Genomic DNA, 144,179 nt, shown 5'->3' with positions numbered 1-144,179 from the left:
ATAATGTAACTTATAACACATTTTAATGCAGAAGGTCTTACATAACTTATTGAATCTCCATTTCAATAAAGCTGTAAATCTGGGGGCTGTATATATGACATGCAATTTTGATGAAATAAAGAAGGGGGAATAGCATAGCTGGGCTGGAGTCACATGAGTTAAAGAAAAGAGAGATTCCACAGGCCTATTTAAAAAGCTCTCATCACAAAGTGAACCTATAACATTGCCTTTATGGTACTGAGCCCACAAGCCCAGAAGATGACAAGCTTGCTTAGGGTGGGAGATGTTGAAGCAGGATGCCTGTGCCTTGGCCTAATTTAGTGTTTTACAGATTGTAACCACCATATTCCTGCAACATGAGCTCTCTCAGCAGTACACTAGGGTCAAAACTGACAACAGAAAAAGGAAATATTTCTTTTAGCTCTAAAAATTAGTGTAAAAAGCATAAGTGAGCTACATGCGAGCTGTGTCACTAATACCTCAGTCTTCAGTGAAATGATCCCAGACTGGTTCACCTCTGATCTTGGAGGGCGTCAGTTTTCAGAAGACCAACAAGTCAGCAGATGCTCATCCTTTCTGCAATGCTTCATTAGAAACCAGATCTTTGTTTCATGGTGCATAAAGGAAGCTCAGAAATCTCAAGGACTACAAAATAAACCCACTCCTGTGCAGTGCTAGTACAGGAAATTCCAGTGTGAGGGAATGCAGCCTCTGTCCAACATACCACAACTAGCAGAAGAATGTGGCTTCCCAGGAAAAAAACTTTTAACTGGTTCCTAATGGGCTTATGCATAAGTTGACTTTGTGTTACAGTAACGAGTCCATTGGTCCATTCAGCCACGGATGTATTTCAGCTGGCTTTGCTGTGAGAGTAGCAGAGCCATGGTGGACAGCCTGCTACATGTCCCACGTGGGCCTGCGAGACCAGGCCCACGGGACACATCAAAAGGGTGATTTGCTTTTCCTGATGAGCTCAGGGGAGGCAGGCAGTACTGTGAAAGTCTCTCCCTTTGTGGGAAATTAGAAGTACCCTGAGGCTACCGCCTTCTCTCCCTCCTTGTGAAGTCAGTAAAAATGATCAACACCTAACATAGTAATTTAACTAAGTAGAAAGTACAAATTGAAGCATATCCTGTATAATGAGAAATGGTCTTCAGTGTCTTCTGCAGTTGGCAAGACTAGCAGTTAGTACACATGATATTGTCTGTACCTGTGCAATAGTAGCCTGACTACTGAGACCTACGACCCAAACCATGAACACCATACATGGCCTTCAGAGATAACTATTCTGAAAATGTTGGGGGTAAAAAAAGAGAAAAGATGAGAATTGGACTCTGAACCTGGCACAGTTCCAATAATGACAGCTTAGAGCCTGCCACTCTCATCTTTCCTCTGATAAACAGGTGGCAAGAGAATGCAAAAGATGCAAACGTAGGTCTGAGAGTCCCTCTGAAGTGGTCCAAGCACAGTGGCACCATGCCCAGAGGCACTGCAGGGTTGGTGGCAGAGTGTGAATTGGGGTGCAGGTCCCAGAGTCTGCTTTTTCCTTCCCTTCCCCTCCAGTTCTACCTGCCTCTGTGGCACAGGGCAGGGACAGCATGGATGCACCTGGTGCTTTGAATTTGTTACTTGCAATAGTTCCTTACAATGATGTGCCAACTCAGCTGTAGTAAATCTTGTCTTTTAGGTTTAATCATGTTATAAATGTTAGCCAGATATCACAAAAGCAAAATCCCCTCCTTTTTTATACAACGGCTCTCTCCATCACCCAAGTGAAAGCTAACAACCTGAGAGCAACTGTTACCAACACATGAAAGCTTGGTTGTTCCAGCTAGATGAAAGGCACCAAACCTGAGACAAATATTTTGTCAACCCTCATGGGGAATCTTGTAAAGCCATCTCCCATCCTGTAACCGCTCTGTGGTTAAATAGCAGCTTCAGTTCTCTGATGTTGCAATCCAGCACCTTTCACAGGCATTAAATTCCCTCTAAATTAATTCTAAGGGAAAAAAATGCTTTCTGCTCAGAGTTATTTCTATTGCCCAGTTATTTTATATGAATCTGATAACTAGTTTCCTGCTACAGGGGTTACATCTTGAATACTTAATGCCAATTTGGAAATCTTTTAGACAAAACAAAAATACATCTAAAACATAACACACACAGTTTAGCTAAGTGTAGAACATTAATGCAAGGCATGATTGTAAAAACAGCAAATAAATTGGAGGAGGGGAGCAGATTCAATGGCTATCTCTCAGGGTTAGTACAGGCTGTAACTGGTCATTCAGACATATCTGGTTCTGAAAGTACATTCTTTTTGGCATAAAAATCCCAGAGTTCAACAATTTAAAAAAAAAGTTAGAATGAAGGATAGAGTGCAGCCAAAGGATAGCGTTTAACAACCATTTCAAAATGAAATCTAAATATGCTTACATAATAGATAAATGTTGGCTTCCAGGGAAGCTTTGCAACACTTTAATTCCATCCTGGACTGGGATATATGGAATTGTTTTGAATTTCCATAAGTATTCAGAGCTCTCTGCTAAGCACACAAGCTGATATTTTGATTCATATAGTAGAAGCTATTTTTGCCCTGAAGTAACTCACTGGGCTCTCTTTTGCAAGTTTCTGTTTTTCCTTTTGAGCCGCCATACAATTTTATTAATAGGACTATACAACAATTAGTCTTCTCATATTTTCATCAGCTATTGATAATTCAACTGCCCTATTTTTTGCTACATGGATTCCAGGATCTACATTTAAAAAATCAAACATAAGTTTCTTCCCCCCATTACTTAAAATTCAGCAAACATAGGGGTTTGCATATTGGTCACAAAGTTCACTTTCATGCTGCTCCTCCATAGCAAGTTCTTTGGAAGGTTTTCTTATCCTTCATAGCCAAACCAGCAGGGCTAGTCCATGATCTATGGCCCATCACACACACTGCATGCACACATGCAGAATACCTGTAGAATAGACAAATTAAGGCTCAAATATCCCTAACCTAAGGTATTGCAAGGAGACCTGGTGCGTTGTCTGAATGGTGCAATGAGGAAAGAGCAGGCGATTATACTGCCAGGAACAGATGAGGAAAATGCAACCCTGAATTTGAAATGATCAGACCTAGCTAAGGTCTGCAGACTCCTGAGAAGTGTAGGCAGGTACCTGATCCCAAGACACATTAGGCATCCCTCCATCTGTATTTTGTCCTTGTTCATATACAAGTAAAATGAATAAAAATGTTCTGTAAATGGCTAAATCAATCAATGGTTGTTAACATGAAACAATATATCAAGAAACTCCTCTTGACTCTGTACCTTCAGCCTGGTACAGGCAGCCCATTTCTCGCTGCTGGTCCCACTGTTGGCTCCAGCCTGCATGCAGCGGCTGGCAGCGCCCCATCCTCCAGCACTGAACCTGGAGCTCTGGAAACAAAATGGCACCGGTTCCTCCGCAGAGAGGCCTGCTCAGTCACTGCTTTCATGGGCAGCACCATCAGCTTAACACACAAATTCCTCTTGAGGAAAGTACAGACGCAGAATCCTCAGGCTGGTGGGTGCAGCCTGCAGTGACCATAGGCACTGGTGATGACAACCTTTTTAGGCACAGACTTACAGTATTAATTTGCAAGCAACAGATAGAAGCAGGGCTGTCGGCCAACAAGTAATATTTTGTAGAGCTGATGCCATATGTCATATATTAAAAGTCTTACATCAGCAAAACACATGGTTTAATGCTAAATACGGGGGTGTCCCAATGAAGCCAGTTGCACCTCTCATGGTCTTCAAGAGAGCTATCCAAAGAATTGCACATATAGGGTTTAATTATTTTACTATAATTTTTTCCTTTATGTTAGCATTCTTTTTCAGGCTGCATGTTTAAAGTTGAAGGAAATTACATGAAAAAAAACAAAAGAAAATTGAAGTAGGATTCATAGCAAAGCAAGTAGGTACTTTGATTTTAAAGGCACTTAAAATTAGGGAGGAACTTGAAGGCTAAAGAAAATGTCCCATATTGCTAAACAGTTTTTGAAAGTTGTCATTGAGTATGATGCTTTTAAGCAAATCCATCACTGAAGGCTGTCCTCTGTCATTAAACCCAAAACCCTGTACAATGTTTTTATCTAGTCTAGTTTTCCATGGCTAGTGTATTTCAAGAGATCTTATCAAAACAGGAGAGATAGAAACAGCAAGCAAACATGCTCAGCAAACAGATATGAATCTGGAGAGACACTTTCACCTGACAAAAGCATGTCCTACAGATATGGGTGAAAATTGATTAAAATGGCTATTTTAAAAAGTTGAAAAAACATTTGATTTCTGCAGATTGAAAGGTGATTCCACACTCTAACTGCTTGTTGGGCAGAGGTATATGCAAACCCTTTAGAACAGCTGCCCAAGGAGTAGCCCAAGAAGAGCAGCTTTCACAACTTGGCAGCTGGATGTGGAGATAATCATGTGGATATGGGCCCTGACCTCTCTGCTAGAATAGATAATAGAACAAAAAAAAAAAAAAAGAGGAAGATGGTAAGGAGATAATTGATTTCTTTGGGTCATAGTGACTTACAGTTTGTTATCACACTTAAGTTGAACATCAACGAATTTTGGGGGTTTTGTAAATTTTTAGGGAAAATTGATTAACATCAGTAGTCACGTATCTCCTATTGCCACTCTCTTGGTTCCTAACACAACTAATAATTCAGACGTGATGGACTCCTTTTGATCACTTTGAGCCAAGGTGTGGGGTAAAAGAAAATTACTGCAAAAGAGAAGACATTTGCCTGGCCATAGCAGTAACCTTTTGTACAGCTGCAAACCTGCACCACAGATAGTGTGTCACCCTCGGTATTTCCTCCGCTGCCAAGGACAGTGACTACTTTGGCTAGATGGCTTGTTCCCTGGATGCAGGAACCTGCTCACATCAGCCCTTGCATTCTCTCCAGTGCCAGGAAGAGGTTCCTCCACCTCTGAAAGACTGAAGTGGATACCTCATTAGGCCTTGGTTATCCTCAAGCAATTGCTTAGATTTCTGCCCTATTACTGATCTGCCTTTTTTAGCAGGGGTTGTGGAATGGGCAGTGACTGTCTTGTCTTCGTTATAATGCATGATTTGAAACTTTTCAATTAAGCTTCAGATCAGGCCATAGTACTGAGACCACTTTAACGAGGGTGAGTAATGACCTTGTGCTGCACGTGATTTCTGGCACACCATCAGTTTTAATTCTTCTTGATCTTACTGTAACCCTTTGATACTTTGGATCAAGGGTTCTCTTGAAATGCTTTAAGCACATCGTAGGACTTTCAGGGAGTGTTCTGACATGGTTTCTATCCTACTTGTCTCAACACAGCCAGACTGTCACCTGTAAGTTTTCCATATAAATTCAAATTGTCAAAGATTAAAAGGGAGTTGAAAATCTGGCTTGTGTGCAGAACCAGGGAAATCTGGTGTGGGTCCCTAGAGTGAGCGAATCTGAGGAGGATTCTGCTACGAGAGCAAGGTAACCCCTTTGATGTGCCATGCCCAAGTACAGCAGTGCTATGATTAGAACAGAAAGCTACATTATACTGGAGTAGTGAATTTAATAAGAACTTCTGAGAGAGACTTCCAGAAATTTAGACTTCCCAATTAATACCTATCTTTATGTTACCTATAGGTCAAACTAAAAATCTGTGGTTTTAAACACAGCATAGGCCCTCATCCAGTTACGCCAGTGACAGAAATCACATTGACATCAGCAGGATAAATGTCTCACCTTTGAATTAAGGACTGTTTGGGCCCAGATCCAAATCCAAGCCTTGTAGCTGGAATCAATTTCCAAACAGTGTGTGCATGGACAAAGCAGATCAACCTTGGTATTTTCTAGGTCCTTTCCCAAGCTTGAAGTCTCATGAACCTGGATTTCCTTCTCTTGTGAGAAGGAACAACTTCTAAATATAAAATTAAACCTGGAAAGAGTTTCTAGAAGACTCTTAACTTCTCCTAGGTTCGTAGGCTCCCCACAGCTGACACAAGACTTCCATGAGCATGAGACAATGAAATAGATACAGGTTGGGTCATAAAAAAAACATAAAATACTTCTTATTCAAACTAATATAAAACTCATATATTGCTTTTAAATATGAATGTTTCACAACATCTGGATGCACAAATTCTCAAAACAGAGTTCTTTTCCATGGGAGCAATTGATTCCTACTAACAGCACAAGACCAAACACCAGATGCCCTGAGTGGCCTGACTCAGCATCTGTGAGGGACAGAAGCAACTGCAAGCCTCAACCCCAAACCATGGGCAGTACCAAGCAACTTACCTATTGAGGAGACAGTGAGAATGGGACTGCAGCCTAAGCCTTGCCTAGGCATGTGGGAACCAGCACTGCTTGGCCCATAGCCCTGCTCTCCCCTGTACCAGCGCAGGGACAATGCTTGCTGGACTTGCCAGAGGGGTGAATTTTTAGGTAGCTCTTGTCATCTGAAGTCTTCTCTTCAGACATCCCAAAAGCTCCTTTCCTGGCTGACAGCACATCAGGGCTGTCACTCCTGAGCAGGATGATTTAAGCATGGCTGCTGACAGTCTCACAGGCTGCCTACCAACAGAGCAAGGCAGTGAGACATTCCCCTCCTGCTACAGTTTAGACAATTTCACCTTTAAAAGCAATGGACTGAGCTACTTGAAACCAAAAATTCCCTGTACTTTTTTTTTTTAAAAAACCCTTTAAACTCTTCTTACATGCAGTTTGGGGGGTGAGGGGGGTGGTATCTGCAAGGGGAGCAGAGAAATCCATGTGTTTTATTGCAATTGGATGGTACTAACAAGGAAGTGGAAAAGCTTTCAAACTTGCTATCAGTTATTTGATATATGCAGGAGTTGATTTTTATTGATATGCCTCTAGTCACCAATGGAAATTGTTTGTCTTTCGTTACACTCTTTATAGGAGGCCTTTTTCACTGCACTTGCCTGGTGGCTTCTGCAGAGCTGGTAACATTGAGCAAAACCCATTTCCCAAACCAAGCCTATTGGATAGAAAAACATTTTTTTCCCTAGGATGTAGCAAGCAGAAAATACTCTCATCTGACACTTTCTTGGTTGCAAGGAGAGCCGATCAGCAGTAACCGTAAGTGTTCTACAAGAGCAGGCATTGAAGCGAGGTGAGGGAATCCAATGGATTTCACTTCAGACAAAATTATCATCACTATGTCAGGATTGACTTTTTTGTTAGCCTAACAGGGTCACACCTATTAGCATGAAAAAAGGCATTGGTCATTTAACACAACCCTCTTTACTGTGCACTGGAAACACACATTCCAGCTCCTGCGACTCTTAACAAAGCTGCAAAGAGCAAATCACAGCAGTGTGCTGTATCCCCATCTCAGGTCCTCTAGGCAGCAATTATAGAAAACATTTCTGTTATCGCCACATTTCAAAGCCAAAGTATGGCCATGCTGATGTGTGGCTCTAAACCCAGTGGAGCTTGATCTATTAAATGCATAAAGGGGTCTGTGTGTCAAAGGAGTCTGGTCTAATCAGGGGACAGAAACCACAAACTTACAAATTCAAAACCGAGATTTCTTCGGCTATTTGACCAACAATTCAGAGCACATCCATACATACATTTTGAATTTCACACTCTAACAGGAATACATAGCAATACTCCTTTCAGAGGTGTTGCATTGATTAATAAGCTTGTCACCAAAGATGGAAATTGCTACATAAGTGTTAAGCACTGGTTAACTAATGAAAGACAATTCCATAAAATCTGGTGGAATCTAGAGAACTTCAGCAAAAATTATTAGTTTCATTTGCATTTGTACTCTGTCTGACAACAGTGATCAAGCTGGTGAAAGTTATTTCAAATGTTTATGCTCCATGACTGCGGAAAAAATTAGAGAGAAAATTCTGCCTCATAAGGCAGAATCGTGCCTGCTGAAAAATCTCTAATTTCTGAAATATATAAAGAGCACAAACAACTATTTCTCTCATCAAATATGCACACACCTCAGTGATATTCATCTTAATAACTGTGCAAAGAAGGAGCAGTATCAATGAATTTAAAGTACAGAACAACATTCAGCAGGGAAACTGCTAATGCCTTCCATTTTAGTCACATGCCCTCATTAAGGGCTCAGGCTTCCTGGCAAACTAGAGAACATCTGTTTTAGCAACTTCTAGCTCTGTTCTTCTGTGATTCACCTTCAGTGCCACATCACCAATGTGAAATACTATGGACCACCTGAGACTTTATTGGCACATGGCTATGGGCACTGCTTTTGGATTCTCAGAAATCAAACTCTGCTTTTCCTCAAATAAACTAATCGGATGAATCTCTGTATTTGAACATGTCCTGTGACAGAGTTTGGGATTAGAAACTTCATCTTTAAACTTCCATTTCTATGCCTTCGTCATAAACCCATTTTTTTCTTGATCAGATTTGTAAACAAACAAACAAAAGCAGCTGAGCAAGACTGGCAGCTTCTGCCTCCAGGACTTCCAGAGAAGAAGCCTGCTGAGCTTGTGAGCTAGCAGATGGTAGGCTGCAAGAATCTCAAGAACACAGTATACTTCTCTGACACTGGCCTACTCTGTGGTGAAGCAAATCATTTTACCTCCAGATCTTTCCCCTTTTTGTTTTTCTGGGTCAGTGCTGTCTCTTAACTGATTATGGTACTGCATCTCCCCGGACAATGGGGTTCAAATGGCCCTATGTGCTGTTAGAGCATGGTTTTCTCTCTGTTTCCTTTGTTCTAGCCAACCATTTAGATATGGAGAGAGATTTATCTCTCTTTTCATTATAGTTCTGTGGAAAGAAAAAGGGAAAAAAAACACTCAACAGGCCTAACTTCCTGACTTATTTGTACATGCCCATTTTCTCAAGGGATGTGCTGTGTATCTACTGTGAATTGCTGAAAATGTAAGGTAGCTATGAAACACAATGTTCTTGTGCTTACCAGCCCTTTGCCTTTAAAAGATCTGTAGCCTAAACAGGCAGCTTTAAGAACTCTCCCAGCTCAGTTGTAATCAAGATACCATCTACTTAAATAAGCATTTGTACTCCCAGTGATTTTAGGAGATGAATTACTGATCTTATTACCATAGTAAATACCCTTGAGGCAATGTACAGGCCAACAGAATATTGCTTTCTGCTGGTACAGTACCCATTTTCAGGAGAACTCTAGGAGTATTTCTAGTCATGTGGTAATAATAGAAGATTTGCTTAGATTATATTTGCCAGAAAGTCCTATTTGCAGAAGTGGCTTTTAAATCTTTGACACTGTTCATGGGAAACAGCTTGTCAGCTATGAAAATATTCCTACTAGCTCCTGTATATCAGCCTTACCACTGGGAAAAAGAGATTTTTCAGGTGGCATAGCCCAATAGCAAGCAGATGAACTTTTCAGCTGATAGGGTGAGTGGCAGAGTAGCATTACCTGGATAGGCAAAGGTGGTTTTTGCCTGCCAGCAGCAGTGCAGCCTGCAGTGCCCTTTGAGGACAGTCCCCTTTCCTTGCACAGCTCTGTGTCCGGGCAGGCAGCGGGAGCCAGAGGATGGGGAGTGATGGCGCGTGGGAGGCCTCGAGCTCAAGCACACTCCATTTCTTTATCACCGAACCGTCATCTGGTCAATAGGAAAAGTTGATAAAACCGTTACCTTCGGGGCTCTGTTCTCCTTGGGAATAATGAAAAGGTGAAGCTGGTTAAGGTCAGTGCACAGGAGGCCCTATTGAAGGTGGGAGCAGGTTGGCCATGAATTACTGAGCATCATCTGGCATCACAGATAAGCAGAATGGGTAAGAGACTAGGCAGGCTCTACAATAAGGGATGGATTTAATTAACAATTGCACAGAGGGAGCAGACCGTAGCATTCTGGCACGAGGACATCCTACATCTGACAGTTGTTTAAAGAGACAGGGAGCACCCTATTATAAAAAATATATTACTCCTCAATGCATTTTAAAAATTACATGAGAAACAATAACATATTGTATTACCCCTTCTCTCCAGAGCTGCCTGATTACACCAGCACTGAGCACCACAGGCTCTCTGCAGATACTCTGCACTGGGGCCTATTTAAAAACATCAGTCCAAACTTAGTTGCAAAAGTACAACACTGCTGAAGTCAGGGGGCTGTGCAGATGTAACTAAAGGCAGATGTTGATCCATATTAACTAAACTATTAAATACATCAATCTTACCCAACCATCTGACACCTTGTCCTACTTCCCAATATTTTGTTTCCCTAAAGTTTATTTAAATTCAGCCAGCTGACAGTTTGCAAGCTTCTGGGCAACCCTTTTTTATAATTTCTTGCTTTCCACCCCACCTTCCCCTCCTCTTTCTCTCTCTCTCTCCTCCCCCAACCCCCTTCTCCTTTAAAGTTATTACTTTAATGTTAAGTCAATCTTCTAATTATTTTTGAAAGTTCAACATGATCATCACTGCACAGTTCTAGCTGTTCCTCTCTTCAGTCAGTAAAAAACAACAACAGCAAAACACCCAAGGAAAGAAGCTGAAACAAACCAGAGTTCAATTCTTATTTCTTTTCACACAAGTGTTAGCAAAACAATTAACTCCTTAACTCATGGGTCTGTGTTCAAAAAAACACAGACAACTGACTTTGATGGTCCCAGCTTCAGTCCCAGTGGGTGTTAAATCACATCCCACAGATCAGTGCAGCTTCAGTGGATGGACTCTCACCCAAGGGAGCCAAGCATGGGACACATCATTGCCAAAATGGACATATATGGAAAATAGAAAAGTACATCCCTGAACACATCTGCATGAGTAAATCACCTTTTTTCTTCATTCACCTGAATAAAGCACCACCCAGTCACTGGAAACAATAAATTGGTGGTGGGGGGGAGGTAATTGTTTACTAGCCAATCTATAGAAAAAAAGGTGCAGAGATTTCAGAGCTTCCCTGCTAGCAATGCATCTGATTTCCTATGTTACACCAGCTTCAAGACCATACAATATGACTTACTCTGGACTTTTTCACCAGTGACAAGCAAGACCCACCACTGTACTACTGCATCCTTGGCCTTCTGTAAACATATCTGTTTACTAGAGCCCATCCTGTAGGTTTTTTTTTTTTATCATACTTAAAAATCAGTGCTGTAAATTATACTCTTAAAAAAAAAAACATAGAAAAGGTGTGACTTGAATGCATAAGAATTTTTTGAATGAATAGAGCCCTTAATATTTAGTTTTGCCTAATGAAGTAAGGCATGAATGTAAAAGGATTAGTATTCCCGTAACATTCAATTCACACACACAAAGTGTAATTCATGGAACCTGGCTTTAATTTTTTTACATATAAATAATTAATGCTGCATTTAAAGTATGTTAAAATGTTTTATTTCTTAATCAGCTAATTTGACAGAGAAACAAAGGTGCCTTTATTTTCATTTTCCTTGACTAGAGTTACTGTAGTAAAAGGTCCCCTCTAGCTTTTGGCTTTTGACTTTCAAGTTTGCTGCTGCCAATTAATTTTCTAAAGTCACCATTTTGCAAAATGTTTCTCAGTTTTTAAAAAATGTAATTGAATGTCTGTACATCACAGAGTTTCTTGTGTGCAGACACAGGGTGTTAAACATTCTTTGGGTTGACTTGGGTCAGCTTTAAAAAAATCTCAGACACTGAAACTTGAGAAGCAGTCGTGTGCTAGTGTTTTCTCCACATCCTGTTAAGTATTAAGTGGTTATTTAAAATAGACTTGTTATACTCAGCAACTGACTAAAAGTGCTTGATATAGTTTACAAGACGATTAATTAAATGAGAGCATAGCATGTGATGCACATGTATTTCCATAATCATTCACATTGGCCTATAGTTGCCCTTTAATTTTCATACTAATTAAAGTAACACATTGAACTGCAAATTGTAAATGGCTGCATTTCTCAGTAGATGTTAACACTGATGTAAGCTGAATGGCAAATAAAAAACCTCAACATTTAAGCAGAGTGTTTTTTGACTCTGATCTATTCAAGTTTCCCTACTCATTCTATTATTGGACCATGTCCACATTTTAACAAGACTGCATTTTTTCCTGCGTTTTCAGTCCCATATTTTTCTGAGGTACAATGTGTGTATTTTTTCTGCATTGTGGTGTCTGGTTAGTTGGTTTCCATCTGATACAATAGAGCAGTTATGCAGGGTTTGCTGTTACAGATTAGTTTTTTTAAAGTGATGGTGGGGCTAAGGTTTGTAATCTGATGGGCAGAAAGAAAGAAAACTTATTTCACCAGTAGTTTTACTTCTTACTTACATCTGAGCCATTATCATCCTTGGTTGTTGCTCAAATCTTGACATGGCTGACTTGGAACTTGAAATGCAAACTGGAGGGCTGCGCTTTCAGGTTGCATCAAGGAAGGGGGAAGTTACTCCTTAGCACATTTACTGGGACTTGGAAAAGAGAAGAAACAGATAGGAACAATTATCCTGTGGCTCACACAGCTGCTGGCACTTTGACTTGACACATGCACTGATGGGGACCACTGCATCCACCCCAAGCAGTAGCTAGCATGTAATGGACATATGGTAATTGCTATTGAATGAGAAGTAACCTTGGATTATAGGCATCCTTTAAAAGAAATCCTTGACCAAAAAAACCCTCTGTCAGGGCCAACAACTCAAAAATTAACAACTAATCACTGCTTTCAATGTGTCCTCCATCTAATTGCTTCCATGATGAGGGAGGGTTTTTTTTCCTTTCAGAAATGAGCATTATAAAAGATTTTTTTTTAATTTAAAATGAAAAATTCCTTCACTCCCAGGTGACCTATCCAAGAGAAATAATAATAAGCACTCGATTGCTCAGAGAGCATCAGCTCTCGCACATATTGCAAGGCTGAGCATTCATGCTCCCTTCCACCCCACCCTGCTTCCTTCCCACAGCGTGTCCTATCTCCAGATCCGAACTTGGTTTGGCCCAAGATGTTATTTGTTAAAATTAACTTTCAGATCAGGCTGGAGTCAGTGTACTTGGCAAGGAAGAGAGGAAGCAAGACTAAGGGAGGGAATGGCTTCAGGAGGCAAAGAGGGAAGCCCAAGCAGGGTTTTGGGGAGCAGAACAGGCCACAGCAGCACAGCAGTAGGACACAGAACTGAAGCCAATTTTGCCCCCAGTTTTGTCACTGCCACCTTGAGCATTATGCTGTCCTCAAGTCCCTTGTTGAGGGCCACACAAAGGTTTCTCCTTCACCTGCCCCAGCCCCCTGGGCTGCAGCCAGGCAGGCCTGAGCTCCTGCTCCTGCCTTGGCGGGGGGGCACCCAACATGACTGTTCCCAAGACATGCTTTGTTTCAGCAAAATTCTGAAGTTCAGCTGTGGGCAATGCTGAACAGCCACGCATTGCAAAATGAATGGAGTCACACTGAGGGAAGACTGATAGACAATGGTAATAATGTAAGACCTTTTTTCCCCTCATAAACCAAATTTCCCATACATTTCTGGAAGATTAATTTAGATTTAGGGAGGTTTCAACTGAGATACTGGAAAAAAGACTCTAAATGCAAGGCTGGTTTCTACCTGACCTTAACTACTACATCAGCTACCACTGCTCCAGTACATTTATATATAAAATGGTCTGGCACTTTAGCTTAATTACTTAAGGACTCTACATAAGAAAGCCTTTAAAATGTTTTAATTGCAAATTTAGTCTTTCTGAGTACACAGCAGTGGCATCATCCCTTGAATAATTAACCACGTATTTAAAGAAAAAAAATAAAATAACTCTCAGCTACATGGATACAGTCCTGCTTGTCTTAAGTAGATGATGCATGTAAATATGTGCACATACAGAATTAAACAGTAATTTGAGTTTGCTGGATTTTGTCTTTCCTTTGAGACTGGTGTAAATGTAACATTAGATTTATTTTCAAGTTTATTCTCAAATTCTATTGTAACAAGGAAGGGATTGTAGACTGGGGGGAATATCCTAAAAGAAAAAGCTTGTGTAGCTTTCTGACTCCTGTGGTACAAAAGGGCTGCTATGTTTCCAGGTGGGAGGTTCAGTTGACTCTTCCATTTGGACACAAATCTCCTCTCCTCCTCTCTCATTCCTCTAACCTTCATTTGCACTCACCTACTAAATACAGCATGGACTTTCTCCTCCTCTGTTGGAGCCTGCAGATTGCCTCTGATGGGACCCTGCTGGTGAGGTGCAAGTGGGTGGTGCCAGCTGCTGGCAGGGCAGTTTGCTGTGCTGGCACTGCAGCCCCAGTGGGACCACAGAGCAACACATAATAAAAGCAGAGCTGCTTCAGCTCAGCAGCATGCTGGCCATGCAGCAAGGGTGCTTACATAAAAGCCAAGGGCCTGGGAAGTCTTTCATCTTTCCAGAATCAAACCCTTTTTTACACACACTCATGACAGCTGGTTATAATGAACAAATTAAAACTAATTTAAAAGTTACTCTCGGGCACAATTGTCAGGCTTTCATTCAGGAAACTCTCTAAACAAGCACTTAAGTTTAAGCAGGTGACTAAATCCCACTGAACACGGTAGGATTTATACACCTGTTTTAGTGCTTTCCTGGGCAGGGACGGCCCTCAGGCAAGCAGTATGTTCATCCCATGAGTCCCAAAGTCCAGGTGTCTTATTCTCATCCAGGTTTAGTTGTTAGTGCCCAGGCAGCATTGGGATAACACCACTCCTAACTGATGTTTTTTATTTTAGTGCACATCCTCCTGTACTACAAACCTGCCGCATCCCCACAGGCAGCTCTCCTACTAATGAGCTGCAGCACAGAAATCTGAGCATGAGAGCCATCTAAGAAGGTTCATAGACACAAACTGCCACTGTGGATGGCAATGCTGTTCTTTCAAGCCATGAATAGTGCATTGAGCCATTCCTTGAAGTTGCAGCTGGGCTTTTCTTCCTGTTTTATTCTTCTGAAGACCATCATTGCAATCAGCAGGGACAGCACTAGGAGCACCAGAAGTCCTCTCCTACCAGAGAAGCAGAGTGTGGTGAGGGTGCACATTAATGGTAATCTCCTTTTTACAATGTACAGATAAGCCTGCTCAGTGGCAAAATTAGCATGCTGGGAACAGCTCTACTCACCCTAGAGTAGCAAACTGCAGAGCTGGTGGGAGGAGAAGGGAAAGGAGAACAGGAGTCTGGCAATATGACAAGTACTGTGAAGTATTTTTTTGAGCATTAACACCGACCTAGGCAAAACACAGAGTTGAAAAGTAGCAAGCATTTTCAATGAAAACCCCACCACGTTTCCCTAAACTTTGAGTCATTCTTGTTACTTAATTGAAAAACAAACCCAGAGTTTTCATTTCTCTTTCTCTCTCTCCGTGTTGGCAAGAGGAGGATGGGAAAGGAAACAGAAAAAGAAAGGGTCACCACTAAACTTTCTAAGGTCTTTCCTTTTGATACTGTGACTTGTTTTGGTTATTTTTTCATTACTTATTTTCACTGAAGTAGAAGGTCTCCAGGAAAGCATTTGCTTCGGTTAAAATCAAAATTAAATCTGACCTATCACTGAGGGAAAAAACCAACTGAATCTAAAGAAGACAAACTCTGTATGAGGGTGCTCACATGTTAAAGGGGGCATGTGCGAGTCAAATTGCACTGACAGACCAGCATAGGTCAGATCTGTGGAAAAAAAAAGAAAGAGAAAAAAAAAAAAGGATTTTTAACAATCTTTCAGCCCTCTCTTTATTAGACCTTAATTAAATCAATGGGTCAAAGCAACAGAGGGAAAAAATGGTTCAGCTAGGGGACACTAATCAACCCCTTTCAGTGGACTGAAAAATATCTTAAGGAAGAAGTAAGCTTTAAATCAACATCTGCCTCATGTAACACATAAACATAGACATTACTACTTAAGAAAAGAAGTATTTGTAGGACCTTTTCTTGAAAATAAAAAACATGTATAAGAGAAAATATTGCTCATAACCACTAGGTAGATCAGTGAGCATACCTGAATACCGGGCGAATCCTTTGGGGTTTGGTTGAACAGCATCCTTACACGTGTTGTGAATTTTAGGGAACGCAGAGCTGAACTGAGCAGCAGCTCCTGAGTCATCGGTCGGTGCTCTTGCAATCGGACAATGACATGGCTGTGTTGACCATCAGACCTCTGAGTAGCAACTGAACCATTTAACTTGATTAATACCAAGTCTGGACTTGCCCTTTTTTTATCCCCCACAAATTTCGGCTAGAAACCTGAACACTGTCTGAGACCCCACTCATGTGCATGACAGAAGGGACAAATTCAGTTACATCAATGCAACCTCAGTAGCATTAGAAAAACAAAAATGCTTCATATCCTTGTTACTGAGAGTGGCGCCGGAGCCACCATGGCCAACATGACTGACAGAGTGAATGCTGGCAATGCTCAGCAACAGTCTGGTCCCCAAACTAGCATGTAACCCCCCTGCAAGAGCTGTACTGCAAACAGACAATGCAGAGATCATACCAAAAGAAAATGGCTAAGATGAGCATTCTGCCTTGAAGACATAAATGATTACTTTTGAGGATATTCAGCACAAAACCACATTTCCTGATCTTCACAGAATATGTACAGTGTGCTTGCACTGCAGGAGCCAAGCCAAGTGGTGAGACTGAGCCAGCATGCAGCATGGCTGTATCCCTCTGTCCCAGCACAAGCCCAGGGGAAGGAAATATGACTCAGAGCTGGAGGTTTTTCCCCTACTCACTCCTGGCTGGGGAAGCTGAATTCCCGTGTGCCTGGGTTGTGGCTGGGGTTGAGGAACGCCTCCCTGGTTCTCATCCCTCTGCTAGGTTTTGTGCAGATTTGGTCATCTTGAATACATTTCTTGTCTGGTTCAGGAAGCTTCTGTTATGGCCCCACAAAAGACAAGATAGATTTTGCCATCTTGATCAATGCTGCATTAAGAGATAATCTTATATGCTAAAGATGAAGTAGTAGTTTTAACTAAAATATAGCAAACAGTAATGAATAAAGTCTGATTTGCAACACTTAACTATTAAATAACATATAATACTTCAAATTAGCTTAAAATTGCAAATCTGCTGGTTCAGATTTTATTGGTCATAGCTGAGTAGGTAACATTATTGAGGGAATCACTTTTTACCTGAAGAGTGTTTGGAGCCACACTCCCTGTACCATTTAGCCAAGGAGAGTGGTGATCTCTCCAAACATGACTGGCTCTGTGCAGTTTTCATGACAAGCTGCATCCAAGAACTACCACCAAGTTGCTATGTAATATCTTACTTATTATAATAATTATTTGTCTCTACTGCTTAAACCACTGTTGCATGAGAAAGTTAATATTTCCAAGGCTCTGGATGGAATACCTTTCCCAGAAAACATGCTCTCAACAGGAAACCCAAACACAGTGCTAGAGAGTTATCTTAAGCAGATTTAAATAATTAAATCCAAAATTCTCAAACCACTTGCTGTTTCAAATTTATTTCTTTAATAACATGCTTGTTTCAGCAACACACTGGATTAGGGTTTCATTTATTTAAAATTTAAGGTCTGTCCCACTCTGAGTGTTATTTTAAGTATTTAGGGGAATTTTGTGCTTGTGAAAACGAAGAGATTGTTGCATTATAAATTCATTTCCTCTGTTATTGCACAGGCCATGCACAGTGCAGCTGTGAAAGCGCTGTAAGAGCCCCGGCAACGTCCTCAAGCTCAAAGTAGATGGCCGAGCCTTTGTTTTTGAACAAAAAGGAGCTGGTCCTTTCTTATGTCATCAGCTACAGGTACTTCCTGAACAGCATTGCTGACTCTGGGCAGCTGTGCTGAACGAAGAGAAGGCATTCAATGACTATCCATGTTCCCCGAGGGCCAGCTGCCAAGAGCTATTTTTGTGCAGGACTTGCAAGAGAGGTTGAGCCCAGTGCCCACAGCCCCGCACCAACCAGTGCAAGCAGCTCCTGTAGCAGGTGTTACCTCCTAAGGAAGGGCTTGGTGGCGGTTGCCATCCACACCAGCAATTTTACAAACAAGCAAGTTTCTTATGTGTTCTCCATCACCTCCAGGCATTCATATTCTTTTTAAGTACAGGAACATTAATTAGATTTTGACCACAGACCCCAGATTTGACTTACGCTGACAGGGTTTCCATTAGTGTAATCTGTAGGGGAATTCACTGTTTCAACATCTGTGTGCCTAAGGCCTATCTCACATTTATTGCTGCTGCCTGAAAAGCCTCCCTTGTACGGCTGTGTGTTTCTTCATGCTCCCAATTTCACAGAAGTCATTTCAGCACCAAACGGTAATTAGCAAAGGGATGGGCCTCGGCTGACATGAATGCAATTTATTGTTTTCCACAAGGCCCTGAACAGAGCAAACAAAGAATGCAGTCTTGCTGTCTGGCATTTTATTAACTTGTATTGTGCGATGTACCTTTCTGAAGGGAGATCTCCCACTAAATGCAGCAGCGAGGAACCAGTAACATGCGTGCTTTTGAAGAATATTAATTTTGGATCAATTAGGCAAGTTTTGTGGGACCTCAGCCTCTAAAATAGGACAGCCACTTTTATAATTATCTTCTGTATTAACTTTATCACCACCCGACTTTTTACATAAATGCAACCTTTCATCTTTAAAATGCCAACACTTCTTCAATTTTGGCAACCGTACAGCATTGCTAATTATTTGCTCATTATGTGTGGTTAACTGATGAATCATTAATAAATGAATGAATGGCTAATATATTTTTATGGTAATTGGAGATATAACTGATTGCAGACTTCCTTTGCTTCTCAGAACTGCCCTGAATGAGCAGTAGCTGCCTAATTGTTTACAGATGATATTTATGCCACTGACAAGCTCTTCCTATAGCCTTGGTGTCTGAGAGGTGAGCCCTCCCTGTGCCCCACGGTGGGCATGGCAGGGTGATGCTCTCCCTCCCCCACAGGCGCAGCAGATGGGCAGGCGCAGACATTCTGGACAGGTTTCCCAGCAGCTCCCCACAATGGCTGGGAGCAGGACTAGTGACATCATCCCAGTTACTGCTGCCATTCCCCAGTAACACCAGACCCTGACATGGAAATGATACCTTTCTGCAAGTGCTCTCCCGCAGTCTGGGTGTCTGCAGTGAGTACCACAGATAGGAAAGGGAAATCAGGCTCCAGTGACATTTTGTTTAACTCCATACTGTGCATTACAGTAAATGGCTTACACAACCTCTTGCTGCCAGTGCACAGTTAATGAATTCAGAGATAATTGCAGGGTTGATTTCTTTCTTTCTGCTTTTTTTTTTAATAACCTATCTTTCCATAAATCATTCTATAGGATGCACAGTTCCAAAACACATAATTTAAATCTGCTTGACAATTCAAATCAAAAACAAAAGAAGTAAGATGTCCAAACAAGGCTCCTTTAGCTATGCACGCGCATCCTGAAGATCAAGTTAAAAATGCAAAGGAGATTACCAATTCTTAATTATAATTATTTAACCAGGTGGGTAGTTTCTCTAATGAACATTTCTATGAAAACAGAATAACTAATGATGGTCTTAAAGAAGTCTTTGTCTTCCCATGTACTAATGATCACATTTATAAATATGCAGGAAGGCCCCCATGTACATTGCTAATGATAAGTAATTAAGCACCAGGCGTCAAAAGCTATAGAAAAGGGTCAGGGTAATGCAAGAGAAAATTAAAAATGCAATAAAATAAGTTGTGGAGCAAAATTAAATTTCTGGCTTCTGCAGACGTGGCTATAAAGAAATCTTTTCCCTTTCAGTATAAACCATGGCTGCTGTGGGGTATCCAAACAAAATCTTCTAAGCACTTTCATTACATTTTACTTGCCTCTGTGCTTGTACTCATATTAAAACCAAGTGAACCACCAGCCATTTAAAACAGATGCTATATTCAGTAAAGCTGCAGTTTCTCTCAATGTTTATGAGAAATCACTGTGGCTGAGATTATAACTATCACCAGCCTCGTCGGAAGCATTTCAGAACTTCTGATGAAAGAAAACAGGGATGTGTTAAACTTTAAACCTGGTTTTGTGATTATATTTTTAATGTGGAGGTCAACTCATGGAGGGCCTGCGATTCAATCCCTGTCAGGATCTCCACCAAGACAACTCAGACCCAGGAGGCACAGAGAGCTGGCTCAAGCCCACACCTTCAGTTCAGCTGTGGAACCCATATCATAGACCATCGCAAAGCATTAAAGGCAGTTTCCAAATTAAATGAAATGGGTTGTCTTTGGTAGGAAAGACATGTTTTTCTCTCTAAATGCAAAGTTGTTAAATTAGGTAACACTGACACTCTTTCCTGGAGGCTCAGCACAGGGCTGCGGGAGCCTGGATGGAGGTCCCTGTGCTCCTGCTGGCTGCCGCAGTGCCCCTTGCTGGCCTCCCACCAGCATCCCATACCATGGACCCACTCCTAATGGCTAATGCCCCTGCACCAAAATCCCATTTTCTGCTGCTGCAGTTCAGAGTTCAGTAAGACAACAGCCTGGGTCTGAAGGGAATAATATACTATTATTACTACTTCTCATTGAAAGCTGGATTAAACTTGTTTGTAAAATCATGGTGAGGAAACAGGAAAAAGTAGAGAGAGGGAGTGATGGAGTAGGGGGACACAAACAAGGGCCATCCCTCTACCAAGCACCTCACAAAATGGTGTTTTAGTGGCTGATGGAGCCCTGCCATGCTGCAGGGCCTTGGCCTGCCTCAGGGCAGCAAATACACCAGATTTCTTGGCCTGATGTCAAGTTTTACCAATAGGTTAGATTAAAGCACACACAGTCTTTGTATTTAGAGATTGTGGACATTGTGGCACTAATTGCAAATAATGCTGTGGCATTTTTTCAGGTGAAACCAGTGACTCTCCCAGATTTCTAGCCTTTCAGGACTTCTTTTCAAAAACTAACTTAACATTTACTTCCAAACTGACCTTTCATTGCCTCACACTGGGTATTTCCACCACCACCTTTAGCTCAGCCACGACCCTGGCTCTCACACGAAGCACCAGGAGCGTAAGCCCTGCCAGGCCAGGCGACACTCACTGACAGGGCCGCGCGGCTTCCACTTTTATGGGCCGTGCAGCCAGCCTGCCTGCTCGAGCTGTTTCATTTTGTCTGCAGCTGAAACTCAAATAACCTGGAGTAAAGCTGTGACAGTGAGACACTGCGGTGCTAGGGAGCTCACTTGGCCCTGAGAGTGGAGCAAGTGCTCCTGAGTGGCGGCGGGCAGCCAAGCCCCACCTGGGACCCAAATCCACCCTCCAGGGGTAACTTTTCCTGCAAAATACCTAAGGGGACATGTCTGAAAGAGACAGTCTTAGGGAGTTCATGACTGCCACCTTGTCCCTTCCGTTGGTGAGCCCATGCCTGGGGCTGCACTCGCTCTCCAGATGCTGTGTGGCCCCACGTGCCTCCACATGCCTGGGACAGCCTGCACCACCGCAGGGCTGCTGCCGTGGCCAGGGTCTGGGGGACAGGGTATGAGTGTCTGTGTTCCTGCTTGCAACCAGTAAAATACAAGAGGGGTAGGAAAAGCAGGTATTGGGTTCCAGTTATCTTCAATTTAAAAACTGTTTATCTTTGAAAATACGTATCTGTTACTGACAAGCTCTGAAAACCACCACTCCAAGTCTGTCAGTAAAACCAAATGTTAAATGGAAAATATTTGCCAGGATTTAAAATTAGACCTACACATTACTTACAGATGTTTCAATGAAAAACACTTGAAACTCAACCACATAGAGTAATAAACCCCACAATGGTCTATTTTTTTTATGCTCCAAGTTAATTTTTATTATATAAGTAGCCATACGAAGAAGCCATTGCATACTGCTTAAATTAAATGTGGAGGAATGAAATCAGCAGTATCCCTTTACAGCATATGGTCCAGCAAATCAAATTATAAAGCTTTCCACATCTCATTAACTGCAATGAGTAGAGTGAGATTTCTAATAAGTCACTTCTTTTTCATGTGAGAGGTGAGCAGTGACTTATTGTAACTATTCTCACAGGATGACCCTTGTGCTGAAATTAAGAACTAATCTAAAATGGGAAAGGTCATTTGGTCAAGTCTGATCATAACATTTCCTCGTTATTGTTTTAGTTGGCATTGAAGCACATGCTTTCCCAGTGCATCAGCTGAAAAATGCCTTTGATAATTTCACTGACAGCGAGTAACCCACACACTGCCATTTAATGAGTTTGGGCTGGATTAGCTGACAATAAAGAATACAGTATAAATGCTTTTATAGAATGAGTTTTTCAGCAGGAAAATTTCATGCAGGCGAACTTAACTAATTTATTTGCATTTACCACTAAGATGTCAGTCCAAGTACCACTCTAGTGAAAACTTCTGATCCCCAGTTAGACAGCAGCCTCAACAATCTCTGCCTCTCCTTGGAAGGAACCTGCTCCATGTCCCCCGATCACGGGCCATCTGTAGCCGCAGCTTCAGTTGCAGTGGGCATGCCAAGGAGAGAACTGCATTCAAAGGCTGACTTCCTCCTCTGCACAGAAAATCAAATCAACATACAATTGTTCATCATGTGGCTTTGCTTTATGTGGATTCCTGATTTAGTGGCAGATCTGATTCAGGAACTGAGGCATTCCTGGCTCCCTGTCCCAGGCTCAAATCTCTAACCTGAATCCAATCTCCCTTCCGCCATCAGCCTGAAATTGTTTGCTAGAGGATATATTGACCATAAAAATACAGTACAGTGCACAATGAGAGAAACATCTCAAGACAGTGGAAAAGAGAAAGCTCAGCCAGGCCAGCTGAAACACTTGGGAGGAAAATCAACAGGCTGTTTTTAGCAATTACAAAGTTGTTGGCTGATCTGATCTAGCTGGGCAGGAAATTCCATAGTTTTTGGAAACCATTGACAAAAATGTTCTGGCAGCTCTATTCTCCATTTTGTACTTCAAGAAGAGTCAATGCACTGTGCCCAAGAAGTTCAGTATGCAAAGCAAAATGGGAGAAAGCTTTTCAAATGAATATGAAGACACATTTTCTTCCACAGTAGCAGAAAAATCGTGTGATTTACTTGAAATCTCCTGATGTACCATTGTAATGAATGGGCAGTATTAAGGATGTGATCATTCCTGCCAGGACATTTCACTTGGTTATTAACCTCATGGAAAAATCTGGAGGACTGTAAACCAATCCTCAAAGGATGGATTTATTTGCTCTAAAAACACTGCCTTACTTTTGTGCAGCCACTACTGAGAAGTCTGAAACCTAGCTACTGTTTAGATTAATTTAATTTCCCCTTAATGTTCATTAAATACTAAGTTGTTAGTTTAGGGCACCTCAAGATGAATTGTTAGAGCTAATTTTTGGAAAAAGTAGTGTTTGAGTGCAAAACGCAGCATGCAGGGGATGCTCATGTCATTTCCTTTGGGCTATTTTAAGCATTTTAGAAATGAATCAGTTCAGAAGACTTGATGTCCCTCTGGCCCATGAGTGGGGACCAGCAGGCACCTGCAGCCATCCCAAGCCCCAGGAAGAGGGGGACAAAGTCTCTGAGCACCTCCGTCAGATGGCAGCCAGCCATGGGCTTGCCTGAGTGGGTGTTAGGCCTGGGATCAGCAGCAGTGAGGAGGAGACCAGGAGAGGGAGGATGGGCACCATGAGGCTGTCTGGACCCACTGCCCCACAGCCACACTGTGAGGCACCAGCTCCACTGTCAGTCTGTGCTTTCCATGTCCCCTCTGCAACAGCAAAGCCTGTTCTCACTCTGCTCCCTAAAACATTTGCCGAGTTGGATGGTATTTTTTTTCAATTGCGTATGAAAATTCAGAGGGTGGGGAAACCTTAAAAACACAAATTGGAACAGTGACACTCAGACTGCAGAATGCTTGAAACAACAAATTTTTTTGGCAAACATGGACAACTCTCACATCTCACTAGAAGTAACTTTTGACCTCCAGACCTCAGAGAGTCAGTTTCAAAAAACGCAGCTTTGCAAAATGTGCACTGAATTACTACAGTTCTCATGTGCATACAGTCGGGTAATTATGTATGCAAAAGTTTAAATTAAGGCCAGAACAGACAATGTACTTTAAAATACTCTGAGTTTAAAAAGTGTATTTTGTTTTGTTGCAGTGAGTTAACCTGAATGCAACAAAGTGTTTACCAAATAAAAGCTCTGCCTCTTCCTTTGTGCAATGATTTCACAGTCCAAAGTACAGTCCTTGACAGCTCCAGTAATACACCACTGCCTTTTTAGCATCTGATGAAGATCCACTGCAGAAGGAGGACAGTGCATTTTGGCACAGTTGCAGGGCCTTCAGTGAAAAAGGATCTCATTTAAGAGGGCATTTGCAACTCTCCACTGGATTCATCTGATGCTCTTGATAGTGCCTAATTACTACATTTATCTAACCACATATTGACATTCTGGGTATAAGGGAAAAAACCTGGGAAAAGCCAAAGTGATGATACACTTAAGCAGAGCACCCTGCAGCTGTTCTGGAGGGATTAATTTTCAGAATATGGGGCGAGCCCTTAGAAACTTGGAATTCCTACTTTAAGAACTTGGACAGGCTGGTCTGCATGAAGGTTCAGAGTGTATGGCGCAGAAATGAGGTCACCCTCCCAGGCTCATTAGACCCACGACTAAGCAAAGCTATCACTTTTCAAACACCAAATGTGGGCAATTGCTATCAGCATTTCCATGCATGTTTTACTTTAAATAGTTGCTACTTGCTCATCCTTCTCTTAGCTGAAAATTACCTGCATACCTAAATGCATACACTTGTTATGTGCCTTGTATATATTTATTTTAAAATAGCTTATGCATATATAACACAGGGACACAAAAGTTCTCTGATGCTTGCTCCTGGAGGGGTAATAACACAGAAATATTTAAGATGATTCAACAGTGGACGGCTCAGCAGATGTCTCCAGCATGGTGCAAGACATTAATGTCTGCTGACTCATCATAGCAGTTAATTCGTGCCTGGCTCATGTTCCCGTCATCTCAGCAGCAATTTAGTACTTGGTGAATTTTCTCTCATCAGGAGTAAATGTTATCACAGACTTGTGATTATGTGCTATTTGAAACTGGTAGAGCTAAAGCCATGTGTGATAATAAAAGGTAATTGTTTACCTTTGAAGTCGATATCTATGGCCTTCGCGGCACTCTGCAGGAAATTGGGCCAGTCCATGACTGCTCAGGCAGTCAGGCTGCATCTGACACCCCTCTCCAGGGCGTGAAAATGAGGTGGGTGCACATGCAGAAGTTAAAACACACTAGTGGCACTTCTATAGACTTGTTTTCCCCTACTAAGTGAAGCTGAACACACTGAAGAATTCAGTAAGGGAAAGGTTCACCTTCTATTTAATGTAATGACGTTGCTGGCTAGAGTGGAGTATTTGAATTTTCTTCCAGTGGAAGGATGAGCAATGCAATACCAGCTATGTGCCCATAAGCACACCTGAGCATAGGCCCCGGTGTCACAGACACAATGGAAGGCAGGGGAGTGTGTCAGCGTGGGGGTGCCCAGTGGCTCGGGGCCAGCCCTCAGCCAGCAGCACAGCCACCTGCACAGGGCTGGCTACACTCTCTGCAAGCACTGCCTGTACACCTGAGGCCACCACGTCCTGGGACATGGCAGAGCCAGCATCACCTCCATGTCTGGGACTTGATGCACGTCATCTGATGGATAACCTGGAGAAGACAGCATTTTGGGTGCTTCAGGGGCAATTTTTCCTTCAGCAGCCAGAAGCTGTGTGCAATTTCATGCCATTCTTAGGAAGTAGATCCGTAAATGCCCAAACCTGGTTCTGCGGTTACTGGTCTGGCTGCAGGCAGACACAAACTGCGTTTACCATGAATTCCCTGATCTAAGAAACAGAGAAAGGTGTAAATCAGGAGTACCAGTTGAAAGGATTTAGTGTTTGTAACATATGCTATTTACATACTGTTAGCTTTCACAACTCATTTTCAGTGGATTATAACTACTCCTAACAGAAATGGCCAGGGAGATGAAGAGGTCTCAACATTTTTGCCTGCTTTTCCTTTTTCCATCTTATCCTCCCAAACAATCCACATTGGAATTCATAAATAAAGACATATGCACATTTGGAGCATGTTCAGATTAATTATCCCACATAATTTTTTTTGGAACTGGGAAGAAGGTATATTGCCTAAACGGTAATGCCTATGGATCTTTAATATTAATGTGATGCTCAAGAGATAATTACTTCTCATGAACCGGAATGAGTCTGGCCAAAAAGGTTGAACACATCCAAAATTCAGCTGATTTCAGTGCAGCTAATTCTGGCGGAGTTTCCCCCCCCCCCCACTTCTGGACACACTGCCAGATGTAATAGAAATAAACCCCATTGAAACTGGCTGAGGATACGTATCAAATTCTGTTTGGTAACAGATTTGCAGATTATTAGACAGGGGAGGAGAATTTACTAAAATACAAAAGTCAGTTAAAATACCATCATGGTTCAAGTATAGCCCCTTCAAAAAGAAAGTCTTTCCCAAGAGGAATCCTCACATGGAAACATAGCTTCTGCCATGGCAGAGGGTCCCAGAAGGAAGAGAAAGGAAACCATTTACTGCAACCCTGCCCATGGATAAATGCAAGAAAACTCTGGTGCCAATATGATAGAAATGGACTTCTGGAAAAAGAGGAAAATATTAGGTTTGGATTGAACTACAATCTAGGAGTGTCAGACCCATGGCAGGATGCTTAGTGGGTGACCTATAGAAAATGGCAAGATTCAAAGCCTGAGTAAAAAAAAGCTGCCTCCATCACTTTACAGAGGGAAAAGCATCTCTGTCTCTTGTATGAAAGGGTATGAGAGCACTTGCACACCTGCCCTGCAAAACAACACTGAGCCCAGCTGACACAAGCACAAGTTAATTCCTGCAGCCTGGAGAACTGCTCCTCTGCATGGGACTGCCTTCCAGAAAGCTGCCCAAAACAGGGCTGGTGAATAAGGAAAGCAGCTCCTGGGCAGCCCAGCTCTGCCCTGGCTCCTCCGTCCTGCTGCAGATGAGTCATGTACAGAGCCGGAAAGGAAATAAATGCAAACACATGGCAGTCAAAATGGCTTTCACAGAAAAGAAAACATTGGGCTGGAGCTGCTGTGGGTGTGCAGCATGGAGCTGGCCCTTGTGGGACGGGCACCTCTTGGTATGCAGCTTTGTGCAGCCATCTGCCATGGCACAGGCAGCTACCAACATTTCCTGACTTGCTAAAGCTGTTCGCCAAGGTCAGGTTAAATATATAATTTCTTCATAACTGAGTTTTAAATGTTTAATTTACATGGTTCTCTTTGACATAAAAAAGCCTGGAAGATGGAAAAAGAGGCGGCAGAGCAAAGGAAAAAGCTAGCAACCCTGGATACAGCAGGAGTGGAGGGACATAAGGGGGAAAATCTCTCTGGAAAGAATACATCTGTCTACTTCTAGTATTAAATGCAAACATACACTTAAACATATAGGTTACACATTCAAATCTGGAAATACCATATATTTATCCCGTGCCACTTTAATTTCACTTCCTCATACAAGGACTGTTTAATGGCTTTTAATTGCACTATCATGTCCTCACCTCCCCATAGCACCTCCTTGCAAAGGCAGGTGACAGATGAGCTGTGGTGTAGCAGATCCCTCCTGCAGGAAGCCCCGTTTCTTTGCTCTGGAGGAAGGATTTTAGCTGTGCTTTTTTTATGGCTGGTACTCCTCCTCAACAAATACCCCTGCAGCTGCTCTTGCTGAGCTTTGTGCTCTAACAGGAGTGTAAAATAATCTATAGAACACCCCTATCATTTTTATTTTGGTGGTCTGAAAGCACTTTCTGAATAAATTAAAGGCAAAAGACAACTACATTTTAAAGAAAAGGTCCCAAAATTTGATAATGGGGGAAAAAAAAGTACTGTCCTGGCAAACTTTGTCTACTCTTACACCTAGAATGATGCGACTTTTTACAAACCATGTGTCAGTACTGCAACTTCCTAAAAAGTTTATCTCTAAGCACAGTCAACATAATGATTTTTACTGGTCTCCTCTACAATGTATCTCCAAAGTCAGAGAAAACACTCATGATTAAAGATGCTCACAGATAAGGGCCGTGACTTTTTAAATGCCTGAGTGACAAAATAATTCAACCCATTAATATTACTACTACAAAATTGAGAGGATTTCAGTAGTTCTCACCAGAAATACTTTTCATGTGCATCACGGATCTCAGGTTCTTATTTTCCGATGAATTCTCACATACATGTCAGGTGTAAAGGCATAAGAGAACAGCCAGCCATGGCATGTTTTGTCAGCATGAGGTGAGACACTCCACTCAGCTTTTGCATAACTATCCAGCCATGATTTTAAGTATTCAATTCTACTTGTAGGACTCCTTAAAATTCCCTGCAATATAATTATACTGATGGGAATGCAGAAAGATAATTGCTTTTAGAGAAAAGTTTCTCTTTTGTTTCATATTCATCTGGCTTCCATAAATAGAACAGGAGACCTTGAACAACAGCAATATGCATTCATGTGTCTCTAGCTATTTATTTACAAAGCTAGACCTTGACAAATCTAATTTGTTCAATAAAATTATAAAGTATGCACAATAATTCATTTAGACAAAAAGGCTTGAAAAGGAATGTCACTGGGAGCGTGTCTCATCACTGGAAGTGATCAGCTGATTCCTGAAGAATTGGCAGGTGCTTTCCTTTTGGAAAGCAGCAGCGAGGTAGTACTTAGGAGAGGAAAAAAGTGAGGTAGGAACCAGAGTAGTTCCTTATTCAGACAATAATTATACAAATTAGATCCATGAAAGCCAGAGAATGACTGTGCCTTGAACCCTGTCTGTGTGCATGGAACAATGGAGAAATTAATAATTAAATCTATTACAAATGCTCAAAACTAAGCACAAAAGATACTTCACTAGCTCAAACAATTCTGAATTTTCATTTGAATAAAGCTTTCACATTTTTTCTCATTATATATATGTATTATATTTTAAATTTAATCGCTTATTTTGTTGCCTTTATGCCTTAAATTATTAAGGCTACACTTTAATGCACTAATGTTGAATAGCATTAGCATGCTTTACAGTCATTACTGGGGGGGGGGGGGGGCAAAAAAAATCCCAAGTTTCCCAGTGGTGAAATCAATTTGCCCATAACTTCCTGTCTCTCATAACCTCTGCTAGCATAGCTTGAAACTTTGTGCTGCTTTTCGTACCAGAAGACTTGTTTATATGTTCTGGCTGTGGCTGGGGCAGGATCTGAAGGTAACACTATTCCGTTAAGTTTGCACAAACAGTTCAGGAACAGACTGAAATCTTTTCAGCCAGTTAAAGCAATTAGCAGCCAGATACACCGACCCAATGCTATTTCCTTTGTAAGAAATAATTTAGCCTCAGAAACACAGATGGCTCAGTGAGTTTTGACCCAGAATTATTCTCCTTTGGCCGGGAGGGGGGACGCAGGCACACGGGGGGGCTGGTGGGGGCGCAGAGCAGGGCGGCGGCTGGAGGACCAGCCGACTTCACCCCTTCGCAGCTGGAAATAAGGACTGGCTGCAGCATCTGAATGCCGAGCGTGGAGGGAAGAGGATATGGGGGAGAGAAACCACTGAGAGACTTCAGATGTAAAAATTACTGAGAGTTCCTCCAAAGTCCTCTTCATAGGTGGAGGCTGACTCCAGGCCCTCACAGCCTACAGCCCACGCAGGCCCTCCGACGGCTGCCAAGTCAAATAACACTAATTGCATTACAGATTGCAAGCAGAATTCGCTGTTCTTTTCAACTAAACCCAAGACTTTCCATTTCCACTTTGTTTGGGGAATTTAAGTGGTGTGCATATTCCTGCTGCCAGCCAGGATATGGGGTTAGGAAAGGGGTGGCAATCGCTCACTCAGAGACCAAAAGCAGATCTGTAAACTTGAGAAACCAGAGAGAGTAACTGAAGGAGCAGGCTAGAGACTGACAGCTGTGGGAACAGGAGCCTTGGTGGAGGCTGGCTGCCCCTCACACACCCTGGGTAGCGCAGCCCGACGGGGGCAGCTGGACCCTGGTCCGGTGTGGGGAGTGCAGATGCTGCTGTGCCTCGCCACAGGGGCCCACAGACCTCCTGCCCTCCAACACGGCGCACCCACACCCACGCTGCCTGTGCCACTACTGTGGGAGGCATCAGTGGGGTCATCCTGCAGGGGACACTGAGCCACAGCTTAGCCCTCACCCATCCCCCAGAAACAGGAATGTGGGACGAGCAGTGCTGAGGCTGCTCCCTGAGCACCAGTGGGGAGCCAACCCATCTCAGGGGGCACAGCCACAGCTAGTGGTGCTTCCCGCAGCAGTACACAGCGAAGCGACCTTCAGCATCACAGCATAAAATCCTCTCACTTCTCCATAACTTTTGGAGTAAATTTTAAAAGGTTAAAAAACTTCTGTAGGAAAACCAGATGCCCGTATTTAAGTTAAAAACTTTACGTCATCCTATTATTTCCTCAGAAATATGTAATACAGAAATGCATGCATGTGTCCTGTCTCTTTTTGCTTAGTTGCACATCACATTCAAAACCCCTAACACCACTCAGTATTAAAGTACTTTGCAATTATTGGGATGGCTCCCATTGTCTGGCAGCCTTCAAGGAGAAATGAACTCTAATTTTTGGAGGGAACAGAAACTCTGACAAACCCTCCCGTCAGTCATTGAACACGGGAAGACTCCAATCCTCTTGAAAACATCCTCAGGATTGCTCACCCCACTCCATCAGCTGCAATGCAATACACATTTCACACTGCAGCATCCTTTTCAGTGGCATTTCAGCTGAACAGAGATGTTAGATTGTCACGCTTATTTAAGCAGAAGGGTTATCACTGTTCCTTCACACAATATTATATAGCTCAAAGGTGCCATAAGAAGCCCCAGAAATACCCCAGAAAGGTTTGTGAAAATAAACAACGTAAATTTGCTCCTTTAAGTATCATCATGGCAAATTTACCGTGAGGTCGGAGAGATAAAATGCAGCACTTTAAATACCTAATCAATAGAGAGAGCCAAGCATGCAATCCATTTTCTGAGAAGGGCAACCTTTTAAGGTTAATTCTTCATTCATATAAATACAATGCCAGGGTCATTATTTAACTTGAAGCAGCCCTTCATTAAACTATAATATTGGGCTCAATTTAGCACTGAAATGAGCCACCCCAAGCAGCCGCCGTCCTGCGAAGGCGGGCCGAGCGCGCGAAGGCCGCGTGAGGGCCGCGCAGTGGCGGCGGAGCTGCGGCCGGGCGGCGCGGCGCGGCATGCCCGCTCCTCGGGCGCCATCTCGCGGCGGTCAGGGCTGGGGCTGGGGGTTAGCGTTAGGGTCAGGTTTAGGGTTGTGGTCAGGCCCTTAGGGTTAGGGTTAGGCCCTTTGGGTCTAAACGTTTCTGAACGTTTCCAGGTATGGTGATTCTACCAGTTCAGAGCCTCACCAAGATTGAATTCAGCAGCTACTAGTTTATCTGTCCTCAGATTCAACTGAGAACATCATCTGGTTAAAGACTAGGCTTTTTCATGATAAAAGTGATAAAAAGCACAAATGATCTTTCTGATTACCTGCCATGTCCCTGCAACTGCCTCCTCCTAACACGGGCAGGGGGCCAGCGAGCGGCCTGCCCATGGAGCAGGCAGTTGACAGCGAGCTCCCTCCCGCTGCAGCTGCGCGCGGACACAGCTCCTGCTGCTGCCCGGCCTCGGGCGGCCGGCTCTAAGTCCCTGTTTGCAGAGGGGGTCTGAGCAGGCAGGCCAGCGCCACATCCTGCTCAGACACCACTCTCCAGGGCTCTCTGGCAGCACAGGACTTCAGTCACTTGTTGGCCAGATCATTCCATATGTTAGTGCCAACAAAAAAAAAATTCCTGTCAGATCTTGAGGAAGCCACTGATCTTGCTATGCCTCATTTTCTCCCTTTATAAACCAGAGCTAAATTCTTCTTTTAACTGTATAATAGTATTGTAAAAATCCAGTGCTGTTTCCATTTCTGACTATCCCTCCTTTTGTAACACATTATCTAATGTCTGTCCCGTAATTAACTCATCTGCTACTCCATCACCCTTTGAATATTGCTTGAAGAAGGAAACAAAGCCTCTGTGACTAAACCAGTAAGCTTTTCTCTCACCTTTCTCTCCAACATTGTCCACTGTGATCTAAGTGACACTGGGAAGCACTGGTATCATCACCATCTGCTGAGGTGCAGCATGCACACGGGGACAGATACAAGCATCCCCGTAGTCCTGGGACAGACACTGCTTTGGCAGCCACTGGCCTGCCACACAGCTGTGTTCATGCACAGCCAACTTCACAAGAAGGAAAAGGATTAGCAGCACTTCTGGTCAAAGCAAAGGAGATAGCACGAGTTCAAAATTACTTTCCCGTGACCACACAGGAAATCTGCAGTGAGATGGAGAGCGTGACCAGAGACTTGTGACCACGGCTCATGCTGGGCACGGCAAGGGGCCATCTCTTCAGCAGTGGTGGAAAGGCACATGCACATCCTTCTGAGATATTGATACAGAGTAAGCTTAATACCTTTCCTTGGCATAACCCATCTGCAATGTGCTGCTACTGGCCTAAGAGGTGAATAAAAAGTGAACTCTCTCTCAGCACTTGCATTGGATTTCTTTGCTTTGGACTTCATTTCTCATAAGCAGAGCATTACTTAAATCTAGTGAACCGAATTTTAAAAAGAAAATAAATCCTTGTGCCTATTAGGAAAAAAAAAAAAAAAAAAAAAAAAAACAAAAAAACAACCCAAACAGGTTGAAACAGGTCTTCTGCCTTTTGTGAGAATCATCTGCAACACACAGGCATGGAGGGTCTGTCCCCTGTGTGTACTGAGCACTGGTGGCAGCCAGCAGCAGTTCCAGGCAAGAACTGATTTCACTGGTTTCCCAAAGGTAAGTGCATTAGCACAGATCTCTGCCTAAGACAACAGAGGGCAAACACAGGAGACACACATCTTCAATAAGAGGGCCAAAGGTGGCAGCACAGTCATGGGACTCTGCTGGGTTGGCAGGGTGGGGATTGCTCAGAAGTAGGGGTAATGGCAGCATGTTCTTGGTGAGCACCACAGATGTCATGTGCCCTGGACACAAAGATTCTTCCATCCCCGTAAAAATGGAAAACACTTATTTTGAAGGGCAGGGGGAGGGGAGCAGAGAGATGTAGAAACAAATGGGTTCAAACAAAGTTTTATGAGGAGAGCTGGAGAGCACTCAGCCTGTAAAACAGCCCATGGTAGTGTCAGGCCACCACTGGGCAAAGGTACTTCATGATGGTGTATAATCAGGTTTTATGAGAGGGATACCACTGTCAACAGGTGATTGAATGGCTTTTTGCATGATAGACCTTGCCAGGGATCAGCAGGGGGAAGGACAGAGACGGCCATTTACCTTGACATGCTTCTTCCACACAAGCCAAACTAATTGCACACGTCAAAAGGAAAAGGCAATGCATGGCTTTCATCCGCTCCTGATAACGATCAGATAGGGCTCTTCCTGTCTTCTCCAGCAGCCCTTCCTCCAGCATAGCATGCAGAGGAGGAACAAAATACAGCTTTGAAGGTCAGGTAATGGCCTAATTAAAACAGAATTCCAACTCCAACGCCGCGGCCCTGCCCTTTTAAAGCACTGCACTGGGTCAGGCTGTCAGTTGTGGTTTAGTGCACTGGTGCTGTTAGCACACCCCTAGTAATATGCTCTTTGGCTTAACGTGGGTCATTTGACAAGGCAGTTTCTAAATAATTGCAGCAAGTGCAAAAAGACATGTGTTAATTTTAAAGCAGTTATTGCCCTGTGAAGGGTGCCTACCCCCAGCCCTGCTGGAGATGGGGAGAGTTTTCAGAGGCCATGAGAGCAGGTTTCCCCTTCAAAAACCAAAGAAAAGAGTGGGCAGTCAGGGATGGGGAGGTTGCTATAGAGGCCTTTGCAGTGATAGTTGGGCAGAGTTTAAATCTGTTACTTGCCTAGAGTTCCAAAAAAGTGTGCAGTAGCCCTGCAAGTATGGAAAGACCTAGGAGCTCTGCTCTCTAAAACAGATACAATGTTCTACCCCTCAATTTGCACAGGTATGTATTTATGGCCCACTGGTATTTCTTTGGAGTGTAGGGGGAGGTAATATTCCTTTTGACAGCATTACTGCATGGCAAAGGCACAGGTGCTCTTGGGCTTGTTTTCAGTTAGACATAGGCCTGAATGTATACTGAAAGTGAAAAGGCTTTTTCGGCATGATCTCAATCCAATATCCTCATGCTTTCATTCTGTATCACTAGTCCTTGCTAGGGCAGGGAAAGATGCCTGCTTTCTTTTTCAAAATGAAGTAAAATAACCTCTTTTTACCCTGTTAAATATTAATGGAGTTTGGGCAAGAGGGATGTCAGTCTGGGAACAAAAGTGCACAAGTTCTATATAATATGTTGCTTTCTGTGTCTCCCCAGTTCCTTCCACCAGCTGCATACTTCATCACAAGGCTAGCTCAAGACAGGGCTCTGAAACACCACTGTTCCCAATAGCTACAGCTGTCCAAAAGGATCAGATCACCTTCTCTGATCTTTTTCTCCTTGTTTTTTAAAGTGGTTAATGTAGCAGGCAAACAAAGAAGGTAATTGTGACATTTCTTTTCAAATCTTCAGAAGCAAGAATCAGACCTGGAGGGAGAAAAGCAGGTGCAATTGCTGCTCTGTAATCCACTAACACTGTCAGCACAGACAGCTTTTCCTGTTCTGACTCTTTTCCAAATCAGTCACACAAGTTAGTTGCAACTTTCAGAACATAGTTGTACGTTGCTTTATTTCCCACTTCAGGGCCTAGGATTGATTCTGGAGTCCCAAATAACAGTATCTTGTTTCCTGATACAGCCAACAACAGCAAGTTTGAGGTATTCATAACTCATGAGCAGTGCTGCAAATACAGCAGTCCCCTGACACCTACACCTGTTTTTTGACCCTTCATGGTGCCTGAAACATGTCAGGCAAGTACAAAAATTAAATTCCGTATTAAGACATAAATTATTACTTTATTATATTAAAATGCTAGAGGTTAGTACACATTAATTGGGAACATTAGTCATGCCAAGGTAGAAAGTTATACAGGAAGAAGATTAACGAAGAGACATAGGAGCAGCCTGTGCAGGGCTCAGGAGGTCTGAATTCCTGGCTCCTCCACAATGTTCTTGCCTAGCTGTAGGCAATTCACATATATCAACACCAGTGCTATATTTGCAGATACCACACTCTTGGCTTAGGAGTGCAGTGAAAAACCCAATCTTGCTGTTATCTCAGCACACATCAGTATCAAAACAGCTCAGCAGGCAGACCCACCAGGTGTAGGCCTCGTTCCTGCGAACCGCTCCAGGCTGCTGTACCTGACAGCTGGCAGCAGCGTTCTCCCTGCCAGCAGAGGGGGGAGTCCAGCGAGCCATTCCCTCCGGGCACAGGGCAGCCCTGCCGAGGCACAGCCTGCCTTGCTGCAGCTGGGCGGGGCTGCACAGGCAGCAGCAATCAGAAGATGCAGCTTCTCAAGACAGGTAAACCCCACCAGAGTTTCAGTGCCTTACTTCTGACACAGGACAACAGTACCAGATTTTCTAACCAAAACATTGTAAAGGATAAGGGGACTTTATTCAATATTCAGGCAGCCACATGGCAATACCAACACAGGCTTCCTTTGGATCTGCAGCACTACTGCTTTATGTGCCAATAAAAACATTTCTGTGCAGTAGTAATACTAACACAGCTCTTTATCTAATTGATCTACAAAGAACAAGCATCTATACCGCCCCAAAATAAGTAAAGAAAGTGCTTACCTGATGGAGGGACTTTTCTCTGCTGGACAGATGATGATGACAACAGGTGCCCAGAGATGAGTGGAAAGATGAGATGTGCCAGATGCAGCAATTCACTTCTGGCACCTGTGTTTGTCTACTTGCTTTGCACGTGCAGGGTGAAACATCTGTCTCTGATGAGTAACTGTGGGGAAGTTACTTAAACTTCTCAGTTATGCTCTGTGTCATCTAAAAGACTGGAAAACCATAATTCCTAAAACCTGACACCAATATCACACAACTACCCTTTCTCCTGCCTTTCAGTAGACAAGTCTTCAGCCAGCAGTTTTTACCATCTCTTGAATATTCTTCACAGGAATTAGAAACATCAGCAAATGCTAATAAATCTCATTATTGATGCATTTATTGAGAGTTGATGCATCAGCAGATGAAGCCTAGAAACCAATCTGCAGAAGCCTAAGAAACACTCCTCATCTGAAAGGACATTCAGAGAGTGGAATTCTATCAGTTTTGAAGTGATGTGGGTAAGGATTTGTACCAGCTTTAGGCAGGGTGAAAATTTGGCTTTGTTTTTAATTTACATTGCTTAAACTTTGTTTCCCAAAAATCCTTTAAGATTCTGTTAATGGCCTGTTTTTTGTGCTGGCAACATCACATGAAAACCAGCTATTTATTCCTTGAGGGTTCTCCCTGCCCCCACCTGATTTGGGAAGAACAGCTGTATGGGGTTTTTTGATTTATATGGAAAGAGGAAACCACCCTGGGCAAAAAGTCTACAGTCAGCAGAAGCAGCACTTTTTCTTCAAAGACTTAAGACACTAGGCTCCCAAATGATTAATGTTTCTAACTCACATTTTTCATGCAGATGTGATTACAGAAGAGAATATGAAGAGGAAATGATTTTTAAAAAATTGTTAGAAATGTATAGATGTATTTTCATAACAAGGCATGAAACAACAGAAACCAATTTTCTGGCTGGTTTTAAAATAATGAAGTCAACAATTACAAACTCAGATGCCAGAGTGTTGTGATGTTAATACCTTGTCACAAAACTAGATATTATGCTTTCCTAGAAAGTTACAATACTTGCCCAACCTGAAAGAAAACAACCAAAGAACAATTTATTATGTAACCACATATTAACATAAATAGCTGAAGTCAGGCTTCACACTTGACAAATGGACAAATACTGTCAAATAGTACAACATTTAGTTTGCATTGCTTTTAGGTATGGAGTATCACAGAGTTCAAGAAATTTTAGAACATCTAGTATGGCTGTGGTACCCAGGTCCCCATTTCCTAGTCTTCTGTAGTACCTTTGGAACTAGACAGGAAGACTTCCAGTCTTCAAGCATTATTTGAATTTGGATAAACAAAATGAGATTGGCATGGGAGAGAGTCTGTTTTGGATTTTAAACACATCATTTTCATGCGTATGATAAATGACAATAAAGAGTTTAAATTACCACACACAAACCAGACATGAAATGATGCAATTAATTTGAACAATCATCTGTGAATATCTATGATAAACCATGATGACATCAGGGATTCTCTCTCCTCTCTCAGTCACAAGGTACACAACTACCTTGGAAAACACTGTTGGCAAAGGAGCAACAAGCTTTAACATCAGGATCTTTAATTGCAGAAAGCTCTTTTAAACTTGTTTCCTAGGTACTTGAACTGAGTACAGCCCCAACAGTACTCAGATGCTGAGAGGCACAAAGAAGCTGGGTTTTGAAAGCACATCCATGCATCTGCCTGTGCCTCTGACTACTTACAAGGTTTTCAACCTTGTCTTCAAAAGCTGCCTTTGGCCTTGTAATTCACTCTTCATTTTTCTTGAACATTCCTGGTTGGGTGAGTTGGGGAGGAGGGAGTATAGAACCAAAGATAGACATAAGCTTACTGCAAAGCTTTGCTCAATAAAACCTGTTGATTGCAGCCTGATTCTCATCTTGTCAGGCACTTTTCCTGCACAAAGTATAAAAAAAAGAAAAAATATCCTCCCCCCCCAGGTTAAGTATATCCTTGCCAGACACATGGGGTAGATGTATCCAAGCTGTCCTATGTGCTGTCAGCAGCACACAACACGTGAGTGCTGCCCTCACACACAGGACAGGGACCTCCATTGCCACCAGGCTCTCAAAGGTGACCCTGAGTAAACACCAAGTTTGATAAACTCCACACTGGAGTGTGATCTCATGTCCCACAACAATACCTGCAAGATAAGACTTGTCCTTTTGAAGGCTTGCAAAGGAACAAAAACTAGCACACTATCTCACAGAGCCAGCTGAGAAAAGGGAGAGACTGAACACAGATGTCATACACTCATACATATTTTTCCACACACTTGGGGGATAAAAAAATAAAAGGACACTGACAAAGAATGTTTGTTGGTGTGGGGAGGGCACTGACATGCTCCTGGTTTTGCTGTTTTAAGGGGAAAACTCCCTGTTTGCCTTACAAAAAAACCCTCAAAAACCTTATTGAAAAGTTTTGTGGAAAACATTTACAGCCATTTTTGCTGACAGTAAAACTCATGTTTCCAACCATCTCTCTGAAGTAGCCTTTAGTATTAACAGATGTCTTGCTGGAATCTGCCTGAGCCAGTGAACTCATTCTGAATGGACACAAAAAAAGTGCAGCATTTTTGCTCTACATAATCTGAACATTAAGTTGCTTTCTCCCAGACTTTATGGATTTGACTTCTATCATGCAATTACTATTTTATCTTCAAGAAGCAAAGACCTCAGATGCAGAGCACATGAGCCTACCAGTCAATGTAATTTACTTTTCCAGATCTATAGGTTAGCTGTAAGTAGTACTGCAGCAAAGTGTGGGAAGTTGGTATATGGTCTGGGTTATAAATAGGAGCCATTTCATTTGGTGGTGTACAGTCCTTGCTTCTAATAGCAGCAGCCTCGATGGCTGCAGCTTTAAGTTCATTAATTCAGTCAGGAGAAGGCACTGAAGATCTAAAGCAGATAATTAGGCCAGAGATAGCCATCACAGCTGTTAATTTAAGCAATTACTGCAATATGTAGTGGTCTATATTTCTGCCTGTACTTTCCTCTGTTCTTTACAGACTGTCTTCACAGATATAAATACACCCCTCCTTCCCTATCGACTGCTTTGCATGATGTTTGCCCATATTTACATCCATTGTTACACACTGCTGTGAGGCAGTCTTGACAAAGCCAGCCTGTAACTGCACAAGTCTCTAGCATTCCTTCTCCTCTTGCCAATTCTCCATGTCATACAACATTTTTAAAGTTATTAAATTCTAAATAAAGGAGATTAAGGATTCCAAATTCTATTCTGTGCTAAAAACAGCAATCAGTAATTGTCAAGACAGTAATAGAGCCTTTAGGCCCTCTAGGCCATTATTCTCTACACTAGCTTTTCTCTTTTTTTGGTAAAGAGACAGTTCATAATATTTTCCAGTAAATGCTGCATCAAACTCAGAGTTCTGGTAGAGTTAGAGCATTCAAATTATCATACCAAATTAGGTATGTTTCTCTTTCAAAACAGAACAAAGTTTTTCATTATTAATACTGAAACTATGTTTGAAATAATACATATATGTATACAACACAGTAGTGAATCATTTCTTAAAACATCAGAGGAATGCAATACCTGTATACTTGAACTATAACCACAATTCCCAAGAATCACCATTTTAACCTATTTTGTTCCCAGATTTTATTTTTTTTTCAATAGGAAGATTATTCTCTGTGCAACTATTTTGACAGTCATATTTATTACAAAAGGTTAATGTCTGCATGCAGCAAATACGAAAATGGATTCAGGATCAGCCTTGTAAGTGTGCAGAAAAGGGGCAGAGAATGTTTATCACAGTATTTTCCATTTTTATGAGGATGCAGTTGGTTATTATGACAAGGTTAAAGGTCTCAAAGCCTTCATTTTTAGGCTACAGGTGTTCTTTGTAGAGTTTTTTTTTTTTAATAAAGAAAATTATTAGTCTTTTAAATTAGCTCTTATTGAAAGTTACCACATCTGTGTTATGTGGTAATGAAGCTGGGGGAGGAGGTCATAGCAGGGGACTTGTGCTTGAAGAAAACATCTGGGTATTGCTTTGACATTCACTAGGAACTTTTTTTATTTTATTAAAAAGTAAGGAAATTATACTGAAATCAATTGCAAGATGCAAACAATAAATAAAATGAAAATACAGCATCTGAAAAAAAAAATTGGTTGGAACAAAAACCACCTTTCCTTTCTATTCCTCCCCTCCCATGAATTCCAGCTGCTGAGATTAATTACGTGGGCAAATGGCAGCATCAGTTAAAAAATGGTTCAACCAATACCTACCACATACACTAGTCATTCTATCTTTCAGAGGAGGAACTACTGTCATTTTAAATAAAGCTTTTTGTTGTATTGCAACTTATTTTGGCTGTCATTCTATTTACTACATCCTAAGGTACAGTGACCTTAGGAAGTCCTCTATATTGGCATTTTTTCCTCCACTTCCCCCAGCTGATAAAAGCAGACACTTTGTTTCCTGTGCACAATTACACCTATCACTTCCATTCACAGGAGAAAGGAAAAGTCTATTTTCAACAAAAGGGGGATTTAAAAGCCATCAAAATCCTCAAGTGGAAGTTGCTGAGTAATTCCATGATGGTTCTTAATTGTCAAGGCTGGTAACTACATATTTAGGAACTGCTGCATTAAGAAACTTGGCAGGGTGACATGATGTTCAGCTCCATAGCACACACAGCCAGGGATGTTTATAGGGCAGTGGTTGCAGTATGCCTCAGAAATCCTAAACAGCAGCATACCTGTGCTCACTGTGTTTTCTTGTTCTAAGTCCTTGTTTACAAATGCAAATGACATTTCTAGTCTACTCAAGTTCTTACACCACTCTCAGCACTGCAGTACCTAAGGGTGTTCCCATACCACAGCAACTGGTTGGTCATTTGTTTCCTCAGGCAGGGAAGCACAAAGGTATAAATCTGCTGTTTTAGTGCCAGTTTTCTGTTCTTACAAATCTTGGCTTTAATATCAAGAACTTTTCAAAGACACCTTCAAGCACTGTGTATAACCCCTACAAACTTAAAACATATCTGGTCACAAAGACCATGCAAGTTCTGAGGACCTCTAAATATATTTGGTTATAGCTGTATGAAATTATTACAGACAAGCTACACTCTAGCTTATCTCTCCCCTCCAAAATCACAATAGCTGCCAATAAAGTTCACAATACTGTATAACAACATGCTCCAGAAAGAAAGCATTCAATGTGAATGTTACATGCAAATATTAAGACAGGACACCAGACTTCTTTTCTTTCCCCTTCCCAATGGGTGTTTTATTTTATAGCATTTGCATTAGGTAATCAACTGAAACAAATAACAGAAAGCTGGCAGCACAGTGAGGAAAAATGGAGATTATTTCTCAAACAGCTGTGACAAAATTGTTTCAAGTTGGAATAGTATTGCACAAATGAATCAATTTACGGAGGGTGAGTGGGAGCAAGCATCTTCAACATGGATTGTGAGGAAAAAAGGCACTATTTAGCTGTGTGTGTGTTTAAAAATAAAAAGGTCATGAAGCACAATCCATGTTTTTCAAAATTACATTCAGTACTGCTTTAGAAATGCTCACAAACCTGTCTCTTTTGCAGAAGCTACGGAAAGCTGCTGATGTAAGTATCAGACAGTACAAATGTACGAACATTTATAATTATGCTCCAGAAAAGTCTCAGGAAGAGAGGCTGTTTCTATAAATACTGCTGCAAAGGTTACACAGTTGCATAGGCTTACAGTAAAGGAAGCATCCATCCAACTAAGCAGCCTTAAACTTCCTTTAAGTTTAATGTCTAGTAGTCATAAAATGTGCTCTAATTTTGAAGAGCTAGATTGGCAGTGCACTTGAATCAGGCTTTTTCATTGACTGCTTAAGCAGCACAGTTCAGACAGTGTCATCCACACACCTTTTTGTCACATACACCTTTAAGTATACATATACACATTAAGCCAGGTAAGCTTAATGGTAAATTTTAACAGAAGTGTAAAAGAAAATAACTGAATTTTCCCCCAGTATAAGATAGAATTACTCTGAGATTATCAATAAGCGAAAGTTTATTCCAGTAATGTAAAAAGAGCTAGGTATCTTCAGAAAAACTAAATACCCAGAAAAGGCATTTCAAATGATCAGGATGGGCTGGTTCTCCATCTCCTACATTGTATAGCTATAAATTTTAATGTGTGTTTGAAAATGAAGCCATGATCAGCATACCAATAAAAGAGAGACTGCTAGAAAATCTACCCAGAGCAAGCAGGAATGTGCACAGAGGACATTCTGCATCCTAGCCTTGGGTCTGCTTATAGATGCACTAACAAAATAAAAGTGAAATTCTTGTGTGGCTGCAGAATTACTAAGGGAAGGAGCTAAAACCACTGTTGCTCTCCCACCAGCACTGCCCAGAGTATCACAAGTGCCCCAGGCATGCTGTGGGCATGGCTGCGTAGTCACCTGCACAGCAGGACCTCGCACCTTGAGCTCACATCAGGAGTTTAAACAGGGTTAAAGTTCTGCACAAAATCTGGGTGGGACTTTTGTACAGAAAGTACAGAACAGTGTAACAAAATCTACTCTCAATTATATGTAGATATATGAGCATTTCAGCACCTTTCAAATGAACTTAGCCCTGCAAAAAGCCAATCTCACTCCTCTACAGAGAGTACAGTGACTCCAGTTAAAAGATCTGTGTTCAGGAGGCTGCATAACAGTTTACTGATCATACAACCTGCAGAAACAAAAATTCACATATTGCTGCTTTCCTCTATGAGTCATGAAGGGAAAATAAATGAGATAAATCATATTTATATACTGTAAAATATTTTTAATGGCAACAATTTGGATTGTTTCTGTTTCCAAACAGAAGACAAATAGAACAGATTACTAAAAAACTGTAAAGCTCCTTTTCTTAAACTGTCTTTTAGGAAATCCAATTTGATAGTTCAAAATTCAAATTATTCTAAGTTCACAATTGTCCTTAATGGTTGCAGTAGATATAAAAGTAGACAGTCTTGGTTCCTTCTGTGTTCTACAAATGATCACATTTTCTAAGTATATCTGAAATTAGTACCGCTCCTATTGTTGTTAGCATTTCTAAAAAATATTCCTAAAATTCTTGTTTGTCTCAACCTTCACAGTTCACATCAAAGAACAGGAAATGATATCTGATTAAATAAAATGTGTTATCTTACATGAACTATGAAAAATATATTGCTCTTTTAAAAGTAAAAAAAATTGCATTGTTTTATTGGTTTTGTTATTGGAGTCTTGTAATTAAGAAATTCAAAATCCTGGAAGGAAAAAAAACCATAACTTTCAAAACTGCTTACAGAATAGAAGTTTCTGTAGACCTTACTGAAATCAGTAGTTTTGTCTATTGTTTTCTTGTCTACATACCTACTTAGATGAATATTTTGCATTTTCACTTAGCAAGCTCTTCAGCTCTCTTAGAGGTGCTCTGCTGAAAATTCTGAAGGAGATTAAAGAAGATAAACTAATCTGAATTAGAACAACATAGTAAAAAAATCTAACATAAAACTATCACTGAGCAGAAATCTTTCCTGGGATTATAAATATTTATTTTACTTTGAGAAAAAGTGTCTGCTTTTTCAATCAAAACTTTTAGATCTCCATTAACTACTTTTTGTGTATGACTCCTCAGTTCCTTTCATTAGCTAGGAAACATGCCTTCATGTGTGACCTAACACATCCTATATCCAAACATGTTGGCATTATTATTGATGTCAACAGACAAGAACAAGAACAGGAAGTCTGATGCATGGTTCATGCTATATAAATGGTAACTTATGAGAAGGAACTTCCCTGATTATTTGGGAAGAACAAAGAGAAATCTATTTTTAAAATCAGAGGGGAAAAATCTAAGAAAACAAAGAAACTGCAAGATGTACTTGATAGTCTCTCATTATCCCCTCTGTAATTGGGCTGTTACTTTTGGCTGCAGACATCCAGTTCACAGACCATTTTCCATTTCCTTTGTTTTCATTACAAGAACAAGTTGGTTAAAGAAACTCCACTCAGTAATTTTAAACTAAACCTTCAGCATCATACCTTAAGAATTGAAACCTTTCCCACCATTCCTTTCTTTGTCTCCTCAGTGCTTTCCCAATCGAATCCTGTGAAAAGCACTTTTAAGAAAAGGCAGGTGGAAGTTGTGTAAATACTCGTATCTTTAAGAAAATTCAATAGGAAAAATTCTTGCAGTACTCCACGGCCATTTGCTATATAATGCAGTGGCCCCAAACATCTGTTCTCAAATTTCAATTTACTTAATTTGCCAGGTGTTTCACATTGTTAATAATTGCAACTCACAAATTTACAACAGTCACGTAAGGCAGTTACATAAATACAATTATGTCAATCAAGTTCACTGCAGCTTTCCCAACCAGACTGCATATGACAATTTTTGTCCTGTTCTCTTACCCTAATAAAAGGATGAAGACTACTTTTCTGAAAAGAGAATCCCTGGAAAACATTCTGGTATTGAAGTCAGAGAGGTCACTGAAGTGTGTTTCAGCAATGTCCAACAGTTAACTCAACCAGGAAGTAGATGTGATGTTTTTCACTTCACATGTAACAGAACCGGTGCAAAAAACCCCACTCTAAACTAGTTACTTTAAACCTTTTGGTCCAAATACATAAAATAAGCAGTATTTACAGCATTTCACTCATTTTGTAAATGCAATGCTTTAAAACACATTATAAAGCACCTCAGTAAAAATATTCTACAGATAAAAGTATTGAAGTAGTAGGAAAACCCTAGCCATACCACAGCTCACTAGGAGAGTCATAATATGGATTCACCAATACCTCAGTTTACAATTATTACAAAGAATCCATGGAGAAACTTACTGAATTTACAATTTTTATACCACTGTGTAAGGATCAACTAGAACTGCAGACAATACCAAATTTCTTTCCCAACCTCAGTCAGTGGTGGTGGTGATCAAAAAAAACAAAAATAAAAACCCCACTGCTCTGATTCTTTAACTTTTTACAATATTAACGTGAAAATGACATTTGAACACTAATGAGTAGTTGTAATTTTTTAATAAAACCACATATATAAATATGGGCAATTCCAGCAGCAGCATTTCTCAGCAGAACATTATTAACCATCCCAATTAATATCATGTGACATGATTCACTAAAACAAAGCACAGATGTCAACCAGTTATTAGGACTACTCATACTGTATACAACCAAAATTTCCATGTTGAAACCTGGGGAAAAATGATTTCCTCTTCACAGAAGTATAAATGAAAATAAATTGCTCTGAAAATTAAAAATAGCATCAACAGAAGTGTTTTTTTGTTTATATTTTCAAATAGAACTGCTGTGTATTAATTGCTCTGAATTACAGTGTAGATTTCTTCAGGTTAAGGATATTGACTCCCACTGAAAATATTAGTTAGATAAAAGAAATGAAGCCTTTGCTTCTGGATTACCAACACAGCTATATCCAAAGCCCTGGAGGTGATCCACAACCCACTTTTCTCGTATAAAGAAATGTCTTGGAGGTCTACAAGCAATCTAGTTTCCATGGCTGAGGACTAAGATGATGATGTGGCCAAAGATTTAGGTCCATAAATCTAACAGTATAGCATTCTTAGTTTGATTTAGGGTAAATCTTTTCATAGAAAAAGTTTTGAGCCAGAATATACAATTCTCCATCTTTTTCCCGAACTGCATGTGCTCTGACAAACTGAAATTGCTCCAGTGCAAATTCATAGAACTCATTCTCCATTTTCCAGATTTCAGACTGCTGTAGCTTGGCAATAGTTTCTTTTGTAGGCAGTTTTTTCTCAGTTGTTTTCCTAAGATGCGACTTCTTTCCTAAATGCAAAATGAAAGCAATAACTTCACTTTCAAATTCATGTGCTCAAAAAATGTTTACAATCCTTTGTTATTTACAGAGTTTTTATACTCTCAGTGTGTTGACACACTGCATTAGAAGGAGCAGGCTTTAATCCAAAATTTATTAACACAACATGCAGAGTTGGAAAACTGCAGCCTCTCTCACTAAATGTTTATGAATTTTGCATCCATTCTTTCAGTTCTTCCTGTTTGCTCTAATAAACCCAGGGAATCAACATTCATTTAAGGAATAAGATTACTCCATAATATATAATCTACCTGGAGCAAAACTGGTCTTTCAAAATTAAATTATTTAGAAGTTAATCTGGTATCAAATGTTAAGAATTTTAGAAACTGTAGAAACTTCTTTCATAGAATCATAGAAACATTTAGGTTGGAAAAGACATTTAAAGTCATCGAGTCTAACCACAAACCTAACAGTGCCAAGTCCCAGACAGCCATGTCCCCCAGTGCCACACCTACATGTCTTTTAAATACCTCCACCGCTTCTACACATCTTTTAAATACCTCCAGGGAAGGTTATATTCAACTCAGACTACCAAAAACCTTCCTGTTCTGGTGTAGCTCTCTGTAGCTCTCCATAAAAGAGAAAAAAATCTTATTTTCGCATTATTTCAATTGTCTATTTCTAATCAAAATATAATCTCTACTAATAGCATTTAAATCATTATTCTCCCATCTTAATAGGATGCTATATTCTTATCATAAATGATACATAAGCCACATCCCTGTTGCAGAGTTTCTGAGACAAAGATGACCAAAACGATGACCAGATTTTCCCCAAGGAGTGCTGTTGCTTTGTAATTAACTTGTTAATACTGTATATCTAGGCTCTGTACATCAGATCCTTTTTTCCCTCTATTTGCAGTTAGAAGTCCTGCTAAGACTTCTACTGCTAAGATAGATCTTTTATCCTGCTAAGATAGATCTTTTCTTCATTATAAATTGCATGGCCGGCCCCTAGAAACTGAGCTACTTCTCATAGCTAGGAGCCCAGGAAGGTAAACATCTACTTGGCTCTCTGCATCCCTCAGGCTTTATTGCTCAGCAAACCAGGCTGCATTGAGCACAGTTAATTTCAGCAGGGCTTCTAAGGAAATGGAAATCTGCCACATCAGCCACTTTAAAAAACTGAAGCCACTGTAAAACCTTAAAAAAAAATTCTGTTACAAACACATCACAATGTTACATGCAGTATACCTATACACCTACCTTTACCCCAGCCTTAAATATTTATCATTTGTGTAAAGCAGAAGGATACTTGGACTAGCATCACCCCTGAGAGAGAAAGAGAGAAAGAGAGAGAGAAAGAGAGGAAGAAAGAGAGAGAGAGGAAGAAAGAAAGAACAGAGAATCTTCAAAAAGGAGTTTCTTCTATAGGAGCATCATCCAGCTGAGAGGCAAACTTGGCAGAGACTCAAAACTATTCATCTAGATCTAAAGAATTCACATTAAAAAAGGCAGTAAGTGGATAAAAAATCCATGGAAATCAACTATTTTAATACCTGTCCGGTACAGTTCTGTGGCACCCCTGAAGAACCGGGGCAAAGCTGCCTCCAATAACATGATAAAGTCTTCAAGCTCTTCAGTAACTCCCACTAGGAAGTACTCATTAATCAGATTGTATTTGGCTTGTTCCAAAGCCCATCTGCTTCCCACATTCCTAAAATGACAGAGAACAATTATATCAAGTTCTGATGTCAGCCAACAATCCTTAGTCCCTAGATGGAGATTACTTCACAACAGAACATTTGTGTAGGAAAGGCAAGACTTATTCCAAGTTATAACTATTCCTAACTTCATTTCCCTTTCCAGTTCCTCTTACCTAAAAATGTGACTCCTCTACTTAGAAAATAGTCTAAACAAAAATACCCAGTGTGTGTGTATGATTAATGCTTCTATTCAAGCAATTTTTCGAGGATTTACACTGTAATATTAATAATCTGTCTCTACTTTCACATTAGATACCAGAAATCTGGCAAGAACATACCTTCCCTTTTGCACCTTCTTTCTTTCTCTGCTTCTCCACATGGCCAGAGAGTAGATAGGTCTGAACAACAGGCACTGAAAGAAGAGCTCCTAAGTGGCCATTTACTTTGCTTGTGTTTGAATGAACAAAACCTTTAACAAATAATTGCCCTTGCTATCACTCAGAGTCTTTCAAAAACTCTATGATTTTTTGGTTGGTTTTTTTTTGTTTTGTTTTTTTTTTTTTTTTTTTTTTTTTTTTTTTTTTTTTTTTTTTTGGTTTTTTTTTTTTTGCTAAAGAGTTTTTTAAGTCTTTGCCATTATTATAAAATATTTTGCATTGACAGATGGACACTATTTGCTTTTGTTTCAGTTTCTGCTAAGTAGCATTGACTACTGGCTATCTGGTAAATGTTTAAAAGCATAAATTTATCCTGATCTCAATTATTGTGTACTCCCCAGGAACTTTAGGAGCTTGAACTAAAATATCTTCATTCTAAGAGAAGGATACTTTAGTCTGACATAGAGAAAAATGTCAAAACTCTCAGTCTGCAAAAATGATTTTTGAAATTGAAAACATGTTTTCCCTCACAGGACTGCTGATACAATATTGTAACATACTGCTAGTTTAAAGAGCTGCAAAACTGTTTCTGTAAATTCATCTTCAACAGAAAACACATTACTCAAGTATCCACTGCTTCACTCTGTTCAGTCCCTCACACTTTTATCAACTGGACTACATACTGAAATTTGTTAAAGTTGAGATTTCAGCACTGATGTACTTGACGAACAAGCCACATTTATCTCCCTACCAGCATTCTGAGCTGTGGCCACAGAAGAATGGAATTTGAAGCCAAAGTTTCTCTGGAGCACAGTCGGAACCTCCAGCTGCCACACATTCATCAAAGGTCTGGAACAAAGACAAAATTGAGCTGAGCTTTAAAATCTCATATATGTATCAAACATCTCAAACTGATTAGTTGTTAAATGTTGTGGGGACAGAAAAACACATATATGATGGTCTAGAAAAAAAAATTTCAAGCCTTGCTTTCACAGTGTTATTAGGATGATCTACTGTCTCAGCTAAATAGTACTTGGACACTCCTTTATGGTTACAACTAATGAACAATTGATCATACCTGATACATTGATATACCTTTGATATAACTGTAGCAAAGGCTATTTGTCAAAACTAGCAAAAATAGTCAGTAAGTGTTGGTATAATTATTTTTCCCTATAAATGAAGTTACTGAAGATACAGCATCAAATGCCCTAAGGAATTGTGTGATCCTGCAACAGCTGGATCTTTTTTAACACAGAACATTGTGCATTTTGTGTTTTAGATTAAACAAGCTTCTATTACATTTGAATAATGACAAATAACTGCCATTTCAGAGGCTAATTTTGTTTTGGCAATCAAAAGAACTGAAAAGAAGTTGTTCACAGCGTAACAGAATATTCCATACAATATTGCTCTCTACCTGGATACACAGCTGTAGTAACAGAATTTCAACTGCAGTAACACAGTTACAACAGGAACTCCATTAGTACTGGAAGGGATTTGTAAATGCTTTACTGTGTCACCATAAAGGAAGTATTTATGATATTTCTAATCAAGATATAAGGCCTGTATTTAAAAAAAATAATAGATCCCATAGACAACTTTTTAGATTGCTTCTTCAGTATAATTACAAGTTTCTGTTCAAAGCAACTATGTAAAAACATGTTTGTGTAATTATTTGGAGTTAAGAACAAGGACAACATAATTTGCTTCTATTTTGAGGTGAAGTTTATGAGATAATCTGAAAAAATTATTGATACTATGCCAAAGCAGGGAGTAAACTGTGGTGCCTTAGTTCACATTGAACTCTGAGTTTAGACTAGCTTGTACATGTCGCACATCATAGATAAAAATGCAGCTTAAGTAGGGAAACAAGACATTGGTATGCTTTCCCTAGCATAGTTCTCTAGGGAAATTCTCCACTCATCTATTGTTAAATGCACCTCCTAAATTATGAATGTTTATACTAAAAATGAACTGGCATCTGTGCAAAGAAGGATTTCTTTGCTTATACCTGCAGGTTATTTTACAATTAATAAGCAAGAGGAAGCAAGCCATTTTCTAAGTAAGCTGAAATAGGACAGACTTCCTTCCCCACTTCCTCTTATGCACCTACCTTGGCTGCTCCATCCAGAGATTTTATTATAATAAACCCTTGCCTCTACAGACTCTGCATTTGGAGCCAAGTTAACTATGACTGAAAGCACAGGGATACAGAAAACAACCTAGTTTAGAATTCTTCTATATAAATGCCGTGGTATGGACTAGGAGGGGACAGGAGTATAAAATATGTTGAGATTCCTTTCCACTAATAAAGGAACAACTGAGTTTCACTAGAGGTAATTTCTCATCTTCCCTACTTTTCAACTGAAGAGCTTTTCATTAATCTATTGTAACACATACTAGAATAAAGACACTGCAATTGGCTCAATCAATTTTTGAGCTTACTGAATTTTTTAACTAATATATGCAAAACTTACATCATCTATACATGGACAGTTCTCCAGGGACACTTTGGAAAAATAGTAGTACCTGATTTACATGAAAGAAGCCAGAAGCTTGATACAGTAAATCAATTTCACTTCAAATGAAATGCTTACAGAACATGTTAAATCTGTACAACAACAACTAAGTCTCTCAGACCTAAAGAAAGTGGTATCGTAGTGACAAAATGTAAAAAGCACCTTTAACAGAAAAGCATAAAATTAATAACGCAATGCATTGCAAGCATTATAAACAGAAATGCATATGACCTTTTTCCCAGCAAATCAAAGCTTACAGTGCAGTCTACCAAGCAGCAACACTAAGGATTTCTGGCATGTTTCCCAGTGACTACCTAACCAGGTCGTTTGGATTATAATTCAAAATGTAAAAAAACACTGTTAAATTTCACTCTTTTTAGTAAGTTGTATGTCCTAGAAACATCTCAGACTTAGCAGCATGCTCAGCTTTCCAAGTGACTGATCTCCAGCAGGAAAGAGGAAGACAGGCTACAAAATAAGAGATTCTATCTCTCTTTTTTAAAATGCCTTTATGATTTCATATCACATCACCTGTTCATCTGTTTAGCCAGTTCTATAAAGACAATTTTTAAGCTTAATTACAATTTATTCTTGAAGCTTTCTTTTTCCTATGCTGCTGTGCTTCAGGATACCTGGACAAACTGAAATGCAGTAACTGAAGATGGCGCTAAAGCCTAAATAACAGAGGACCAGTTAGTTCCCAACTGGAAAGAAAAGAGGAATGCTTTGCTCCAAGTAGTTAAAAATCATTATTTGAATGGGGGCAGCACACAAAATGATTATTAAACTCACGATTATTAGTTATTATGGTGTTTATATATTAAGCTGTATATTTTGTGTGACTTTTGCTTGTTTTTTCAATGTCTTTTGGTACCCACACAGCACTACACTAAATTGTCAACGTTACAGAAAAACAGCATCAGCTTAAGGAAATATCATCACTGAAACTGCATAAAGTGTTTGGCTCTGTAAAGTACAAAAATTCATTACATTTTATAGGATTCCACACTGTTCAAGCTACAGTTTTGTAAACCATACTCATATATTAACACCCTGCTTTTCTTCCCAACATGCCCAGAAAGGTCATGCTGCAAACCATTACAGTGGATGTATAGATTCTTTCTGGAACAAATCCATTATGGAGCCTGAATGATGTTGTTATCCTGAAACTGTAGTAGTAGTCAATGTTTGAATGTGCTAACATGAACTTGTCTACAGCCACCTAAGACATGAGGAGGAAGTACAGAAATTTATGTGTCATACTCCACAGTTTCCAAAAAGACATTGCAACGTTTACATTATAAAAAAATAAACTGGGTTGCTAATTATATGAAAATAATCAACAAAGCCAAAGAATCAGCAGTTCTACAGCTTTTGCTGAAAAGATATGTCTCAGTCTTCAACAAGAAAAGATGTAGCCTTCTTACATAGCAGGATAAGTCTAATCTGATAATTATAATTCTGGATACCTAAACAATTAAAAAAATATTTTCTTTTAATTTTTCAACAAATTGCAACATACAATTTATAAGAGTACAGAGAACCTACCAATGTCATGCTCTGCTCCAGTATGGACAAGAAATGGAGAATACAACTTACAAAGCCACCACTATCACCAAGGTTGATAAAAAAATGATTTGGCTTTTTTCAGGGCATTTTTAAAATAGTTTTCAGATTCATTTTAGTAAGTTCAGCATATTATTAGGTGTACTTTACCTTTTTATCCCCCTGCTTTCGCCTCCGTAGCCCTGGTCTGTAATCATCTCCAAAGCGCAGAAAGTAATAATAAGAAACTAGGCGTTCTATAGGATCTCTTATGACATTTATGTAAATTGGTTTCTTTTTAACACCAAATCTAAAGTAAAAGAGGAAAAAACATCTTTCAAAGGACAAATCAAAGCTTCTCATCTAATACGTAAAAGCCTGTCTTTATTGCTACAACTGAAATCCATACACAGAATACATGATACTGAGAGGAAGTTTAATGATCACTTCTTTTCATCCTCATATCCAGTGCATTGCATGGATGTGAAAGTAAGTTCAATTTCAGTCCGCCTAAGATTATGATTTTAGGGATTTATTATTAAAGAAACAAACAAAACAGACATATTGTCACACAAATAATACTAAAAATGTTTACATAACCATCCTGACTCTAGAAATGCCTTAACTAGTTTAGCAGCCATATACATGTTTATAATAAGTACAAGGAAGTTTGATATTGAGTTCCTGCCCTTGTGAACTGGGCTTTGCAATGCTGTGAGTGGTTTTCCTGGCAGGTCTCCAGGAAATGCTAATGTCAGAGACATTAACTCTAACAGCAGGAAGACAGAGCTCAGAGCCTATCCATTGCCTGGGTTGAATGCATACAGCTGTGCTTATTAAATATAAGTCTAAGACAGAAAAGTTAATATGGTTACAGATGCTATCTAAATATATTAAATTTTTCCATAGACATTTACCCTAAGCAAATTTTGATGCACTCCACTACAAATGGAAGCCTGATGAAATGAGGTGCTAAGCTCATACACAGGAGAAAAATTTAAACCACCAAACTATTTTGTGCAAATGCTACCTTTCAGTGATCTGTGTTCAAGTCAGCTTTTACAATACATTTCTCATTTTTTCCCCCATTTGAAACATGCTATAGCAAACAATTATCGTATCCAAATATTAAAGAGTTTATATCACAATGTGTCACAATTCCAAGTGTGTCAAGTGCCCTTAAGTAAAGCTAGAAGCTGGAAAAAAAAGTTCTGTTCCTATGCAAACTGGGAAAGCGTTCTCTATCAAAAGAGGGCCATTCTTGCTCCTAGCTTGGCTAAAACAGAGCACTCATAGTTTTAAGATGCGGTACCATGATTTTTAAAAGGGTAAATTTTACTACCAGATACTGTGCAAATGAGGAATGTTAAGTTGAAAAGCTGAAGAACAGAAATGTAGCAAAAGCAGCAGAAAGGAGGAAGTTAGGAAAAAACAATTAACAGGCATTGCTTTTTGCCAAAAACAAGCACTACAGAGAGAGAAATTGTTAAAGGCTACAGAAAGAGCAATTGATTCTCCAGTGCTGCCAGTAGAGTACCAATGATTCAGACTGGAGCACTCTAAGGCAGAATTGCTGACATCTGTCTGCATGCCAGCTCTGACTTCCCAGAGTCTGCAGAGTAGAGAGGGTGTGAACACTTCAACCATTCTGATGCAAAGTCCAGGCTTTGAACTTCAGCCTCTTTAAGCTCCACTGAAGTGCATGAGACATGCACTGTTCCCTTGCACAGGCTACTGCAAATGCTGAGGAAGCTGTAACAAACATTTCCATACAGCAGCAGACCGAACCAATGAACAGCACATATCTGTGGGTTAAATGCAGATGTCCAAGTCCTGAGAAATGCCTGTGCTGGATTGTACAATAGCCTGCATTTGCACATGAGCTTGAAGAACTAGCTTCAGTTCCAGCAACATAAACCTACTGGTAACATAAGTTATTACTGTAACTTTATTAATAATGATAATGAATTGGCAATTGCATTGTCAAAGAACTTTTTTTCCCAACTATTTACCAGAGAAAATAGAGAGTAAGTGGATAAGAAATTTTAAAGACAAAAAGAAAAGTGAAAAAATTTAAACTTTTATTAGCACAATTTCTACATGGATGGATTACAATAACCTGTCCTCAATACTGTGAGTTATCGATGGAATCCAGTACTTTAATTTTCAGCATATTTTAAGAGGTATTTCTGATATTTGACAGAGGACCTAAGTCTGATGTCCATGTATAAGGAAGCACTGACTCTTCTGAAATATTTTACACGTCTTAACTATAAGAATGTTCATTACAAGAACATACCTCACAGCCTTAAAGGTGTGGGCCTTGCCAAGCACAACCAGCGTATTCGAGATATTATTTTAATAATGAAAACCCAAAGAATGAGAAAGCAAGCTGTTGTGGGGAAAAAAAAAAATCACTCAGGTGAAAGGATAACAAACAACAAAGACAAGGATAACACAGTCCCGGAGGGAAGATGCAGATGAAAGAAATCTGTGAAATTGCTTAGATGCTTTCTAGATCTAAAATATTTTAGTTTTAAGAGTTCCAGTATCTGAAAATGTTTTCAGCTTTATGAACTAATGTATAAAATAACATTCAGCATTTCTGCACAAGAAAGCTGTTGCTCAGTTCAAGTGTTTATTAAGGTTGCAGCATTTTAATTTTAAAAAGGCAGAAAGGAAACTAGTGAATTTTGATATATTTTATTTGATTGACTGATTTGTCAGTAACTTTTTTGCCTGTTACTTTTTGTAAACTTGGTGCCACTGGTCATTTTCAGCTACTACTGTAGCTTTTAGCATTTTCTGATAATGTACTATATTGGGAATCTGCACAGGTCTCACTTCCCCATCTCATTCTTTGTAATAAAAAGTCCAAATTAAAAATCAGTGTACATGATAGAATGAGTAATTAAAAGGAATGACTAAACAAAAGGAATTATTACATACAAAAAAGAATTTAAATAAATACTTTAATGCACAGAAACATAGAAACACTGAGTGACCATCAGCAAAAGGTAAAAGTAGTGGTTACCATCATTTGTGCAGTCATATGTAATGAGATCTGAAAATTCCACTTTCAATTTTAAATAGTTTTCTACATGCTCCAAGTGCAAGATGCAGCACTGCCTAGTAAGCATCTTAAGCAAAACTGACTTGTCAGTTCAAGGGGAAGTTTCATAAGACTGAGCTACTGAGGATACCAGCTTTAGATCCAGAAGCAAAAAATAAGACAAGAAAAGAAACATATGAAAGTGGGAATAAAGATATGATCCTGAACCTTTGAAGTCAGTGGGACGATTTTTAAGATATTTTATTTAATTTAATTTTAGAAGTAGCAGCATTTAACTCCACAAGAATTATTTCAATGCTTTTTCTAGCAAATCAAACTATTATAGACCAGAAAACTACTTCAAAAGATAACTTTTCATATTTTGATAAAGTGTAAAGGGATACTAAGGTAGAGAAGAATTAAGCAACTTAAGAGGCAGGTGGTGTTACTCTTTATATGAAGCATTTTTGAGAACGGGTACATTAAACTTCTCCAAATGGGAAGCCAACCCTAAACCAGAACTGACAGTGTTTCAGAGAAAAGCCATGATTTTCAGCAAAACAAGCTTGGAATTTAGACAAAGAACACTAATCCCAGTATATGAACGGTTTCTTTTTTAAATGAGCCTCTGCTCCATTTTATCAAGCAAGAAAACAAGAGAAATCGGTGAAGATCACCCCCCAGTTCTGGCCACCTGGGAACGCCAGGGCGCGGGTTTTGCCCGAACTGCAGTTGCCGGGCTGCGAGCGCTAGAGGGCGCCGGCAGCCCGGCCGGAGCCCGTGGCGCTCCGCAGGTACCGCCGCGGAACGTACTTGGCGAAGTCCAGGTACGAGACATGGCCGTGGTAAAATCCCGGCTTCATCTCCTTCCACGAAGTCACGTTCTTCACAAATCGCACCTGTGAAAGTGGGCACAAAAAGTGTTTCTGTACGGCTCATTACATTTACACCCATACACGGTGTTTCCTGGCTTTTAATCTTATAATGCATTAGATTAAAAAGTCTATGTTGAGTATTATAAAAAATTGAGCCCCCTAGAATAGACTTTCCTGCAGCATACAGATGACTGATTTTAGGTCATCAGAATTTAATGATCAGAAACTAACAAAAGCAGAACACAGCAATCAGAAGGACAGTCCAAGGAAACCTATCACAAAAACATCAGCAAAACAAACATTTGTATTTTTGTCCGTCTGTTTTATTTGTAATTGGAAAGGAATGCAGAATTCTTTCTGTAGAAATGCAAGTACATATTTTATAGAATTGTCTGATCTGTATTCAGTCCCTCAAGTAAAAGTGTACCAGATTTACAGCAGCCTGTTCTTAGACCTATTTTACTGGGTAAATTTCCTCCTCCATCCCAAAATGCAGTGCACAAGAATCCAGAAGTGTTATAAATGCAGGCAATGTAAATCAGATCTATAGTTTGCTATTTTGAATAGTCACCTTCAGCCTAACATTTCAGTGAAAGTTTCATGCTAAAGCATGAAGTAGCCCTTCAATGTGGGCTGATAGAGCACATTTTGGCAAACCTCACAAAAACAGGAATAGCTTTACATTTCACAGAACAAAATAAAGCACATGCCCCAAACCAGAGAGTATGATCAAATTAAGTGGGACATGCAAATCCTGATGGAGCTTGGCTTTACTAGATGAACAGAGTATTTTAACATCAAAGCACGTAACTGAAAGTTATTCCAGAACTAGTGAATTGGATAATAAAGAGAGGATGATAGATTTGTACTGCCTGAGCTGTCTGACAAAGATATGACATTTCTGAGGCTGCGAATTAAAAGATAGTGTTCTCTGCACAACTGCAATATATTTTCTGTTATACAGAGAAACAGATAACCACGAAGATTCTAAGGTGAGACAAGAGAGACAAAAAAGGAAAGTTTGAGATCTCAAGACAACACACTAACTACCATTCTGTAAGGTCAAGTGTATTGAGAGTGTCCTGAAGCATATTTACTACTTATTGTAACCTACCAGTTGAATATTTTAAGAGGTGAGACTGGGCTGCTACTGTTTCTTCAATTGTGCAAAACTCATGGTCTATGATTTAAGAGGTTGGCAACCTTATTTCTTTAAACACTGGCTCTTGGATTCTCAGATAACAGAAATTTGTACTACTTTTTAGTAACAGGCAACATTAATTTTTTTAGTGTTCAAGTTTCACAGTCCGTGGCATTACAAAATTTAAAGCATATATGGCACATTAAAGTGGTGGCAAATCTAGCTGAAAAGCACTGCACAATGTTACACAATGGCGTTTCATAAACTCCATTGGCTTGCTGTCTGGTTTTGTCCATAGCACAAACTGATAATATGGGACTTTGAATCCAGTTGAAGTACTTTTACCTTTACAGCTACTGAAATAAACCACAATTCCATTGACTCTATCTTTCCAAGATTAATGACAAGATACTTTTAGAGGAGAGCCTCAGCTATAAATACTTTACCTGGCAAAGATATTTCCTAAATACAAAATATCAATCACCTTTCCTTCCTTCACCCAAAACCCCAAAATGTCATGGGTTGGTTGATACAACTCTGCAAGTAAACCAGCTATATTATTTAGGCTGTGCAGTGCAGCCCACATATTAAAGTGTACATTTAGTTTCCATGAATGAGCTTTTTGAAATCTTACATCATTTAGATTTCAGTTTCTAATAGACTTGGACTAGACTTAAGGTAATGTCATGTACAAAATCCCAAGTTTTTTGTTTTAGATCCCCATGCCAGCCATCTGGCATCAAACTGTAGATGTTTCAGTAACCGTTACAAAAATCCTTTATTGCCTTTGTCTTACAGTGTGATTGTCTGCTATGGAAGCAATTTTTATGAACGTATAATGGATAGTCTAGCCTCTTAACACCAGCCAAGCTAAGAGAAGGCTAGGAAGGTTTTATAACACACCTGTGACATTGACATCTGTCTTAAGATGGACCTGCAACATGCTGAGCCCCTGAGAACTATAGTTTTAACACCTAAAACTAGCCTGCAGGCAAGATGATATTTTTTTTTTCTCCCACAATTTGCAGCATTCCAAAAGCCAGAATTGTTCCAGGTCACGGACTGCCTAATGAGTCTGGATTCACACATTTTAGGTCAGAGATGAATATTGCTCACTGCTTCATACTGTTAAATATGATCAGTTTTACTTTTCTTTTCAGGGCTTAGCAGATACTGTAGCTTTCAAGAAACAGAGCAAACTTCTCCATCTGAGCCCAACTGAATAAAATTTGAGGTGACTTTAAAAGTTCAGAGAGATGTGAATGGAATTCCTGTGAAGTTGTTTCACAGTGCTTTTATATAATCAGCTACAAAGTTGCTTCACAGCCTTCAGTACATGGGAAATCAGCTGAGGTTCACTGAATTAAAAAGCCAGATCAAACGTACTCCAGCAGCATAAGATGTCCTGAAAGGTAAGTTAAACACATTCAGTTTCTAGGACAGTAGGAATTTAAAACAAGTCCTAGTGAGCCAAAAGAGGGAAAAACCCAACCAGCATACCTGGTCTGAGAAAAAGCCATGTGTGCAAACTGAAGTGATGCTGTAAGTTCTGATCTCTGTCCATTAACTGCAACCATCAGTGCCTCTTCTCTAGAGTCTGACTGCACACTCTCACATCAACTCATGCACACAAACACACTCACAGTCACACTCGCAGCCACATGCACACACACACGTGTGCACATGTGTGCAAGAGTGTGTGTGTGTGATTGTGTGTCTAAGTGTATCTGATGGTGTGTGCATGTGGCTGTGCTTGTGTCTCAGTGTGAGAGTGTCTGAGTGTGCAAGAGTGTGTGTGTGTGCTAGTGTGAAAGAATGTGTCTGAGTGTGCATGAGCGTGTCTGAGCTAGCTCTGAACCAGAGGGTCCAGGATGCTGGAAACAGGCAAGCAGCACACCTTTGGCTGCATGCCATGAACAACCACAAGCAAGCTCAAGGCAAGGACAGTTGAGAATCAATTTTGTGAGATGGTGAAAAGATTGAGTTCACCAGTTCAGCCACAGTACAGCCAGACACCTGCCTTGCACTAATAGAAGGAAAAATACAATTGGCACACGTGCAGCACTTGTACTCAGTAGACCATCTAACTCCAAAAGAAAAATTCTTAAATGTTCACAAGCACACAATAGTACTTCCATTTCTAGCAGAGTTGCTGCAGGCTTTTCACTTGTTCCATGTCTGACAGTCACTGAAACCTGCCCTAGCAGAGGAAATAAGTACCACTAAAGCCACTATGACTGTACTGTCCTCTGAGAGACCAACTGTTTTAGAATGCACTTGGAAGCAAGATAATATATTTTCATGCTGCTCTTTTGAGAAAAATTGAGAGAGAAACTGAAGGAGAAAAAAACCCAAGAAACAGAAACCAGCAAGCTGAGGGACTGAAACACTGGATAATTGTAGCATTCCTAACAGTATAGAAAATGTTCTCACACACACTTTTTAAATAATATATCAAGAATACATGCTGTAATGCAGAAGAGTAATTTAATTTTAAGTGTTTTCAATGACAACTTCACCATGTAACAAAAGCAATAAAGTTTGTGTGGCTGGTATGCCATCCTGATAGCTGTAACACAGGCATTCTTGTATGGACAAAACATCACTGCTGAAACACGCAAGCAACAAGTAAAACACAACCAATCGACTACTCTGACTTAATTAAGAAAAGCACACAGGTCAGAAATGCAAAATGGCATTCAGCTTGCTGCAAATAAAAGGCCCAGCCTGGGGAAAGAGGGGCAGCTCCCAGGATCCTGCTGCCAGAGATGCTGCAAAAGAAAGGAGGGCTGCTGGGACAAGTTGCACCTGAAACTAAAATGGGTATTAGGAACTCTAGTCGGATTATCTCAAATCAGATACAGACTATATTTGGAATGGATTTTAAATATCATTTTTTTCATACTGCATTCAAGAAGTAAAGGTTTCACATATGGGCTGAGAACTTAGAATCTGTTACAGAATTACAGTAGTTTGGAAAAAGTACAGCAGAAAAACTGCGCAAAAGAACACTCACTAATTTACAAATTTCTGCCAGGCGCAAAGCAATCTTCACCTTCCTTAGGGAGATTTGCTTTAACAGACAGTATCACTAAGAGAACAATTTTGTCTTTGTGATATGTTTATGTATTTTACTACTGGCACATATACACCTAATGCACCCAAATGAGCTATACTGGTGAAGGTGGCATATGAATTTGCCATGCTAATCCAATACACGCAGAGTAAACATCATCAGCTACCACTCAGCACCCCTGGCATCTCTTGAATTATGCACTATGACTTACAATGGCAAGGTGTTATCTCCATGTATTGAAGATGAATAATTACTTCTGCATCTTTGAACAACTATGCAATACATGAAGTTCTTCATTGTCAGCATCTCCCAGTAAATGGCCACCAAAGAACAGTATCAAGTGTCTAATTAAACTACATTTACCACCTTGGACAAGAGCATAGTATCAAATGAAGACAGGACTGAGAGTATTGTGTACATGCTCAGCACAGACAGATTTTCATTTTTCAATAGATTATTAGAGGGAAGATGAAGAGTTTCTATTTTATAAAACTAAGCCAGCAAAGATCAAATTTTATTTGAATTAACTTCAAACATAAGTAGAAATTTAAGGTAGCCAGTGTTTAATTTATACCTATTCAATTACTAGCTCTCCTATCCTTTAGGACAGACCTCCATTTCAAGAGACACCTTGACATAAACAGAATTTGGTGAGAAGTGCAGTACTAGGTATACCTGACTAGAGTATGATTTTTAATTAATAATTAATAGGCTTAATAAATCTTTTGAGAAATCACACTGCTCTTAGTGCACAGGTCTTTAGTACTTGTTCTGTGCAGTGGACAGGACTATAGTGATGACTACCAGACTTTATAATCAGAGTAATCATGTATGACAGTGCCACCTTGATATAGAGGAAACAATTTTATAGGAGGAAATACTCCACAGTAACATAAGTCGACTATCACAAAACAGATTCCAGTATCACCCAAGTCCTTTATTTCTTCTGCACAGAGATCCCTACCTCAACCTTTCTTCCACACACAGAACTGGAAATGAAGGGCCTTTAGCATCTGCTTCCCCTGCCCCAGTCCAGCTGTGCTGAGCTGCTTCAGCCCGCAGACATGCACTTGGAGGAGCTGGAAGGCTCAGTGCTGACATGCTGCAATGCAGAGCAGCTCCTGCCTCTGCTGCATATCAACTTAAGTGATCAGCATCCAACCGGCAGTAGAGAGCTCAGAAACATTTATTTTACAGGCAGGGATGATGACAGTGATGTTTCAGATATCTAACCTGGATTCTCTGCAAGTGCACTCATGACAGCCAAGGAAATATTAATGAAAATAAACCAATAAACCTACTTCCTCACCCCAGCCTAATAAAAAACACTGCACTGAACCCTCATCATCTTTTTAAAATACAGCAGCCATGATCATTTCTAGTCTGGTACTACAGTGATTTTAGTGAGAACTTTTAATGGATGCAAAGTGACTTGTCCTTTGCAGAGCAAGCTATTGACAAGCACTTTTCTGTATGTTTTTTATCACCTGTGAGACCTGACCAGCCCCAGTACCAAAGACACAAGTCTAGCTCTGACAGCATGGCACAGTGCCTGCACTACTCAGAGAGCAAATTGCCCAAGACTGCATTCACTGCAGATGGAGATGGCAGGCAAGTTGTATTACACAGCCAAAACAGTTCTAAAAACAAAGGTCATTTCTACCCCAGTCATGCCCCTTTTTAGCTTTGTTTTTGTCCAATAAACAGACACCACCTCCAGTAGCCATGCAAAAACTTCAACCTATTAAGAAATAATATTAATTCTCTACAAAAAAATATGAAAACATTGTATTTCATTTATATTGGAATATGTGATGAAGTTAAATACATCAGATCACCAAAGTTTACAATAGCAAACTTTTTTTCCTGTGCTCTTCCCTAGTTTCATAAAGGCATCCCAAATTCAGCAGCTTACCTGGTCTTGCAGAGACATAACAGGGTTATTTTTGGTTGTATTGATATGTAGAACATGGTATTTGTTCTTTGCACAGAGATCATAGGCAATATTTGTGAAGGATGTGCTGGCAGTCTTGGGTACTCTGTTGTAAATAATCACCACATCATCTTCTTCATCCAGTGTCACATCTTGTCGGGGACCATCAACTGTATGACGTTGCTCTATTTCTCTGACTTCATGCCTTGCAATAGCCCTTTCTGTTAAGGAAGAAAAACATAAAATTTCAATGTAAGTCTCAACAGTTCTGAAGTTCAAACTTTAGAACACAATCTGGTGAAAAGCAGTAACTCTTGAGCAATAAAGGAAACACTAGCTGTACTATGTATTTCTGACATATCTGAACAAAACTTCATCAATAAAAATGAAGGAAAGACAGTCCAACACAGAACACAAAGCCTAGAAAACAATATGCTTAAGGAACACAGACCATACTCTGTGACTCACACTGATGTCATTGCCTTCAGAGTCCTCATCTCTAAAGGAAAGTCGATCATGCACTATGAAAATGGTGACATCCCTGAAATATCCCACATGATTTCTATAATACCCCTAGTTAAAAATTATAATGGAAGAAGATTCTATTAATTTTGACAAGAATAGAAGCAAGGAGTGCTTACAAAACAGGTAACAGACTCATGTTTTTTTGTTCCAGATAAGTATGTACTTTAGTACAATTTGTAATACAGATGTCAAAGCACTTTTTTTTTTTCTAATGCAATCATGTATTGAAATGTATCAATAATGTATTCAAAGAAATCTGCATTTATCAACAGTGTAAGCTGAAGTTGGTATCACAAGAGTAACCTGTAATTCTCGGTACTGTGTTCTTTTACAGGGTACAGCTCTTTATGGATGACACACTTTTAACAGCAGCAGCAGCTCTTGACCTTTACTTCCCTTGATTCTTTAGCCCAGCTTCTTCTATTCTCTTTCACCAAATCTCTTTAATTATAACATAAAATCACTTCTAAAGCAGAATCATCAAACTGTGAATAGCCTACCCTGTAATTCCACGTAAATTGTCTTAAACCACAAACTTCCATCTGCCTGAAATGCTTAAAAGCTTAAACTCACTCACTCTATCATATGCTCACATCTCACACCCCATAACTAAGTTACATCAGTAGGAAAATGTTTGTAGGAAATGCTTATTGAGTGTATCTCAATTTTCCACATGACATCTGTTGCTCCCCACTACATCAGTCACAGTTTTTTGCTCCTTCCTTTCTCATTTGCTACCTCTCCCATCAATGCTGGCAAACATCCTATTTTGGAAAGAGATGAGGCAAGAGACTCAGGTTTCATCTCTCGGAAAATGGCTGCAGAAGAATGGGGCTGGCAACTCCCCTTCCTGCCAGGTAATAGATTAGAAGAAGCATTTGGTAGGGAACACAGTTAACCATGTGGCTGCCCAAGGCTACATGGATAGTGAATACCACCTAGAGAGGCTGAAATGAAACAAATTTGATTGTTATTTTCTACACCAGAGTAGAAGATATAAGCTAGATTTAATCATAGCTGCACAGAACCCCAGGGCTGATGACGCTTACGTGGAAGAGAGACATTTGTGAGAAAGAGATATGATTTGCAAGAGGATTGATGAGAAACATTCTCTAATGAGGTATTTTAAACCTTGATGATTCAAGAATTAGCGTGATAAGGGCACTTTAAAGACCATACATAAGATATAAAAGCTGCATGATTGGATGCAATTAGCAGAAAGGCTATTGCATCCAACCACCTTCAGCTTCCCATTGCAAGGGAGAAAGCAAGAACTCGGGTAAGGAGCAGAACCTTCACAAGCCTGATGTATACAGACAGTCCTATTATGAAAAAAAGGAGGCTTCACATTTCAAACTAAAACAAAAACTGATCTTTAAGATGAAGCACTGAAATCACCGTTTTGAAATAACTAAAATAGTTAAAAAACAAAATCTGAAGTGAAGGATATAAACTGCTGAAGTGCAAGAGGAAGCACTATCTAACCTGGTAGATATCTAACCTGGTCAGCCATCTTGAGGGCCTATTTCATTCTGCTCTAGTCATTACTGAGTAATAGAGTAATGAATATTGCAAATTTTGTAAAAGTGCACATTTTTTCCCAATCACAAACAGCTGGCAGTTTTTCCTTTGAAGTTAGGAAGCTCTTCTGCTACTTACTGAAAAGTCAGTTTAACTCTTAAAATTATGCATATCAATTTTTATTTATAAGGTTAGTTAATTTATTATTTGGAGAGAGGAAGAGATCCAATAATGGTAAGATGCAACTGAAAATAGTCTTTGGGATATCTATGTAATCAGAAGTTAGAGAATTAATGGGCATATGATTAACTACTTCATTTGTTCTTCTATAACATTTAAATAATCTTGGAAGTAAAAGCCCTGTAATGGCTGCAAAATGAAAGATACTTATATGTTTTTAGAAATATGGTACAAAATGCAATGTTTTAAATACATTTTGCATGTGGAAGATAGGGAGTTGTATTTACCAAATATATCATGTTTACCAAAAAATCTCCTTAGATGACAGCCCTGCAAATATAATTTTGATTACAAGAACCTGTCTACATATGGTTGGACTGATTTCACTGAATTCAATTCTTAAAAATTCTAAAAATCAGGATGGGTGATTTCTTTCCTCTCAGAGATTCAGTGGACAAAATGTCCAACAGTCTCATTGTTTTCACTGCATTCTATTTAAACTTTGTGTTGTAGGAAAAACACACAAGCCATTTGTGTGTTTTAAACACTATTACGAGCCAAATGCTTAAACAAGGTTAAGATCATACACTCTAAATTTCACATTACATAACTACACCCATTTTAAAAGATAAGCAGCATTTAAGTAAGTGACACCTTTGAGTACAAGACAGGTTTTCATAAAACTATAATACAGGATCATTTTAAGGCATAAAATCTTCTGTCTCACACTTTTTTATTATTGCTTGTTGAATTTCCCTGTAATACACAATATAATTGCTATACCCTTGGGATAAATTCTGTTCTGTCACCTGCAGCTCTCCTGCAAGCAAACTTTCATCAACTGCAACTTGCACATAGTCAGCATCAATATGATCAGTGTAATAACAGTTGCTGAACTGATTATTTACCAGCATATGAATTACTTGCAGAAAATCCTTACTTGGCTTAAGTAGCTGCTTTGTAAACAGCAGAACAAGTTTGTTTTCTCACCTATTTGTCTACATGTTCTTCTAAATCTGCCTTCATTCTATTTCTGTAACTCAGCCACTTGGCATGATGTGCATTTCTTGAGCCATCCTCTTGTAGCAGTAAACCACAAAGTATCATGGCTAGCAACAAATTGGTTTGCCAGTCACATGCTACCCGAAAATAACATATAATGTGCAAATTATGTCTTCTCCTTCACCAGAAGCACTAATAGCAACATTTCATCCTATGCCATCACTTCAAGGTCACTGCCCTTTCAAGTCAAAGCAGTTTTTCAACTAGTTCAAAAGTTACTAACAAGAAACATTTGGAGAGAAATGGACAGGCCAAGGATCTCAACTAATAAAATCACCTGTGAAAATGCAGTGGACCTATACATACTTCTAAAAATATTTGAAAACCCAGCTGAACCATATTTACATAATTACAGAAACAAATCACCCAAATGAACACTATTTAAATAATTATAGAAACAAATGACTGGGATCATAAGTAGTTATTAGTCTACATTCCTTGCACATTCAAACAGATAAATGTCTTAGGTAAAACAAACTTATTAGCATTTACTTCAAATCCAAGTGTTAACTGCATAACTGCATACAAAATCTTCCCAAATAAAATAGTATGTCATGGATTCTAACAACTTAAAGATTAACACAACCAAACATTTCAAATCCCTCACATTTTTCACAGAAACATAAGACCCTCCTGGGATTTCTGAACAAAGAAATCTATCACAATCAGAAATTCTTCTTTACCCTCTAACTTAGCACTTACCACTTTTGATGAAAGACACATTTAGAGCCTTGCTGGCTGTCAAAATCAAGTTCAAGTAACTGGAAGAATAATTCAGAGCATATGGCTCCACTCTCCCAAATGATGTTCTTTGTCCTCTACATCTATTTTCCTTCTGTATGTATCTACAGATATTATTCAGGCTCTCTCTTCAATGTGTCTTATGTGCCTGCCATGCTTCATTGTGATAGATCCCACTCAGATGAGGAAAGTCTCAATCTTAAAATAAATTCTAGCTCAGCAGCCTTCAAATGTTGCCCAACAGAAGAAAAAGACATGGATTCAAACTTCAGTCACACTGGATGAAGTGAAGGAACTGGCCAGCTAGCCTTGATAGCACCGCCCCTGAGCAAACTGCTGCTGTATATTTACACTACTGGACACCACATTAAACCAATAAGCAGGCTTCTTCCAGTTGGGAGCAACATGAAAGCCAGCTGACTTGGTGTCTCAGCTTTCTTTCCACTGTGCTCCCAGGCCAATCAGGCAGGCAGCTGGTAGCCTGAGGCATGGAGCAGCTCTCAAGCTGTCTCCCTGCCCAAAAGCTTCATTAAATGCATGATTGGCCTAAATACTGAATCTGAGCAGGACTGCAAACCTACTCACTATGGACTCCATTCTCCTCTGATGAAGAATGAAAACTGAACAACAGCTTAAAACCGAATCATAAATCTGTAGCAAAGTTGATGTTCTGAATCATTTTCAACACCCACCATATACACAGCCTTCATCCATCACTGAAATGTGGTCTCCTCTGGGAGCTGCTTAGCAGCACACGACTTACAAACCAGAGTGCAGCTGTATGTAGATATCAATACTTCAGGGATGGAGAGAAGAAGAGAAAGAATCAATGGTACTATGACAATTTATGGCCATGGAGGACTTGTGTCACTATACCCAATTACATCTGAAGGAAAAATATCAATTGAATTAACAAAAAGTGCCTGAAGTTTAAATTTGTGCAAGGCATCAGTATTAACATACCGACTTTTTCAAAGACCTTTATAAATAAGAACTCTATTCTGCTCTAGTTTTAAGTCCTACTAAGAGCAGAACCACCATGGGCTCTCTAGAAACTTCATGAATTAAAGACCAACATGTATTTGGGGCAAAAAATAATAAAAGAGATTTCTAAGAAACAAAACTGCAATTTCACTTATTTTTTTTCAGTCATGCAGCAAGAACACTGGTACCCAAGCAGCAGCCCACTGCCCTTAGACAGAGGGTAGATGGTCTTATTGCATTCCCAGCTCCTCACTCCCACTACCACCAATCACTTCACAACTCCAGAAATGCTGGTTAACAATGATAGCACTCAGGGAATGACACCTGTGCAAAGCACTGCTACTGCCTTATGCAGTAGCCATAACTTACTCAGGTTTAGAGAGTAACTTGGACCTTTTGCTTTCTTCTTTTCTTAGATATTTATTTGTGTAGTTCAGAACAACTTTCCTAATTAAAAACATCTTAAAACTCTTAAGGTATTTTATTTGCATTTTAGGCAAAAAAAAAAACCCAGAAGGTGCATAGTTAAAACATGTCTTCAACTCTAACTACAGCATCACTGCCATGACTCCTGCATACTGCACATAATGCTAACTATCAAGTTAGGTAAAAATCTACAGAAGCAAAATGTTTAGGCACCATGATGTATATTTAAAAATAAGCATATGTCCATAAGCTTTCCAACTTCAGATTTAACTGTTTTGCTTGACCCAAGCTTGACTTCAAGTTGAAGAATTAGCATGAGAACAAACACAACAATCACCATTCATCTCCCAGTCACTTGCAATTTCTTGTTTCCTTGGGACAAGTAAACAGAGAGCTGTAAAGGATGTAATCACCCAAGGAAAAGGTTTGTGACTTTTCAGAATGCCAAAACTGTCAGTAAACTGTTACGAAGCACTGTGACTATGACAAGAGCAAAGAGTAAGTTGCAAACCAGGGATTTGTTCTCTAAATAATAAACATCAGCTGAGTATATAACAGTAGGGTTTGCTGTTATTTATAGTGCCTTAATACCTTAATGCAGGTATCCAGTGTTAGCAAGAGAAGTTAATGGAGCTGTTTTCCACACACGTACAGTTGTCACAAGCATTTCACTATACAAATATGCTTGTCACTCCTTCAAGAAAAATCCAATTCAAATAGTGAAAAAAGCAAGATCAATATAGAGTGTCTGACTATTTAGTAAGGCAGCCTGGAGACTGGTGCTTATCTATATATTTTTTTAATTTATATTATTACATGAGCTTTCTGCAGCCATATAATAATTTACTTTTTAAAAAGGGTATTGACTAGCAAAAAAGCAAAAATAATCACTAAATTATCTGTTAAGATAATTGAAAGGCCTATATGTAAGGACAATACAATAAGGACTTATAATTCTAGTAAGTCGCATCAGGTTTAATAAAACTAATTGCTAAGACATACTGTTATTTGCAACATACGGCACTTATACCCCTGCTTGTCTTCACACATCTTGGCTAAACTAACCTAATCTGGAAAACAAGCTATTGCCATCTGGTCTAACAGCCAAAAAAAGGAAGACAGCAAACAGCACTGCCTTCTGATCAGAGCAGCAGCTGACGTGGTTAAGGTAGAAGAGATAAACATTTTACTAGGAATCTTAGGAAGTCAGAGTACCAAGAATAACCCTACAAGAACTCTGTGTAGCACCAACAGATAGAGCGTGATATTTGCTGAATTGACACCGGCTATGTATAGATTAAGCATTTACAGTGATAAACATGATTTCTAACCTTAATGTTGTTATAGGAGTTTGTGCAAAACAGAAGTTTTGAAAGAAGTTTTAGAAAACCAGAAATGAGTCTGCGTGCTGCATGAGCCCCATGGTTGATAAGTCATAACAGAATTAATTTTAATCACATTTTTTTAATTCTGATTAGATAAGCTCTCGATTATATTTTGTTTTCTTTATGGAAACCATCTATCTTGGTCTTAGCTTAATTTAAGAACTTCAGTTTAATTCTGTACCCTGGCTGCTTTGTATAGAAATCAGAAGTAAGTTTTATTTTTCTCTCAAAAATGTGAATTGTTAATCAAGATATTTGCTACCTCATGTAGGTAAAATATCAACATAGATAAAAAATACTGCTTTACCTTTTTTTCCAGTCTAAGGTTTGCAGCCTAAAGACCTAATCTGCAAGATCAAAAAGATAAGCATGAATAAAGATAAGCTCTAACAACATACAGACCACTTAAAAATCACGTTTCAGGAACATCAAAGCCATTTTAAGTAAATGAAAGTACAAAAGCCACCCTATTTTTAATTAAATGCTAGAATTACAACAAACACTAAATTAAAACGTTTTTATTATCTCTGGAAAACTTTTTTTGCTGTATCCTTCCCCTCTTCACACTTAAGTCCTAGCTATTCTCAGGCAGAACTAGGAATAAAAATACAGGCAGTATCAACCTGGTTCCTTCATGAATAAAATAATCACCTGCTTTAAGAAGGGGAGCCCTTCCCCTTTGATTTTCAGAGGACTCAAGGGAGCAGAGGCCCTGTGCACTCAAGGAGTCCATAGAGAGAACAAGACAGTGTCCTCTCAACACACCCCTCCCTGGCCGTACTCTGAAGCTCAGCTGGACTTTCATGAGAGAAGCCCACATGAAATCCTCAATACGAGTTTCAAACCATGCATTATAGAAAATTTCTGACAACTATCAGCTAATGCAAACCTTCCAGAATCATCTTCTCCATGCTAAGAAACAGTGGCAATCATATTTCAAATACTTGCATATCAACATCACAACTATAAATCTCTTTGCAGCAGACATTGATTAGCAAAATCAAAAATATACAAGCAAGAGCTTGACCTCATTTCATGTCAGTGTGATATAGAGCTCCTTGTGCTTGGTAAAAACAGAAACAGTCCAGGCTAGTGATGTGTACAGTAAGGTGGTTTTGTACAAAAAACTTCCCTCTGGCAGGAGAGCCAGCTGGCTCATTGCAAGCCTCTTGGTGTTAATCCTGATTTAGATTGGATTAAGCTTTTTAATTAAAAGGAATTCTTTTCCCACATGCATGAGAAATATTCTGATCTTCTCCCAGATCTTTTTTTGAACAAAAAGGACTATTTGATGAAAATTTGTCCAGAACAAAAGGGCAAACAATTCCTTCAACTGCATCTCAGGTAGCTGTTACAAAAAGCTAAAAACAATTCCAGCCCCCTGCTCAGTACTTTGGTCCCACACTAGTGAGGGATACAATAGATTTGTATTCATCAATCTCTACCAATGCTTCCTAACCACAATACAGCACAATTATTCATTATCAGAAGACATCAGTGAACTTAGTAAAAGTCAGAACTGCCAAATGTTACGCTGGGTAAGGCAATGCCATTGAAATAAAAGACAAAAAGAATTCCCCCAGTAAGTCCAGAGAAAAAGAGGAATCAGGATTCTCTTTTGGTATTTCAAATTCATTAAAATACTCATTTTATGACATGAAAGTTGATTTAGCTTTAGATACTGCTTTGTTAGCCATCAGAATTCCACAGGATACAAGGAGTTGACTGGTCTTGAGAAAAAACCAAACCACTTGAGTTACAACCAAACACTAGGAACACCCACATGTCTGGTCAGATTATCCTTTGCAGACAAAAAGACTTTCAGTAGTCAGATTTTATTTTATACAAAGTAATCTGCTTCCAACAATAGTCAATAGGCTAAAATCTAGCATTAACCCATTTCTAATAAGGCTGAAACCTGCAGAGCTCTATAAGGCAATAATCCTTTTGCTGCCATTGAGAGCAGAAGTGTTTTGAACTGTCAATACCAATGCACTGATGATATTTTAACTTGATTTTAAATAAATATTACACAGTCAGCACAGGTAAAATGATAAAACTTGATTTTAAAGAAAGGTTTGTGGAAACTTCACAGCCCAAGATCCCAAAGGCACTGTGACACTGGGAAGTCTGTGTCCCCACCAGAGGTGCAGGTATTGGTCTGAACTCAGCTTTCCCCAGAGAAGCTGTACAGCCATAACACTTCCTTTCTATGCCAGTATGAAAACTACTGAATTAATCTAAAACATTTCCTTTCTATTCTTCACAACTCCATTCATGAACTCAAATTTTCCTGAGGTGCTTTTGGTTTAAGTCTCCAGTGACCATCAATGATTTCTGTATATACTATTTAAATTTCCCTTGTTGTTGCATTAAGTCTCCATCCTCAAATTCCATAAGCCTCAATTACTATTTTTGCATATATGAATAGTAAGGTTCTAAAGTCCATTTCTGTGTTAACAAGCTGCAACCATGTAAGGATGTATATGTATATTAATATTTGTTGGTAATTCTAATAAAGCATGTATGAAAAAACACACAAGTCTTCCCTTCTGCTATATGCAATGGAAGTTACAACTTTAGAATTTTAAATCAGAAAGATATTTTAATCCAAGCCATTACTAGGGGGAGGGGCTACAAAAGCACTACTATAAACCTCTGTGGGAGGATATACTGATTGCTACAGTTTTTCATAAGAAATGCATTATTTATCTGGGATACTGCAAAGCAAAAAATACCACTGGTGAATTCTGAGGACACATCACCTTCCAGATACACGTTAAATAGTGAAGTTGCTCTTCAGACTAAGCGAGCAGAGGGAAACTTGAAAAGGACTTCTTTGTCATGATACAGACTCTCTGGCAACGTTGTTACATAAGGAATAAAATAAATTTTAAAAATAAATAAATGGAAATAAAATAATTTGAACTTTGACTCATGATACTCAGCAAATTTAATTGCAGTGGTTAAAGAGGGAACTACCCATGTGACAACAGTGCTCAGAAGACATCATATTATGGTAGGAACAATTCATACACAAGTTTGGGCAGAAAAGACAGAGGGAAAGTCAAGAGGCAATAGTCCTCTACAGTATGACGTGGTGCAAAGGAAGCTCTGTGATGAGTGAACACTGAAAACGTGCATACTCTCATCCTTCAACTCCTCAGTTACTGTTCCATATCTATTTCATCATTCTATCTTCTGTTCCAATTCACAGTTTATCACTAAAAAGGCAGAAACACTATGGCTGTATGTAAGTTGTAAACACTACCCTCCCTTGCGCATATCAAAATAATTTCTGAAGTCTTATTACTTCTACATTCCTAGATTAAAGTAACTTCTCTTAGTTTCCAAACAGCCACCTTAAAATATTTTCACACCTCTTCTGACACCTAGTTCATACCCACTTATCTTCTTCTTTGGAAGGCAAGGATATCTTGGGCTGACATCAATATGCAGGGTTAAAATTGACTCAGGGTAAAAATTCTCACTACGTTTCATACATCACACTGTCAATGAGGAAATGGGTCACTTTTCATCAAAGCGAAATTCTCAATCTAATTTCTTGTAGATCAGGACTTCACATCCCTGTACACTACTAGCCTATGACCAATTGAGAACTCTTAATCAAGATACAGGGTGAACCGCTGTACGTATGTATAGTGATTTTTTCAGCAAAACAATGTAAAATTTGAAAGAGTTTATTCTGTCCAAGTGGCCTCCCCTCTGTGTTCCCAAATGTGAACATATTATCCCAATGCTAATTTGGTTAAAGTAGGAGCCATTTATTCCAGAGGCTACGGAAAAGGCCCCTCTCTTGTAGTCACAAGACTGCAACTACAACAGGTAGTAGAAATTTCACTTGACTTTATATGTGGCACTTAAGAAGTACCTGGAACTTCAGTAGTTTTGTATGCCCCATGAACTATTTTAACCTGTTTTTCTCTGAAGTACAATTTCAGTAATATATTGACTTCTAAAAGCTGTATTTACAATTATTTACTTTTTTAAGTTTAGTAAGTTTTATTTCAAAATCCATTTCCTGTTGGACGAAAAAGCACAGAGCTGCCACAGCTCTGTTCTGCTTTTGCGCCTTCCAGCTGTTCAGAGAGGGGAAAAGAGTTGGTTTAGGTATTGTGAGGTTTTGTTCGTAAATCATGCCTCTCGGCACCTTTGAAGCGAAGGAGTTTCTCGCTGCTGCTCCCCGAGGAGGAAAGCTGACGGGGCATCAGAGCAGGGCACAACCCCGCGCCGCCGGCGGGAGGCTGCCGCGCTGCGCTGGGACGGCACCGAGCGAAGGGACAGAGCCAACGGCGCTGTCCGGCCCAGCAGAGCCGCGGGAGTCGCACTGGCCGGCTGCACTTCTGCCGTGGATAGAAGCATTGGAGAACGATCCCGGCTTTCAGCCCAGACAGAAACTCATCCAGTATATTCATCAAAAAAGCAGCTGAATCCAATGGCTTTCATTTTCCAAAATGGTAAGAGACCCGCTCCCTCAGGACTACAAATGTGACTAGTTCCAGCTTCTGAACCTGAGATGGAATACCCCCAGCTCCTCTGTGAAGGGCCACGCTGTGCAAAGCACACAGCCACGGGAGGCAAACCATAGGAAATCAGCTTACCCATTGAAAACAGCTCTGAATTGGTAACAACTGAGCTGCAAAAACCCATAGAAATTCACATTATGCCACTGAAACAACTGCAGCAAACTGTCTTGGTGAAAGGAAATTCACCATGGATATGAAACACATTCTTTTCATGAAGTGAGAACTCTTGATAATAATTACTTAGGCTATTACAAAGCTAAACCTCACTAGGCTGAGCAGCATTCTGCCTCTCGGAGGAACTTTCAGCCCAATTTGGAAGTCACAGACAGCATCCTGGCTCATTTAACACACAATACAGCTGTCCTTAAAATAGTCCTAAACTGATAAATATTAAAATGATTTGTCATGTTAATTTTATTATTCAGATTATCATTACTTGTGAAAGTAGGAAATTCTCAGGCAGTACAGGTACTTTAAGATAACTTGATTGCAAAGTTTATGAAGAAAAGCAACAATAATTTACCATTTATCACAGAACACTTTGGGTTGGAAGGGGCCTTGAAAGGTTATCTAGTCCAACTTCCCCGCAATGATTTACAGTCAGTTGTGCAAAAATCAAGACTGATGTGATGAAGAGCATGAGTAACACAGGTAAGGTTTTTTTATTTGCTCTTGTTTCCTCACCATACAGGAACATGTGGTTCCCATTATGAAGTCCTTCCTCCCAGCTGGGAAGGGTAAAAATCTTCACTGTAAAACATATGCTGACACACATCTTTCAAAAGCTAGAGTTTTAACAGTTTTATTAATTAGTCTAAATCACCTGAGTTCTCAGAATTAAAATTATATCTGTTGCAATAAATGCTCCCTAATCAAGCTGTCACTAGCTGAGAAACACACTGCAGAGATCAAAGAGGTTTGCAACTAAAAAGCATTTCAGCAATTTTCCTGTTTCTGTTGCCTATCTGAATCTAAGGATGTATTTTATTTTCTTATTTTAGCATAGTAATACAACTATGCAAACCTTTCTTTTAAAAAATACTGTCACTAGAAAGATGAGGCACTATCTTTGCTAATTAATGGAAATTTTTGCATCAAGAGAGCAGTCTTTAAAATTAGTTTTGTGCCTTCAAAATTATATGAAGTACTAATTTACAAAAATAATTAGTATGTACAACAATCACTTGAAAACCTATCTCCTGCTATAGGACATTTCCATTGGGCAGCAATCTGGACTGCATTATAAGACACTATTATACATGAACAGATGGAAATCATAAACTGATATTTAGCTACAGATTTCCTGTCAGAAACTTATATAAAAAGAAAAGAAGGAAATATGCTTAACACTTTCAATTAGCCAACATCAAATCACTGAAAAAAAAACAGAGGCATCCGTGTAACGCCTATGAAACAGCAACCTATTTTAATCCATATCTTTCATGTTCCTTACATACCAGATAATCTTATTTATGCCTACGTTTTTATTCTTAGGCACACAATAGAGGATCAAAAACAATAAACTACCCATGAAAGAACACACACACATTTCAGTTACAGTTAAAAATTAAGACTTCTCAGGTTTGAATTCTTACAGTAGAAGCCATTGAAACATTACAGAGCTTCACAGGTTTGTCAGAACTGATTATTGTATCACAGGCCAATGTATTAAATTTTCCCATGGTAAGCTATAATGAACTGTCTTGGCTAGAATAGCAAACATTCAGATATGAAAGAAACTCAAGTCGCAAAGATTAAGGTATGTAACACCAAACTACTATGAAAATAAACTGCTCCCTTCGTTTAAGGACAAAGTAATATCAGCTGTTGTAATCAATATGATTATTTTGAAATACAGTATTGTCTTGTATTACATTTAATTAGAACCTTCTGCTTCACTGCCAGGACTTAAAAAGAAAAGTAAATATTAATGCTATTAAAACACAATACAGAGATGATCAGTAGCTGAACATGCCATCCAAGAGGAATGGGGAGTATGGGAGATAAGGTACAGCTGTCATTTGGGTCATGGGAGCTGTATTTCACAACTAATAAAATTGATAACTTCAGCTACCTGGAAACTAAAAAAATCTCCAAAATATTATTTCATAAAACATCAGAACACATTAAGTACTACATGAATGTTTCCTTCTGCATGTAAGTCAATAGTAGCGTGAATTTTTAGTCTGCGTATAGACTGAGTTTGCTATTTTCTTCATGGATTTAGCAATGAAAGTTTGTAGTATTATTCTCCTACACATTCAGCTTCCTTAATTTCATTTTCTTTCTGCACAAACACAATACAAGCAAAGGAACATACAGTCTTCTTTCTGTTTCAATACTGTTAGAGACCAACCAACCTTCAGGATCACCGATGACCTCCAAAAGGATTTGAATATTGGAGGGCCTTACTATTAATTACTCTAGGCTAATAACAGTTAGGAATTCAGGCACAACCAAGACAACACACTTAATTCCCCATTTCACATAGTGAATCCATGAGGTCAAACTGTGGTAAACATGGGGAAGAAAGAAACTAATTGGAAAGAAAAAACAATGTTTAAGTTGGCTATCAGAGTATGTTGTGCTATTCCACACTCCACTAAAGAGCCAACACTTAATCCAGAATTTCTTATTCACATGTAAATTCACATATAGTTGCATTAAAGTTCAAAAAGTCTGTGTTTTTATTAACTGAGAGCTGGGAATAGTCTACACAAAGTAAACCTGGCAGCTCACAGCTATCTCAAACTTACCCTTGGGGAAGAGCACCAGAATTCTGCAATATTTGTCTGGACACAGCTAATAAGCCGAGTCATTCATAATTAACAGTGTTCTCCTTTAATTTACATTATGCAGCTGAGTAAGAACTTGTCTATTAACCCAAACTGGAGAGAAGGAGTCTGAAGGTTTACTGAATACCACCATTAAGACACAACCACAGTTCTATCAAGTGAAATTAAAATAAAAATAGACATTAAAAAAATCCGCTAAAAAGGTGGGAAACCATCTTAAGGAGTAGAAAAGTATACCCCTGTACACTACAATGAAAGAACACCAGGCACTCTTGATGGTTAACCAGATGCACTTGAGGTAAAGTAGTAGTGCTACTTTCAAACAAACAAAAATCCAGCAGTTTCAAAAGCTTTTAAAGTTTTTTTAGGTAGCTTTTAATAGACTTGAATGGGAACACTCTGAGGCCAGAAAGCAGTGAGCAGCCTGAGGATCCCATCTTCCAACCATTAGGCTTATGCAATCTACTGCCTCAGCCTTTTTTCTGTGGCTGCTTTATCAAAGAATAAACACAAATATTTGTTTATAAAGCCACAGGAATTGGAGGGGAATGGACATGTGGCTTTCTCTATCAGAAGAATGATATTCTTCATCTATCTTCTTATATGTAAGGCAGTTGAGCTAACATTAGGTCTTGTCCTAATGGATTTTGTTTTAGTATCTTCCAGCTCAGAGGTAATATAACATGACATACAAAAGGCTTGTGAACAGGCTGAGAACACTGGGGACATCACTTCAGCTCCCCTTAAACTCCCTCCAAGCACAAACTTCTGCTCTACAGAACATACCTATTATTATAAAATTACTCAAGGTATTTCTTTGTCCATTTATTAGAGGCTGAATAGGAACCAAGAATACAGAGCCACTGGTCTACTCAGATAAGGTTTACTAGCATGCAGCAATACATTCAAGTGAGGAACCAGAGGATCTTCCAATACACTTGGTATTTGTGCTGGCAGCCACAAATAACAGTAAACAAGTTTTTTTAATTGCAGACCTGTGAACTAAAGGGGAAGAATATATCATCCAATTCCTTTCTTCTCAAAGCTCTGCCACTGGGAAGACAGAGCACTTACTTCTTGTAGGGGAAAAGGACCTGCTACTCAATTGTAGTACACCCTAAAACAAATCCCAAATAAAAAAAAAAAAAAAAAACACCCAAAGTAACTCCCTGCCACCAACGCCAAAAACTGCTGATCAATACATGTTTATGCCAAGTACTTTATAATGAAGTTCACAGTTCTGAGTTTCCAGCTATGACGGCCCTACTTTGCGTTCTGTTCACAGCTATCAGGGTCTCCTCAAACACACCTTGTCACCTCTCACTGGTGTCATTTTAAGCACCAAGCCCGCAACTGTTCAGTTTCCAGTGTCAAATCTCCCCGGCACTTCCTAAACCCTCTGAAGCTCCTACTCCTCTGTCTTAAACACACCCAAATGTTAAGATGCCCACATACAAGTTGCTGTTGCCTAGTTTCCATTAACAACTACAAATAAAGTAACAGGAATAAAATGAAACACTTAGGAATAGAAACTCTTATTCTGATCTAAGAAAATCCACATTTATCAATTGATGCAGAAACAGTCTCCATATTAAGTTGAAAGACACCTCCCCCAGGTCAATCACACCTATAGAAAATAAACAAAAAATATTTTTTTATTTCAGGTAAGAGTTTTGTCCTAGTTTGCATTTCACAAATTCTATCCCTTAGCCAAAATTTGCTACCTCAACTTTGTTAAAGTTTATTCTGCTTTAAAATGCAGCAGGAAAATTAAACCCCTTCAAGCTGTCCCCTATCCCCTGCCTCCTTCTGATAGTGGAGGAAACACTGGGAGAAATTATAAGATGCAGTCACAATTTACTGAAAAATTGCAATAACCACAACAATATTAATAAAAGTGGGTTCACCACAGAACAACCAAAAACACTTCCTGAAGACAGTGCCCAGTGTGGTTTGCCAAAGGCAAAATGGTGACTGGCCCCATGCTGGGCCTGCAGTAATGGGAAAACCAAGGCTTAACTTCCCCCAGCCCCAGAACAGCAGGAAGAACCTGGTGGGACCCAACATGGCTCTGAACAAGTCAGCTGAGGCCTCTCCCGGGCCTGACTTTGTGGAGCAGGACTGGAACATTCCGTGTTCCAGTGTTCCAGCTGTGGCTCCAGCAGCCGCAGCGTGGGCCTCAGGCGGCTCCATTGGGCTCCGTGCCGGCCTCTCCCTTTTCCCTTGCTGGGAGCCACATCTCGGGCTCGCCAGTGCTGCCTTTCAGCACCAAACCACAAAACCTGCAGCTCAGAGGAACAGGAGGAGGCAGGACTTGTGAGAAGGGCTCAGTCCATCAGCCCGCCTGCAGGCTCACTGACCCAATGCTGGCAGAGCCCTCCCTCGAGCCCGACCTTTCCGCTTCCAGCCGCCTCCTGCAGACACCGCACCCGCGGTGGTACAGAATTAAACAGCGCTAGGCACTCCAGCCCTTTTCTCTATAACCACAATAATGTTTCAGGAGGTATTTACCTCTGGTAATCCACATACACTTCCTGAAAAAAATCTCACTTTCACCCTGAAGAAGCTGTGAACACTAGACAAACACAAATCACTCGGACGTATTTCTTCTTAAGCTCTCTTATATATGTCAAAGTCTAGATAATCACTGCGCTGTGGTAAAGAAACTATTTGGGTTTGTTTCAGTTGCGTTTGTTTTCTGCTCCGTGCTGTATTTTTAGAGATTTATCTCTCAATCCAAGTTAGTCATATGCATTTTTATACCTATATTTTGCTACAGAAAAAAAAAGAAAAAAGAAAATGAAAAACTCTTTTACAGAATAAAACATTGATATAGCAAGATGCAGATGACTAATATACAGACTAGGTGCTTGAAACAGCTTCTACTTCAATCATCATTTCCCTATTCAACTATTCTGTAAAATGAAACCAACCCTTGACTGACAAAAAAAAATACAAAAATGTCAAATTAAAGGAGTTTTTCAAGTTCCAGACATGTAATATTCTGCTGCTCATACTGGTGGTCTATAATTATGCAACACAGATATAGCATACTTATGCAAATTAAACTTACACTAAGGGATCAATTTCTCCATCCTTGAAGTACAGAGACCCAGCAGAATGTCTTATAGCACCAAAAACAGAACTTTGAGTGGAAAAAATTTTGCCAATAAAAAAAATTAAATATGCTCATGTATATTTGAAAGAACATGTTCAAGACACTAGAATTCTGATCTCAAAGTGAAAATATTCACTCTTCTGTCTCTCACAAAGAGAGCCCATTGTCAATATCTATTTTGGAAGCAACTATTATATATCAGCTTGCAATGCTCTTCCCAGCACTGAATGAATGCAAAAGTTCTCAATAGTGAACTGTTAATTCATGTCCCTTCAGAAAGAATCTGGACAATTAAAACACTGCTGTTCCTTCTCAAAACAAAGCACACCATCACATTCTCATTATATAACTTCAACTAATATGTACACTTTGTATACCAGTCAAACTCTCTGTAAAATCAAACCCAGTAATAATCTTTATGAAGCTGGTAATTAAACTTGTGCTTTCCTACCAGAGTGTCTGCTTCCTTTGAAGTATTTATAGTAGAGGTGATAACAGATGTCTCCTGCTTTTGTTTAGCTTTCCTAAAATTCCAGATGCCAGTGCAATATGTGTCAACTCCTTTGGCCTCTCAGTTACTGTAAAGAAGAGCTCAGGTAGACACACAGCAGGGCCTGAGAAGGACCATCCCTTAAGAGGAATGAGGAATGGGCCATGTGGCTGCTCCTTCTCAGCCCTACCTCCTATCTTAGCCTCCTGTCACAAACCTATCTCCATCAGTGGCTTAAGTCAGTATGGTAAACCACAAACAGGTGACAGAGTTTTCAATGGAGACACAGCAAAGAGCTGAAGGAAACCAAGGACTGATGCACATTTTCCATGGCTGTATTGAAATATAACAAAATTCACCTCCTAGGGACAAAGACTGATTCTCAGTTTGATCCTCTTAGGATTTTTCCTTTATCTGGAAAGCAATGCTAGACATTCTGGGAGAAAGGCATTTTGTCTAAATTCTCTGATGCTATGGAAATGTCATAGTCATCAAGAAGAAAAGGTTGGGATGGTAAAATTCAGACCACTATTTATTTTGCATAAAGGAAGTTGAAAGAAAAATTGGTATTTTTTTCAGTAAATTCATGGGCTTTAATCAAACAATTCACAGGAATAAAGTCACTATATACAGATGAATATTACAAAGAGAAAGCAAGTTATCATTGTTTTGCTATTACTGGTATCAGTTCCTTTTTTCCCTGCTGTTGTCCTACAGCTGTACACACAGACATGCTATTTATCCAAAAGAAAATGAATTGTGCAAGGTTACTGCAAAATAAAGGGTGTAGTCCAATGGTCTGAGTTTTAACACTAATAACAGATGACTTACCTCAGTCAGAAGCTCATACAAAACTGGCTTCTACCTGTGTGAACCAAGTTCAGGGACAGAATTGCTTCATACAGTCTGCATAAGAATTTTATGACAACTGAACACTGGGAGACAGTTAAGAGTACTGCATTAACTGAACCCACAGGAATGGCACTGAAATTTCAAAGCAGGCCCAGCAATACCACTATGGGCACAGTCAGTGCCAAGGGATAAAAGATGCTGTCACAGAAACAGGAAAGTGATCCTTTGGGGTTTTTTTTTTTAGTCCTCTTTTTCCTACAGTCTCAGCTTTCTCACTTTTCCATTCTACTTCCCTGTGCTCTGACATATCATCTGTTGGCCAAAACATTCCATGGGAGCCAATACACATTTCTCTTACCACAAGACCTCCTCCTGATTCCAGAAAGATGAATGCTAACTTTTGGACAGTCAATGAAACCAAGAAATACATGACACTTCTGGAATATGAAGAGAAAAAACCCAATCAAAACACAATAAAACTAACTCACCATAAAAAAACCCTCCAAAATGACATAGCCAATACAGGTTGACCGTGACTGATATTTTAATTAAGAGTGTCACAAATCATTTTCTTATGCCTCCTTCCATAATATTTTATACAAAATACCATTACAAGGAACAGAGGCAGTAAACAAATGACATCCAGCATCACCTTGTCTAAAAATAACTATTTCTACCTCTATATATATCTCCCTCTTTCTCTTCAGCTTTAAGCTGACTAGGTTTCTACTTTAACAATGGAGAGAGGAAACAAAGCAAAAGAAAACAAACAAAAAAACCTGCTTCCTTCAGGATGCAAGTCAAAAATCTTCAATGATTGTTATAAGCACCTGTTACTTTTTGGTTCCAAAGAAAAAGCAGTACCAAACCAGCAGAAGAGAATTATGACTCCATGAACAGCTAAAAATGGATCCGAGAAAGATTAGGGAAAGTTCAGGTAAGATTTATGTCAGGAGAGCTAGCAAAAGGAATGAGTTATAAAATATCAATCTATAAAACACTGTAAAAGAACATTTAATACAGAACTTGTAGAAGGGATAGTTAACATCAGTTTTCACCATGACAGCAGCTTGTAATTTAAACTAGCTGTTAAAATTGTGTTAGACATGCACATAGTAAAAATTAAATTTAAGACCTGCCCTTTTCCAAATGTTAAGAACAAGTACTTGATTAACATTATGTAAATATATTCCTATTTTGATCATGACCAAGCAGAAAATGTTCATTAAGATGCAAACACAATATGCTGAGAAACTGTCAGTCCACCTCTTCTGCAAATTATTCATTAGGAGTCAAGCACGACATTAACACAAATTTCTATGACAATAAATACACATAGATCTGAAGCTTAATGCAGGATGAAATGATGGAAACATTCAGATTTTGAGTGGTTTTAAATGTGTGACTTTAATACACTGCTACATAAAGTTTCATGACCAGTGATGGCCTGATTTATATTTTGTGAAACAGCATATTTGATAAGATAGAACTTTTTGGCTGTTCCCCACTAACACTATTAACTTAGTCAAAAGTTTGTAAAACTTTCCGATAAAAACTCCCACATATTTACATTTTTACACAATAAACAGTAAAACTACTACTGCTAGAGTTTAGTCCAATGTTTACTCTGGACTGGAAACAGAAATCAAAATTAGTGAATATGCTTATAAAGATTAAATAGACAATGTACTTTTTCATAGCTTTAAATGGACATTAAAAAAGAGAATGCCAGTTGCAGAACAGGTATTTCAAAGTAGCAGAAAAATAAGTACAGGTTTTTGTTTGAAGTTGGTTCTTGTAAAAATCTTCATAGATGTAATCAGAGAACCCATTTACCACATCAAAGGAATCTACACGAACACTTTTTAAAGCAGCTGCACAAGGATGGCACTAAGTTTTCATGTTTAGCCAACAAAAAGCAGTGGTTCCTTCCCTGCTCCTTCCTCCAGCTACCCTCCCAGATTCCACACCTGGGGGAATAATCAGAGGGAATGTACTTGGGCTCAGACCTCAGTTGTAGTATCACAGTTCTCTGTAGCCCTGACACAAAAGAGCAGCTAATATTTCAAGAAGGGTGTCCTGAAATCTTATTCAAGTTTGTTTCTCAGAAGAAAGACTTCAGCTGCACACCAGAATGCACATTTTATTTTCTACTTCTTCAACAGAATGTTCTGACAAATAGCTAGATAGGATTTATTTTGCTGCAGCATCACCTTATGCCCTACTCTGATACTAATGCAGTTTTCTAATATGCCTTAAATTACCTGTTTGGGCACTTGACATTAAGGGAGCTGTAGCAAAAGTACATTCTGTGTTAGGTTTGAATCTTGCATACTGCAGAGGGTCAAGATAGCAATGAATTATCTACTCAGTGTAGATAATTCAATTACATTATTGCATTGCACACCTTATCAAAATCTGTTTAATCACCAGTGTCCTTTGAGAATGACAATAAACATACAACTATCAGGAAAATAAAAATCAGCTGTTAAAAGCCTACCTTTCCCTACTCATTTCTCTGGTGTCTATCAAATGACACAAAATTATATACTTGGGGGTAAAAAACCAGGTGAGCAAGTATCCACTCCCTGCAGTATCGGCTCTGACAAGAAATGACACTTCCCAAAGTAATTACAGTTTAAGAGAATTGTGTTTAGTTAAACCTAACTGTTGTAATTCGGCCCCTTGAGAAGAAAAGGATAGCTGGTTTGCAGAGTATATCAGCATGGGACCAAGCTGCCAGTACCTGTATAAAGACACAGAAAGATTGTTACGTATCTGTTCATGAAGCATGAATTTCATTCAACAAAATTGTAAATTTTAATTATCACACTTACCTTACCTAGACATCTTGCAGTCTGCCCTGAGGGTAAGGCCCAAGATATCAATGATGCCGTCCTACACTGCAATTAGACGTTATCCATTTATCTCAATTAGGTGAGAATTCATCCTCATATTTTAATTCCACCAATGTGGTTTCCATGTGGAAAAATGGAGTAGCAGACTACCTCAAATACACAGTTGTGACTGTACACATACCAAATTCACATACTTTGCTGTATTTTTCTGAGGGCCCCTTGAGACATGCAAGCTCTGCAAGGTCTGGCACCATGTGATATTAATTGCTCTTCATCAGTTGTGATTTAATAAAATAGGGGAAAGAAGCTCTGGCAGATCCATTCAAGATGTGTGTTTCCCCTCCCCTCCAATACAAGTACTAATTATATAATGACTTTTGTTGGTATTTTTAATTAGGAAGTATGTGACTGTTAGAGATGAACATTCTCTTTAACAGTAAATTTATTTCGCTTTTTAAAAGAAGAAGCTTTATTTCCCTGAAAGATGTCCTTGTCAGGTGAAAGTCATGCCAAAATTCCAAAGGAAAATGTCAGCAGTGCTATTAGTGCTATTAGCCTCAAAAACAGATGCAGTGCTAAGTAAGAACCTGGCTATATTTCTCAGCCTGTTTCATAGACAGCAACTAGTTTTGAAGAGGTAGGTTTGCTGGCTTTTATATGCATCCATTTTGTTAGACTTAAGCTCATTATTGCTTAGGTTTTCGATTTTGATACTCGATGTTAAAACTGATCTTAAAAATACTGCAGTCACTTCTTTGTGCTTTTGGAGATGAAAACAATTCTTTGCATCTTGCAGTTTCCATGGCTGATAATATGATCTGTTCTTTCTATCACATATATATTGTGATTTTTCTTCTTGGAGGCATTTAATAAATCATATTCTAAACATTAGATACATTTTTTAAAAATGCACCCACATACTATTGTACATTCCCCTTCACAGAATTAAGAACTGAATTAAGACCTTTAATAAAAATTGTAAAACATGTTGAATACTGACCACACTTTATCATCTATCAGGTTTCTCCTTCTGACTAGAATAAGAAACCATCAATCTGTAATCTCATTTATCCAATGAATTACACAATCCTAGCTAATCAGACTCTCATAAAATGAAATCATAGAAGTTTAGGTTCTGGAACTACATGGTCTCTCTCAAATTATGTATTTCATCACTCAAGATATTCCAGGGTCTAGTGATAGGAAGACAACCCCCTCCTGTTCCCAGCTTCCATATTCACTACAGTGCCTTAGAAGCTTTCTCAATTAGTGCTCTAAGAATGTGATAATCTAAATCATTGTTTGGAAACTACATGACTCAAAGGTAGATTTTTATCCTAATATTTCATATTTAGAGGAATGTACCAGTTTATGACCAGTTGCCCCATTTTCAGGTTTTTCTGCAATCCTGATAGGAAACATTTAAAAGTAGGAATCAACAGGCCCACTGCAGACCCAATCAATGAGATGAAAGACTATAATTTATCTGCCTGAGAATCACCTTCTATACCTGGCATTCTGCACATAATTACTCAATTGTTGTTTAAAACAAATACAGCATTACTGGAATGAATGCCATTAATCAGCAGGCAGCCTCTGCCTATACAAATCAGCCCCACTCGACTTCTAAGTACTATAGACTAATTATTTATATTAATTTTTTATTAAGAATTTAATGGTATTATAATGCACCATACCAACAAATCAGCACAACTAATATAGTTGAAAATACCACTATAAACTCTATTGAATTTCTCTGGCAGCAAAAAGAAGCTGAGCTGGTAATGTCAATGTAAAAACCAGGCTTTAGTTCACCACTATTCTCATGAGAAAATATTGTTATGACTAGTTTACTGTACATTTTCAAGTAACAGAAAATACCCCATGGAAAACAGCAAGTGTTTTAATGCAGACCTATTGATGCACTGAAGAGCCTGTAAATGTATTCTGGAATTTCATTAAAGTTTATAGTAAAACAAAAGGTCTCTCTTCTCATCTCATCTCATTTTGTGCAAGAGCCACCAAATTTAACTTTATAATCCAAAACTCTATTAAGAATTTAAGTGTTACTCCACAGCAAATATGATCTGAATGTTTTTATTCATATCTTCTTCCCTCACATCAATAGAAACAAACATATTTCCATTTATGTTTGATAATAAATTTTTAAAGCTTTTTTTCCACTTTTTCTAGGCAAATCAATTGTGAATGTGTCAGCAGGAAAAGCTGACATTCTAGTCAGAGAAAATGAGAAAAAGCTGCAATAGGAGTCAGAAGTAAGAGGCCACTCATCTATTTGCAGCAAATATCCAGAGTATCTCTTTCATAGATATGTTCAAATCTAATTACTCTGCAGTGGCCAAGCAGCTCCTTACCAGGGGCTTCCTGCTCACCACTGCAGCAGAATGATATTTATAGCCATAAACTGGAGTTGCTTCTTTCTTCCTTGTTTTCCATTACATTTTAGGGTTTTTTTTTCCCCAGAAAAATAATTTCTTTCAATAGTTGCTCTGTTTCCCATATTGTTTCTTACCAATAGATACATCAGAAATGTTTCTGTGTTACAAGATGTGATAGAGAACTTTTTCAATGTACTTTCTCTGGAGACTGAGGGCATCAGTTCATATGATTTTAAAAACAATGGTCAGTAATGTGATATCTAAAGAAAATGCAGAGAAATAATGATAAAAATGTAGCAAGCTTCAGCCAAGGGAAGGTAAAGGTCAGGGACATTCCCATTATCAACATATTAAAGGTGAAGATTAAACCACTGTCCTATAAATGCAGACACTATTTGCATCAGGCTTTTTTCAGAAATTCTGTGTCTTCATTCTTGTAACCAAATGTTGAGGGCCATTATTTGCTGTCATTACCCTAAATAGATGAAAACTGAGTAGCATTTGACTGCAAGCACAGAGGAAAACTTGAGTTATGTAAAGCACACATTAAAACATCTTCAGGACAGCTAGGGCCAGTAATGAATAACATTTACATTTTACCAGCAAAATACATATACTATCCAGATGAACATACAGCACTCAGCAGCATCCTTTTACAGGTCAGTGGGTTTTCTATAGAGCCAGTGGGAAGAAATATTTCTAAAGTACTCCTCAAATACGCTTGTCTAAATCTGTATGTCCAACTGCACAAGTAAGCTGTCAGGCCATAAATAAAGCAGACTATTTGGCAAGCTATTTATTTATTTCCTCAGACACTGTTTATACTGTTGCATTTCCTTTTGAAGTGCTACAGCTGTAAAGGTATTTCAGGCTATGTACGTAAGGAAGTACAACTCAAAGTTTCAACAGTTAAATTGGCTGTTCTCTTCTTCTACTGGCAGTCTCAGTATTCATAGACCTTATGAAATTTTGAAGCCTGAGAAAAGACTGACATCTGGTTTGAGGGTCTTGGCAGTGGGATGGGGAGAGTGTGTGTGGTGGTGAAAGCAAGTGTGCATAAAGAATCCATGAATATAATTTTAAGTAATGCAAGCAGCATCAGATACAATCCCTATGCTCTTCTATTTTTATTGCTGTTAAACTGAAGGCTTTTTTATTAGTAAGTGCAGAACCTAAAATATTTTCAGAGGCTTAAAAACAGTATGATTCTAGTCATAAGTAACTGCAAGAGATTACCAGCTGCATGATGCAAAAAAAAACAACCAAGGAAATTCTGTTCAAGCTAGAAAAATTATGGAAGAGATCTTAGTAGGCAAGGAGGCTAAAAAAGTTATGAATCCACAGAGACAGTTCAGGTCCACATGTCAAGACTTAGAAACAGTAAGATTCAGGCTCTCATGAATTAAGTAGGCTGCTAGTGTGCCCAGATATATTTCAGTACATGCTCTATAAAGTCAGTCTTCAGGCATATAAAATGTCAGATAATCAAATATGAAGCAATTCCAAAATAAAACTTGTAAATAATGCAAAATACAGAGCATGTTAGTCTAGCAAGCCCAATTACAACCAGTTTCACTTGAAAATGCTGATTAGAGCAAAATGTCAGGCATAAAGTATGTAAAGAAAAAGTATGCTATAGTAATCAAGTCTAAAGATGACAAAGATGGATGCCTGCAGTTTTGTTCAAATCCTTAAAGAAAAGCTGCAATCACTTGGCCAGTTGGAGACAAATATATTTTCCTGGCTACCCAGGCTATCTAAAGAACAAGCAGTAAATATCTCACCCCTCAGACTGTAGTGCACCTTTCCAACTGAAGTCCTTAGGCCTCCAAGTAAGCAGCCCAACTAATTCCTAAAACCACTGAACCTTTTCCCCAAAACCATCACTGTCCTTAGTGAAGCTGAAGTGCATGCCAGCCAGCCTTCCAGCTCCCTATCTTCAGAGACTGGGAAGAGAAAGAATGTTCATCCAACAGCTGGACAGGAAAGCTTTAGTAGAGCATCTCTACTGACTTCCCAAAGAAGATGGAAGATGCAGCTGTGATAATGCAGCAAAATGTATGAAACCATTCCACAGATGAGGAAACAGGGACTATGGAATAACCCACATCTAACATTGAAGTGAAAACATTGTAGCTCAATTAAGGCTTTTTTTCCTGAGTCCTGAACTACAATCTTACAGCTTTCATGAGGTCTTGAATCCAGTGACTAACAACGTGACAACTTCAGACAAAGGACAGTTAGAAATAAACACCAATCCTTGGTACTTTTCTATCCCCTCTACCTACCACTCTTTACTCTTCCCTAGAACTCCTATACCATACACACCTTCTACCATGCTCTCCTTAGTTCCATTCTACAGAGTAGTGAAGGGGGATCTGATTTTACAGAACATACATGCTTAAAACACTTTCAGGATATATTTTTTAATCTTCTGTAAGATCAACTTTAAATTTCCTGTTCCAATGTCCAGAAGCAATACTTCAGCAGCCCGTTTCTATGTCCAAATATCTATTTTCAGAGAAATAAAGGAGTGAAACAGAAAGAACCAACCACCAATATACCAATATTTATGCAATATCCCCATTCTCCATGGCTCTTTCAGTCCTTACACCTCTGAGTACCAGTATTGGTACATGGTAAAACAAGTCTGATTCACTTTACCTCTCTCTCCCACAAAGATTATACAGATTTGGAACAAGCACCAAGGGAAGGAGTAGTGGGGTCTGTCTAAGTCAGCATTTTTGCCAGAAATAATGAGTGTCAAAGAACATCCTTAAGACATCTAGAACATTGAGGAATAAATAAGTAATAGGTCTGGATTTTAGGCTCCTTTTCAGAAAAGCAGCATTCTTCTCAAACCCTCTTCTTCCTCACTGTAACATTAAATATAACTTACAGGATACCTGGAAACAGAATATAGCAAAGTTAAGGTGTCTTAACAAAACTAATTAAAAACAAGCCAAAACAAACCAAACACAACAACTGCCCCCAAGCCCCAAAAAATCAAACAAAAAAACCAAAGCGATGATTTAAAATAAAATTCTTGTGCATTTCAGTGTAACTCAACTTTCAAGAAAAACCTTACCAAAACCTGAAAACTATTTCATTACATAAGTGACAAACATTTTAATGGAAATATAAGCAAATTTCATTTCTGTATTTCAAGATTTTTGTAACATTACTTCCTAAAAGTAGAAAAACTAAACCAGAAACATATAGTTAAAGGAATTTTGCAAGCTACTTATAGAAAAAAAAGCTTTGTTCAGTTTTCCAGAAAGGGAGGAGAGCCCAGTTAGACAATACATTCACCACTATACCCCAGGAGTTTAATTCTTGGACCTCTGTATCTAAGAGAGATAAACATCTAATCCTGTACTAGCTGACTACTAATAGCTCAGTTTCCAATTCAGCAAGATAATTAAGCAAGTGAGTATTTCCACTCACTTGTACAAGACTAGTCACATTTTAAATTATTTGTTACTGCAAATCTTTAAATTCTGGGGTTTCTTTTTCACCTTTTTCAGGGGTACGACTTTTGTTAAATCTTGTATGATGGAGAGGTTCACATATCCTGTCCATCAAATAATGCTAGTAACAACACAAAAAACTGTGTTAAGACCTTTTTAGGAATACACTGTATAAAAGTTAAAGAATTTGCTTGCAAAATTAGTACAAATTTGTCCATCACTAACAAAGCAGACACTGATGTTTGATGTGTTTGCTCAAAACAAACAAAACCACCAATTTCTTGTCATAAATACTGATTATGTAAAGAGAAAAATTCATAAATATAACACTCAGAAGAGCTAAGCCTTTGTCTCTTAAACATGTCAGTCTGCACCTGCTGATTCACTGAAGAGAAAACTAGACTTGAAAAATTATGTAACTTAACTCCTTTCTAATGAAGAAAATCATCAGATTATATCTGCCTAGCCCTACTTTGCAGCCAGATATCTCTATAGAAATTTAATTGGGTTGTTTTCCTTGGGTCCTAAACTCATATTCACCTAAAAAGCTCTACAGTTCTTGACTGCTCACGTCTATCAGCTGTTACTCACTTCTCTGAAAAAGTCATGTTTAAGGTTTACAAACAGCCTTAAGGAAAGTCAGGTGAGTTAGGTCTTATTAGTTTCCATCAGATGATTAAACTAGGAGCCTAAAACACATGAGGAAGCATGTACACAATCATTTTTTGTCAAAGCAAAACAGCAAGGGTAGCAACCCCCAGCTGAGCAGCAGCAGCATCTTCTTTAAGCCCAGCTAGGTCCAGAGAGGGACCCCTGTCCCAGGCCTTCCCCTTAGCTACATAAGCACCCAAAGACTGTTAATTTTACAGTCCACAAAGTCCTGGCTAGGAGTCTCAGACTGATAAAACATCAAAGGGCATAAAGAGAAGCAATGTGTGTCCTTGCTTAAGGAAGACTGCATCTTTTCATTACTCATCCATCCCTTCTGAGCATGTAATCTTATGTATTTCATCCCTAACTTTCTCAGGGCAGAGCTTGCATTCCCCACTTTCTTAATCAGAGCCGTAAAGCTACAACTGTCTTGTGATTTACTCCATATTCAGCAGACTTTGTATTCTGTTTTTAATGGCAGAGCTTCTCAGTGACACCTACTGACATATACAAAGCTCTAGAATCTTACCCTGTGTGAAAACTGAAAATTTAAAATAGCAATACAGTTCAAAGTAAAGAGCATCTGGTTAATTTATAAGGCCCTTGTGATACCTACATATCTGTTACTTCCTCTCCTCCGCCTCCACATGATTACACCTCATTGCAATAGCAAAAACACTTTCATGACAGGGTTCTAGCTCCTTTGGCTGGTTGCCCACATAAGAACAGCTACCCCTGTTACAGTGACTGCAGCTCGAATATACCCCTATCCTATACAAACATGCTGCAAAATCCTAAATACACTAGAGTGTGTAGGAACCAGTATTATAGCCAGTAATAGTCCATATTTCTTAAGAGCTATGTCATGCACAACTAAGAAAATTACACTGAGATTTAAGCAACACTTAGATAATCTACCTGACAAATACCTTTTTGTCATACTACTACTCCCAAGCTTTAAGCTATTTTCTTGTGTTTATTCTGTATTAAATTAAGAAATAATTTTTTGATCACACACCAAAAGTAACTTTCAGATCTCAAACTCCTTTTGTCACCTTTTTTTGCTCAAAGCTTTCATACATCACTTGGTACTGTAAAGGAATGTTAGTAATGCTAAATAATCAAACTAATAGCAATGGGAAAAAAGTTTTACATTAAGGAATTTTCCCATATTCTTCTGGTTACTCTCATGTGGAGTAACCTCCTACAGCAGGCAGTACTCCCTACCTGGAGTGCCATGTTCAGCTCTGGGATCCCCAGCAAAAGGGAGGGCATCAATCTGCTGGAGCAAATCCAGAGGAGGCCACCAAAATGATTAGAGGGATGGAGCACCTCTGCTCTGAAAAAAGGCTGAGAATGGGGATTGTTCAACCTGGAGAACAAAAAGCTTCAGGGTGACCTAACTGTGGCCATCTAGCACATGAAGGAGGCCTACAGGAAAGATGGACAGAGACTTTTACAAAGACATGTAGTGACAAGACAAAGGGGAATGGCTTCAAACTGAGATTAAGTTTAAATATTAGGAAGAAATTCTTTCCTGTGAGAGCAGTGAGGCACTAGAAAAGGTTGCCCAGAGAAGAGGTGGATGCTCCATCCCTGGAAGTGTTCAAGGCTAGGCTGGATGGGGCTCTGAGCAACCTGGTCTAGTGGAGGGTGGCCCTGCTCATGGCAGGAGGGCTGGAATTGGATGATCTTTGAGGTCCCTTCCAATGCAAACCATTCTGTGATTCCATAATTCTATGACATCTAGGACAATAGAGAATCTAGACACTTAAGCCATCAGAAACAGATCTAATCTCCATGAAAATACCTGCACAATCTGAAAAGGTCATTAGGGAAATGTGTCCTAAACAAAATTAAATATAAAAAATATTTATTACAACTTCTGAAGTCAAAAAGCCACCCAAAACTAACTGAACACATCACAGTAAGCAAGAAACTCTTTTCATATTCACCCAAACTCCTATTTACTAAATTGCATCAAGGGAGAAAATATAATCACAGTGAATTGATTATGCAATTATGATATGATTATGTTTCATTTTCCCTCTTGGTACAATTTGGTAAATGTATGTTTATGCAAATGTTAAGCAATATTCTGCAGGTAATGCAAGTTACACTTATATTTTAGTGGGAATATCACCAAAAAGAGTCATGAGTGCACATTAATGCCTTAGTATAGCAGATCATTTCAAATACACATGACTGTAAGAGTGGAGACACTGTCTAGATTATTACTACGACATCTTAAAAATTAAGCACAAACTTACTGTGTATGGTATATATTTTATAAGCCAGAAATTTAATAACAAAAGAAGACCACAGAAGTGGACATGAGAGGATGAGCTGGGTTGGACTTTTAGTAGTAACAAATACACAAAATTTGTTTTGTTAATAAGTTGGTCTGGTGTACTTTTAGACTTAAATGCCTGTTTTCCTCATCTCTTTGTTTCTAAAACCATAGATTTCTAAAGTCCTAAACCAGAAATTAAAAAAATATATGACATCAAGTCAGACACCATAGAATAGCATGAAATCTGAAAAGCACACTTCATATTTTCAATTTCTGCTCTGCAAGGAAGGGGAAATAATCTGCCAGAGAATTTTCAGGATAACTATTTTGCAATATCCTCCTTTCCAAATACTATTAATAGAAATCTGTTACTTGCTTACAAGTACCTCTTTCCCCTACTAATTAAAACCACATTCTAGACTAGTCAAGGAAGGCTTAAACGCGCCTCAGACAAACTGTGCTCATCTTCACCCCTTTCTCCTGTTTCTTCCTTGGATAGTCCTTATTTAAACTGATACAACACAATAGCAGAGCTATGAATCCTTACGTTTTTTATGAAGGAGATCCCATGTCACAGCACAATGTGTTCCTAAGTGATCCCAACTTTACTCATAGAGCAATTAGTTTCAATGGTTTAACTAATACCACAGAATCACAGAGAAGTTTGGGTGGGAAGGCACCTTAACAATTATTTAGGCACTACCCCTGGCCATGGACAGGCACAGCTTCCACTAGACCACGCCACTCAAAGCTCCATCCAGTGTGGTTTCAGAGCATTAGTAGTTTTGAGTTTTTGTCCACAAAGTTGCAAGCTTCATTCAGTGTTCTCCACCAGGACATAAACTCACATGGCATTATGGTCAAGTTAGTGCATTATTTAGATGATGACCACCACTAGAAAACAACTCACAAAGCATAAAGTTGATCTTGATTGATCTAGACTATTGTTAAAAACCTCATAATTTATCACTGCATTAAATATTTCATTGTTCAAGCTCAGCTACAGGAAGGCCCAGGCTAATCTTGCCAAGATTAAAATGCTATTTGAAATCAGCATTAGATAATATAAGTCTTCTAAGATATTTCAAAGTAGCTGTCCCATTCAGACTTCCAAATTCCAAAATAGAACTGGCATGCTTGCACCAATTATACCAGCCAATAATGAAGCAGTTAATCTACATCTGTGTAAAGGATTACTTTCAGCAAAAAGCTGAAGATTACAACATTTATTTTCCCAGCCAGCTTCCATCAACGTGCAGCATTCACCATATAAGTCTGTGTATTAGTATTTTATTTTTCAATGGTTCACCTAACCTTGACTTGCTTTAAAACTAATGAATCAGATGATCACCAGATTTCTGCTCAGGACTGAAGCTTGATGGACTTTACTGGAAGAATTCTTATAAAGTTCCACACCATAAAAAACAAATTCTGTTCCTAGTAGTGATGTACCAAGCACCATAACCTCACTGTACAATGTGGTGGTTGGCAGAACTACATCAATACCAGCAACTTGATGTGTGAATGTCAGTTCTAAATAAGATTCTAAATTGCAACTACTTAGATAACCAATAAATATGTTTACATTATAAAACTACAGAAGAGAAAGCTTTTGTATTCTATTTATCTTTCAGTTTATAATGAAGAATACAGGTCTGGAATTCAGACATCCTGCATTTTTAAACCTCTAATGAACAAAAATATAGCTTGAATTTAAATTGTTTTGTCCAGACTTCACTAATGCTGATTAGAAAGATATAGATTCTAAATTGTAAAATAATTCCTCATGTTAAATAAGACCCTGAATGAGGATGTGGAAGGTTTAAGAGCTGTTCTCATTCACATTCTTTCCCAGGAAAAGTAACTTTTTGGAATGTCTGAAAGCATTAGTAATTGAACACTGGAGTTGTTAAATAGTTGTATTTCCATAATTATAAATACCCAACCACCCCCAAACCCCCCAAAAGGCCCCACAAAAATCATAGAAGGGTATGGAAGTCTTAGAGGTACGAAGAGCACTGGGATACATACATATCATACAATCTGATATGCTGGAGTAGCTGTTTGTAGAGAAACACCTCAGAAAAGGGAAAATGCTGCACATACAGAACCCCAGGGACAGAAGGTTCAACCCAACACAATAACCCAGGCCTATCTATGCTTTCAGTACTTAAATCCAATGCTAACAGTTTTGTCAATGCCAATAACTTCCTTCTTAGCAACCCCTCTCACTTGTGAATTAGGCTGGGTAAGAGGATTTGTCTCTTACTAATCAATGTTTTACCATTTAACAGAGATCTTTAAATTCTATGTTTAAAGATTACTTTCAATGGATGTTTATCAATTATGCATTGTTTGCTAAAACACAAGATAAGATATTCTCAAAAGACCTTTAGTCTGCAAAATAGAACCTGGGAAACCAGTCATGAAAAGTCCATTTTGAAATCTAGCAAAACTAAAAACAAAGAACAGAAAAAAATATCCTCTTTTATGCAAGAGTCTGCAGAATTGTGACGGATGATGGAGCCTGCACAATCTAAAACCCTGCATTGCTCAGAAAACCTACAACTTTGCTGTGCTGTGGTCTTATATACTTTACAGGAATTGAAGAATTTCACCTGGACTTGGAGGTAAAGAAAAATTGAAGTGAAAGATCATATTTTCCAGTGTTCTGCTTCTGAAAATGGTATTTAAGAATTCTGCTTTGGTGACATTTATGTTCAGCCTGTGATACATTGGTAGTACTTAAGGAACCAGAAGAAAAATGTTTCATTTGGGTGGCACTTTTTCCAAGAGTGCCATCTACAAATTCGATTTCCAAACTTGATGTATGAGCCAAGACTTTAATGACAGAAGTTAATGTATATTTGGTTGTTTCAAGTTATAAAAAAAAAATTAACCGTAAATCCATTTGTCAGGAAATACAGCTCAATTTTTATATATGTCCCCAAAAGCAACGTCACGTAAAAAGCCAACTTAGAACTTCTATGGCAATCTTCACCTATTATGTATTATATGAAGAGGGTGCACTCATCACTAACACAAAGCACTAGATTCAAAAACAGGGTTGAGTGGCACTGTCCAAAAACATTTTTCAAGTTGTGGAAAGCAGAAGAAAATTCGCTGCTAGGCTTTGCTAGTATTTTAATGATTTTCCTGTTTTTTCGTTAATAGAGCTTTATTTATGAACTCATATTGTATTTGGAAATTCCTGACTGGTGAAATCTAGTCAAACACTTCACATGCCCATGCCCTGTGAAGTCCTGCTTTACCTCCATCCCTAATCCCCTGAAACAAGCAGTCAGTGATGGAACTGCCTGGATGTGACCGAGTGCCCAATCCAAAGCCTGATGATCGCGTACGGTGCTGTTCCTTCAGCTGGGACTCTGCTTCTGCTCCAGCCTGAAGTTCATGTCCAGCCTTGAGGAGTATCAGTGCAAGTGGCTCCATGAGCTGGTGCAAAGTCCCTTCTGCCACATCCGTGCCACGCAGCTCCACCATGGACAGATTGGAAGGTCAGGCCCAAGAGGCAGAGAATCAGTTAAACCAAGATAGCAAAATCTGGGAACATGAATCAGAGCTCTTTTATGAAGGAGAGGCACTGGATTTCTAAACACTTAGCTTCCATCCACTGTGCTAACATTGACTGCCAACCACCACCAGCTCAGCTCTCATGTGGATTTATAACAGCACATTTGGAAAGGCTAACTCATATCACCAGGGGATTAAATTTTCTTGAATTAGTATTCCAGAAATATGATGATCAAACTCCATTACTGGCACTGAGATTAATATAGAGAAGCCAGAGCAGAAAAAAGGAATAGTTCTATTATTATACAGGCTGTCCCTGTAGAAAAGGTTTGAACTATTCAAATCAAAGTAATGGCAACGAGTCACAGTAATGGGTTTATAGAAAGTTCAATTACATTTTTAAGAGTTTTCATGAATTAAAAGTGTTACTTTTTAATTGAGGGGGGTGGGGGCCTATGTGGTATCTTATAGCATCATTATTATCCTCCCTTTTTAAGTAATAGGGTTTTTATCTAGTTTTAAATTATAAAACAGGTAATCTAAACATATTTTGATTAAATTGGAAACTAGCCAAAAAATGACTGGAAATATTTGCTTCAATAGGGTAAAATAAAGCTTCTCTGCTGGGCAACCTGGAGGAAGGAAAATGACTTGCAGACAGATTTGCTTAATCCACATTTTATTTATCTCTATGTCTGGATACTCAAAATAGGGTAAAATAGTAACTAATCTCATAAAATTTCTGTTCTGTTATCAGTCCAAAATCCAAACAAAACAGGAGTTAAGCACAGTAAATACACCAGTGCAACCTTGTGTTTATACAGAACTCGCCATAGTTAGGATATTGGTTCACTTGCTTTCAGTATCTTTACCACCTGTGATCAAGATTCACTTTTCCTATTTTGTGACATGAAAAATTAGCATCAGAGAGAAGAAAAATCAAATTTCCACCTGACATGACCAAAATAGAGTGGCACTAGAGCTGAAAAGTTGAATAGCCAAATTTTTCTAGTAATCAACATCAGAGAGTCTTTGCACAGAAAGAGTCTGGTTATAAGTATTCATACAAACAAGTCTGATCAGCAAAAGCCACAGGTCAAAGCCCTCATCATCCCTCATCCACAACATTAAAGACAGAAATCCTCCCATTTTACATTTAAAATTTCTCTTTCCCAAGGTTGCATTACTTCTTAGTTTGCTATTCCCATCTGCAACATGTCAGACATCTCAATTAGATATCACAAAAACACTCTACTCCCATCAGTGTGTTTTGTAGGCAGAAGCTGGGAACAAGTGACACTCTTAAGTTCTAAGTGGATACAAACATAAATAGCACCTCCCTGTAGATCTATATGTGGATCCCAAAGCATCCCAGGAGTCAGGTTCCCAGACTCTGAACTTTCACTGTGCATGACTGCTGTCTTTATGAAAAGAACTCTTTGGCTCAGCTACAGTTGTCATGGAGACAGCAACTTTGATTTTTAGATCTTTAGTGTATGTGATATTTCAGCCATATGTTGCATACATTTAAGTTCTCTACCTATTCCTACTCTTTAGAACTGTGAGAATTAAGACAAACTGAATGATTTCAACATTAAAGTAAAATCCAAGCCACGTACTTCTCCTTGTGGAGAAACATGCTTACAATCCAAAATAACCACTAATTTAAGATACTATGAACGTACTTGGTCAATGTTTTTTTCCTCCAGCCCAAGCAGTGCCATTTATGACAAAATTTTACCTGAAAAATTAAGGCTCCATTCTTCTGATAAAGCTGTAAGATGGGCTTAATCTTGTTCATTAACACAGCAAACTGTTTGTTGTGCTTTAGTGCTGCATTAACAGTATCTGAGAGATTCCAATTCCAATCACGCCAGGGGTACTGCTGGGCAGACATCAGACTCTCCAATATCCCAACTGGTTTGCCTGTGTCTCTCTAAACTCAGACCAGCATGGTCCTTTACCACACCTTAGGAGGCACAGTAAATGCAGTCTCAGGCTCACAGAGCGATGATTGCTACAGTAAACATCAGACACACATGCCCTTGTAAAAAACACTCTCAATACCCAGTGACAAAGGACTGAACTATGGTCTGGACTCCAGCAAAACAAAAAACCCAAAGGTGACAAAATACTGCATAACTTTAAAGAAACAGTTACATAAATAAAGCAGTGCAACTGCTCTCACATTTGGCATTACAACTGTGATTGTGTTTCCTTATTTTCAATTTCACAAAAAAATGAACAGAAGTATAAGCTGCTCTACTTCATCATTCAACAAATCTACATAGCCAACCAGAGGGACAAAGTGCACCCACTTCTATCTCTCAGGGTCCTCAATACAGAGTCATAACTTCAGTCCAAGCAAAGAGCACTCCAACAATATTTCTTCATAAAAAAGAGAGCACTTTATAACAAGCTGGTAATTGTTTTCTAAGCTGCATTCAAGCTCTTGACTTTAAAGTTAGGGACACAGATACCTCATCAATAATTCTAAAAGTTTACATCTGGAGCAGCAATAGACAGCAACTTGCTTTCCCATGGGAACAATTCTTAAAATTTAAAAGAGCTCACTTCTCAAATATAAATATAAATATTAGTGTAAAGCAGGTGCTACAATACATAACTTGTTTTCAATGTAGAGATACTACCACAAGGGTTTCCAGTCTCTAATGTGAGACAATATCAGCTATGGAATAAAAATACAAGTTTAAAATGACTCCATCTCCAGCTTAAGCGCATCACAGAAAAGTAACTTGCTCTCCTCTCAAGAAGAAGTTACATTTCAAATATTTAATGTAGTCAAACATCAGAAGTATGACCGGTCAATTATAAAATCTAAAAAGCTTCAGTACTTTCTCAAGGAAAAATAAGGGAAACAGTTTTCCTTATGGCAATATGAAGAAAAAAAGCAAAACCTGAGAGATAAAAGTGTGAGCTGCTTTCTCTTCCACTGTACAACTGCAAGAAATAAAGAAACATGTTATCTTAATATGTTATTTATTCCACCAGGACACTAAGAATGTAAATCATCCCTCATCCTAAAACGTGTTCTATCACGTTTCATACCGTTGTAACACTGGGAATTATGCAGTGTTGCAAGTAAATACATTCACACACATTTAAACACACTCCAAATGCTACTTAGACCTTTACAATTAAGATCTGGGTTTCTTCCTGCTTTGCCTTCTATAAAGAAATCCTTCTGAATCCCTGAGTATCATGTGGACAAACCTGAAAACAGCTCAAAAATAAAAGCAGAACAGTTGAACAAATATGGCTCCATGCCAGTTAAACTATAGCTTGGACTGGAACTAGAAACTCCACATTAAATATACTCACAGTGTTTGATAGATTTGTTTGGTAGATGCTAGATTTTCCTACCAGTAAAAGAAATCATTAAAAACTTCAAGTATCACCTCTTCAAAGAGTTTGGGGGTTTTAGGTATACTATTATCTTCGTATTAGAAAAGCTCTGTATCCTGATTACAAATTAAGTTGCTACTATCTAGCAAATAAATTGAAGGCAAATATTTGTTGTCATTTTTAGTTTGGAGATAATATGATAAATTCCTTGCTTTCAACTTCATATAATGCTGCTGTTATCGGAGCTCTATCTGCTATTCGATTTCAGGAAAAACTAGGAAATGTCAGAACATGGCATCTTGCTAACACAACCAGCCACTTCAGCTGTATCTGCAGCTGCAGAAGCAATCACAAACAGCATCCACTGATGGGTCAGGAGGGCAAAACAGAGGAAAAACAATGAAGTGCATGGCAGGGAGGAGCCTGCTGCTGAAACATTCCATACTATTTTTGTCCATATTTTAAAGTGGTTGGTGGAAAACTATGAGGGTGCAGAAGTGCCATAAAAATGATTCAAGAATCAGAAAGGTACCTTACAGTGAGAGGCTTAGGGAATTCAATGTGTTTAGCTTTTCAGAGAGGTTGAGAAGTGAGATGATTACAGGATGTAAGTACCTTCACAGGGGAAAAATACTGCAGGGTGGTGAGGAGGGAATATAGAGAACACTGTAAGATCCAGCGGCTTTAACACGAGACGAACCATATCCAAATTTTAAGAAACTGTGGCTTTATTTCAAAATACTGAAAGGTTCCAAATGAACAAGGAAAATGTTCCCTTTCTTGATGACATTTTCAAAGCAAGACTACATGCCTTCCTGGAAGAAATGGATTGACAAACTTTTCCTAGATCTGGCTTGAAATTTAAGGGACTAATGATAAAAGTCTTTATATGCCTTCAGAAGAGGTAAAAGCTATAAATCTACACAATGCTGAAGAGTTGTCAGGCATACCCTGAAAAGGATGAATGGGGACATTAAGGGACACGTAGTATTTTAAGGGAAGTGTCCTGGTGCATACATTACCTAAAGGGCTTTACTGGTTCAGACCAAGGTTCTAATATCCTGTCTCTGACAAAGGCCAACTGACATCTGGAAAAGACAAAAACAGGTCAAGCACGAAGTTCTATGCTCCTGATGTACTTAACATCACCCACCTACTGGCAACTTAGAACATTAAGGAATTTTCAGATTAATGATTTTTCTACCCCTAGTTCTTCTAAGCATTTCAATTATTTCATGCTGTGGCATTGTGTTCTACAGTTCACCAGTTTGTTTCAGCGTTTTTGAGGCTATCAAGCAATAGTTAATTTTTGATTGTTTCCTACTAGTTGTATAATAGGGATTCCTTGCTCACTTTATCCATAGTTACAGGCTCCTACCATTCCCTTCCTGAGATATTTTCCCAAGTCTGGCAACCCTTGGTCTACTTTATCATTCCCCATATAGGGAGATGCTGCATTTCTTTAATTATTCTCAGCAGTCACAGATCTTTTCCAAGTCTGCTATAACCTTTTCCATGATAAAGGGCAAGAAAGGCCAACACAGCAGAACTGCTGCAGCCAATAGAAAGCAAAATTTTCCCCTGTGGTTCATAATTTGTTTTTTAACATGCAATTTTGGCCATTGTTGAGAACGGCTCAGCAGTTTCCATAGAGATAACTTCTGTAACCCCAAGAACTCCTGTCTTAGTGAGGACAGCCAATTCAGAATTTAACATATGTAAACTTGGGATTGTTTTTCTCTTAATACATTTAGATATGACAAGTTTCACCTGCCATTACCCAGTCACTTGGTATTGTGAGATTCTTCCCCTGAAAAGCTCATTATCACCAAACAATGCACAATAATCTCCAAACAAATAGGAAAGTACATATCACAAGTTCAAACTATGAATTAATGTTCAGTAAAATATACGAGTAACAATTCAAATCACAATCTTCAAAAGATTCAGATTTTTTCCTAGCTAATTAACAACCTAGAAACATTTTTAAAAAACATTACAAATCTCATTCAGCTACCACTCAGCCCTCTCTCTAAACCATTAGAAAGAGCAGAAATCAGATGTAAATGAGGAGATACCTGCAGAGGTCACACTATGTGGTTATTTTTTAAAAGCCCACACAGCCTCAACACTCAATGACTTAAACTCTGCTATTCAAAATACATTAAAACTGTTCCCAAACAATAGCACTTTTTGTTTGGTTGGGTTTTTAAACAGACTTCTTTAGAATTTAAGTTTAAACGTGCATATACACTTGAATAAAATGCAAAAGCATTCCCTGGGTACTGCTGTATCCAGTGTGACTATATTAGAAACTTAAGAAATCTCATTTCAGAAGGATACTCCAGATAATCAGTTTCACTATGAACAACTGTCTACTCCTCACAAGACACGAAATCTCCCAGATTTAAACCAACCCTACCATGTGGCTTTACTGAAGACTGGTCAAGCAATGGGGTTTTTTTACAGCTGAAACTATAGCTAGAAAAACTTTTACTCTGTGATGTTACAATTTTGAGACCATACAGTTTCAGTCAGCGTGGCAGCAACACTGTACTCCTCACTGGAAGTGCTGTGAAACCATACAATAACAATTTATTTTGGGATGAACACACAACAGCACAAAAGCAATGGGAAAGGGGAGGAATATAAATTCCCTGTCCAGTTCCTACCTCATTTCAGTAAAGCTGTGCCTAACTTGCCTTTATAATTTGTATGCAACGATACATCTGTTTAGTGTTTTATGTTCTCCTGATAACACTACTTTCTGCAAGTATTTATGATACACAGGAGTGCATCATCCTGAACTCATTTTGTTCCCAACCATTTGTGAAATTATTAACCAACTGGTTTTTGTGTGCACTGGATAAGAAACAACCATTTTGCACATTTAAAGTTTTCAGAACTTCAAGCAGAGTTTTTCATAATGAGTTTTCTGTTTGTTTGTTTGATTTGAGGCACATTTTCCTAGCATAAATTTCACTACAGTAGAATTTAAAAACATGGTTCATGCAGACACGACTACAATTATATTATTTGTTGATTTAATGTTCAATTTATATTGTGCAGTTTCCAAAACAGAAAAATTTGTTCAGAGACTAAATTTAACAGGCTCTAAATTACTTGGACCTCGTGAGTTCCTATTCTTCCCTAAAGCCAAGCTTGCACAGACTCTTGGCATCTTTCAGTTGTCTATCCTCAGCCTGCAGGTTGTTATGTCTAAAAATACAGTAATTGTATTACTGCATATACAGTGCTGTGTTTGAGTGCCCAGGCCAAATTAGCTTAAGATGGTATTTGTAACTGAAACTCATTTCCTCTGAGGGATTACAAACACTCTACCCTGTTCTGAAGCAACAGGTTTATGACGGTAAAGAGGACAAGTGAGACTGGAAAGCATCAAAAATTCTACACTGTTATTCTGACCTTCTGTACTTCCTCTGTTTTCAGAGCCAGACTTCGAAAAAAATCACCCTAAGCCTTTTTTTATGTTTTCTTATGAAATTTTTCACCCTCGTTTTATCAGAAAGAGGGAAAAGTTCTCTCATTAATTTAAAGTCCTGACTTTATTAAACTTACAATGTTTTTGGAGTAGCAGTAAGGCTTTGCAACAACCCCAACATAGTTATCATGGGGAACAATTAATACACAGCAGCTTTTAATTTCATCGTCTGACAAAGGGAGCAAGAGAGAAGGAGAAATTGTCTCTTGTTCTGAGATAAGTTTCTTATATTTATCATTACTGAGTAACCTAAAGTAGTAACCTACTAACAAGAGTGTGCTCATTAGTTGGCCTGTGAGAAGTGGAGCACCAGACCAAAAAGAAACCACAAAAATTTGTATTCATTCATACAGGATTATTCAGTATCTTTCCTCTCCCGTCACTTTATTCTGAAGGAAGCTGGCAGTATGCTTCCATGAATCATGTCTACAAAGGTCTGCTATCCATTCACACAGATGTCAGTGAAGTATTCCATTTCCAGTATCTCATAAGGGGTTTTCAGTGAAATCCCTCCCTGACTGGTCCACAAATTCCAGTAACAGAAATACTGCAGCAAGATTTCCACTTAAACATAAGGCCATATATTGTCATTAGAAAAGGAACACCGTTAAAATATTATCAATTTCAGTTCTGTGGTTTCAGATCAATACAGCAAGTCTTCAACGAAGAAATAAGACTCCTTGAAAGACTACATTTCATATTTGCAAGGGGGGGATAAAAAATACAGGAAAAAAAATCAATATATGAGAGGTTGTTTTCAAGAATGTTATGAAATGTTATCATCTTACAGGCAATTTTACATGCTTTTTCTGTTACCAGCAACATCTACTGTATGCTGCTCTCCTAAGCTCATTTTATTTTACTTACTGCTGAGTAAGTGGCATTCAAGTTGCTCACAGGAAAAAGCCATGGAAGTGTCAAAAGGAGGTTAAATTCTTGAAATAGCCAGTGAGCTCCTAAGACTGACAGACTACTGCTTATTTGAGGAGTAGAATAATATGCATATTTGCCCATATACAAATTCAACATAGGAAAGTCTTTAATAGCATGACTTTATTATGAGGTACTGTGCAGAAGTTATATACTGTCCCTAAAATAGTCATCGGTCTTCTCAACATACGCTCTCCTCTGAAATGTTAGTTTAATAAGCTTACTTCCAATTAATATAAAAAGTACCTAACTCTATAAAGGTTTCATTTCAATGCATACCGAACATAATTTATTAAATAATTAACAATCCATATGGACTAATAACTAAAAATATGTCATTAAATCATTTAAGCCAAACTATAAAGATTCTCTCAGCACAAGGATGACTACAGAACTTCAAGGGAAGAAATTTTTCCTTATTTCATGTGAAGTGGAACAAATGACACAGAAAGAAGACCTGTAAATCTCTACTTGTAGTCACTTCAGGAGAACACACATCATGAACAGACTCATGCTTAAACCCACATCATAAATGCAGCACTTCAGAAACGTAAGCGAGCTGTGGATCAAAAGCTGGTCAGAACAGGCTTAGAGAAGCCAAGTCCATGCCCCCAGAGAGGCTGCAGTGGCCTGAGTAAGCATCCTGGCTCATTCAAACCCAGCTCATGGAGCTTTAACAGGGGAAGGGAGACAAAGCAGTTCTCTCTCAGGTGGCACAAGGATACCAATACAGTTTATTCTCCATAGCAACATGTATCAAATTTTGTGAAGAATTACCAAGTTTAAACTTAAATATAAATAGACACAGTAGCTTTTAGTACTTATACAAGTTTGTAATGTCACATACCTGCACTGCACTTGTGAATGACGTGGATCAAACACAAAGTGTATTGTTTCTGTATTAGGATGGCTCTTTTGGGTATTTTAAAAATACAAAGCCTTTGTCATCTCCACACACACACACAAGCTGATCAGCTACATTCTTGTGACTGCACAGAGAGGAGAGTAGAGGCAGAAGAGCTACTGAAGGCTTCCATGCTTGATGGGCTACTGTGACCCACAGCATTAGCAGTAACCTACCATCACATCATTGCTTTTCTTGCTATGAATCATGCCAAGGCCTGCAGCCCCAGCCTTCCTCCTGCTTCACGTACAGACACGTAAAACATGGGAAAATTACTCTGCCCAACAGACTCTGTTTTATTTGATTGTTACTCCATGTTAAAGGCTGCCCTTTACAGTCTGTAAAAGTTGTTCTGTTCAGTCAGTGGTTCGCAAATTAACCTGTAAAATGACAAAAAGCTCAATAAAATTGTTCTTAATTCTAGCATCGTAGCCAAGGCTCACAAAGTATAAAAAGGAAAATTTCCACAAAACACACAAACAAGGAAAGTCATGTGCACTTTGTTGATGCAGTGGTTGTCAGACCACTCAAGGCAAGAAATCTTAAATTTTCTTTAGAAAATGTCACTTCAGCAGTTGGCATTCGCAAATGTTCTTCTTGGATGTCCATATTAAAAAAACCAGAAATAATGCAAGCCCCCTGAACACAACCTCAAAAACAAACACCAAACTCAACAGTCATTTTTACACCAACACAAAGTTTAGCTCTTTATCAACTAATCATAAAAGACAGTGTCACTGCACAGTTTTATTCCAACTATTAGAAAATAAAACCCCCTAGTCACAAGACTGCCACCAGAATCTGCAATATGTGCATTTACCACACACAATTGTCAAGTACAAGACATTTACACTGACATTTTCTGGTCACAACAATCCCTTTATAAAAAAAAAAAAAAAAAAACCAAAAAAAAAAAAAAAAAAACCAAAAAAAACACACACACACAAAAAAAAAAAAAAAACCACAAATTCTAAATTCACCTGAAATACGCCTGTAGATCAAACAAGCAAACAAGCCTACCTCAAAATCAAATTCAGAATGCCAAGAATCCTGTTAATGCTTTAACTACTACCCCATACAAAACGTCAGTCTGATTCTAGTTTGGAAACACAACTGCTTCATGTAACAAACACTCTGTGATGAGTACGGGAGGTTACACTCCAGTGTAACAGCTACACTTACCAAGAATGCTATTGGCAACTAATTGATATGCTCTTTGACACTTGCTAACAATTACTGGATGACAGACCTCCTAAAAACTTTGCATTTGGTAATTATTTAAGTGCCACATTTTTCAAGGAACGTTGCAATACTTTTAGATAACTTTGACCACTGCTTCCTGTTAGCTCAAACAGGAAGCAGTGATAAACTTAAGAATATAATTATTCTCAAATCATTAAGTTCTTTCTACCTACAAATTTCCCCAAACCAAGATCCTTTGCTCTGAAACCAAACTGAGCACTCAAAACCTCTATGAGGGTCTCCCTGGGACAAAGAGACACAGACAACTCATTCACATACACCACATTCCATCTTGGACAGCATGCAGTTGTTTAAAATCAAATCCCCATATAGATTACATACCACAGGAAAATTATGAAGGATGCAACTGAAATTACACAATAGAACAAGAGTAAACAAATTTGAAATCAATGCATTTTGACTCTTAAATACCAGAGGCTTTTTAGCTCCTCAAATTCATTGTAACAAGGTTTTGACCAAATGAAAAAGAACAATCTCTTTTTATGGTTTAACATCTCTACTTAGTTTACTGTTATCCACTGGTAAAACTTTAAACTACCTGGTAGTTCTGCCTTCTGTCTATTTGTAAGGACTAGGCCTTTTTCTGTAGAAAAGCTAACTTAGGTTCCTATTTAATTGTGGAACCTGTTACAGCAAAGGTTGAAGGATTTTAACAGAATTTGCAGAGTTTGTAGACAAGCAATTCCATCAAGGCCAGAAAACTCATCCAACTCAATTACTGGATATCTGAGAAGATGATAATATACGTTTCTTTTGCATAGTAATTATCTCTAGAGTGCCATATCATGATTATATTTACATTCAAATACTTTATATATTAAGTAAAAGAAATGTAGGAACAATCACTTTATTTAATATTCCTGCTGCTATATGAACACTTGACAGTTTTTATTGCTTAAGTGTCATGTCAGACATTCAGCAGGTTTTCTCATATTTAAAAAGCATATTATTTGTTATATTTCCACATTTTTTAAGATAAATAATGAGAAGCAAGTCTAAAAAAAGTTTACAATTTTCCTAGATTCATTCTTGAGAACTAAAATTTCAATCTCACTTAACATTTAAAACCTTTTCTCACCATTTCCATCAAAACAACTATCTTGTATGAGTATTTTATAGCACCAGTTTAAGAAATTTATTACATGTCATTACTTACTGCAAAACAATATGTGTTTTCAACTGCAACCTTGACACAAGCTTCCATCCCCAAAGTGTGCACATATTTAAAACCTCCAGAAAATCACCACTAATGCTCCTTAGTCACTCAGTTTCCAAGAGCTTTTCATTATGGATTTAAACAAGGAAAAAACCCTTGTTTTAATTTCAGTATTTTCATTCTTCTTCACACGCTTTTTTTTTCTTTCAACTTGATATGTGAATAATTTATAATCTATTTCTCTTTCTTAATTCTCCTATTAAGACTGCCTTGCCATCTGCACTATGCAATCACACTTAAGTAGGCACATAAAAATCAGTAGAAACAATGCTTTGGGTTGCTCCAGCAACCACAAATGTTTAGAAAAATGCCCCCGCAAGCATGTCAGCGAGACCGTATTTTTCAGAGTATGGTTTGGAAAGCACAGACAGGAAAACCAGAAGGGGATACATTTAAATGTTTTGCTGTTTGATTTATCATTTCTTTGTGCTAAACCAACACCTCAGTTTTATGCTGATTTTTCATATCCAAAAGGACAGAAAGGTTCAATGGTTTTGTAGAGGGTAAATGACAAAGCAATAGGAATCAGAAGCAAGTACATTTTCAGAGTGTTAAACTAGTGAAGCCTTGAAAATAAGCATATTCCCCAATACTCACTGGCTTTTTGTTGGGATCAGAAAGACTGTGGGCAGCTCACAAATACAAAAGTTGCACTAATCCTCACATACATGTCCTTTCTTCTTCTCCTACCCTCTCCAGAAGGTAATTTTTAGTGTTCTCCTCTATGTCTAACCATGTGATTACAAGATGAAATTGCCTTTAGTCCAAATTCACTTATCACACCTCAGGAATAGCCAAGAAGCCTGACTAGTATCCTGTACCATTTTTTTCCTGGTTTGGAACAAAGGGATGGCTGACCCTTCCTGTCCAGAAGCAAACATATGCCATCTCTGCAGCCCAAGGCCCAAAGCATTACACAGAACTGACATCAAGAGTGCTTTAACTTCATGCTCCAAGCTCTGATTCCTGCTGGTGGAGGAGCTGGCTACAGCTCTGGTTGCTACCCTGGCTATCACTGGGGTGTTATTCTCCCACCAGAGTAGCAGGCACTCTGCTGGGAGAGTACTTCACACATCCTCTGCTAACTTCAATAGCTCTTCTGTGACTTCTCCAGCCTTCTTATGCCCCTAAAAAGAAATTTTACTTCATCAACCATTCCAAAATCTTCCCTCAAAATGCAATTTTTTTTTAATAAAAGCAGCTCCAACTGAATTCTGTGTTGAAGGTTTTACATAACCCTAGCTGCTTTGGCCATTGAATAGTGTCAAAGATAAAATTCAGGCTTGTACCAGACAAGACAGGTCATAAACACTGCTGTGTTTAAGTGTAAGCTTAGACAGGTATTTCTGGTCATTCAGCCTGTGCTTTTGGCTCAGAATGCATGTTTGTGGGGTAGTTCAAGAACTAGAATGAATATTACTAGCCCAGCTAGAAAGTAAGGCATTCTGGCACTTTTAGCCCAAACCACCTAGACTACTGCATACACATTCAACACAGACTTTACAGGTATAAATCAAGCAATATGCTAGAAATTTTATAGCATGTTTTTTATAGCTTGATCAAACAAAAATATTAAAGACACTCCTGTTGAAGTTAACTGTAAACCTGAAGAGGCTCTGAGAAAACACCAGAGCAAGTTTTGCCCTCACTCAAATAGAGAGCAGCAGTGCAATTAGCACATTGGATAATAATGTGGACAGCAAAGGGAGAGACACCCAGAAATATTTTTTTAAAATATTTGTTTTGATAAAAATAGAAAGACAGTAAATTTACAAAACATTCCAATTCCTACTAAATGTTTATACACCAAAAGGTCATTTTTATGACAGGAAGTTTTCAAACAGCAAATACACATCTACTCTTGAAATGCTATCTTTCAAAGTGAAACGGAGTTCAAAAACACACTCAGTCCAATCCCACTATACACAGTCTGAAGTCATCAAACTGGACATCAAGATCTAATCACTTCATCATAAAACAGCAAACTATTTATTAGGTACTTATCTTCAAAAGCTTGCCTTGTTAGCAGAATCAACAAACTTAATACAAAATAGCTACTCTGACTAAAAACCTATTAAAACAGTCTAAATTATTCTCAGATAAGGAGGAAGGCTTTGTAAGGGTCTTACGTTTGGTTTAAATTTTAAAAAAGGTGGGGGGGGTGGGGGTGGGGAAGAGGGGCAAACTCTAAGGCATTCAATATTCCCAAAGGCACTAATTTGATTACAGGAAAGCATTTTAGTGCTATGGTCATCTCAGTTCACAGGATAATGTATCAAGAATATTATTATATTCCAGGTATTTTGCCAGGAAAATATCTTTTCACAATTTTTAAGAGTACAGACTGGTGAAGGTTTACTGACAAGTGAGATGCTGAAAAACCTTGGCTTTGAAGTTCTCACTGGGAGTGCAGCTGAAATAAGATTTTACCAATGAAAAACTTCACTCAACACCAGCATACAAAAAACCTAACATTATGGCTTTGTTTCAAAAAATTCAGATCCTCATGCAAGCTATTTTGTGTGCCACATACAAAACCACATCTTCAGAAAGTGATCATACAGTTGTATTTTGCTCAGGAGACAGGGTATAGGGTTTTTGTTCTTCAGCTTGGGAATAAAACCCTGGGAGATCTTAGTTTTCCTGCAAACAATGGAAGGACACGGCTGGACTTTTGGAAATATTAATGCCCTTTTCTTGAAAGAATAAAAACTTTTGAAATACATCGTCCAAAAAAAATCTGCTCCCCAGTTTACGTCTGTCACTCAGATGCTGAAGGAGCCAAAATCTTAGTGCTTTGTTTCACTACAAAGGCAATTTTTAATCTACTTAATGTGTCAGAATAAGATTCTATCATTTTCACATCCTATCTTTTGACTTTTACTCTAAATTTCTAAATCCTTCTTAGAATTAGTGAAATCCTTTGCTTAGAATGAATGATCAATACCAACTCTAATATAATCAATTGTTGATTAAGATTTTGTATATTAAAATCCATTGCAAATTCCATGTTTTGCAAAAAGAGACTTCTCATTCTTCCCAAGCTCTCCACAGAATTAATGCAAAGAAATGGAAATATCTCAATGAAAATACAGATACGCTATTCATGCAATCATCCTGAATATGTTCAACAACAATATATCCAGAAAAAAAGGTAACAGAAATACTGAAAGAGGAAAGATACACAGGGAAAAGATTCAAGGGGAAAAAAATAATTAAACTGGATTTCCCCCTTCATTTTTGCAGAAAGTGAGATGCATAAGCATAATCTCTGTCCAATTGCTTGCCTTTTTGCACCTTTTCAAAGTGAAATGAAAGGCTACTGCCTTTCAATCTGCTGTACAAGAAAGATCAATCCTATATTACAACATGGGAAAATACAGGCAATCAGGGTGAGGAATATATACATAGATCATATTTATATCTCATAGGATTACATGTATGATAAATTTATATACTTCATACTCTTTCTCACCTATGTATTTTTATATATATTAGAAAAAAAGAAGAAAAAATAAGATCATCTGAGAGAAAAGCAACTACAGAAGCAAATGGAGAATATATGCATTTTAATTTAAGGAACCTAAGAACCCATCCCCACACTCTTTACAGCTTTACAGCAATTATGCACAAGGTTTGCATAAACACTTCAAAATCATCAAAAGCTGTTTTATCAAAACAGCACTTAAGTTTTACATATGTTTCAACACAAATCAGTATTCAGAATTAAACAGCAAACTGATGAAAAAAAGAGGATGTCAGCTGTCATTTTAAACTCTAACCAGATATAGAAAGTGGACTTGAAGAAGGAAGACAAAGACTGGGCCAAAGTGATAGAAAGGTTCTTTCCAAATACTTCTTGTAATTTAATTATCTTATTAATTCTTTCACTGCCCTGGACTTCTAGCTACTCATGATGAATTTTATCAGTACCAGAAAACTTGAATAATAATTATTACTGCAGTAATGTTATTGAAACCATTATGACACAAGGATATTGCAAAGTAAGGACAGCAATAATATGCTGAGTACTAGACAATAAAAAGACATGTGGATGCAGCTGGGTTCTCTGCAGACACATCTGCAAACAATACCTGTATGGTAAAAGTATGCACTTAATTTATAGCCATAAAAAATTTAACTATAGCAATGAAATAATCCCTTGGTAACAAAGAGACACTCAATATGAAGCCAGTCCCTGACACTCACAGGCACATCCTGCAGTAACTCTGATGTCCTGATTGTCAGCATATTCCCAACACAGAGCTATACAAATCTGTGCCACAGGAATGGCTCCATGAGTATTGACACTTGGTAAGTTAGGGAAGTGCCTGGGCATACCAGCTATAATCAGCATTAGAAGTTATTCTGATAAAGGTAATTACTGATAGGAATGCCAAAAGGAGGGACTTGAGTTCTCCAGAATTTAAAAGGTCAAATGGTGAGGAGCTGGGGGGTGAATAAAGAACCAGCTGGGCCAATTCCAGCACGGAAAGAGGTTTGCTTTTCTCTCCTAAACGGGTGAGGACTTCTCTGAATGCCACAGTTCTCAAGATGCTGGGCTTTGAACACAACTTCAGAGAGCGACAGCTTTTCAGAGGAGTGGGAGATCCAACACAATGGATGGGCTTGAGCATCACATGAAGCTGAGGGTTTGAAAAAGATACTGCCTATCTCCCAGACTGCAGCTAAGAGTCTGTACATATTTATGAAAGGCTGCAGCCAGCTGGCCAAACTTCAGATACCTCTCTCAACACTGGAGTCCTTTCACTCAGTCTTTTATCTTTTATTTCCAGTTGAAAAAATAATGCAAATACACGTACTAGTTTAGCTATTTTTCTGCAGCGTGGAACTCTCATTATGCTTGCCAGGCTAGTATTTCAGATACATAAACAGATTTCAAGCAAAACTCTTACCACTAGTTTAATACTGCTTTGACAAGGTTTAAATACACTTTAGATAAGTGCCGAAAACTACAAATTGCACACAGTTACACAAAAAGACTGTCTTTTGATCCATTGAAGTGATAATACACAGAGGATTCCACATGCAAAAGCCATCTATTTCCTACAGAGAAGCAAGAACTTGAGAGAAGGCACTCATTATTAGAAGACAAGACCAGTCTGGCCAGAATAAGTCTAGCAGTGAGTGACTCGTGGTTGCCAGTCAGTAGATATGGAAATTACTGCTTCATGAACTGCTCAAACGTCCCTAACTTCAATAGCCAGGGGCAATACAAAGCTATGCAAAGAAAACAAAAACAGCTTCAAATATGTCAGTTTTCTGAAATACGGAAGAAAAAAAATCTACAATTTTTTTCCCTTCATGTGAAAATATACAGAACCATAGAATGGCTTGGGTTGGAAGGGACTTCAAAGATTACTTAGTTCCAACATCCCCACCATGGGCAGGGACACCTTTCACTAGAGCAGGTTGCTCAGAGAGGAGTCGAACCTGTCTTTAAAACTCCAAGGGATGGGGCATCCTCAACTTCCCTAGGCAACAATAATGAACTGGAAAGCAATGGTTTCATCTTTGTATTAAATCCAAGGTCTACATAGTTCACAAGGTCTCTTTTGGACAGGTAGTGTATATATATATATATATATATATATATATATACTGGCCTCCAGTGAGAGCTAAGGAAAAGACAGGAACTTCCAACTATTGGATTTCAGAGGTATATTGCAGATATGAAAATTTTACTTACTTTTGCCATGCTCAGAAGTAGAAAATAGACAAGAAAAACAAAGTGAGCACTGGCATGCCGTTATGCTATAATGCTGTTGTTTTAGTTGCTTTAGCACAGGGTAAATAAAGGCATCAAATGTAGTTTTTTTCTGATTTCCAGTTGTGTTACCACTCTTCCTTTTAGAGTGCTAAGCACAGTAGAAAAGTCTGACAGGTATTTCATTATTAAAATAACCCAATCTATCTTCCTAAGTAAAAAACCAATGATATAGAAGAATAGCATGCAGAACTCCTTTGAACACTTTCTCCTGAAGTTGCCAGCCTTGAACTCACAACTGAGCTACCTCACAGCTATCCTTACGAATTTTAATACTGCATTAATTCACACTGAAGAACAAAGTACTCACATTCCTTTGACTGTCCCACAAGCCTTTTCTGTCCTAAAGAGGTGACTGCAAATATATCTCTTTTCCAGGATTTCCATGGAGAATGCTATTGTAGTTCTATGTGCTCTTCAACTTAAATTTGTGCCTCACTAAGTAACATAGATATGTACTGGCTCAAATCTGGCCTTTTTCAGTGGAGAACCCAGAAAGATAGAGTGCCTTTCCTGGTGATTACTTCATCCACTGCCCATGGCTGGAGCTGCTCTATCTGTTTTCTCAAGCCCACTTAATCTTTCACAACTGCCCTCAAAATATCTCTAACAAAATATCCCCTGCCAGATCACCAATTTTCCAAGTTACTTCACTAAAAGCACAATGCCTGCAAAGTAGGTCCCACAATACTGTAGTTTCTCACATGCAGTCTTTCAGAAGGGGAAAGGATATTTTAGAGAGTTATGCCTCTTATTGCTACTGTTAGAACCAGCTGTTGGGGTACCAGCCAACAGGGGTGAGATCAAGTCACAGACCCCGTCAGCAAGTCTGAGCTGCCTTGATGAGTGCTTGGGAATGTGCACAGCTCTGTACTAGTCAAAGTTCAGACATTACCAATTTCACAGAAAATAGAACACCAACAGCTGTAATATTTATTCCCCAAAAAGCTGTAAAGAAATATAAAAACCACAAACAACAACATAAATAAAAAGCAGAACAAAATTTATACAATTGCTCAATAATACAGTTTCCAATGGCAAGTACAATTGTAGTACGAGAGTAGTTTAAAATTTATTCTGAGACCATCTGGGACAACCAGAGGCATGGTGAAAGGGAACAGTAAGAGAGAATCAAGTGAAAAAGTATGATAAAACCAGCAAGACAAAATGGAAGAAGTTCCACTGGATGGGGATAGACTAAAGAAGCAGCATTACAATTCTTATTTCAGGAAACCCAGTATACAATAAAACAGCTTCTGAAGGAATGCCTTGGGCTACTCAGTAGTAATAACTACAGTGTAACAGGGCAATATTTAGAAAAAAATGTAGGAAATTATTTGCATAGCTGTGTGTGGCCAGAGCTGCCAACAATCACAAACTCCTCTTTACAATGTTCTATGTCCCTCTTTATAAATGCTCAATTACAAAAATAATAATATGCTAAGGAACCATGCGTGCTATGCAAGAACAGACAACTTCATACATTTTCTGAGGGATTTTCCAACAACATGCAAAAGGCAGGCCTACCAACAGGAGATTTTTTATTTCTAAATAAAGGAAACATGAAATGTCTATCATTTCATCATCCCAAAGTCTTTCCATAAAGGATAGGACTTAATCATTGAGAAGTTAAATCCTTTAACTTCATGGGAACAGTGGTTTATTAGGGACACAGTGCTTAGAAAGATACTACCCCAGCAAGGCTCACATACACTAGGAAACTACCTTTATTTTTTTTCTTAATCTGGCAATAAATCATCAATTAAATTTTCTTTCCTGGGCTAATGAAAGGAGCCTTAGCCTTTTGAACAATTTAAGTATTTAAAAAAAAAAAAAAAAAAAAAAAAAAAAAGTAAAATATTAAGAATTTATCTTAGATGACAGACTTCTATACTCTGGATTCAAGGTGCTGAATTAACAGATATGAGCCATTATTTTGTTTATCACTTTACAGAAGAAACACTCCCACATTACAGCTATGAAGTTTTTCAACATGATCTGAAGCAGGTTCAATCCTTGCTTTCCCTGTTATGGTATATTCTGTTTCTCAGACAAAGCCTTTTTCCAACGCAATACAGAAACATCACTAAAGTGCTAGAAAGCAGCATTATTGTTTCATTTCCCCCCCACTAAAGAGCAATCCTTCTCCATCTCCTATCCTCACCTTCTCTCATCAATCCTACAGACTTCAACCCTCAAATGAGACACTGTCTTCTCCCACTTCCCTGGCCAAACCTGAAGTGCATCTACTGCTTAGTGTTGTAAAACACTATTATTCAAACAGAAGAACTAGAACACATAAGAACTTAGCTCTTCTTCTCCCCACCAATGGATTACATAATCTTGTGGAGGGAAGAGAAGATGGATTACATCCAGCTGGATCTTTTTTTTTGATCCAACTCACCACAAATACTAATGACAATGCAGGAGATGGCATGGTACACATTAAACATTTTAAATGCTAGGTCAATTTATACCAAAGACAGACTGCACTCCAAAACCCAAAAGGGGCAGACAGACATTACTTTTGTCCTCCTGTTCCAGGAACAACAATGAAATCTCAACATTTGCCTTTCATGTGCAATAATCTCTATTAAGGCTGTGCATTCCTAGAGCTAACAGGCACATACCTACACCAGGCTTAAATAAAAACATTAAAGTTCTCACCGGCAATTAGGGACAGCTTAGTCTGGAGAGCATGCTAATTTATCATGTAAACCTGAAAATAATACGAAAGATTAATAGCTATTGGTAGAAATCTCATATTACAAACATATTACAAATTGTTCACACTCTGCTTGTGATCTCACCACTACAAACTACTCGTACAGAGCTGCAAAGAAGTTAATATTTTGATTTACCTTTTTTAATTAGGAAGTTATTTTTCATATGAAAAAGCCCACAGGTTTATAAATACCCTTTTAAAGGATCATAGCAATTTTGTCACAAACAGCAGCAGCAGCATTTGTGATGGTCATTTGCTTATATGTCCTCTACTTCTCAACTAAGCAGCCTGCCAGGGTGACCAAGCTTACCCATATAAAGTCTTACAGAAAAAAAAGAGGTTCCTATTATTTTTTCATCCTGAAACACACTCCAATTTCACTTTATAGGCAAGATATTTTAAGTTATTAAACTGAAATTAAGGTCCCCAGTTGTTCACTACAGGATTTGGAGTGGCTCATATGTAAAGGATTTGGAAAAAGCCCTGTCTGAAAGTACAGTTGAACATTTTTGGAACTGCTGATAAGACTGCACAATTATTTTGCTATCAAATCTGAAGTAATTTGGTTTTCCTAGCCAGTGCCTAACTCTTACAAAAACTTTCCAAGATGACAGTTTATCATATGATATATCAATGTAAACACATGGCACAGCTCAAAACCCAGTCCACAAACACCCTGTAACAAGACTTCTGACATAAAGCACCCACAGAAACACAACAGAAAGAGCTACTTTGTCCTTACCCTCAAATCATAGTATCACTCCATACACACCCACACCATTCTTTTAGGGGGCAGGGAGGAAAATTGGCATTCAAGTGCATTAGGCCAATTAAATACTTTGATCTGGAAAAAAACATTTTCCATAATGCAGCTCAGGAGAAATCTAACCAATCATGATGGTAAAAAAACAGCTGTAATAAAATCTTAATATTTGCTAGCCAGAAAATACATACCAGACATGTGATAAGGGAGACCTTCAGACAGCCAGAAGCTTTTTAACAAAGCATACTCTCACACTAAAAACTGGAATCTGAGTTCAAAGCTGCTACAGAAAGTCTTTTCCCCTTCCTTCCACAGGTTTTAGAGAGCCACCAGTTAAGTTGCACACAAAGCAAATCTTTCTATCTTACGTTTAAGAAACTTCACAATAATTTTCCCTTCTCCTCAAGAAAAAAAATCGGATTTGATTCTTGTCCCACAGCAGTTTGAGCATTTAGTCCTCTAAATATGTAATTTAAACATGTCCATTACATATATATTAGGGAGGAAGAAGTTTTACCAGCACAGTTCTTTGTTCTCACACACATTATGTTATTTCATGCCAGGAGGTAGATTTCCCTAAAGTAACACACACTGTCAGCAACAGAAGCATTGAAGCCATGGTTATGAACCACTTTAAAGCAGATGTATACAAAGTACCGCTGAACTTTCAGCACTGTGGCAACACTTGCTTGCTTTATCTTCTAATTTTCTTCTTCAAATGTTTGTTTACAGTTATTGAAACCCTGCAAAAAAATGCCTCAATTATAGTTGGTAAGAACTTTCAGTTGAAAAGTATGCAGAGTAAGGGCCTCCCTCAACTCAGTCAGCCACTGCAATTTCCAGGGTCCTAATCACTAATATACAGTTCAGAGAGTGGAGTGGAAAAGAAAGGCTGTGAAGTAAAATCCCCATGGCATTCATACAGTTCAACATTGTTATGTAGACTGTTAAAAACTCATTGTTAAACTTCCCATATCTCTCAAATCCACTTCTGCTGTTAACACCAGAATGAACACGATGTGCACTTTTCTTCCTACAAACTTCAATTTACACTATTAACTACTGTTATGATGTAAACATTTTAGTATAGTGAAATAATAGGAGAAAGCAAATCCACAATGTTTGCAAATCAGTTCCTTATCTTGTGTACACCAGAAGTCTCAGTGCTCTGTTTTCACAACTCCTCGGCACCACAAACTAGGTTGAGAATGGTGTTTTTTCACACCCAGGAGACCCTTAATTAAGCAATGTAAAATCTTTACAAGTTCTGCAGCCTTATGCACAACAGAAAAAGTAGTAAGATGTTACCTGTTAGGCAGATATTACTCTAAAAATAACCTTTTAGGCAGGAAAAGTAGAAGAAATTTCACACAAGAGATTTCTAGTTCACCGCTATTCACTGAAGTACAGCTCAGTGACAGTCTAGGAAATCACTAACTACACTCAGTAAATGCAGAAAATAACATCCTACATTAAATGAGTGGTAAACAAATTACCCATTTGTCATTAAGAGCAAAATCTTTAGTTTTCTTTTCTTTACACCGTGCTTTCCATTACAGTGCCAAGCGTTAGTAAAACGTCTGAATTAAAAATCAGACGTGAAGAAGAGGGTAATTGGCTGCAGCAGCAGCAGAACCAGCCTCAGTTCGGGCACCGCGGCTGCTGCTCTCCTCCCTCGCCAGGTGCCTGAGGAGGCACAGGCAGGCCGGCCGCTGCTGCCCGCGGCCGTGAGCACCGCGGCCTTGCCAAAACCCGCTCGGACACGACAGACACGTCCCGTCCTCCCGGCACTGACCTCTCACAGGGCTGCTGATCTCGCAGAACAAACAGACGAACCCAGAGGCCAAGGCTGCCGCGGACAGCCCCTCCTGCGGAGCGACCGGCCCGCACCGACCCGGTCCCGCGGCGCTGGGGCACGGCAGCGCACGGAGCCGGGGCGGCAGCGCCCGCCGGGGCTCCCCCGGCCCGGCCGCGCTCCCTCAGCCCCGGCGCTGCCGCCCCCCGCGCCTCGCCCGGCCGCGCCCGCCGCCGCTCACCCAGCTTGCCGCGGGACTCCTCCAGCTTCTGGATCTGGTTCTCCAGGAACAGCACGGCCACCCCGAAGACCAGCACCGCCAGCAGCTGCAACTTGGGCGGCAGCATAATCCTGAGCAGCCCCATGAGCAGCAGCAGCAGCGCCGCCCGCCCGGGATCACGACATAACGCGGGGCCCGGCCCGCGGGGGCCGGCGGGAGCCGCGGGGACGGCGCGGGCGAGGAGGGACGGAGGGAGCGCGGGCGGGGGCGCGGACAGGGCCCGGCGCCGCCGCTCTCACATCGCCGCGCGCACGGCCCGCAGCGCCCGCCCCGCCCGCGCGGCCCGGCCCCCGCCGCGCCCCGCCCGCCCTGCGCGCGCTGCTCGGCAACCGAACGCCCGGCCGCGCGCCCGCCCCCGCCCCTGCCGCCGCCGGGCCCCGCGGTGGGCCCCGCCCCGCGCCCCCGCCATTGGGCGGCGCTGCCGCGGCCCCGCCCCTCGCGCGGTCCGATTGGCCCGGCGCGGGAATGGCTCCGCCTCCCCCGCATCTCTGAGCAGCCGGAGCGAGGCGATGTCCCCGCCTACATGCGTCCCTTCCTGATTGGAAGGCGCTGCTTGGAGTCCCGCCCATCCGCCCAACCTCGTTGGGCACAGGCACCGCCGCCCGCGGGGAAAGCACAATAGTATTGGTTGGGCCGGCTGTCAGTCACCGCGCTGGGGGCCGAGGTGCCGGTTGGCAGTTCCCGAGAAAGGGGAAAGGGCTTTATTCGGGGTGGTTTCCGCTATGCCCGACCAGCGTTGGGGAACGGCAGTTCCTCCAGCCTCGCTGCGAAGCACTGCTCTGAACAGACTAAAATGTCTTTGCTCTAGAATTCCAGAAGATGTTCTGGGTTAGCAGTTTCTGCTTGCAGTGCCGGGAGCTGGGAGCAAGTCTATGCTCTCCCGCATCAGGCGCTGTGTCGGTCACCCGCCATGGGTGAGGTCCTTCCGCGGCCCCCGGCGGCGCTGGCAGGGGCGCTCCGGCACCAAGATGGCGGCGGCGGCCGAGCTGGGGGCGCTGGGGCGGCGCTGGCTCTGCTGGCTCCTGGGGCTGCAGGCGGTGAGAGCCGAGCCGGCGCGTCCGCGCTCGGGGCTGAGCGCGGCTGCAGTTCCTGAGAGAAAGAGCGGGTGTGAGGGCGGGGAAGGCGGCGTAAGACGTGTCCCGGGGCGGGAGGCGCGGGCGCCTCCTCCCGCTCCTGCGGCCGTGGCCACGTCTTTTGCTTTCCATGTCGGAGATTGGTCTCTACTTCTGCCCTCTTCCTAAAATAGATTGTATTGGTGCTGCCTTTTTTTTAATACAGTAAATTATTTGGTGTGAAAATAAAGCAACAGTGTAGCGTGCATTTGGAGCCAAAGCTTTTAAGGAGAAAACGCTGATGAAATGAGGCACATCGCTTGCTAAGTGTCTGAAGTTATCTTATTCTGACAGGAATTTGCTTTCAGAAGTGTAAGGGTTTTTTTCCAGTGCCAGTCAGAGACATTTGTTATGATAAGTGATTTATTGTTTCAGGAAAATATGATAGTTAAGATACTAAAAATTGAGTAAAAATATTAGGGATAGAGACTTTTCTTCTATTTATTTTTTCCTTTACCTCTGTGTACTTTTTTTCTCAAAGTGTTTTGAGCTTGCTATGTAACCAAAACCGCTCGAGTGAGGACTTATCATATAATGGAGCCTTTACTTGCTTTCACACACTATTCGTGTTTTGGTTGGTTCTTTCTCACGCACACAGCCCAAAAAAAAAATCCTCCGGAGATTCTTGGCCTTACGTTCATGGATTGTTTAGGGCTCTGCTGGGCAAAGGTGGCAGGAGAGAGGCTGCTGGAAGCAAAGTGACAGTGCCACAGCCCTGTTACTGCTCCAAGGGGAGCAGATGCAGCAGTGACAGTGAAGTGAAAAGATGCCAGTAAAGCATCAAAGGGGCCGATGGCAAGCAGCAAGGTGCAAGAAAATGGTTTTAGTTACTGGCATCATTCATTTAATAAGTGAGCTATCATTAAAATGTAGCTTGGGCAGGGTTCAGAATGCTCCTCGGGGCTTTTTATACCACTGTGTCATTGCTGTATTTCCCATTGCCAGTATTCCCCAGAAAACATAAATACCTGAAAAAGGTAAATACTCAATACTTTGAAAACTAATTATCTTAGTAAAAATCCTAAAAAAAAGGCTAAATTATTCCAGTAGAACAGGGTTCCGTTGTCACACAGTGTCGTGTAGGAAGAAGAAAAATAGCTTTCTTCCTGATAAAATAGTGATTTCAGAGCAGCTTTTTTGTGTATTATACTTCTCTGTTCATGCTTTAACTCTTACTTTTTTAGCACATACAGAGAAATAGAATAATGAGGCACCTAATATATTTTCTACCAATCCTCAATCCCTAATATTTTTCATCTGTCACAAAAGTGCTGCAGTTTGGCCACTTCAGCACAGGAAATGGGTTTTGTCTCTACCTAACTTGGGTGTGCTGCATGGATTAGATGGCATGTGAATGTGAGGAGAAGTCTGTTTTGCTGAATGACAAACTTAGCTTTTCTTCTGTACTTTTCTGTGTGTCCCAGCATAGTTCTTCTGAGTCTTGGCCTGTCACCATCCAGCTGAGTTTGCTGGTGCCCTGTCACTCAGCTCTGAGCACAGTGGTGCTCCTTGTTTCACTGGTGCTTTGGCTGTACTGGGCTTTGCCTGGGGTCTTTTACCCAGACTGAAAAGCATCTGGGAAAGCCACCTTCTATCTCTCCCTTCCTTATTTCCTCTCTCACTTTTTCCCAAGGCAAGCAGCTGGAAGGGAAGGTTTTAAGCCAATGTGTAAAAAAGTGGGAATGTGAATTTGCTACAAGAAAGGTATTGAGGGGCTGGAGTGAGCCCAGAGAAAGTCAGTGGAGCTGGGGAAGGGTCTGGAGCACAGGTTCTGTGAGGAGCAGCTGGGGGAGCTCATCCAGGAGAAAAGGAGGTTTGGGGGAACTTACCAGTCTCTACATCTGCCTGAAAGGAGAATGTAGCCTGGTGGGGCTTGGCCTCTTCTCCCAGGTAGCAAGTGATGGCATGAGAGAAGATGGCTTCAGCTTGCACAAGGGAAGGTGTAGATAGGCTATTAGGAATAATTTCTTCACTGGAAAGGGCTTCCCAGGGAAGTGGTGGAATCACCATCCCTGGAAGTGTTCAAAAGGCACATGGATGTGGCACTTGGGACAGGGTTTAGGGCTGAACACTGTAGTGCTGGGTAAATGATTGGACTCTGTCGTGGGGACAGCACATTTTCATGCTCATTATCCCAATCGTGAGACTCAAAAGCAGACCATGGTGGGGGGAAGGAAGACAAAACAAACTGAGAGCAGGGAACGGAAACCACGATTGGGATAATGAGCATGAAAATGTCCTGTCCCCACGACAGACTCAATGATGACCTTAGAGGTCTTTTCTACCCTTAGTGATTCTATGAGAACAAAACCTAAATATCATTTAAATGTCGTGATTGGTTGCATTATTTTTGCTGCCCATAAAAAGCAGAACTGGTGTTTTACATAGAAGCCATGTAATTGAATGACCTGTTCTAAAGTATTGCTGATAAATCAGAATTGCAGGTTTTTATCTGCACTTCCAGTTAATAGTATGTGCCATTTTCCTGTAACATTAATGCAAACATGAAATTAAAATCCTACCTGTGTGTCTTGTTGAGCACTTTGGTTAATTTCATTACTTCCTGGTTGTGTTTTTTCTTGAGCTTAGCTGTTACATTACTTTCCATGAGTAATCCAAAACTTTCAGTGATCCAAAACTTACTGAAATACTTTTTGAAGAGGAGGCTTTGGAAAGCTGTAACCATGTGCATTTCAGCTGATTCATTACCTTTGGGTTTTCTTCTTAATTTGAAGTGAGCAATAGGAAAGCAGTAGAGCTATCAGAAGTGTATATAAATTAATTTTGGCAGGTCTGATACCTTGAAATGTACATATTATGGGTGTCTGGAATTCCCTGGTAGGTTAAGACCCTCCTTCTCAATGCGGTGGTGTTGTGAACACTTGGGCTGACCATTTAGGCATTACTGTAAAACAGTCACAAGAGACTAAGTTGTTCTTCCTAATCATTACAGCATTTAAAGCCATCTTTAAAATACAAATTAATACTAAGTGTAACATTGTATTGATTTTCAGGTAAGTGTTTACGGAGCACAGTTGTCATCGGAAGCTTGCCGAGAGCTGGGCTTCTCCAGTAACTTGCTGTGCAGTTCTTGCAACCTTCTTGGGCAGTTCAATCTGAATCAGTTGGATCCGTTCTGCAGGGAGTGCTGCCAAGAAGAAGCTCAGCTGGAAACTAGAAAGGTGAGTTTTGGACCAAATCCCTTGTGGAATAATTTAACATGTCTTGTTTATGAAACTTTTCATTTAAAAAAATAAATGACAACCTGAGTTATCCCCTCAAGAGGAAAATGCAGCATTTGTTCATAGCCCAATATACATCTACAGGGTCTAGGTTTGCAGACTGCCCCTGTACCAAGAGGGGAATCTTTGGTTCTTTGTCAGCCCTTCTCTGGTGTGACATGACCATATTTAGGAACTATATCCAGCTTCTTTTAAAAGGAAGATCCATGGGACTGGAAGAGGGCAGAAGAAGAGGATGAGGAGAGTGGTGCTTGATGACTGCTCCTGCTTAGTCACTGACCCGTAGCACAATGGCCAAGATAGCTGAGTTCAGGCCCAGGCAACAAAAGGCTGCTGCAGCCTCCAGGTCAGCTCCTGGAGTGGCACAAACCTGATAGAAGCAGGACTGCTCAATTCCATCCTGCAGCAGTGAGAACTGCTGGGTATTTCGGGAATGATCTCTCTAAGAGCTCATGCTGTGCTTCGATCTGTTTAAGGCAAAACCTTTCCTTTATCTGTAGTAAATAAATATCTGTGCTCCTTAAGGTATGTTATCAATGAAGAATTGTTAGAATACATGTTTTCTAATATGTGGTAATTTATGAGTGTTCTAGAATATAGTGAAGACAAATTAATCATCAAGAAAGTAGAGGTTTCAAGGATGAGAGGTGCTGAAATTATTTTTAATGGCTAGGAGATAGTGAAATAACTGACATAATGAAATTAATGATGAAATCTAGCAGGTTTTTCCTGTCAATTAAATTCAGCCTAATATTTAAAAAAGAAAGTCTTCCTTTAATTTTTAATAAAACCACTGATTACAGTGTTAGGCAGAATATATTAAGTATCAAGAAGCATATGTTTGAGATTGGCAGAGAATTCATGGTTTAATTAGTAGTTTCCTAATATTGACAGACTTTTAAGTTGTAAATTTTATGCATTAACAAAGTAAATATTTCAATACAATCCTTATGGGACTTGATATGTAAGGCTTTTTCTTTGCTAGATATATGAACCTTATAAAGGAAAGTTTGTCTCTGGGGAAAGCTCCAGTTCTTTTACATGTGTATACATATATATAAATATGTACGTATCTATACATATGCATACACAAAACCCGAAGTTTCAGAATAAAGTCTAAGGAAATGTACTAACAGGGAGTGGCAGAATAGAAAGGGTGTCCAGCATGCTCAGGTACAGTTGTGCTGGCAGCAGCAGCAAGGCTTTGTGTCCTTGTGTAAAGAGAGGATGCTTTAATTTGCTCGGGTAATATTCTTAGAGTTTTGCTTCTGTGCATAAAATGTAGCAGAAGAACTTACGGAGCAGGACAATTTCAGTTGTCTTTTGATGGGAAAATAAGCTAGAGGAACTATATTGCATTTCTGTCAATGTAACTTCTGAGAAAAATGTCTTAACAATTTCTCAATAACATACTTAGGGATGTAAGTTAGTTTGTACCGTAAACATCACATTAATAAAAATTGGATCAAATAACAGAAATTAAATTAATAGATAGTCTTCTTAATTTCCTGAAACAGACCTAAATTTCATTGTGTGGATAATTACACTTTCTGTGTAAGGATAAGCAAATGCCATTTTGTGGTCAGGACTTCCCATTGTAAATATTATTAGTCTGAAAACTTTTTTCATTTTAGTCATGATCAATGAAGTAAAATAAATAGCACAGAGATGGACAGGGTCTCAAGGGTGTTCAACAAATTCCTTCATAGTGGACCAGATTTCCTTGTATATTCACAGGAAGCAAGAAATTGTATCTTATAAGTTGTTGGTTTTTAAATCTATTTGTGTTTTACCCAGTTTCATTTTCTGCTTGGGCTTTGGAGTAAATGTGAACAATGTAGATTTTGATTATTACTTTATCTTTCCTTATTTCTGTGATATTTCTGAAGAAATGTAATACAAATGATACTTTTTGAGCTAATATGGTAAGCATCAGCTTGAAGTATAGGAGTGATTATGATAGTATTTTCATACATTTTCATATCTGAGTTTGAATGCAGGCTTTCCATATTGTGTGCATGAATGGAAATATTGGATTGTTCTAACATTATGATTTATTATAGCATCATTTCTAATTTTCTTATGAATGCTGTTTCAGGAAGTGGAAATTTTTTATACTGGTACTACTGCTTGGAAATGTTTATTTCAGATTCAGTGATAGTTGGGAGGTTTTACATTTTAAACTCATACTCAGTAACTTCTCTTGAAGACTAGCCAGTGGAAAATTAGTGTTTAGAGACTGTTAATATTATCTTACCAGATTGTATTCAGAATCATCACATTTTGAATTATGTTTTAATGTAATGCTGGTTGTAACAGATGTCTTTAATTGAGCTTGAGATTTTACTATTGCATAAAAATTAACAATATCATTTTTAGTTGCTTCTTGCTAAACAAGAATTTTCATGCTAGGTATGTAGACTCTGAAAACTGAATGCTACCTTTTGTTATAGCTTTTCCTTTTCCCCATTTTTTTTTCTGTTACCACAGAAATCTTCTTTCTAATGAAAATTTGACAGGAAAGAGTGAATGAATATTGAATGTTCTTAAAGGCTTTTTTTTCCTACCTTCTTGCTTGTAGAATTTTTCATCTTACACTGAGATGCAGGGTTTCAGAGTAAGATGTTTGACTTTCTGATTAGCAGCCTGGCATGTTGCTGAGCTCCAGAGTAGGGGTGCTCTGGGTTTTGCTGAAGCTGTGACTCTGCACTTGAACATCCTCCAAGTACAGGAGCCGCCCTGCTCTGAGCCACGATCCCAGTGTGTGACACAGCTCGCTCCTTACCCGAGCAGGTGCTGCTTCCCAGGAGGTGCCACAGCACACTGCTTGTCTGTGCAACAAACAGGCTTGGCAGCTACTGGGGTTCCAGGACATGCTTCAGGATTTTAATTTTATTGTCTTTGCAGTCATGTGGCAAATACTAGAAATAGGGAAAGCAAGAGTTAGTTTACTGCATGACTTGTGCCTGAGTTCTAAACGAGAATTTAAAATTAAAGGTAATAGCATATCTATCTGAGAATTTTTACATAATTGGTGCTTTTCACAAATGGTCTGTGAAATATCCTCAGGCCTAAAAATATTTCATGCTGCACAGTATCAGTGCAACCTCAAATGAGATGTTTACAGATTTGAACTGTTTCATATCCTTGAAAGAAGTGTATTTATTAATCCTGCTCTTGTTATTGGTCCAGTAGTTTGTGAATTGACATTGTGGAAAATAGCTGTGAGATATTCTTGTTACACAAAATTTGTCTTGCTCTGAACTTCTGCTGACACCTGTCCAGTGAAATATTTTAATTACTTCATAATTGGACTGTGGGTAAAATGAAAATTGTTTTGGTTATTTTCTCCTCCTCTAGAGATTTTGTATGCAGTCTCACACTAATTCAGAAGCCAGCTTAAACAGTATTGCTTTAGACAGCTGCAAGTTTTAAGCCTCAGTCTGTCAGATCCAGAGTACTGCTGGTGTGTAAAACAGAGAAGGATGAAATGGAGGTGAAGCTAACTGTGCGTGAAATTGTAGTAGCAGGAGAGATTGTCCATATTTTGCAGTAGCTGAAAATAGCTGCACTCCATCTGCAGCTTCACATAGGCTGTGTGATCATTTCAGACATAGCTGTAAGCATATTCCATTAATTGTATTTATAATCTTAGATTTATCTCAACAATATATGTGTGTCAAAATCCAAATTGATTTTAAAAATCAACTCTGTGATAAAATTTGCAATACATTACATTTTATAGTTGCACTGTGCACGATTGCTACAACCCATAAAAGTTATCAATATATCTAAATGGAGCTTTGAAAAATATATTTTGCTGACTAATATGTGTTGAACTTCAGCATTTTAAATTTCTACTGTCAAGTACTTGTCATATTATAATGTTAAGGTGTTTGGTGACTTAGAAAACGTGACACCAGGTGTAATGACTAGGTGCTTCTTCTACTAAAAAAAAAAACAACAAAACAAATTGAAAGCTTTCTTAGAACTCCAGCCTTTTACACATGTAGAATTCTTAAATGTGCTCTTATGAATTATAAGGAGGAATAAGGTGACATTCTTGTTCAGACTTACTTTTTAAAACTCAAAAAATTGTTTACAAAACTCAGAATAGTTGCTGGAAGTAGATTAACTTGAAGTACTTTTAATGCTTCTGGCTACTCCTGTGTGACCCAATTTACATTCATTTTTCAGGTTTGTTTTTTTTTCTTTTCATTACACTAATTAGAGTGCTACACTGAAATTGCTGCTGACTGCTTTCTTGTTCTGCCAGAGGCTCTTAACATGAATAGGTCTACTCTCACTGGAACTTCTGGTTTTCAACTCAATAGTTAAAAACAGAGAACTACTTAGTTCTCTGTTTGACATCTCTGAGAAGTAATATCAATACTTACAGAAATTAATTAGAATTTTAGTTTACTTCTTTAAGCTGTTTCTCAAAACTCAGATCTTTTTCTGTCTTTTGATGTGTCCTGTAAAGTCTCTTGGATACTTTGTAAAAAATCAAATTCTGTTTTTACCTAACTGTAAACTGTAACTTCCTTAATTCTAACATGTTACACAAAAATGGTTCAAATTAATTTTGGTTTTCTAGCAAGTGTGACTTCAGCAGTAGTGTGATGCAATGGCAGCATATTTTATTTAACATTCAAGTAAATAATCAGAACTTTGTAATTAAGACTAATATGTCATAAGATTTCCTTTCAAAGTTTGCTTTTAACTAAGTGTCCCATACAGTTCATAGAGGAATGATTTTATGGCTATATTGATAGGGAAGTTAGGGTATCTGAGATGATACTGTTCTCTCTAATTGAGAAAGTCTCTGACCAGTACTGTTGCTTCAAAATATTATTCACAACCATTCCTTGTATTAAAAATGTGCTGCAGTGGATGTCCTTCTCAAGAACTTTACCATGTACCCTCTTTCCCTTCCCTCTGTACATGATGTTTTTGGCAATGAAAATTAATGTTGACAAGAAGTAGTCCTAGATAAGGAAGGTGCGGCTAACTAGTCAATGCCTGAGGCAGAAATTTACTGCCTTTTGTTTGGTTCAGATTCACCAAGTGTTCATCTGTGTCAGATAAACTAAGACAGAATACATTATCTGTCTGTAATAGGGTAAGCCTTACCCATGGAAGAGCTCTATCTCATCTTATCAGTGAAAAAAAATAGGTTAGAGAAACTATAAATGTGAATTTGCTAAATGTGAGTTTCAGTTGTTGATGTGCATCTGTGCTGGTCAATGGAATAGCTTTAGATAATTAAGGCTGACCTTCATCTGGATAAAGCACTGGCATTTAACTCTACATTTGTTGAAGAAACTTCAAAAAGTAAAAGTCTCAAAATTCATGAAATGTGCAAGGTCAAATAAATATCTCATGAGCTCTGTTCTCACTGTTTTCTCTGCAACTCTAAAATGCTTTATTTTTTTAACAAAAGCACAGACTGGAGAATAAAAGAGATGTTCAGGGATTCTACTTCTAGAGGCAAGCGGGTGCTTAGATAGAATTAGATGGTATAGTCCAGAATCGAAACTTGACCTGTTAACTTCCTGTCTGTACTCCTTCGTTTGCACAATTGTGACTAGGTCCAAGTGAGAGCCTGTACACAGGAGCCCTTTTTCTACCACCCTTCTCTATTCCACTCAAACTGGGTATTCACACCACCTAATCCAAGCGACAGCTCCAGAGGTCTAAAGTTGGTGGTTGCTCAGCTTCTCCATTTTCTCTCCCACCCTTGTGCCAGACCTCTTGCTCACATGAACTTAACACCAAACACTGCAGAGACCAAAGGTAATAAAAACAGGCTGCCAAGAGCTGAAGCTGGTCTGGACCTTTCCAGTTGTTATTTGATTTAAACAGCACAAATGTTTATAGAATCCTGCAAGGAGGGTATCATTTAACACCAAAAGTAGAGGTGGATGATAAATTTCCTTTATGCTGAAGAATGGAATAGTAATGCACAACTATATTTTGTATGTTTACAGAATAAAAAGTCTCCTTTGAGTCTCCTACTCAAAGTAAATCTCAAAGTTCTTAGGATCTCCAAGAATGCAGATTGTACAGTCTTCCTTAGCAAATTCCTCAGCGCTTAAACACTGTCATTATGACTTTTTTTCACCCTTACGTTCAGTCGGAATTTCCTTCCCCACAAATAAATGAGAGCTTAGATTCTGCTCAGCTTTGTTCAGAGCAATTTGCCTGTAGTACATATCACTAATCACAGAAGCAGCACTGGTTCACATAATTGGTTTTTGACTGTTAGACTCTGTTTCCACACTCTTATTTAGAGTCAGGCATCTCCCTTCACAGGATAATGAGCTGTCAGTGGTAGAAGTTGCTTTGTTGCTAAATTTACTGATGACATCAGTTCAGAATGATGTGTGTGTGTAGCAATGACTTTCTTGGCTTGCTGTATTATAGAGCAGTAATTCATGATGTTCCTGGCAGTGAGGCTTTCTGGCTGCTCCCTGTTAACCCACAGATTCTTACTCATGTTCTGCCTCCAGGAAAAGGAAAGACAGGAGGGATTTTGAAAACCTTGAGCTATCCATATAAGTACATTCTCTCTCACAGAAGATATTTTATAGTTTGTATCTCAGTGTATATTCTTTTGGAGTTTTCTAGTTTAGAAGACTAGCTTTCTAGTAAAAGTCACAAATGAACTGCTAGTTAGAAGAGTTTAGAAAAAAAGCAAAAGAAACTTGCAACAAAATCTCTTTTTGTTGTAAATTTCTTGGAAGAACAAATATTAATTAACCTGGTTTGCTTTGTTTGTGTGTGGATGGAACACAGTAAAAATTAACTTGCATGCTTTCATAAGAGATCATTTACCCTATTTTTCAACAGTACCATTTTGCCTATACTAAGGAACTTTGGCCATTAAGAATAATATCTATATTTTTCCTGAAATGTTTTGAAGTCAATAGATGAGGAGCTGTCTTCTGCAGACTTGCTTATATCATAATATGAAACTGTTTGATATTAGGAGAGGACAGTATGCACATATTGGAGAGAATCCAGGTACCATAAAGTAGCTATTGCCCCTTTTGTGTCTCTGCCTTAACAGCCTGTTTCATTTCATGTTTTAAGACATGCTGGTACTGTCAGCTGATTACAAACAGCTGTGCAAATCCAGCCTGAATGACACTTTGTAACCTGTGTCAGGCAGGGTCCCCTCGAATTAATAATTAGAAGAAAGCAGTGTGCAAAATATAAATGTCACAGAAGTAAAATTAGGTATAACTTGCTGTATTTTATTTAACCTTTTTGTTACCTTTGATCTAACAGAATTTTATTACAATCAAGGAGCAATCTCTGTTCGATACCACTTTTTGCAGTTCAGTTTGGTCTGAATTCCTGTTTGGTTGTAAACATTAATGGTTATGTAGCATGAATGTCACTTTTCTGGAGTCTTCACCATGAGTAACTGTGATAACAATACTATATCAATCTATAAATGAAGCACTGCTGGAATTGTGTCTTGCAGAATTGCTTCAGTTCTCTTCCTAATAATAGCAAGTGAAATGTTTTCTTTAATATAAGTTAAAGTTCCTTACTTTTACAATGAATATTTTTAACTACCACAATTCTTATGCAAAATGGTGTTATTCTGATATAATTAGCACTCTCCATAATTAAAGCAGGCATGACCAATAATGTGGTTTGTCTCTTTTCATTTGTGAAGAGCCATCCTGATTGCATCAGAATGGACTGTTACAAGAGTTTCAGGTGCTTTCCAAAAACTTTTGAAATAAACTGAACTCAAGTTGATGCTTTGGAAAAGATGAGGGAAAAGTTCAGATATTGTCACAGTAACTTTAGAAAACATGCTATTAGAATGTTATAAAAAAAAGCTAAGTTCTTTTTATAGATGCAGACACGAATCAGCACTTGTTTGGGATGTTAACATGGACACCAGTAATAGTTTAGAATGTCTTTATTTCATTGCTCCTTATACCAAACTCACTTTCATGAGCACTAAAACAAGTGAAGCATTACTTTAAAATGAACTAACTCATGAGTTAAGCATTGTGTAATGAACTGACTCGAGATGTTTGTGTGCCTCCATGTAATACATGTCATTCTTATTAATACTTGAACACAGTGACTGCCTTCACAAGGAAATTTGTAGAACATCTGCTCTGGACACAATGAGATGGTAGATATTAACAACTAGGCTTTTGTGGTGGGCTAAGTGATGCAAATAAACCTGGTTTTTTTGCAAAAGACACCTTTGTTTAGAGTTATAAATGAAGCCAGTTGATTCTTCTTTTTTCCTGGTCTAGCCACCGAGAAAGCAGCTGTTGTTCCCAGCATGAATCTAAACCTTTTTGTATGAGAACATTTGGGTTTCAATTATGGCAGAATTACAAGCTCAAAATTTAGACATCAATGATTGAGCTGTTTTCTTTCTTAAATTTCTATAAGATATTGGCCAGGAGTTACAAACTGGGTGTAGTGAGGTGTTACAAAATATCTTACATATTGTAGATTCCTACAGTGATTTTGTTCCATAAAAACTCATGTTTGGAAGGAAAATGACAAAGAATAATTTGTAATAAGAATTCAAAAATGTTCATTTTACTGTTGTCCTAAATTTGAGTGTACTTAGCCTTTGATAGACTTACATAAAATAGTTAATTAACTAGATAGAAGGCTATTTATTCTTTTATCTACTTCTTTATACTGACTTCTTGATAGAAAAATGCAGATAGCTGTCAGTATCAGAGAAATCAGTATAAATGTTCAGTGGATTAGTGAGTATGCAAAGGAATATCTAAATCTAGGATTGCTGATAGAACTGTTGAATATTTTTTTAATGACAAAGAGACAAGGTAAGTGAAGTTTATTAACCCTGTACCATGTTTCCTCCATCTTTTAATTACTTCATGTTTTAATTCCAGAGAAATTTTAATTATGCAAGCTAGTATCTGAGCTGTTTATCACTGTCTTTTTTAATTAAAACCTTGAGTTGGGTGGTGAAAAAGCTTTTTAAAAGTCTAATATTTATGATCTCTTGAGTATTGTTTCATAGTATTTCTGGGTTTTAACAGTCAAATCTTAGGTTTTTATCTTAAATACAATGTTTAGTTGAAAATGTACCTGTAGTTAGGCAAATTTCTGAGATGCTGTTCTGAACAGGTAATGCAGTGTAACATTCTCTTTTCAGTTTCCCTTGGAAGTAATGATTATTGATTAGTTCACGCCAAGAGAGAAGTTGTGATTTCCCTGCAAATGATTAGAGTATTTCCTATGTTCTAATTCATAGTATTTAAGCAAATACTGAGTTGGCCCTGAATCAGAATTTGAATATTCAGAAATGAACACTGTATTTTTGGCTGTCTATAATGCCTCCATTCGATAGGTGACAGAATATTAATAAAATTGTCTTGGAGATTTCTGTTGTATCATGTATGGTTTGGTTTTTCAGAGGGGTTCATGAATGTTAGTTTTAATTATTTGTGTTCACAGTTCATATTTTAAGTGAAACATGAGTTTATGTAATTTCAGTAAGGTTATATTTTCTATACTCAGACTTGCACATTTGTTATGAAACATTGTCTAAAAGAACATGAAAGCAGAGGTTTTAATTGTCTAGGAAAGGTAATGAATTAAATTAAAAATTCTTTAAGCTCATTCTGTCTGCTTATCTACAAACATTGGGTTTTAAGGCTTAGAAGGATGTGATTTGATATACAGTATTATATATATATATATATAGTATATATACTATGTGTAATATTAGAATGCCTTACTTTGAAGTATGAAGTTCTATTTTAGTAGCTGGCAAATCTTGTTAATTTCTTTAAGATTCACCAAACTATAGAATCATTTGCATGATGCAAAAAGAATCACAATATAGTCTAAAAATATGACAGTATGCAAGACAATTATGTGAACGGTTTTTAAGTTTAGATATTATATAAAATTAAAATTAACTTATATTTTAAGGAGACTGAATCTGAGTATCTTGCACAGCTGACAGAAGTGATTGACATGTAAGTGCAAGTATCAAAGTTAGCCCAGCCTGTACATATTACTTCACCTAAGGCCTGTTAATGTGATCTGTCCTCTTTCTGTAAACACAATGAACTAAAATCAACTAGTAGCCCAAATGGGAAATTTAAAGTCACTGCCTTATCTTTATTATAAGTATTTCACTCTTCAAGTTAGGTTTAAAGTGGAAACTAAAATTTCATTTAATGAGATTTTGTTAGTATCTTTGGGAAGGAAGAAATATTTTTCCTGTTACTAATCCATAATTCCTATTGTAACATGTCCAGTAGCATTTTTTTAAATGAAACTTTGCTTACACCAACAGTATATCTCATGATCTTTTTTTTTGTTGTTTTTACATTTTTAGTATAATTAATGAAAATTATTATTTATCCTGAGTGAACAGTCAGTTGTTGTATAATCAGAGACAGGTCTGGAACTGTGTGTCTAGGATCTTACGTGTAATTAGCATCAATAGAGTAGCATATTGTCTCCTCAGAGAAAAATAGTTCAACAGATAACACAATATAAATAAACTAGTAATTTAGATTACTTTTGTCATTAACAGCTTCTCTTTATTATTACAGCTTTATGCAGGAGCTGTCCTAGAAGTATGTGGATGAAAACTGGGAAGGTTCCCTCAAGTCCAGGGTAAGTAAAGCCACTAGTATGTATTTCAAATATGAAATACTGTCACAGCTGAATGACAAAAGGTACTTTCAAGTACATTACAAGTAGTCATAAATTCAGTATATTGTATCAGTAAAGTTACATTGACCTGAAACTCATTGAACTGGTCTCCAGTAATTGATAGATGAAATTATATTGTGCACTTAGGGAACGATTCTATTTTCACAGATCCTGCCATATAATTGTTTTATCAGTGGATAATGACAGTCAACTAACAGGAATGGAATACAGTAGTGCAAAAGGAAAATCAGTACCATCAGTGTCTGTTGGGAGGAAGCTGCAGGAAAAGAATCTGTGAGATCTTTCAAATTGGACTTTTATTGTAAATTAGGGAGGAGCTTAGGTACTAGCAGTACTATGGTTGTTTTGGGTTTTTTTTCCTGTAATGAGGACCCTAATACTATACTCCCTAATGCTGTACTTTGGACATAGTTGGACATAAGTACTAATCTAGCTTTAGAATTTAAAATTGCACAAACAGCATGTCTCCTTCTACTGTGGGAAGTGTTAATACCTCCCTGTTTGAAGGCTGGCTGACAAACAGTGGGGGAAAAAGGGTTTTAAAATGGGTTACAATTTACATAAGTTGTACTGCATTATATCCTTTCCTGCCACCTCTGCCCACACAGTTGAGTTGAATGACAAGGCCAGAGCTCTGTTCTCTTTTCTACTGTATAAAATGTCCAAATGAGAATTCTTTAAATGACTTGTCATACTTGAGGGGTGTGAGGAGATTAACTTCATTAGTGCAGGAGTCCATATTATCTCCATGTCTGTTCAAACTTAGCTAACATAAAAACATCCTCTACTGTTGTTGCCCATTCACTGAGCTGCTTTATGGTTCTGGATTTGTAACAGTTAAGTGCTCATTTGAGCTGTAGGTTTGAAGGAAAAGGTTAACCTGTTAGCCTGACTCCAGCCTGCATTGTGTCCTCAGTTATCTTCATGTGTAGGTCCTTGAAGGGAATGGCCCTCAATTCCTGCTGTGTGTACACTTTGAAACATGTTCCAAAGACTTGGAATGATGCAAAAGGAAAAACTTGAAAATTGTGACTAGTGTTTTTTCCTTTCAATTCTTGGTTGTCTAAACCTCCTCAAATATTTACATTCCATTTATCATATAGGTTACTTTTTAAAGTGGCTGGATACATTTCATTGTTTTTTAAAAAGGATCTCTGTTCTGATCACCAATTTTGATTTGGTACAGTAAGAATTAAAAAAGGACTGAGTAGTGCACTTAAATTTCTTTTTTGTGTTTTCATCACCAATTTCTGCAGCTACTCAATCTAAACTTACCTTAACCAAATTTACAGCTAGGGTATTAAAAGAGATTGGAAGATGGGATATGTATTAGAAGCATACTTAGAAATTTTTAAAAGCAGTAGAATATATTCTTTCAGCTGGTATTTGTCTTCACACTAATATTAATCTCAGAATACCCATATTTTCTCCTTTATTTTAACTTCTGACAGAAACAGTATTTAATATCTCCATCTTAAGACATTTGCATTCAAGAAGTGTCTTTATTTCAGCTTTTCACTTGGGCATTTGCTATGGAAGTTGATTGCCTTAAGGTCATGCTGCTGCTTTTGAAGCATTTTCTTTGTAGGCTTCATTCAGCTGTGTATCCTGTCACTGACAATGTCTCACCACAAATAACTGAATCCTTTCCCATAGTTTCTGTGAGGGCTTTGTCAGAGTTTGTTTAGATGTGTTTGGTTTTTCTCCCAAGAATATACACAAAGTTAATTGCAGGACTTTACATGGATTAGTGTATGTTACTACTGTATTCTGAGATTAATAAATGTGAAGTCTTGACCTCTAAGTACCTGTGTAAATTGTTTTGTTACTTGGCTTCATCCCACAGACTTGATGTGTCTCATCTGGATGATATTTTATTTGGCTAAGGGATGAGCAATGTTGTTTCATTGTTTTTCTGTTGTGGTTGGATTTTTTATTATGGGATTCACATATTTAAATAGTTAAGGATTGAAACCAGTTGAATTAATAAAGGTTTGTAAAAGTTACACAGTTGGAAGAAGCTGTGGGTTGCTCGGTCCTTCTCTGTCAAAGTTTCTTTTAAAATTACTGGTTATATAATCTTCAGCTCTAAACAGTTGCTCAATCCACCTGTGTGCCTGAAATGTGAGAATCATTACATATGGAATATATTTGTATATACTAGGAAAGCAAAGGAGTGAGAAGTGATGATAAAAATCTAGTCCTCAGAAAGAGGATGAAAAAGTCTGGTCTTCAGCAAGATTATCTCAGTCTTGAACTGGATGTTAATGTTTGTAGTGCCACACCAAACCACTAAATTTGGCATTTGTGAATGTGGCCAAGGATGTCTGTTAGGTTTTTCAGATACAGTTTCTTGTGATAAGTCTGATAACAGACCACATTTCTGTATGCCTCCTTTAAATTCAGTACTGAATTTTTCTTACTGATAAATTTCCCTTAAAAATAAAATGCTTTATTATAAATGCAGTACTCTAAAATTAATTTCTATATTACATATATTTTGAAATTGTTCTGTATAAAATTGTTCTTAAATATTTGTCATTTAAAAGCACTCCATCAAAGTAGAATATTAAAAATCTAAGTGACGAGATTCATAGATGAAGCAATATCTTAATATACCAGGTAACACAATGACAATTTTTGGCAGACATCCATAAAACTGAGGCTCTGGAATAGAATAATGAATTAGCTGGGTCAGTGATTAATCTTGCATATTTGTTTTAAGTTGACTTTTCAGTGGCAGCTGTGTTCTGTTCACTATGAGATAGGAGATCGGTGTTTAGACTCCTACATTCTCTGCAGTTTGTTTAAAAAACTGAATTAGACTGGTTTTTTTCATTGAACATTCCTTTCATATTTCTCTCCATTCTTTTTCTTTTTTCCACAAAATAATTCTCACCTCTCCTTGTGAGTTAAGAAATGGACATGCTCCCAGCAAATCTATTCTAGAAATAAGGTCTTTAATTCTTGAACTGATGCAGTGTGCAGCTACATTAAATACTCTGACTTCAGAGTCAATCAGCACTATTATATCATCTAACTTCTCCAAGTGTTAAGGGAATTCTTTTAGCTACTAAAATGTAATTTCTTATGGGATTGTATTGTATGAGGTAAGATCCCTCATTTCCTAGTTATTTTAATCTTCAATTCATAAGTACTGACAAAAGAAAGTTAGAAAATTACATTAACCTTAAATCTTGCACAGCTAAAAGCATTACTAAAAGTCTTGCTAAGAACTATGGATGTTGTAGTGGGAGACACGCATTGCTTTATCGTAATCTTTTGTGAACAGATGATGCACAAATTAAAACAATACTTCCCTTCAGATTGAGAAATGTCTCTTGCCCAACTGCTTATACAAAGTACCCTATCTTTGGGATTTTTTGAAGTTTCTTCTTCAGGCTTGATTGGAGCTCTGTCTTGGATTCATTTCTGAAAGCATGTGGTGCTTTTTATAAAATCACGAACAGCTGCATTGTAACTTGATTAAGAGACTACAAATAGTAGTTATTGATGTGCCATATGAATTCTTAAATTTTAATTTTTATCTCAGACTGAGGTCCCCAAAAGGTACAGAGCTATAGTCATTAAAATGTAAATAAATGCTTGTTGTGTGCTGTAGTTCAGTCTTTTTGCTTGGCTTTCATGGTAACTTTTGAAGCAGACTCATACCATCTTCAAAACTGCAGAGCATGTATTTGTCCCCAAAACAAATGTCTGAGGGAAGACATTAATGCTTTTGTCTTGCCCAGTGATTTACATATTCACATTTCTAGCAAATATTTCCAATTTTCTTAGCAATGCTTTATTATTGGTGGCATTATTGAATGTTGGAATTTCCTGTCTTCATAAAATGTCCCTCTCTTACTCTACCTTTTGTTTGGTTTCTTTTCTTTTTCATGGATTTAACACTTGATAATTGGCAATGCCTCAATAAAATGTTTTTTAATTCAAGTTCATTTCGGTACAAAATTGTCAAGTCTGTATGGTCAAGTCCTTTGTGCCTTTTTTATGTAAAATTTTGCAACATTATGCACAAATTTGCATCTCCAGTTAAACTTCTTACTTTCAAACAGCTTGTGTCTAATAATTCATGGCCAAGCAAGCAGACTACCCTTTAGCTTATCTGAAGTAATATTACACTTGCTTTCTGTTTGTTTAAGTTAACTCAGAACAGCTGTTTGTTCTGCTTGGGGAGAGGTTTCATGTCCATTTTGGGTCAGGAAGTTCTCTTATGCTGTGTCCTGCTGCACCTCAGAGAATAGTGCAGGTGTATGTGCATATACACAGACTTGCCCTTTTGGCCACAGTGATTCTGAGCCTCCTACACTCTCCACTTAGGGCTCTGGGATTTAACTCCAACAAACTAGTTTTCACAGACTTTATTACACCTCTATGTTTTGTATCAAAACAAATGGACATTATAACAATAGCAGTGAGTTCTCCATTCTGCTGTGCTTGGAAGTAAAGGCTGCTTTTAGGTCTTTAAAAGCACTGTTCAGTGTGGGCCAGGCTTTAAAATGCTCATACACACTTGATCCTTCTCTGAGCCTGTAGCTGTAGCTGGTTGTGGGGCAGTCCTGTCTGCTCTTCAGGAACACCTCAGGAGCACGTTCCAACAGAAGTGCTTTGGTACCACTCATCATTTACTGGAGCATAAGGTGAAGTGGTTTTGCAAAGCTGTCTGGAGAACAGCTCTGACTTCTGGTCTGGGGTTTAATTCACCAGAACATGGTGTCATGGCACCGAACTCAGTCTTCTCATCTTACAGAAGTCACCGTGGAAAATGCCTCTCCTGCTCATCCACAGATAGCTTAGAGAAAGGTTTGTTTCTCTGTGGTGTGTAATTTCTAAAGCTGCTACAGGGAGAAGAAAATGGGGAGGTAGCTTGAATAGGATTTAGTATTAAACACCAAACTACTAAATAATGGTGTATAGATGATGTGCAAGTACCATTTATAGACAGAACCATAAGAAGCAATGTTGATGTCAGGGTATAGAGGGGAAACTGTTGGAGCAATGTGAAGGTGGAGCATATGCACCACATCCCATGATAAGCAAGCAGTCATATGTCCCTAAATGTGCACTGTAGCTGCATCTGACTTCCTAACCCCATCGTTTCAAAGGTTGCTAATTCAACTCAAGGACTGATTTTGTGGAAAGGAAAAAAAAAAGTGTTTGATGGGATAATCTGTGTTTTTAATGCATGTCAGTATTTGAGTTTCTCATTTTAGCTTCTGAAATTCAGAATATACAAATTAAGTTATTTGTACATTGAGTGTTTTTCTTTGTTGCATTGCAATTCAAGTGAGTGATGCAGAAAGTCACTATGATCAGCATTGGAAATAAATATGCCATAACAGAAACTAATTTTGTTCCAGCTGTCTAAAATTTCAGGAAAAGCATTCTGTAGTGCTTCAGCTTTCAGAAGATTTAGACATTTGACATTGGTAGAAGTGTGTAATAGCTACTTTTAATGTGGCAGAATGTAATGCTACCTATAGAATACTTTCTTCTTCCACTTAATGCTGTTTCTACTTTATGTGAGCTTGTTCAGTCCAACACTGCAGCCAGAGAACAGCCTCTCATGTCCAAATAAGCTTTCATCTATCACTCAAGTAACAAATCCTCACACCTGTTACAAGCTTGAAGTGCTGTAACCTGAGGTTCCTCCCAAAGGCAATTTTTTATTACAATCAAGTTCCAGAGTTCAGATTTACTTCAGAAACTTTATCCATTTTACTGTGCTCTCTTACGATTTTGCAATTAGTCACCCACTGTACTGACTGCTTCTTACAACCTTCTTTTCATATAAAGCTCTAGAGACTGGTTTCAGCTTTAGATTTAAATTGAAGAAAAATGTGGAAAAATTCCTCCAGAAGCATTTCAGCAGTCTGCAGACTTAATAAATAATAAGAAACGTCTTTGCTGCTTTTTTGCACATTACTTTTGATGACAACCAAGACAACATGTCACAAGAGCATGGGAAACACTGAAGTTAAAAATAAGGTCTTTGAGGTTAAACCAGAATCGAACTGCAGTATGTGTGCAAGTACTGGTTATTTAGTGCTATTTGAAATAGTTATACACTGCTTACAATGGCATTAGTGTATAGTCTGTAGAAGGAATAAAGACAATGTGAATGAGACAACTCATTTTCTTCAGGGGCCTGGTATATTTGGCAGCTCCATGGGCCGTTGGTATTTTTTTAACTTGTTTATATTGTGTAGTAGTTGGTGCAGCAAGCAGTGTATATGATTTTTATCTGTACTAGGAGCTCAGTGAAAGAGGGAAGGAAGTTAAGTGCCACTCTGTATAACCATGCTGAGAAAGTGTTAAGGTAACTGTCTGCAGTAATGTAAAGATAGGTATAAAGATGCCAGGGGATATCTCTGCAATTACTGAGGAAAGCACTACACTTTGTCAAGCAGTATGAAACATTAGTCCTGAGGTTGCACTCATCTCCATGCACCAGCTGGATGCACTGCAATTTGTGAGAGATTCATTGTTGTCTAACCTTGAAAAAGCAGCTTTAACATGCAGCTGGCACCCTGGTAGGAGTCAGTCTGTACTGACAGGGTTCCTCCTTAGGGAGATGCTACTGACATACTACAGGAGCATCCTGAATCCACTTACTGTCAATATAGCTACTAAATTCAGCTTTTCGCATGTGAAAAGGGAGAATGAGAACTGTTATTTTCTAAATAAATTTTAAATATTTTTAGAACTCAGGCATTCATTAGGGTGAAGTGCTAGGAAGTAGGGGATTATGCTCACACTTTGTCCTGAAATACTTCATATTGTCTTTTCAGAGTTAAGGTTAATGCAAGGCCTGGGCTGTGCTGCTGTTAATGCCAGCTGACAGGTGCTGCAGGTGAGGAGTGGTGCAGCAGCCCACCTCAGACCTGGCCTTCTCTCCATGTAGCTGCCTGACAACCCATAGAGCCTTGATACCCACTGCCTTCAGGAGTGTCAAGAGGAAATACAAGCTTCTCTTCCTGTTTTTAGCTTTGTTTTCTTGCTGGTTTTCAACATATAATCTCAGAGATCTCTGCAAGACAAGATTGACCGTCTTGTTCAGCAGAATAACACCTCTCCCCACAGCTTCCTGCGTGCCCTGTCCCCCGCAGAGCTGCAGCGTGTGGGGAGTGTGCTGATGAGATGGGTGTCACACTCAGCCTCCCTCACAAAGCTGATCCTCAGCCAGATTTCCATCGCTCCAACGCTTTTCCTCCCATTTGCGGAGCAGCAGCATATGGGCCAGTCTGCTGAAGGCTGTCAGTTGTGCGTGCAGATCAACTGCCTTACACTGTTGCACTAGTGTTCAAGGAAATTCCAAGCACAGAGAATTCCTGTTTGCATTACTAGCAAAAATAGGTGTTTCTTTGGCATAATAAGTTTAGTATTATTAATTTTGTGAAGGTACTAAGATTTTAACATTAAAATATCTTCTAAAGCATAATTCAAAAACAATAATTTGGGGAATACTAATTTGACATAAATCTACTTTATGCAAGTAGAGGAGAATTTTATTTTCTTTCTTTTCTCTAAACTGTAGCTTTCGTCAGGAGTGATAAGCCAAAACTCTTCAGGGGACTGCAAATCAAGGTAAGTAGTAGCCCTAACTTTTTTGTTTGTGATGCTATGAAGAACTATGTTTGGTGGAGACAGTCCTGTGGATTCTTCCCTGTTTGCTGATCAAGTAATCCTTTAGTAGAGGACATATATTTGCATTGCCAGTGTGAATCTTTAAAAGTTCCTGCTAGTAATATTGATTTGTTTACTGCTCAGTAACTGGTAGTAATTCTTCGGTGGTGGTGAGGCTCTGGTTTATTTTACTGTTGTTTGGTTGGTTTTAATCCAAGAAAAAAAAAATTATTATAGCAGATGGGAAAAGAATCTGAGAAATGTTTATATTCTGTTCTTACTTTATAGATATCTTGGATGTACTCAAGCTATTCTGTCATAGTTTCTCCTATTTTGTTCTCCCCTAGTTTTCTTATGGAGCTGCCATTTCCATACATTCAGTGATTCTTGGATTTTTCTTCTTCTCAGAATTCCTTTGCTGTGTTCTATTGTGCTGGTTTTTCTCCATATTATACTTCAGACATGCAGCCTTATAAAAATGCATATACTGAATGGTGTTTCTTATGACTTGCGTATATGCAAAGGTGCATAAGCTGCACTGCCTTAAGCTCCAACAATTCTTTGGTTTCAAGATCTAATCTAAGACTTCACCTTCCTCTTAAAATCCTGTGTGAACTTCAAGTGTACTTCAAAGATACACATCTTGATTCTCACATCTTGTGCTGCCATCTCTGTTGCCCAAATGGCACCATCTGGAATCATTTCATAGCTGTGCATGGCTGCAGTAAGTGATTTCTCTTCTCAGCAGCTGATTCTGTGTAAAACAGATTTCCTCTGTCTGTCTCACGCGTTCATGTCTCCGTGTCCTCCAGTTTCTTTCAAAAGCTTTTTCTCCTTCTGTACGTCTGACTGTTTCTTTTTTTTTTAAACTTTGTAGATTTATTGAACATCAAAGCAGTCTAGACTACAATTGGTATAAACTATTACCAGAAAAAAATGTGCAAATGAATCTGTTTCTTTCACAGGACTTTTGGAAAACTCAACAGAGGTGCCACTAGCTTCATTAAGTCAAACTATCTAGGTTAGCTCAGCTGAGCAAAGTAGAATACTCCTGGGGAAATCTTTCCATAAACTTAAATGGTCAGAGCTTTCTGATACTGTTAAAAGCTTTTATTTCCATTACTTAATTTGGAACTTAGTGAGTTTGAGAAGTGCTGAAGAATTATGTTACCAGCTAAGCATAGTAGGCACAGATAAAACACAGCAAGAAAGAATGCGATTACATTAGAAATTGATAGTAGAGAACTTCGACCTGTTAAAGTGACTCAGAATTTCTAAAATGGTAAAAAGGCTGTTGATCATATAAGAGAAATCATTCATCATCAAAATTCTAGCTTTGGTAACTTAAAACAGTTGGAGTAAATACCCTTCTTCAAAGCCAGGCCAATGGCAGTGCCCCTCTCTGCACAAGCATTAACTGCTGTGGTGCACCAAGGAGAACAAGGAGATGTTTCTGACTGACCCCCACCCCCCTTCAACCAACTTGTTCCTCCACTTTCCTCTCTCTGACATTAAATGCAAGTCAGAACTGATTCAAATCACTTGAGAGCAGGGGCAGTGTTAGTATGGAGAATGCATTTGCCAACCAAGGTAACTGACTTTCCTTCTTTCCCCCCAGTATGTGCGTGGCTCTGACCCTGTACTAAAGCTGCTGGACGACAGTGGGAACATTGCAGAAGAACTGAGCATCCTCAAGTGGAATACAGATAGCGTGGAAGAATTTCTAAGTGAAAAATTAGAACGTCTGTAAATCATTGCTTTCTGTCCTCTTTCCTTTTCATATTTTGTCATGGTAATCTTCTCAGATGAAGTGCACTACAATTGAAGAAACATTCCAGCATCTGTATTAGTTTTAAAATATGTGTTGTGCTGTACTAAACATCTTGTAATTAGAAAGGAAGCTTCAGCACACATATCTGACAAGTTGACAAACAATAGCTTGTCTTAACATTATTATTTCAGCTCTTAATGCATTTATCACTAAGAATGCTTTGTTTCAAAGTTAATTATGCAAATCTCAGTTTGTTATAATCAGGTCTGTTTTTACAAATGCTCTTAAAACTGAAGAGCTTCAAATAATAGAAATTATTACCGTGCTTTTTGTCTGCTGCTCTTTCTTAAGGAAGTTAGAACCAAATGCAATCTATCTCCCAAAGAAATTTGGCTACTAATGCCCTTTTTTATTTGTATTTGAACTGTCCTTTTATAGAAGCCATGTTTACAGTGAGTACCTAATTCACAGATTTGAAAACTGATGGAGGAACTCATGCTCTGATAATGTGAAACATTTAGTAAGTACACTTTAGTGAAGACTACATAGAAAACCCCTGAGGTGTATGAAGTCAGATGTTAGGTGTGCTTTACATCAAGTGTTTTGCTTCAGAAAACATGAGCTATAACTCTTTGAAAAGCTTTCCTTCCAACTTTGAGAAGTTTATTGGAAGTTTGTTTATGAAATTAATTTAGAATCTGTTCTTTTAAAATGTATATTTTTCTCATGTGAAACTTATGTGAACAGGGAATATAGACAGTATGTATGGTAATGAGTCAAATCCATTAAGACCTGTTGGGTTTTTTCCACTTAAGAGTCAATAAATATGGTAATCAAGAATAATGTGGGGTTTTATTTTTTTGAAGTCTAATTAACAAATAAGTGTTTGCTGTAATTGTTTCATGCTCACCAGATTTGGGTTGGATGGGTATTATGCTATGACCTGAAGTGGTACACAGTTTTTGTCTTCATATATAATTTTATAGCTAAAAAAAAATCTCTGTAATTTACAGACTTTATTCCCAGCTTTTGAGAAGAAATCATCAACTTCATAGCAGAGCAATAAACCTGAGACTGAGACCATACTGAAGTATCAGAAGTAATACCCTAAGGTGATTGTCCAGGCATAGCATTTGAAATTTTTATTTCTAAAATATTCTTATAAACTCAGAGAGAGTGTGTGCAGCTGATTCCTATTCTTGTGAATATGATCCTGATCTTCCAGATGACTGAGTGTGAGACAGCTACAATAGTGGTCACCACTGTCTTGGAGAAACATCATCTGTACATAAAATGCACAAATCTTTGCAACTTGTGCTGACTTACCAGAGTCAAACATGGATTTGTTCTTGGGACACATGATGTGTTAGTCAGCAGATGAGCTACAACCAAAACATGTGGCATGACAACCCTGTATCCTGGTAGTAAAAATATGCTGCCATCCACTGGCCTTCTAATATACTGACTGTACCCAATACTTACCATTTCT

The 144,179-nt window shown here is 38.7% G+C and overlaps 2 protein-coding genes and 1 long non-coding RNA gene across 3 annotated transcripts; 1 reads left to right on the top strand and 2 right to left on the bottom strand.

Annotated features, from left to right (window-relative positions):
* Window positions 1–14,637: 14,637 nt before the first annotated feature.
* Window positions 14,638–16,796, bottom strand: LOC128792465 (uncharacterized). Its single transcript, XR_008432419.1, has 4 exons — window positions 16,667–16,796; window positions 15,928–16,097; window positions 15,057–15,078; window positions 14,638–14,941 (listed from the first exon to the last, which is right to left on the bottom strand). It is a non-coding gene; the product is annotated as an uncharacterized LOC128792465 (long non-coding RNA).
* Window positions 16,797–41,035: 24,239 nt separating this feature from the next.
* On the bottom strand, window positions 41,036–118,423 carry HS2ST1 (heparan sulfate 2-O-sulfotransferase 1). Its single transcript, XM_053950503.1, has 7 exons — window positions 118,167–118,423; window positions 61,828–62,066; window positions 55,634–55,719; window positions 51,940–52,078; window positions 48,453–48,550; window positions 47,178–47,335; window positions 41,036–45,630 (listed from the first exon to the last, which is right to left on the bottom strand). The coding sequence occupies exons 1-7, from the start codon at window positions 118,288–118,290 to the stop codon at window positions 45,404–45,406; spliced, it is 1,071 nt and encodes a 356-aa protein (XP_053806478.1). The 5' UTR covers window positions 118,291–118,423; the 3' UTR covers window positions 41,036–45,403.
* A 518-nt stretch (window positions 118,424–118,941) lies between these two features.
* On the top strand, window positions 118,942–143,533 carry SELENOF (selenoprotein F). Its single transcript, XM_053950874.1, has 5 exons — window positions 118,942–119,242; window positions 122,332–122,499; window positions 133,149–133,212; window positions 140,831–140,880; window positions 142,538–143,533. Exons 1-5 carry the CDS (start codon window positions 119,078–119,080, stop codon window positions 142,667–142,669), a joined length of 579 nt encoding a protein of 192 aa, XP_053806849.1. The 5' UTR covers window positions 118,942–119,077; the 3' UTR covers window positions 142,670–143,533.
* The last annotated feature ends 646 nt before the right edge of the window (window positions 143,534–144,179 follow it).

This window comes from Vidua chalybeata, chromosome 9 (genome assembly GCF_026979565.1).
Source record: "Vidua chalybeata isolate OUT-0048 chromosome 9, bVidCha1 merged haplotype, whole genome shotgun sequence".
Lineage (NCBI taxonomy): Eukaryota > Metazoa > Chordata > Aves > Passeriformes > Viduidae > Vidua > Vidua chalybeata.
Note: the sequence above shows the minus strand (reverse complement) of the source record. Positions and strands in the feature narration are given on the sequence as shown.

What these genes read in the sequence shown, in the direction of transcription:
- HS2ST1 (XM_053950503.1), bottom strand. Translation starts at nt 118,290, where the DNA reads ATGGGGCTGCTCAGGATTATGCTGCCGCCCAAGTTGCAGCTGCTGGCG. An exon ending in TTATGTCTCTGCAAGACCAG is followed by an intron (nt 55,720 to 61,827) that starts GTAAGCTGCTGA and finishes CCACTTTCACAG; the next exon opens with GTGCGATTTGTGAAGAACGT. An exon ending in GAAAGCAGGGGGATAAAAAG is followed by an intron (nt 48,551 to 51,939) that starts GTAAAGTACACC and finishes TCTTTGTTCCAG; the next exon opens with ACCTTTGATGAATGTGTGGC.